Below are 144179 nucleotides of genomic sequence, written 5' to 3'. Positions count from 1 at the left end.
ATATATATATATATATATTTAACGGAGGACACAGAAGAGCTCACGAAGCACGGTGATATGAAATGACACAAATGAGACTGCTGAAAAAGGAATTATTGAATAAAGTTGTTATTTTTTCTTCTTCGCTCACAAAAAGTGTTCCCGTCACTTCATATAACCCAGATTGCACGTCTGAGGGTTATATTCAAAGAAGTTTTCTGACGATTACTTTTCATAGCTTTTATGGACCTTGACACTGTTATTTACTTGGCAGTCTGTGGTATAGTCACAAGCCTCCAGGTTTTCATCCAAAATATCTTAAATTGTGTTCTGAAGACGAACTGAGCTTTTACGGGTTTGGAAAAACATGGGTTAAGTGAAAAATGACAACATTTAAATTTTGGGGTGGAGTAACCCTTTAAGTTGCACCGAGTACAGCCGGATAGAGCAAAAACTGTGTCTGTCTTCATTTCAGGCTGCAATACAACAAAATGTGATTATTGTAAAGGTATGTGAATCTTTTCTATACCCACTGTAGATAGTGTGTGGGCACTTCTATAAGGTGCCTGCATAGGTATCAATCACCCCAACAACCAAACGTACAACACTAAGCACTAAAACCACAGGGTAAGTCAGTTCAATTATCTGCTTGTTTAAAAATTGACACAAAATGATGATTGCTCAAGACTAACACCCACCTTCCTCAACAGGAAATGTGTAGGTATGAGGGGTACGTGGGATAATGGGGCAGCCCGCCAGCGCAGCAAACAGGACAGGAACTGAAAATAAATAATGTGGCCCACATGTGAGAGTGTATGTGGTTGAGACCTTTAAACCATAAACTGATACTATCTGAGCCCCAATCAGCTGCAAACTCGGTGCATGATCTGTTGCAAAGAATAATAATAAAAAAAAAGTTTCTCACAATTAAATTCTCACAATTTACTCACCCACATATCATTCTAAATCCATCTGCTGATATTTCTCTGTGGAGAACACATGAAAGAATTTAACAAAAAGAACACAGATCTTCTGTCCGCCCATGGTGATCATGTATGTAAAGCTCAAAGCTTTATAAAAATATTAATAATAAATCAATTAATATAAATAATTAATATATTTGTGCATCATGAATTAAAAAAGACTGGGCTCACACTCACAAATTTCCTTTATCTGTGTCCATCTTGTCATTCAGTAACAAAATAAATTTCCAGGGGCCCGTTTCAATAAGGAGGTTCAACCAACTCTGAGTTTAAAGGTCCCCTTCTTCGTGATTCCATGTTTTAAACTTTAGTTAGTGTGTAATGTTGTTTTTAGAGTATAAATAAAATCTGTAAAATTCTAAAGCTCAAAGTTCAATGCCAAGCGAGATATTTGATTTAACAGAATTCGCCTACAAAAAATGAGCCGTTTGGACTACATCCCTCTAGTTCCTGCGTTACTGACGTCCCTAAAACAGTTTTTTGACTAACCTCCGCCCACATGAATTCACAAACGGGGCGTGGTCTTGTTGCACTCCGACCGAGAAGAAGGAAGAGCTGCGTTTGTGTTCGCCATGTCGTTGAAAAGATTATTCTTGAAAGATGGAGCAGTTCCCTCTTTGTCTGGAGAAGGTGTTGTTTATGGACCACAACCGGTAAGTGTATTTTATTATTTAAGTTGGTGCGTTTAACAGTTTCTGTAACTTATTACACAAAGGGCAACGCTGTTTAGCTTTGTTAACAAAATGTTAGGGCTGTGCAAAAAAACAAATGCGATTTTCATGCGCATCTCGTCAGTAAAAACGCTCCTGTGACAATAAATATATCTCCTGCACATGCACCTGCCCACTTGCTTCTCAAAACTACTCCAAAACTAGTCCAATCACGTTTGCAGGCGGGCAGCGTGCTGTAAGCTGCTGTCGAATCACAACACAGGAACCGCTGGCCCAATCAGAACTCGTTACGTATTTCTGAAGGAGGGACTTTATAGAACAAGGAAGTCATCAGCCCGTTTTTATGACAGTGAAAACAGCGGCATACAGATAGGTGAATTGTGTGAAAAATGAATTGTGCGAAACATGAACATGTTATACTGCACACTGTAAACACAATCAAAGCTTCCAAAAAGCACGTAAAACGGGACCTTTAAAGATGAACTCTGAGTTGACTTACCCTGAGATGGGAAACTGAGTTTTCGGTTACAGAACAGCTGAAATGAGTTGGTTTAATCAACTCTAAATTGATTGACTCTGAGTTAAGCGCACGTACCACAACTATAAAAAGCAATTATCAATGTAAGGCTGAAATTACGATTCACCATGGCAACAGCTCCCGCCAAAAAGCCGTCTGCATACTTCAGACTCAATACAAATGTAATTATTATCAGTGTTATAATATCACTGGTGAAAATTGGCAGAACGTTAGATTAATTAACTAATAGCTAATCATTTTATGGTTTCTCATGGGCAAAAATTATATATAAAAATAATAATATTAACAATAATATATTAAGTGCATTTTTCTTATTTTACAAATGATCTGCCAATAGAGTAAGAAAAATACACTAAGTGGAATTAACATACTTTCTTAGCGATAGATCCTATTTACAGTAGGCTAAGTGCATGTAGCTCTAGATGCTATTTACAGAAAAAAAATATACAGTGAAAATCGTGATATATTCTATTTACCAAGAAAAAGTAGCAGTTCTTTGCAACAGGCTAAGTGTAAATAATAATTAGATGCTTGTTATACTTTATACTGGCAGATACATTTGCACCTCAGTATTGTTACATTAACAGGATGCAATAATAACAGATTGTAAATGATTACATTTATTACAATTATAAATATTTGTATCATTATTAAACACTCGTTAGGCCCTTTACTTCCACTTTTAGAACATTGTGTTCATTTTTATTAAAAATAAATTCTAATGTGACACGTGATGGGAAAAGTGAGAAGAAAAAGGTTGGCAAAAGCCAGACTCAAACCCAATCAATCGTGTTACAAGCTAGTTTTCCGTGCCCAAAACATTACTGCCTATATCATTGAAGCCATCATTTACATGTGTCTACAATAGATTTGCACTTAGTAATGGACACTCAGAATAATCTATCGATTTGCATTGTTTTTATTACCACACTGGCGTATAATTTTACTTAAGTAAAATACACTTAATTTAGATCCTCCCCAGGAAACAAGATTAAGTATCTTATATAATTTTCTTATATAGAAACTCATCTAAGAAGTGTTTAAAAAGGGGGAGGAGACTGAAAGAAACTCTGGGTTTATCGAAGAAAACCTGCTCCTGACCAGGTTAGGTTCATAAAGTAAGTTGCCATGGTAACTGACTCAGAGTATAAGTTAGCTCTCTTTCAGAAACAGGCTCGACTTACCCTGCTTTCTCGGGTTTGACAAACCTTCCTTTCTGAAACAGAAAACTTAGAGTTTCCCTCATTTGGGGGTTAAAATACTCAGAGTTTTCACATAACCTTTCTGAAACGGGCCCTTGATCTGTTTTTCATTAGCTACTTTTACATGCAACCACTGATCTATAATAGAGAATTATATAAATCATATTATATATATAATTATATAATATTATATGTATTGACATTATGTGAATGCAAACAAATAATCTATTAGTAATCAGACTTATAGCGCAATCCGATTGAAAAGCCTTCATGTAAACACCTCAATCGATCCAAAATAAAAATAAAAACACTTGACTCGTGGCATTTTCCTTATCAGATTCATCTATACTTTGCTCACATGCACAGTGGCGTGATAAGTCTGTTGTCATACGGTTCATTTTGAACGTATATTTACATCTAACAAACTGGTCACTGGAAAAGATTTTATATTTACAACTCAAAAAGCTCTTGTGTCATATATGTCCTTTTTTCAGATATGTCATCATGGGGGAAAAATAATTCTAATTATGAGACCCAAGCCACTAGGCTGGGGTCTATATAACAAGAACTTCTAAACTTAGAGAGGAAGCTGTGGCCTAATGGTTAGAGAGCATGACCATTTGAAAAAGAACAATAATTACCTTCTCAGTAGCTCCAGTGAGAAAGTTTTGTTTCAAATTTTTGTTTAGTTGTCATCTAAACAACTTTCAAAATCTAAATTCGGGTGGGATTAGTTGAGACTGACGAACACTAGTGGATTTAACCATGTGAAGAGTGAAATTTGAGGAAGAAATCGAATAGTCTGCAGTCGTTTAACATTTCTAACATTAAAATGTATATCAAATCAACAATAAAATCTGTTCAAACTGGGATCACACATTTCTGCAGCTTTACTAACATAAAAATAAGGTAAAAAAAAATCCATAAATGTATTCAATATATAGTTATTTGTGTACTTGCAGTCATCAGCCAACCGCACTTCATTTACCCATGACATAGTCACATATCATACAAAGCAGAGGTGATGATAAGATAAGATAATGTTTTTGAGTGCACCTTAGCACAGATAAAGGCTTTCTGCCAGCCATGCAACTGAGATGAATGGGAATGATAACAAGGCTCTCTGCAAGTATTTGACTTCCCTGGCCTCCTCCTTAAATTGTCTCTGAACCCCCATTTCAGGCGCATTTTATGCTTGACCTTTGACCCCAGATCCCAAAACTGGAACTATTTTACAGTCAGTTTTACTAAGGTTAAATTATGTACTGTGTATAACTAAATGAACATATGACTGTGCTGCACACCTGAATGCATTGCTATGAAAATAAACAACACATAACATAAATGACAATCCAAGTTCGAGCACTGACATCCTGCATGTAAACAGAACAACTGCCATGCTTTTTTAGCAGTCTCTGCAGCATGACATAAATCCATGCATAAACATGCATGTTGTATCTGTGCATTTCTTTCAAAAGACAGACACTACCTTCTTTATAACTCCATATACAAAGAGCATTAATCCAAAACAAGCCAAATACAGAAACGCTTCCACAGGACATTATGAGATCTACAAACCTTCTCCACTGCAAAATGCGGTCTTCTCATTAGGATGCACAATATATCCCAATTCACAGAATAGATGGTCCTCGCATGAGCACCAGTAACATAAGCACGTATTAAAAGCGATTGGATGCAGTTACACCTTTGACAGGAAGCCCCTGAGGTTTCCTGTCTTTTAGTGTGAACAGGGCACTTGAATATCTGATGTTTACCTCCAAACGCCCAGCAACATACACACACCGTGCAGGGGCCTGTTTCTCACTAGGGTTTCATAAAGTGACCAATAAAGCACTGACAAGCAGCACACTGCTGACATAAATTAACCTTTGATAATTCAGTGTAAACATGGATTCCTCAGAAGGATCTGGAGTTACTTATATCATTTATATATAGGTTATTATATAATTAATTAATTATAATGCTGGAGTATTTTTTTATTATTATTTATTTTTTTCAGTATTTGACTTAAATGAAAAATAAGTAATGCTGCCATGGGAACTATCTAAAATGTTTTTTTTTTTTTATTTCAGTTAATGTTTCTTTTATTTAAGTGGTGCCTACAAAGACTGAAACAGAACTTTGTCTGATTTAAGTTTTACAAGTTCTACTGCTGTTAAGAATAACAGTATTTCATCCTGTTTCTTTCTTATGTCATTATTATTAAAGGACGGGCCAGGATTCATAACTGCAAACAGGTGTGTATGTGTCAGAGTTACTGACGACAGAAAACCTGGTTTCATTTTGATCCGATGATGTAATTCTGAACACTGAAAGATAAGAATACAATGAAATCTTGTATCAATCAAGAAAAAAAAAAAAAAAAAACACGGAAAAGTTAATTCCTTCATAATATGACTCCTTTAAATATGGCATTTCAGAGAGTTCAGACAGTAAAGCAAATGAACGACTAAAGAAACTTTTATTTTCATTTGCCTTGTAAACTAAACAGAACGCCCCCTTTCGTTATTATTTTACACTATGATCTGTCTTGAACTGGTTTGATGTATTTTATATCTTTACACTTGGGTAAAGAAACTTCAAATCCAGTAGGTTTTCCCAATCCATAAACATATGTGCATCCTTTGTCTGTAAGTGCGTCACTTTTTTGCCATCGAAAAACAACACAACTGAACAAAGCAAACATGCAAACCAGACAGTAATTTAGCATGTAATTTAAACATATAAAAAACTAATCATGCCATTGCATCAAACCAACATGGCATCTGTAAATTGGTTCTCACAGCTCCCGGTAAGAATTCCTCAACCGTATGATGTCCCTTAACATATGCCATCTCCCAGTCCAGTAGCATGAGACTCAGTCCAGCTACTTGTGCACCATCATTGGTTCTCTTTTAGTAGTTCAGTCAATGTACTCTTAGGAGTAACTGAATAACTTGGGATATTGGTTTATTGGAGGGAGTGTAAGGCACGTTTATAAACCAAATAACTTAAGTAATTTGTATGCACTGGAGACGCGAACTTTTTCGAACGTTTCAGTTCGATTTGGTGAACTGGTATGACTGGTTCACTGAGAAGATCCAGTTAAATAGATTCAGTTAGATAGATTCATTCAGCTCCGCCCACAAGTGCGAATGAAATATTGAAGCCATAAACCGAAATGATCAAAACATACACGGACCAACTGTCTTGTCCATCTTGTCTCACTTGAATCCGCTCCTTGAGATTTGAGTCTCTGACCTTCTGTAAGCCCCGCCTTGTTCACACAATGATTGACGTGGCGCGAGGGCGGGGACACGTGATCGGCTCGGAATGCATTTTCAATGTGCACATTGAATTTTGCTACATTTATTGCGGGACACCGAATGAAAATGCAATCGTAAGTGTCTTGACTGTGAGTGTTAATGCAATTAAGAAAAATAGCATTTAAATGATCATTTTGCCACAGTTTTTGCTTTAACGTTAGACATATCTAATCATTTCTGTAATACATTTTCATTTTAATTTTGCAACTTATAAAGCGTTAAAATTAATATTCATTTTACATATTAAAACTGGTGTAGTAAATGGCAAATGAAAATTATGTAATTTAATTTTCATTTTCATTTTGCACCAAACCTTGCACAAATGTATTGGAAAATGTAAGTGTAAATACAGAAATGCATTGCCATTTTACATATTGCATTGTCATTTTGCATATTACATCCCAAATTGAATAATGCTACCCATATGCTTCCATAGTAAAAGAGTAATATTGTGAAATATTACAAATTTAAAATACCCATTTTCTATTCCTGTGATGGCAAAGCTGAATTCAGAATAAAGTACTGAAGGTGTTTTTTGTTGTTGTTGTTGTTGTTGTTGTTGTTGTTGTTTTCTTCAAAAGAACCCACTTTAAAACTGAAAAATGCTGGGAAATATTTTGCTAAGGCTTAACGTTTTCTTCATCCAACCACTCTGAAACAAACCCCTTTAATAAACACATGCAATACAGGAATGTCTACCGGTTCCCTGCCTTTTACTGCCTTTAACAGTGTTTACTGTTTACTGTTTTCAAAAATAAGTTCTTTCATCTAAGCTAAGACCTCTCATTACCTTTCTTCGCCATTTAGCCATTTATCATCCTGTGGATGTTACCTAAATCACTAAGAATACTCCAACTTCCAACATTTCCTGTGTTTTAGTTTATCTGGTTCAGTTTCATAATTACACCAAGCTAAAGAAAAACAATCCAATCATATAGTGATGATAACGACTTCCTATTCCTGCATATTTATATATTTTGTGTGCCATTGTAATTTAAACACTTACTGGACACTAAGAGTTTCACTGTGGAAATTCCAACCTATAAAAATGAACAATAAAATAGTTGATTTCATAATTATAATAAAAGTCAACAGTTCACCTAATGCTCTGCAGGAAATTTGATTTCCCGAAATGTCCCGTCTTTGAATGTGAACAAGACAAGATCCTTTTTCACACACATTTGCTCATTTCTGTTCCAATGACCTCATGCCTGGAATGTTTGTGTGTGTGTGTGTGTGTGTGTGTGTGTGTGTGTGTGTGTTCTTTACACATTCTGTCATGCAGGATTCCCACACCTTTTAAACACATCACTGTGATAATGAATGATTTACATTATGATAAACATCCTGCTGCAACAGTGATAAAGTAGCCCAATTTCACGGGAAAACCGCAGACTTGGCCACACTGTGACATATAGTAACGTCTACAATGGACACAGAATTACAAACAAATGTAAATTCAGAACGGCAATGATGTCATGAAAATGCAAATTAGCATGTGACGTCATCTAACGGAATTGAGCGACTTTTCAAACTTGCTTGCTTTACCCAAATTTTAGACTAAATTTACCCCCATGCATGTACCAATAACCGGAATGAATTGAATTTAACAATTATACGTATTCAGTTTTATGAAGGTAAATTAAGATTTTACATTTTTTTATGTAATGTTTTAATGTTTTCTTAATGAGGTTGTATTTGCAATCAACCAATTTCTATGACTTTAGTTTTACGTATGTAAAATATACTGCTCCCAAACATTAGAAAAATAAAATACATTTCGCTGTACCTTCTGATCACACTGCACATCATATTATTCCTATGTATTTTTGTCTTTCTTCAGTTCAAATGTCAAAATATTAAAAATCAAGATACATTTACTTAAGTAACAAAATAGCAGAAGATAAGTAGTCTTGTTTTATGAGAAACCAATATAATTATATATATATGTATATGTATGTATATGTAAAATTCTAAAAGAAAAACAGGTTTTCATTCCCCAATTAAAGATATTTGTTCTTGTTTTAAGCAGTAGCTCACTTAATTAAAGATTTTCAGGAAACAAAACTTAATATCTTCATTTAACATCTGAAGTAAATGTATGTTGATTTAAGGATGTTTAGATATTTGTACAAGATGAAAATAGTGATACCGAACAGTTGATGGGCACCACTGACTGACTTTGATAGGGTGCCCATCAACTGTTCGGACACCAACATTTTTCAAAGTACATTCTTCTGTGTTCAACAAAAGAAAGAAACACATACAGGTGGGAAACAGCGTTAACACTTTACAATAACAGTACATGAATCATCATGTACTAATACCTGAATTAATAATAACTTGACTATGAACTAATGATGGGTTAAGATATGTATTAATCAAGAGCTAATGAAGAACTAACTTAACTTTGACATGAGTCATATGAAATACTGCATGAATAACACTAACTTAATTACATGTTAGTTCCTGCATGATAGTTAATGTATTAATTAACACTCTGAGATAAACTAAACCACATATGTTCTAGAAGCAAGTATGAAAATTGCACAATTTATAAATTTGCCATCAGCTCTGTCACAAACATCAGTGAAAGACTTAGTGGATTTATTGCAATATTTACCTTTAACCTAACTCATCCAACGCACAATGATGCATTCATAATTAAAAACAATTTTATCATTCGGTTTTGAAATTCCACTGCTGCTGTCCTACAATAACATTAAGCATACGCAATTTTCCTAATTAAAATCAGTTAGCATAGAGATGCTGATTATCACATTTGTCATTTGTCTGGCTCTTCTTTTGGGCCACTATCGCCACATCAAATGATCAACTTTCCGCCTACCGTTCAGTTCCTTCTCCATCCAAATGCAGCCACAGGACCTCTGCTCTTCAACTTATTTACAAACCACCGAAAAGGACCAAATACTTGACTTAGATGAGTTGAATATGTATAGAAAATGTGGAATTGATAACTTTTTAAAGATGTGCCCCACCAAGACAAGTCATGACATAATGATACATCAACAAGTCATGAATTCATGTTAGTCTATGAGCTGTTAATGATTTAGTAATGTGTAGTAATGTGAAGTCATTATCTAAATAATCTCAATTAACATCTACCAAGGTGATTCTTATTTTGCAACAGTATATCCAAGATGATTTCTTCAAGATACACATTACCCATCACTTAAAGCACAGAAATTAAAAAGGTAAAATACACTTTTTTTTTTAACAAAGCTTTTAAATATCAGTGCACCTTAAATCCCTTGATAACTTGTATTGTACTTAAATATTACATAAAACACAATCAAATATGCAGTGTGTTTTCATCGAAACAGGAAATTGATGGTAAATATCTTGTTGTATTAGGCGCCCAGGTGACCTCCATTTATTTTTTTCACCAAGCCAATGAGTCCACTCTATGAGAGAGAGGTGTTCTTTTAGCATGTTCTCTGTCCTATTCCCTCTTAGCCTCCATACACTTGTTTTGTATGTCAACCAAGCTCTTTCAATGTGTTGTGAGTGAGCTCCACTGTGTTGGTCTACAAACCACTGGGAATGGTTCACTGTAAAATGTTTAAAGCCCCCCGGTAGGCTCTCCACTCATCTGAAATAATGGTAGTGCCTAGACGCACATGTTTAACAACTATGGGGATGAGGTGAGGTCTTGATCTTCTTTTCACCAGCCGCAAGATTGGGTGTCTGTATTTATCCATCACACCTAGCATGCCAAAAACCCATTTTTCGCCACCATGTTGTTGATGCTCTCCCTCGTCCATACTGTAAAAAGTTACATATTTAATTAAAAAGAGAAATACTACAATATTATTTAATTATATTCATTTAACATGTTTACACATACAAAAGGGTGACAAATTAAAGGAAGATCTGCAGGAGCTTTATAAATAACAGACCAAGAAGTATGAAGATGAAGAAAGTACCTCTATCCACATCCATCCATCATGAACATTGCAGGCTTTTCATTTGAACGATCCTTTACATTGTGAGTAAATCACTCGCTAATCTTCACTCTGGGCGACTAAATGATATATAATATTAGCCAATGGGCTAATAAACTCTCAGATTTTACTCGCCAGTGTGTAAGTTGAAGGCCAAGTATAGGTTTATCACGGATATATTTTCACTTGCTGAACACTCAGACTGAACGCTTCAGAGTTTCAGGATCAGTTCATCTCAATGGATGCACAGCGCACCTGCATTTGATGTACCGTAAACTTTAGTGTAAAGACTCATCACTTTGGTGAAAGCAGAGAGCACGAAAGTCATATGTACACATGCAGAATTGACACATTACATGTAAATGATATTTTTTGTTTATTTTTCTGTTAAAATAACAGAGTTCCTTTGGATTTTTCCTTCTTTTGAGAACTGCCAGGTTTTCCATTATTGAGCGGAACTAAATGTGCAAACGACAATCTCATTGGCTGGCGCTCACCTCTTATCATCACATATTTGATTTCAGCCTATCAATTTGAACGAATGCACACAATTAATATTCATGAATCCAGCAGCTCATTAATCCTCAGTGTGTTTTACACTGTTCTTATTAGCAGAATTCGTATTATATAGAAGCGTTCAAACGACAACAGTGGTCGGCAACTGCAGTGTGAATTTGCCTAACAGGTTCTAAATTTACCTTTTTTTTTATGACGGAAGTTACTTTCATCAAGAACATCAAATTCTCGAGCACTTCCAATCATTTGTCTATGTCTTCGTCTGAATTGTTTTATGGCACAGTTGCAAACTTTCCTCATGATACGAGCCATCTTAGACAGCTTTCTGGAACTTTTTGCAATGCCATCTTGCATCGTATCAATTTGTCTTATCCGCAATCCCTGAGCGATCCTCTGAAGTACACAATGCTGACTCAGAATGGCAAAAGCAGAGTTGTTAAAATTAAAACAATCAAACTTTGAAAATACATTGTAACATTTTACTATTCCTTCTCTGCTGTCCGACAACAGACTCACCTGTAAATGAATATTAGCCAAGATGACAAGCCAAATTGATTGGTTACAGTAAATCGTTGAATGGTTGATTCAAATTGTATTGCAATAAGAGGTCATTTGCTAATTTAGCAGACATTACAAACAATGTCAGTGACAGATATTTATGGAATATACATGTGTATACCGTTTTCATAATTGAATGGATCTTTTATATGTGATGGCTTTCACTTTCGTCAATGAAAATTATGACTAAATATCGTCGTCAAGAAACCTTTATCACGTGGCGAAAACAAGACGAGACGCAACGTAAATGCTGGTCATGTGACGATGACTATAATTAAATGTACAATGCAATATTGTTGACGAATAAAAACGACACTAAATGTGGTTTATAAAATAAAAACTATGCTAAAATGTCTCTTCATTTTCGTTGACCAAAATGAGACGAAACTGAATGTTATGTTATGTTATTATAACGTTATTTCATCTAATTTAGTAGCATTATTATTATTATTTTGCAGTATTTCGGTTTCCTGTTTCAATTATTTCAGGTCGCACTGCACAGACGCAGGCGAAGTTACTTCCTCGAGCCTCACTCGCAGCATTATATCGAAGAAAGTTTAGTCTGACACAGAGAAAGGGACCGATGTGTGTACTTCTAAAATGTTTGGTTGGTAAAATTAATGTTGCTCATTCAAATCACAGCATCTTCTGTGTCTGGAATGGATGTATCCTTGAGTCTATAAGGTTACAATAATATAATAAGATAACCTTGTTTAAAATGAGTTTGGCTAAAATAGATTTTTGTTTTTGTCTATACTACTAGGTACTTATACTAAATTGACTGGGTTAAATAGAATTGCATTACTAAAAAGAGACTAAAATATAATTTTAATTTACTAAAACTAGACTAAATGTCATCAGTTTTCATCGACTAAAACTAGGTGACAATAGTCATGGAAAATTCTGACTAAACTGAGACTATAAATGATCAGACTTTTAGTTAAATGAAACTTGACTAGACTAAAATGTGACTAAAACTAATAAAAACAAAAATGACAGCTTCACAAAAAGACTAGACAAAAACTCAAATTAAAACATGCCACCAAAAACAACACTACTAACACAATGACAAATGATTGAGAAGCTTTGAACAGTTTAAGTGAAAATCGACTCATCAGTTTTAATCAACAAGCCATATGCAATTAGTAGTTGTGTAAACTGCAGATTACTGTTTGCACACATGTGCCAAAGAATTAGCAATTTGTTCAGATCATTAAGAAATTCAAATCTGAGAAAATAAAACATTCGAGAATTGAGCCAAAGCAATTGAGAAAAAAACGTAGAAGCCTTTACATAAGCATAATTATGTATGCTTTGTTTATGATTTCTCAAAGATTTCTCAAAGATGATTCTTATGACTATATTTTTAATAGCTAAAAAATGAATTTAAATCAGCATAAATTAAAGGTAGAGCAACAAATAATCCTACCATGTTTAAAAAATACTCTACCGTTTAAATGATATACTTTCTTGCATTATAGTAATGAGCACTTCTAAGTAGTCATTTAAAAAATGCAGAAAGTAAAATAGGCTAAGCAAAAATCTTTCGATTTTGGAGTAAATGTGATGTTAAATAAGTTGTTGACCAATTTTCTTTCTGAGGTTCACCCAAAGCTCTGGCAATGCAGATTCTGTGCAGGGTAGATTATTAGGTGCCAAAGAACACCTTAAATGTCACATGACTTTTGAATACTAATACCACAGTGAAAAACTGTGGTCTGACATCCTGTAAGTCTGATTTACGAGATATCATGACAAATTTTCCCACTGTTCTGCCACAGCCAGAGAATTCTGGGTAACTATCCATTAGCTTGGTAAACCCACGTTGGGTAAATGATCCTTAATGGGATTCTTCCTTTCGTCATTAAACCAACCAGAATGAAATTGTTAGTCACATAACTCACGTTTGCAAATATTTCCAAATCCGATATTATTAGTTGCTCTGACGTCAGAGGTTATTATGGCTAAACCATTTGAGCTTTGATTATAGCTGCATGTTCTTAACTGGGCTATGAAATATGTCTAAATTTTAAAAGTTACTTTATCAATTACAGCTATTCCAGAATAGATTTATGGGGTTGTTGAGTCCTTCTCTCTCACTGGCAGAGGAGGAGGACTTGCTGAAAAAAATAAATGCACACACTAAAGTAAAGTAAATGTGAGCAAGACTTGCAGCTTTGCGGTCGCGAGCAATGCATGCTTAGATATTTGATATTTGAAACATTTTTACTGCATTAAAATGCCGTTTACAGGATGACTTTTATAGGTGGTTCCTTACTGGCACAAGTCCAATTAAGATTGAATGGTGCAGGATTAATGCACTCAAATGTTCTGCACTCTCAAAAGTTTCTCACATGTTTAATTATTAGGTTTAGGGTTTGTTCAAATCCACAATCCTAAGTATGAAGTAAAATATAAAATAGAAGCGATAAAATTACTGCTGGCTTTATGCAACTGCAATAGAAAAAACTGAAAAGAGACAATAAATAACATCTCAGCACCACCCCAAAGTGTGAATGTGAATTTATTTTTATTTTTATTTTTTTGCATTAATAAACAAATGCTGCACCCCCACCTCAAACAGGAAAGAGCTTCACCACGGTTTCACTGAGTGACTATAGGTCTGTTTCGATGGGAAAGAGCAGAGTGAGGATGTTCTCTTTCATCTGGGGAAACTTTCATATTCAATTTCGAAGTCTGCGTATTAATTTTAAAAATGGAAGGAATGACTAACTGTTTGCATTGAATCTATGGAAAGTTTCAAACATAAAGTCACAGAATATCTGCCTATTTTTTTTAGCAAATAAGGTTTACAAAAGAGTGCTTTATAAATGCTCAACAATTCTGCATTGCTTTGATCAAAAATAAAATAAAACAGTAATATTGTGAAATATTTAATTCGTTTTGATTCGAACGGTTTTCCACTTAACCACAGTCCATTTTAAATGAGCCTTGGCCCAAATAACACGCCTGCGCTTCTGGATCATGTTTAGATATGGCTTCTTTTTGTACCTATAGAGTTTTAGCCTGCAACTGCGAACGTCACGGTTGATTGTGTTCACCAAAAATGTTTTCTGGAAGTATTCCTGAACCCATGTTGTGATTTCCATTACAGTAGCATTCCTTTATGTGATGTAGTGCTGTTTAAGGGCCCAAAGATCACATGCATACAGTATGGTTTTCCAGTTGACCCTTATGACAGAGATTGTTGCAGATTCTCCAGATCTTTAGATTATATTATGCACTGTAGATGATGACAACTTCAAACTCTTTCCGATTTTTCTCTGAGAATCTCCTTTCTGATATTGCTCCCCTATTCGCCGCAGCAATAGGGGAATTGGTGATCCTCTGCCCATCTTGACTTCTGAGAGACACTGCCACTCTGAAAGGCTCTTTATATACCCAATCATGTTGCCAATTGACCTAATAAGTTGCAAATTGGTCCTCCAGCTGTTCCTTATATGTACATTTAACCTTTTCAGCCTGTCCCAACTTTTCTGGAATGCGTAGCTCTCAAGAAATCCAAAATGAGCCAATATTTGGTATGACATTTCAAAATGTCTCACTTTCAACATTTGATATGTTATCTATATTCTATTGTGAATGAGATGTGTAAATTATTCCATGCCTTTTTTATCACAATTTGTACAGTGTCCTAACTTTTTTGGAATTGGGTTTGTATATATATATATATATATATATATATATATATATATATATATATATATATAATGACGTCTTTCAATCTGTCAAGATTCTTAAAGGGGTCATGACATGGGTTTTTTTTTATTTTATTATTATGGTCCCCTAGGTGCAATTATAGTATTACTATAGTTAAAAAAAAAAAACTTTTAAAATGTAGTGAATTATGACATTTTCCCACCCTGTTTCTCATCCTTTGATTCAAACAGTCTGTTTTGGGTTGTTTCCCCTTTAAGAGTTCAGTGTTAACGCTCACTGTTATGATTGGCTTACGACATTTGACGGAACATTTGCGGATTGAGCGTAACTGTTTAGTAGCGAGTGATGCATTCGAAGCGATGGCTCTTGCAATGATAAAACTGTGAGATTCTGCTCGTACACGTGGACACATCTTGTGATAAAGGACATTGTGGTGTGATAACAGTATGATGTATTCCTTTGAACCTTACTCTATATTCATGATGTTGCTCAATGCAGTGTGTTATGCTTGATCATCTAAATATCTGCCAGACATTATGTTGTTTCATTTCCCTATAAAAGTAACACCCCCTGTACAATAAAGTTGAGCTTAGAATGAACTACACCACTTGTGTGACTCATTCTTGGTTCCCGGGTACCTGCTCTTCTCTGCTCAGATAACCCAACCTGAACCAAAATAATATTTACGATCTCGAAGGCAAGAATATACAATTTATTCTTACAGCTGGGGGCTCGTCCGGGATAGGGGGGAATCTCCTAAGAACCAGGGAGTGAAACATCCCGAGATCAGGAGATCAAGAGAAAAAGACGCACCGGTGAATCAGGCGGACCTACATAAAAAAGGGGGTAAGTGTTTTCGTATATTTCTTGAAAGAAATATAGCGCTTACCCTCTGTAGGATCCTAGTAGGGGACAAAGAGACAAAGGAAACTCCCAAAACTCAGAGTGCAATGGTGTGGATGAGATCGGGAAATGCGATAGGGGTGAAACCAGTAAAAATGACATATATGGAAGCAATCTGTAAAAGTTTGCCTTCTCCACAGAATCCTAGTAAATTTGTAACTATTCTGCAATCACACACAAAGTATGCTCATTTTACAGGTGCAGATTACAGAGCAGTTCTGGCAAGGACACTGGAAGGAGATGTCACTGAGGAAATGCTGATTAGTGAATGCAAAACACTGGCGTATGAAAATGATCATATATCGGGCTCAGCTACGGCAGCATTGCCACATGTATTTTTCTGGGAAAAACAGGAAAATCATATTTCTTTCTTTAAGGAGTTGAGAGCATTCCTAGAGAAGCGTCTAGGCAATAAACAAGATTTATCATTTGCTGCAAACACAAAGCAGAAGTCTAAAGAAACTGCTTCAGATTTCTTCAGATTTCATGGGTGGAGGAATCTAAACTCCCACTTGATGATAACTTAAAGCCGTTATTCATCAACACATTTCTGAATAATATGCATGGAAAACAAGCACAACTGATTAGAATCACAACAACTAACTTGTTAGAAATGACCATAGAAGCATTAGGGAAGCGAGTTAGGGAACTAGATATTTCTGGAGGGTTTGTGGTCAAAACTGAAACTCCCAATCAACAATCAACTCCCCTTATCCTACTTCTTGGCACAAACCTCAAGGACCACAATAGGGATGCCTACAGAGTGAAGTCAGTTCCAATGTATCTATGACGACCCTCACATTTACTAATAACAATAAAGATTTGCCATATGTTACATTGTTAGTGCACGGTCAACCACAGACGTTCCTCCTAGATTCTGGAGCTGATGCAACTTCAATGACTGCTGCACATTATGAGGGTCCTCTTTCTAGTCAAATAGTAAACTCAGTAGGAATTTCAGGAACTGACATTCAATGTCCTGTAACGCCTCCTCTAGAGGTAAGGGCTCCTGGATTAATTCCATTCTTTCACAAATGCACAATCATTCCAGGAGCTCCATTAAATTTGTTAGGACGAGATTTGATGCACAAATTAAATATGGACATTAAACTCACTGATGATTTGGTCACGTTCTCTTTCCTGTCTAGCTTACAGGTCTCTGTGAACCCATTGCCGGATTGGGAAGACAGCAAAGCAGAACCAGCCACATGTAAGCCCAGGTCTGACATACCACCAGCGGTTGAAACTCTGGTAGACCCTGCATTATGGTCACAGTATAAAGATGACACAGGATTTATAGACATGGAACCATATAAAGCAAAATTGAAAACTAATAAACCTGTCTATATTAAGCAATATCCTTTGTCTAAAGATAAGGAACTGGGCATAAAGCCATTGATTGAGAATTTTGTCCAGCAAGGTGTCCTCGTACCGATACACTCACCTTACAACACGCCAATTAACCCCATAGTTAAAGCAGATGGTAAAACATGGCGTTTAACTCAAGATTTAGGAGCTATAAATCAATTGATAACACCATTAGCTCCAATTGCAAATCCTAACATAGAAAACCTAATCTTGCAGAGGTTGTTTCCAAATAGAACCACATTTTGGTTGTTTACTCGAAAATACGGAACCTTTGAAGCCTACAGAAGTGAAATGTGTTGGGACCCTGAGAATGAAATGTTTATCTTTGAGTTTTTAAGAGAGTGGACATTAGTGCAGGGAGAAACGTGGTATGAAATAGCATTCAAAGCATTTGAGAATTTTGATTTACCTGTCAGAGACATAATTCGTGGTACAGTTGCTAAAATATATGCACACCCACCAGAAAATGCAGTAGATGCATAGGAGCTGTTACAGACTGGAATAGCCAGAAGACCTCCTAACACTGCTTTAGTAGCCATATTTCGTCCAAGACAGGCACACCAGGACGGAGGATTAGTCATCTATAAAATAGATAACTCCACGAAATTGCTAGTTGAGGCTCATTACAAATTCTTATGCAAAGAAGAATAGAAAAGAGACCTAAACCGTGGCACCCATTCCGATTACCAGGAATGTGTGGACTAAGAGGAACCACGTGTGTCTTAATTACAATAGCTATAATAGTTGTGTCACTTATTTTCTTAAAGGAAGTGGAGAAAGTGAGACAGAACGACACAGGGCCACAGAAAAGGGAACTGGCTGAGGCCAGGGTAAGTCCCCCTCATACTAATCCACTTAGAATCACTCTAAGACAGGGAAAAGATGAAAGCTTTCTGTGCGATCCTATATCTGCAAGTATAGGATTATTGAAGAATCTGAAATCCACCAGAAGTTTATATGGCACTGAATTCTATTTTTGTTCAGAGTTGTGCAGTTGGTCTGATGTCAAAGCTTACTATGGATCAGGAGCGTGGGGAATTGATGAACGATTTAAGATAGAAATAGTGGAAAAGGAACAGACAGGAATGATATGGAGAGATGGGAGCAAGGGCTATGCATGGCTGTTAAAGATCACAATATCCAAAGTTCAGTATTCTGATGCTGGAAGATATTATTGTGCATGGTCTAAAACAGGAACAGATGCTTATCAGGAAGTTCAGATTAATGTTGTAATGCCTGAACATGAACAAGACAGAGATGTTGAAAGAGTAATTTCTGAGCTGCCTCCAAATCTGGAAGACCTTCCACAGGAGACGTCCACTGAAGACATAGAATTCATTATGAGTGCTGATTTAAGCAATAATGTTAAGGAGGTGAGGACAGCTAAGGCTAGATGTGAAGGAAAGTATGCATGTGCATTGGCTTTGTTACAAAGAGGAGTTTTGAAGGAAGAGATAGATGGAGAATGTTGGATTTGTATGCAACTCCACTCAGCGTGGAAAACACACCCTGTAACATCAGATTTGGTATGTCTTGAAAGAAACAGATGTGATGTACCGCGCCAGATGTCTATAATTCTACAAATGACAAATAATCTAAGAACAAACAGAGCATTGTTGTTTTCGCTACGAGAGTATAATTGTTCCTATAAAGGACTACCTTTTAAAGGACAAGCCTTTCATGTACAAGCACATCTCGCAGATTTTTTTTTGTTCAAACAAAGGAAAACATTATGTAGGAATGTCAGATTGTAAGAATGCAATAACTCTGATTCAAAATGCTGGAACTCAGCCTAATTGTACTATTAAGTATGATAACCAGACTGTTGAGAATTTTCACTGTCCGTTTTCTTATCTTGATAGCTCCCCAGGTATGATTTGGACCTGTGGGGGAATGGCTTATTACCATTTGGATGAAGGAGAATGGCGTGGATGTTGCTATCCAGCTATACTCTCCACAGGAACTACAGTGTTGACATGTAAAGATCTTGATACCTGTGAAAGTCAGGCAACATCAAACAGACAGAAAAGAGAGGTACACAGTATGCCTGATCGATACAATGGTTACAAAACAGCTACGCCCTGGACAACCCCATGGGAGAATGTGGGATGGTCCATAGCTAGTTTCTTTCCAGGAGTAGGAACCTCCATTGCTTTAAACAAAATTAATGGTTTAGCTTGGCAAGTCTTGTCATTGGAAAATGATACTACTCATGCATTAAATTTGATAACAGAGGAATTGAAAAAGATGAGAGAAGCAGTAGTTCAAAACAGACTTGTTCTCGACCTTTTAACATCCCGGCAGGGAGGCGTTTGTAAAATGTTGGGAGTATCTTGCTGTTTTTACATTCCAGATAATTCTGACAACATCTCCAATATTGTGGACCAGATGAGAGAATCCATTCCAGAGCCAAAGAAAGATGATTCTTGGCTGAACTGGCTCAGCGGCCTTTGGGGAGGATGGGGAACTTGGATTCTACACACTGTTGTGCCTATTGTTATATTCATAGTTATTCTTCTGCTAATAGCACCCTGTATTATGCAATGTATTAGTACTTCTATAATGCGTTCTGTTACAGCGCTCACTACAGGAAATACCTACCAAGCAATGCTACATGTATCCAATCCAGTATCAACCTTTGTTAGGGTTCCAGAGCAGTTGGAGATGAATGTGATTGAAGCTGAGGATTTTCCAACAGATGCTGATAGCTCTACTGGAGATGATTATGTGCACACTTATGAGTTAGAGCCTGAAGACTGATTCTGATATACATGTGTAATCCTGATTAAGAGTTATACTAACCATTTTTTATTCCTATTCTGAAAACTGTATAACAGAAATGAATACTAACTGAAGATATATATCACATTTGATTACTGTGTATGCAAGTATATTCAAGAAACATAAGATATGCCCAAGATTGTTCACGGTTGTGTAAGACATGTCTTCAACTGTCTTAAAGTGGCCATTGTGAGATTCTGCTCGTACACGTGAACACATCTTGTGATATAGGACATTGTGGTGTGATAACAGTATTATGTATTCCTTTGAACCTTACTCTATATTCATGATGTTGCTCAATGCAGTGTGTTATGCTTGATCATCTAAATATCTGCCAGACATTACGTTGTTTCATTTCCCTATAAAAGTAACACCCCCTGTACAATAAAGTTGAGCTTAGAATGAACTACACCACTTGTGTGACTCATTCTTGGCTCCCGGGTACCTGCTCTTCTCTGCTCAGATAACCCAACCTGAACCAAAATAATATTTACGATCTCGAAGGCAAGAATATACAATTTATTCTTACAAAAACCTTATATGTTTGAGCCAGAATCAGATGAGGAATCAAAGGAAAATGAACCATCACCACAACAACGAAGACTGGATCAGCCCGTGTCCACATGGAAAGTGAAGCTATTTTGAATTAATACAAAAATTGTAACCCGAGACACTTGGAAACGATTATTGTTGCATAATTATTCTATAGTTTAATATGCTAACAGTTCAACATTATTTACTTAATTTCAATGAAATGATAGGGTGTACCGCGGAAAAAAATGCATGCACAGGCCATATTTGAAGATGCAGCATTGATAAGGCAACATTTTTAATCTTCTATTACATGTAGGCCTACTAGAAAGGCGACATATTTTCAAGATTCTCTTATACAAATAAACTGCATCCATTTTTCCCTGACGTCAGGATCTTTCGGCAGCGTATTCAAAGATGTTGTTTGTCCACAGCCAGGAACAGCACCTCTGCGTGGCATTGTAATTTTCCTGTACACAGACCCACTCGCTGTCCGTCGACTGAACACTTGTGAGGCGCGCGGCGCGACAACGATCCGAAATGAGCGTAGTTGTCTTGTGCTGGAGGCGGTCATATGCAAATGGTTGGAACGTCACTTCGCACCGTGACGTCACTTCTTACCATGGATCCAGAACGAGCTGTATTTAGAGCTTGATTAAATAAATGGCTCGTTTATAATTGGGAGGACGTCTTAAGCTATGGTTTCTCATTTCATGACCCCTTTAATGAATAACATACTGTACATTGATTAATTTGGCAGATGCTTTTATCTGACTTACACTGTGATCCAATTTAATCAGTTCATCAGAATAATATTAAATTCTGTTTTCTGGTAGTAAGAGGCCTAAAATCATGATTAGATTATTAACAGAAACATTTGAAGGAATCCCATCATTCTCAAGACTTGCAATGAACTCTTTAGGGCCAGTTCAGCTGCTTTTGCCTTTCTTTCTATGTGATGCCCATTCCAGTTTTATACTGGACTCCATAAATCACAGCACAGAACGCTACTCGGACACAAAGAAAACAAATGTTGAATACATGAATGAGCTGGACAATGCATTACATGAAATCAGGAGGGATACAGGGAAACGTTCCAATTAGAGGTGGTAACCATCTCTTTCATATCGAGCTGAAACTGCAGAACTTAAGAGAGCTAGTACAATGCAGACACTGGATGTGTATCTCCTGGCTTATACCTATCAATCAGTTCACAAGGAAAACTTTTCGACTTGGAATCTGCAAAGGAGACAAAAGTGGTAGTGGACAATATTGATCTACCATGATGTAATCCAAGAGTTACTGTAAATACATTGCTAAGCTGATAACACTGTCACTAAGTCTAAACAACAAATTCACGTTGATGCAACAAACGCATCTTAATACATGTTCCTGGTGTAATTTTTTAAAATGGGATGTAAATGCCATTTCAAGTTGACATTAAAACACAAAAAAAGTCATTTATCAACAGCAACTAATTTTTAACACTTTTAAGTCAAGTCAAGTCTGCTTTATTGTCATTTCTTCCACATGTACAGCACATACATACAGAGAATTGAATTGAATTGAAGCCTCCCCTGTCGTCCACAGTTTCTGGTTCACTTTCAACTGGGAAACACTCTTGCGTTCCTCCCCCCAATCCACAGACACCCACTGATTGTTGACTCTGTCTGGGACCTGATCAAGGCTCTCTCCATGGCAACTTGCTGTGTCGCTATGACAATCCACTGTACTGCATTTTGTTGCCTTGTACCCACATGTGCAGAGACAATAAAGTTGAATCTAATCTAATATACAGGCAGTGTTTACAGAAAAATCTACTCGGTTACCTGAGATACGGGATTGAGTATGAGTCTTGCTAGATGCATATGGGAAAAAAGGCTCTTTTCTCCTTTTTTCATTCACGGAGTGAAACTCCATGGCCAGTGGTTTGTGCAGTGTATTATACAATACACCAATGGCTAGGCAGCAGAGCTGCATGAGTCTATGACGATGAAGCCCGCCAAGCCTGCCATAGCTTGCCAGAATGGGCAGGGAGCTCTGGCTATATAAGCAGGCGTTCACAACAAGATTCTCAGCTTACTTCGACTGAAGTTAAGACTGAGTCATGCAGCTAAATAGCACGGCTTAGCTCAGGGAACCGAGGTTACGTAAAGTAACCAAGTACGTAACCTTTCGATACTGCACTCGTACCGTGTCTTGCCCACACCCACGGGCCGAAAGGTGACAGGTGAACCGATGCCAAACAGCTTGAAAATAATAGTTCCAGGGACTTCCAGGTTATAAAACTTTCCAAATGTGGATGGCAAGGCACAGCCAGCCGCCTCACAAATATTCACAATGAACACCCCATTTGACCATGCCTAAGACGAGGTGATGTCCCTAGTCAAGTGGGCCTGTACTTCAATAGGGCATTGAAGGCCCAAGGAAGAGTATGCTACCAAGATACTCTACTATCCATCTACAGAGTCTTTGCTTCATGTTCGGGAGCCCTTTGGTGTGGTTACTGAAGCAGACAAGAGTTGTTCCAACAGCCTATAGGGGGTGGAACGCTCAATATAGATTCCCGGAGCTCTGAATGGGCAGAGCATAGATAGCTCATTTACCCTCTTTAGAGGGAGGAAGCAGGGATAGTGTAATGACCTGTGCTCAGGATGACTTACTGTCGATGGCCAGAATTCCATTCAGGTAAGGGTAATAGAGAATGCCTGCAGGTCCCCTATTCACTTTACTGATGCTAGTGCTAGATGCAGGGCAGTCTTCTTCAGTGATATCAACTGAATGCTGGCAGACTGTAGTGGATCAAGGGTGTGGCCCTGCAGGGCCCTCAGCACTGTGGGCAAATCCCATGAAGGGATTCGGCCTCCTGGAACCCCTTCAAAAGCGGATGAGTGCTGTCTGCCCACAGATTGGCCCTTGATAGGGACACGAGAAGGGGCTTTGGCCACCACATAGACTTTGACCATGTATGGGGAGCATAACTTATCCCTTAGCAGCTCTTGCAAAAATGACAACACCTCTGTCAAATTGGTAGTCTGAGGGACTTTGCCATGGTTTAGACACCAAGCTAAGAAAATAGACCACTTAAAGGCTAGAAGGCTCCCGTCCAGCGGCCAGAGGTGCAAGGCCCATAGGTCGGGCAGAGGGTACCATATTGTCCCACCTGCTTGAGAAAGGAGATTCCGTCTCAGCGGAACAGTATAAAAAGTGGACTCAAAAAAAAAAAAAATGTTGTAATCGTTGCTGTTAATGATAATTTAATTTATAATACTCTCATTTACATTTTACAATACATGAATCAGTACATAGCCATATGTGGTCCATCCATATGGCTATATAATATAAAATATAACGAATGAATTTGATTTGGACTATTGTTAATCAACCTCTCACCTATCCATGAGCTTGCTTAAAACTCATTAAAAAAAATGGTTTCAATAAACATACATGCAATAATGTAATACAGTTTTGTTTGTATATCAATGTATTTTAATATATGAATCAATATATAGCAAAAGGTTGTCCGTCCATATACTGCTATATATTTTCAAATATATGAGGAAGTTTCTGATACACTGAAATATATTTTCTAATGTATCGCACTATAAATTCTAGTATATTGCAATATATTTTTGTTTTCCCAGGCACTCCAGCTGGCTAAGGAGGAGGGTCCTGTGTGATATTAATCCTGCTCCAGAAGTATGCATCCAGCTCAAATTTCAAGATGCTTACTTCCCAGGCTTTGCCGTTTCTCTCTCCAAGGCTTGCTGAGAGAGGAGAAACACGACAGCAGGGCTGTTAAGTGAAAGGCAGACCGAGAGTGGAGAAGAGCAAGACTAGTGTTCTAGTGAACATTCTGTCTCAGTAAGCACATAGCTCACTCGAGTGCAATGGAGAGAGAGAAAGCAGGCACAATGCCAGCATAAGATCAGTCAGACTCATTGCTTATTCCTTGACTCTGCTGTTTCTCTTTGCGAGGCTCACAGAGATAGTAGAAACAGGAGGGGCTGCGTATGCGGATCACCATAGAGACATAGTCGTCACTGAAAATGAAGAAATCTGACAATCCTGTGACGAATGTCCATTTATATAGCCAGAGTGCCCAGCCGATTATAGCGAGCTTTGGCAGGCTCTACCGCCCCGCCAGGGCTTCATCACTGCTGCGTAGCCAATTATTCATTTTTTTATAGAAAGTGACATCACTAACTTTGATCTATTACAAGTTTAAGCACTCTCAAAAAAACTATCGTTGTAGTCACTTAAGCTGTATACACTGTGATATTAATATCTTACTTAGGCCTATGTACATTGTAAGTGCGTCTGCACTTAGTCGTTTATGACGAGAGAATTCACAGAATTCAGTCAGAGAACGCACGCGCACTTAAAACTGATGAGTTTCAGCGATGACTCATCTGAACGCATCTGCAAATGCATATGGAAACAGTAACACATGATCGGTCAATGCATTCCTAAGATCAACAGAAGTGTGTGTGACTTGTTAAAACACTGTAAAACTGCCTAAAATGAAATGCGGTGCAACATGAGCAGATCTTAATTTGATGCCACAATCGACAATGTCTGTTCATTTTCACTTTGTTAGCAACACAGGTAATAGATTTTAAATTGTTTGTGCAGGAGCATTTTTGTCCAATTTAGTGGCATTTTTGCCCCAAGTCTCTATGGCCAAGGTTAAGCCTTCCCCAACCACACACACTCCGCCTATGCCTGTATTATTTAATTTTTATCAACTTAGTGGAAACATCTGTGGTGTTTTTGACGGTAGAGTCCTACAGTAAGCAAAAGAGCAAGACATCCTACCTCAAAGCCCACACACTAATATTGATACCTGGAAATACCTCTATAAGAACATGACATCACTGATATCATTCCCCTAACCTCTGTTTCCATGGAGACAAAATCCTGAATCTGGTCTAAGTGTTTTTAGTTTTTTTTTTTAATCCTTAATAATTTAGCTGATTTGCACATGCATTAATGGCCAAAGGGTGTTTTGCAAGACCAGGCGGAGTCAAGATGCTCAGGGATTGGTGTGAAATGACACATGCAAAGTGCAGTGTAGGTGCAATTCTGTTAGCTGTCATGCAGATATTATCTATATTCTAAATTTATATACATTATGTAGGTGTACTTATTCCACTTAGTCAGCAGTCATCAACGACCTATATGAGGAGATGTGTCAGACATTTCTGCTTTAGTGGCCAACAGCACAACTGGTGGAAGTCAAACCAACAAGCTGCCGTCTTGAAATCTAAACCAGTTATGATGAACAGCTTTATGCTTTGAAGTTGACGTTTTTGAAAATGTCGACTAATTCTGGAAAACAGGAAAACATGTCATAAGAATTAGTCAAGATGTTGGAAAAGGGCCCAGACTGATGATTAACTCTTTTGATTTATCACTGATACTGTATATCTGAACATCTGCTCTAATACCAATACAGTATGAATAATCAGAATAACCAGCAATGAAATACTGAAAGCTAACCTTTGATATATTTCATGATAATCTGTTCTTGACCTAGATTTGGTTATGGGTATGAGTGAGCACCCTCATTGTCCAAATCACTTCCAGTAGAGGAAATATTGTCCCTTTTATAGAAAAGTCTTCACTTCACAAATTTGCAATGCCTTTGGCAGTTTCGAGAATCAACCAAGATCAAGACCAGTCTACTTGAATCAGGTAATCTTAAAAACTGCTTGGCATTCTCATATTTAAATATCATATTTCAAATTTGCAACCTAATCTGACATTAACTGATCCATAGATGTTGTTCCTTGTGCTCAAAAATCCTTAAAAAGCTTATGTATTAAGGCTGGACCAGCCAAATGCACATTCCTAAGTGCACATTTTCAGACGCTGTTTCTGTGACATCCGGAGCTTCTAACAACTGCTGCAGTGATGCAATGTCTTTACCAAATTGCGACTGGCTGTTTAATTTAGAAGTCATGACTTATTCCTCCATATTGCTTGTCACTTTCTCCCGTTTTAGTAATATGAATGCAGTGTCTTTCTTTATCTAAAGTCTTTGATTAAGTCAGTTTGGTTCTTATGACAGACAGCCAAGTCAATGTGTGAACTTCTTTGTGCTCTCTTGTGGTGCAAACGAAACGGGTAAAACAGAAGGTGCACCAACAATTCCAATATATGAGCATTTTAGGGAGAGCTGTTCAAATAGAAATAATGGACTTTAAAATAAATAAAACAAAATAATGGATGTTATGCAGTGAACACAATAAATAAGGCATGCAGTTCAAGGAACAGCAAAAAAAGTATCAGTAATTATTGTAAAAAAAAAATAAAAAAAATAAAAAACAATTGACAACACATTAAGGACTGGAGTGTCAGATGCCAAATGATGGGTTTCTAGAAAAGGCACAATGGAAAGCCAATGCAGAGCTGCAGAAATGTAGAATGAACTGATATCTGTTAGCAAAGATCTGAAATATTTGATGATCAGATGATGACCTACATAACCTGACCACAAAAAACACAGCATTAGATTCTGACGAGTCGGTTATTCAGTTCAGGTTGCTGATCTTTTGCAGATATGATAAAAGAACACCAGAAATATTTCTCAGTTTTAACCACAATCTTATGGTTTTCTGCTGTCACATTCAGTGGGGAATCTTTCGACTGCAGGTGGAATTTACATGCATTCAGAATGTTTTTTAATAGGTTGAAGGTAAACGAATTGAAACAGTTTAATATATTTATTGAATTTTTTAAATTCAAGGTAAAAAGGTTTGCTATTATATTTAATCAGTTTTATATTTTTTGTCTGGAGAAAGGTTTCAGTTTCATTTTGACATCCTCTCAGTGAAATGTCCTTGGCTTGGGCCCCAAATTACTCATCATACTCCTCTGCTTTATTAAAAATGTATTTCTTCCTGGACCAGCATTAGATCCTTCCTAACAATATGAGGATGCTATGATTCACGTCCCATGATGAATTTTAAATGCATCCCCCCTGTGGTCAATTTGTACTGCATCGATCAAGACTTTATTTATACCCAAAACATATTGAAAAAGTATTTTTTTAAACCTCAGACAGGGCTCCGTTCACAGAGACGAGAAGAGAAGTTGTTTATGATTATGTCTTTTTCTGTGTTTATCAGGACGCATGCAAAAAACAAACACTCATCAGGTAGAAAAGGGTCAATGAGATGTTTTGAAGCATTGAAAAGAATACTGCTCCTAAGTTTAGTTTAAAGACTGTAGTTTTGATATTTGGTGACTTGACTTTGAAATATTATACAGAGCAACTGTAAGTTATTAATATGCAAGAATAGTATTCATCAGAGTTAGAGAGTGCGTTTTGACCTTTACTTTGAAATAGTGATTCATAGATGAAATCATGAAAAATCTGTACTGTATTGTATCTGTACTGTTTTCAATTCTAAAATAATCTGCCAAGTATTTGATTTAAAATGAGACCAACCTTAGGACTGTGAACCTAATCATTCAAATTGTATAACAGTTTAAATTGGAAATGTCATTTTCACGCATATGCTCAAAAAGTGGAAGCAACAGTTAACAGGTTAAATTAAAATTTAAAAACAGGTTAAATCATTCAACTTTACTGAAATTCTGCATAAAAATATCGTCAGAAATGTATCGCCTAGGCGATACATTTCTGACGATATTTTTATGCAGGATTTCAGTAAAGTGGAAATTAGTATCATCATTTTTGGTAAATAAAAATATACAAGGATAATGATGTGGGCAAAAGCTAAATCTAAAAAAAAAAAAAAAAAAAAAGATCAATTTTTACGAAATACTGTGAAAGTTTAATGTTTTATTGGACATTTCTATCAAATTGAGTGTTGCATGTTGACGGTTTAGATCGCCGACTTTCATTGTGTCTTTGTGGTTGCTGTGGGACTTTTATTTTGCCCCGCTCGCTGCTTCCGCTCATATGGCTGAAGATGGCGAGCGGATCGGGGCCCGTCTCTGCTCTCTGGACCGAAGTCAACCGCTGCGGACAGAACGGCGACTTTACTAGAGCCCTAAAAGCGGTCAACAAAAGTAAAATAAAAAGATATTACTCATATCTTTGTCCAGATTTTTCTGACTGTAGATAAACACTGTTAATCTCCATGTATCCCGCAGCATGTGTCTAACCTGCAGTGCAGTAGATTCGCTAATGTCTGCTTTCTACACAAATTTCCGATTTTATTACAGCAATTGGGATCTACTTTAATAATACAACCCACGAGAAGCTCTTATAGAGTAGTCTTCGAGACTTTCTGGAAGTTTGAGTGGTCTTTGTTCAGTGATTACGTGTCATAAGGAGCTGGGTTAAATGTAAACACGATTTCAAATGCCTTAATTTTATACTTAACTTTAAAGATATATAATGACTCGTTTATTTAAGCTTCCCTAATAATATTATCGTATTCTGTATGCATCTTTTTTGCAATAAGAATTATGGTACCAGTTTAAAAATAATTATTTGAGATTTCAGAATGATATATCTCGTTGATTTTATATTTACTAATTATTTTTCTTTATCTCTGATTGCAGTTCTCCATGAGAATAAGGATGACGTGACAGCACTGTGTTGTAAAATCGTCTGTCTGATCCAGAATGGAGGTTTTAAAGAAGCCCTGAATGTCATAAACACTCACTCTAAATCCCTGACCAGGTAAGAGAGTCACACAGGCTGCAGATCTATTCATATACCAGTGTTTTAAACCAAATGTATGTAATATGTATGTATGTAATATACATTTTAAACGAAATGTATGCTTTAAATTCATTGCATTAAAATGCATTGCTACCTTTTGTGCCTGTGGATGTCAGAATCACAATGCAAATCAGTTTTATAGAATACTATCTTCAAAGACGGCATTCGAAGCTAAACACTGACATTTAAATGTACAGACTATGGAAAAAACCTGCTATGATTAACCTATTTTGAAAGCATAAATTTGATTTAAACAATCAGTATTCTCATATTCTCATATACAGTTCATAGGGGACATATTGTATTAGCCCAACAGCATAAAATAACCAACTATTTAAACTTTTTTTATTTCTCTCACAATTCAGACTTTTTTCTCACAAATGCAAGTTTAGATCTCCTACTTCTGACTTTATAACTACATTTAACTCAATAACTGAAATTTCATAAATTCTGAGGGGAGAAAAGCCAGAATTGTGGGATATCAACTCATGATTCTGAGCCGAGGGGAAGAGAGAATGGCGAGTTGATTTTTCTTATCAGAATTTTGAAATGCTAACTTATTCCATGGCTGCCATTAGGGCTGTAGCTATCGAATATTTTAGTAATCGAATATTCTACAAGAATTCCATTGATTAATCGAGTAATCAGATAAAATGTGTTTTTGATCAATTAAAGTGCAATATTAATTATGCATGAGAAAATAAGATAAAGATAAGAAATTAAATTTATTAAACATTTTTATTTTTTAAATGCATAGAATGCAATGCATACATCAAAAATAAACATTTAATTACTGGTATTACCCATTGTTTCTCTGTCTGTACTTGTACTGTGAACAGTGACAATAAAGTTGACAGATGGATTGAAGTGCATTTAAGTGCCATTCAGTTGGGGTTTTTAAATAAAGCATTTTCTGAGAAGAATATTAAACACATAAAACATTAATTTATCTTTTAATTATTGAAAATCAACTTAAAACTTTAAACAAAGGGGATTTACAATTAAAAATAAAACATGGAAGAAATGTTGTGTGATTTAACATTTAGATTAAACATTTTAGTAGTAGGCTATGTACATTCTGCTGAACAATAGTATTCAACCAGACTTTTATTTTGACGAGTTGAAGTACCTTTACAGTTCTGTGTATGTGATGTGACGCTGGTTTTACTCAAATCAAACGGTCAAATGCTCATGAAGTGACTCTCAGTGCAGTTCTGGAGATGTTGTTCATGTGTTCATGTCCTTATTTATTGAGACAGCAGACGATAAAATCACGCGAGCGTCACGCGCGCTTCAGTGTGTTTAATGAATGAAGAAGCACTTCTGCGCCATTCATTAACAGAGACACGCAGAACATGCATGATTCATATTTAGATAGACTGTTCCGGCTTAATATTTACAGATATTAGTCCATGTCATGATTTCATCAATCAAGTCAAAATCAAAACACTGCTGACTCCTTGCAGTATGTGATTTCAGCCGCAGCGCCTGTGTCTCCTTCCGCTTTGTGGGTGACATAAACACGTTGTGTCATATTAAAAAAAAAAATTGCGAAAGAACCTGATGTGAGATTTAAAATAAATGAAAAGCTGCTTCGAGGCAGAGGGTAATTTGCCTCTATAATTTTTTGTCATCGATTTACGTGAGGAATCGTTTCATCCCTAGCTGCCATACTCTGCATGCCTTGCCTACTCTCTAATAGATAGTGTTTTTTGTTTGTTTGTTTGTTTGTTTTTTAAGCAAATAAGAGGCTTTTTTTGTGTGAAACCTTTTTTTTTTAGTAAACTTAAGAATATCTTTCACACTTTTAGTAATATTTCAAGATGAATAATTATTGGACTGAAGCAACTTGGGTTGACTTTATCCGTTTTATCCATTTATAAGGATTTTTCTGAATTATTTTGTGTAATAATCCTGTTAAAATAAACATGAGTATCAAATTTGACTATCAGGCTTTTGAGGAACATTTGTTTGTTTTGATCATCAAACTTAGCATTTAAATAAACTCTTACTAAGACTTTTTATTGGAGTTTCTGATAACTGATATTTGTCATTTTATGTAAGTATTTGCTGTACTGTTATAAAAATCTCATTGACTTGAAAGCATCAGTATTTCATCTCACGTTTTGCCCAGATTAATACCAGCATCTGTACCGAACTTCATATTTTTGCGCTGTTTGGGCCTCTGAATAAAATCCTTGAGTATGAACTAGGCTACATATTCTCAATATGTCATACTACATGAGCCATATATGATACATGGCAAAGATTGAATAGCAGTTTTTTCTGCATCTGTTCTCAGTGTTATCAAAGCTTGTGTGATGTATTTTGTGTGCCTGTAGTGACATGATCGGGTTCGAGAAGGCCTACTGTGAATACCGTCTGAACAGATTGGAGCACGCTTTGAAAACTCTCCAGGGAATCCCAGAGCAAACAGACAAACTCAAGGAGCTCTACGGCCAAGTGGTGAGAACCTAGGGCTTTGTGTCAGCGTTTGCTGGAGTCATGAGTTCACTGTTTGAGTCCGAACGCAGGAGCTGATGCAGTTGTGTGTGTAGTTGTACAGACTGGAGCGGTATGACGAGTGTCTGGCTGTCTATAAAGACCTGATCAGAAACTCTCAGGATGATTATGAAGAGGAGAGGAAGACGAATCTGTCAGCTGTACTAGCGGCGCAGAGCGCTTGGGAGAACACATCACCGGTGAGAAACAGACACACTCATCTGTAGAAATGTGTTGATTTGAAGTGGTAGCATCTTATAACTTTTCCATGTTTTGCTGCTATTCAGGAGGATCTGGGTTTACCGGAGAGCTCATATGAGCTGTGCTACAATGCTGCCTGCTGCCTGATTGGTCAAGGGCAGCTCAGCCACGCCATGCAGAAACTGCAGAAGGCTGAAGGTCAGAGGTCATGCCTTTATGATTTGATTTGCCGTGATTGCAAACTATGGGTTTGTATCATTGGAGAAAACTAATCTGTGCATCTGTAAACGTAAAAAGACTTGATATGCAAACACTAAGTACCGTATTTTTCGGACTATAAGTCGCACCTGAGTATAAGTCGCATCAGTCCAAAAATACGTCATGATGAGGAAAAAAACATATATAAATCGCACTGGACTATAAGGCGCATTTATTTAGAACCAAGAGAAAACATTACCGTCTCCAGCCGCGAGAGGGCGCTATATGTGTTCAGTGTAGACCACAGAAGCACTGAGCAGCATAGAGCGCCCTCTCGTGGCTGGAGACGGTAATGTTTTATCTTAGTTCATTTCTATTGGTTCATTTCTCTTGGTTCATGTCAAATTAATTTTGATAAATAAGTCGCACCTGACTATAAGTCGCAGGACCAGCCAAACTATAAAAAACGTATAGTCCGGAAAATTTGGTAGGTGTTAAAATTTGTCCCAAATTGGCTTTCTCAAGAAATGTTTCCAGAGCAGGGTTTATTAAACCTGCACCAATAGTACTCAACAAAACACCCAACCCTAATTGAGCAGCACTAATTGAGTTCTGTACCCTACCCAACCCGTCTTACATAAAGACTGTGAGACAAACCGCACCAGCATTAAAAACATCAGGTAGACTTAACTCCTGTGCATCGTTGCTGTTATCTAACACAGTGCTGCGAATGAAATCTTTTTTAACAGTCTTCAGTCTCCATATCTCTACAGCATCTGGAGGTGTTAATATGGAGCTGAACTGCTGGGAAATTATCTTGTGCAATCCAAACCAGGCAGATAAGCTTCAGGAAGTGCATTACATCATTTGGTTTGGCTCATAATATTTGTTGGCAGTAAAATGCTCCCTTTCTTGTTTCTGTCTACAAGTTATCCAGCTAGCATCTGGAGTCCCATGCAAGTGAATGAAATGCTGTGGGTCTGTCCCACTAGTCATAAGTCACTGATGCTGGGCCAGCCTAGACAAAATTAGCTCCATCAGCCTCCCACACAGTTTCACTTTGAGTCTCTGCAGGTTTTAAGAATAACACGAGGTCGCTGAGAACGACATGAATGAGTCAATCCGGTTTTGTTTCATCCATTTTTTCTTTTTGTTTTCCCAGAGTTGTGCAGGAAGTCTTTGGCAGAGGACTCTGTGAGTAATGCATCCATATTTGTGATCTGATGTGCTTGCAACACTTATGTGCTTGCATCATTGCTTGCTTACTCTTAATGGGGATTTCAACAAAGACCTCAAATTGTGTGCTAATTTTTGTCTAATTTGTTGCAATTTAATTGTGAATTATTTAGGATGTGACGGAGGAGGACATTGAAGCTGAACTGGCCATCATTCACTCTCAGATGGCTTATGTGATGCAGTTACAGGGCAGAACGGAAGACGCCCTTCAACTCTACAATCAAGTCATTAAACTCAAGTGCGTGTTACAGACTGTACATTTAAAATGAAATAAAACTCAACAGGTGTCCTAATGAAAATTTACTTAACCTCAGGCCAGATTTGGAGAAATGTAGCATTACATCACTTGCTCACCCATGGATCCTCTGCAGTGAATGGGTGCCGTCAGAATGAGAGTCTCAATCAGAAACAGGAGTGAAATATGCACAGATTAAGCAATGTTTGCAACTGTTCTAAACACAAGTGTGTTGATTTTGATGTGAGGACGACAGGGGTATGGACCTTTTCCACGAGTAAGCTTTTTGTATAGCCGTTGTTTTGACTTTTAGACTGAAATAATGGTTTGAAGTTAACTGCTTCTTTATGATAGATTTGTAATCAAGCAGCTTTTCACTTCATAAGACATTAATTGATGGACTGGAGTGGTGTGGATTATTTCTGCGTTGTTTTTATCAGCTGTTTGGACTCTCATTCTGACGGCACCCATTCACTGCAGAGGATCCATTGGTGAGCAAGTGATGCAATGCTACATTTCTCAAAATCTGTTCCCATGAAGAAACAAACTCATCTGCATCTTGGATGTCCTGAGGGCGAGTTAAATTTCAGCAAAATTAAATTTTTTGAGTGAACTGTTCTTATAATAATATAGCAAATACATGCATGCTCAGGTGATAAGATGGAAACAAATTATTAGGGGAATTAAAAGGTTGCAGAAAATATTGGTATTTAAAAAAAATCTATTTAGTCTGGCTTCTATGTAGTATCTTTTCATTTAATTCATTATATTGCTAAGATTTGCATTGGATTTGTTGGAAGATTTCTATAGAAATAAAATTGATTGTCAGGTACGTTAAGGTTGCCACATTAGACTTTTGTGTTGGTCTTTGCATTCAGGCCGTCTGATGTGGGTCTGCTGGCTGTGACTGCCAACAACATCATCACCATTAACAAGGTAAATTATAGAAAATAATAGGATCTCACTCATATTCTGCTTTCACATGACTGAAGAGCCAATAATGTCAGCTGAATGATGAATTTGACCTTTAACTTGTTTGTAACTGACGTTTGTATCCATGCTCTTTGATCTTCCAGGACCAAAACGTGTTTGACTCCAAGAAGAAGGTGAAACTGACCAGCGCTGAAGGGGTTGAGCACAAACTGGCCAAAAAACAGTTGCAGGCTATTGAGATCAACAAAGCCCTGTTGGCTATGTACACTAACCAGGTTATCACCCAGTTTGTATTGTATGATGTTGTCGAGTGACCTGTTCTGACCTCTCGTTGTCGTCCCACAGGCCGATCAGTGTAAAAAGCTGTTGGCAAGCCTGCAGGCCCAGAGTCCAGGTCACCCCAGACCGGTTCTGATCCAGGTGGCTCAGCTGTGCCGAGAAAAACAGCACAGCAAAGCCATAGAGCTCTTGCAGGTACTTTCCCCACCTGACTCTTTCAGTTTCTGCTAATCTGTGGTGTTTTTTAATGGTTTCCGTCTCTGCTGCAGCGCTTTTCAGATCAGCACCCCGAAAGTGCTTCTGGAATCAAACTCACCATGGCACAACTCTACCTGACGCAAGGTACGAATACAACCCAAACAGATGCTCTTACACAGAGCAGATTGAGCTTCCAAGGGTATTTGAAGTGCAGTGTATGTGTGCATCTCCAACAGGTCACGTAACCAAAGCCTGTGACATCCTGAAGTCAATAGAAGAGTTTCAAAATAAACCAGGAATGGTGAGATTTCATTTGCCTTTGATTATTTTTGAAGGAATTACGCAGGGCTGTTAGTGGGTAAAGTTAATTGTGATTAACCTAAATCCATTTGTATTTAAAGGAATAGTTCACCCAAAATGAAAATGCTGTAATCATTAATTCACCCTCATGTTGGGCTGAAACGATTCCTCGAGTAACTTGATTACAAAAAATGATCGAGGCAAATTCCTCTGCCTTGAAGCCTCTTTTAATTTATTTGAAATCTCACGTCAATGATTCTTTTAATGTGACACAACGCGTTAACGTCACCCACAAAGCGGAAGGAGACACAATCGCTGCGCCCGAAATCGTATACTGCAAGGAGTCAGCAGTGTTTTGATTTGAGGGTGCAGGCAAACGTAAAGAGGACGTCGTGGCGTGTGTCCATTGCAAGATAGAGCTGGCATACCACAACTAGGGCCCTATGATTTCCGCGATGCAGAAAACGCAGAGGGAATGGCGGAATACAGTCATAAAAACAGAATTTACAGTTTAACGCAGAATGCCACGGAATTTGCCAAATTTTGCATGAAATAATCAAAAATAGGTCATTGCACTTACATCAAATACGATATGGACTAATATCTGTAAATATTACGCCGGAACAGTCTATTTAAATATGTCTATTTAAACATCCCTAACAAACCCAACATCTGTGTTGAAGCACATCAATAAAACTTATTTTTGTTTCTTAATTAATAGGAACCTTATTTAAATGTTAACCTGTTTTTTGTTTTTTTATTATTATTATAGGTTTCTGCTCTGGTCACGATGTACACAAATGAAGAGGACATTGACAGCGCGATTGACGTCTTCACACAAGCGATCCAGTATTACCAGTCAGAGCAGGTAAAGGAGAGGGATGGCGGTTCGGCGACACTTTATTAGCTCAGAAATGCATCATTGTTTTTTAACCTCTACCTGCCCTCAGCCTGGGTCTGCGATCCACCTCTCTCTGGTGCGCGAAGCTGCCAACTACAAGCTGAAACACGGCCGGAAGAAAGAGGCCACTAGTGATCTGGAGCAGCTGTGGAAACGAAACACGAATGACGTCCACACGCTGGCCCAGCTCATCTCTGCATACTCGCTCGTGGATCAAGACAAGGCCAAAGCGTATCCTCAAACATGGCGGTTTTGTACTGTGATGTCACTGAAAAGTCAGCAGGAAGGTCACGCTACTTGACTCCAGGTTGCTGACTGGACTGTTAATGTATTTACTTTGGAAAACGATTCAAATGCTGTGTGTTTTCCTGAGCGCTCGGTTTTATTCAGTCTGAGTAAGCATCTGCCTTCCCCGGACACCATGTCCTTCAATGTGGACGTTGATGAACTGGAGAACTCGCACGGAGCCACGTATATCAGGAAGAAAGCTGCCAAAGTCGTGGGCGAAAGCCAGCCTAAAGAACAGGGGTAACTAATTTACATCTCAGAGCGAATCCAGTCCATCAGAACTAGGGCTGCACGATGTGTCGTCTAATCATCGATATCGCGATGTACGAATCCACGAAAGTCACATCGCAGGATGTGCGATGTAGGCTGCCATAGTTGATCCGTTATTCATTAACTGCTCCCCAGCCCTTGACGAATGTGATTCGCGGAGAGGGCGAGAGAGAGAGAGAGAGAGAGAGAGAGAGCGCGAGCACGCGAGCACGCGCGAGAGAGAAAGCGAATTGTTAATTTATACTTGTATTGAAAACTATCAAACACTAAATTATTTAAATGAATTAATGAACATCAGAAAACCTGATGAAAACACTTGTAACAGTTTTTTTTTAACCGTTTGTTCAGTTAACGTTGTTCTTTTTATTTCAGTCCACAAGATGTTAAAAAGAAGAAGAAAAAGAAGAAAGGTATGTGTGCTATTGATCTCCTAGGATTTTATCAGCAATAACAGGAATATTAATATTCATATTTTTGTGCTCAGGTAAACTGCCCAAGAACTACGACCCCAAATCGACCCCTGACCCGGAGCGCTGGCTGCCGATGCGAGAGCGCTCGTACTACCGCGGCAAGAAGAAGGGCAAGAAGAAGGAGCAGGTCGGCCGCGGCACACAGGGAGCAACATCTGGAGGGTCTGCCGAACTGTACGTTATACTCTCATACTACTTTTTCTGCAGCAGATACTAGAAACATGCCAGTGTTGTTTTAGTATCGAGTTTTGTTTTTATTGATGTTTTAAATCAGTTTTTAGTTTGACATCTTGACCCTGCCTCATGCATACAGCACCAATGCAAAACACTTCCTTTGTTATTATTACTTTTTTAGATGTATTTCTTTTGAATGAACCAGACGCAACATCAGAAATACTTTTGGTGTTTGTTTTTCAGAGACGCCAGTAAAAGCGCCAGCAGTCCGCCCACCTCCCCTCAACCTGGCGCAGGAACAGGCACGAGCAGCGCGGTTCCCCCGCGGCAACAGAAACCTGCAGCGGCCGGAGCCGCTCGCAAGAAGGCACCGCAGAAGAAGAAGAAAGGAGGAAAGGGAGGATGGTAGATAGCGAGAGATTTCATCACAACCTTAGTTTGCTCATTTTTGAAACACTGAGAAACAGTTGTAATAGTGAAGAGACACCTGCTCCAGTGGCCTGGAGGACGAACTGCAAAAGTTTCAATCATTAAATTCTGAAGGATGAGGAAAAAGAATGTGATTTTTGAACATCAGAGGTTGAGCAACGCTGTCTTATGGAGTCTATTGTCAATGCATTTTTTTATCATCCAATCCACTCTGTACATGCATCACTATCAATGTTAAAGAGTCTGGGGCATTTCTACTTCGCTTTCTTTTCCACTCATCATATGTTCTGGACTTGTATGAATGCTCTGTTTATTTTCGTGTCTGCTGCTTGGTACACGAATGCTCACAATAGATGCTGTTCATGCAAAGCTGAGATATTTATTTTTTAAATCCAGTGCTCAACCCTGATTCTAATTTTAAACAAACTCTCCTCAGAAACCAGTGTTATGTCTTAAATAAAGAGATCCCTGGAAAAGCAATCAACTCTTCACTGTCTCGCTCCTTCATATGGAAACCTCTAAAGATCTGTTGCCATAATTGTGCAGCATGTAGAACTGTTTATAACATGTTATATGTTTATAACATATAACATTTGCTTTAATACCATTAAAGCAAAACCTTTATTTTGTTTTTTATGCTCTGGTCAGCTTTGGGATTGTGAATTATTTTGCTTTCACAACATGTCTTCTTTCAGACTAGTGAAAAGAAAACATCCAAAATACACATTTAAGTGTTTATATTATTTTTTCTCTGCTGATTTAAATTAATATCTTCAAGAGCTTTTTTTTTTTTTTTTTCCATTCACTGAGCCACAAATCTTTACTTTAGTAGCATTTACATAAACCAAACTTTACAGGTTTATTTTTATCTATATTCTGAAGGTTTTTAAAGAGGGGTTTGTTCATATATCATTTGCTGGATTTATATAAGATTGTATTCCCTTCTCTCAGATTTGAAATGATGAAAAGAGAAATTCAAAATTCCCTCCATTAAAATCTTTAAAATGAGAATTTTGAGCCTGGTATTATCCAATGTTCAGATGTCCGTTCTGATTTCTGAAAATGTGTGCATATTTTATTAGATAAAGCCCAATTTGCATTTTTAAACAATATTTGAGAAAACTACTGCTAAAACAGATGTATTACTTGGAGAATCCACAGTCAGTTCAACTTGCTTTATGTCTTTGTATTTTTAAGTCCTGGTGGATAAAATAAAGAAAAGTTGGACATTTCAATATATGTATATGTGTGTGTGTCAGTATTATCGCCATTGTAGCCTGTTTTTCCCATACAGTAATACTTCAAATGTAGGTATTATTTTAGTAGGTTTACATTATATCTATGCAAAAATCATACATGAACTTGAACAGTTTCCACATTGTTGTCTGTGTAGAACAGCTGATTGTGTTTGCAAGTAATCTACTCCTCCAGCAGGTGGCGCTGCCGCTGCGCGTTCATTGACTCACCGTGTGTTCGAGCGCCCTCTGCTGGACATGTGATGTTGTGCATTACTTGAATCAAACATGTTCACTGCCGAGTGACTCTCAACGGTAGGCTAGTAGTAGGTTAGTAGATGATTAGAGCTTCGACCCCTTTCGGGAGTGATTATTACTAAAGACCAGAATATCCCGCGGTCTGCTGTGATTATTCCCATCTCACGAGACCGCCGCTTTTGTTGTTGATCTCCAGAAAACTAAAAAGCTCGGGTTACACCTCCGTTTTCGTGGGGAAGACGAAAAACTTAATTAAGTGCTTTTAGAATTCTGCAGAAATAATTATATTTTCCACTCACCGGAAATATCGACCTCTGGAGATTCTAATCCACTTGGTGATCCGCGCCGAGGCCCGTATGCGGCGCATCACGTCCGGGTGCATGTGAAAAAAAAGTGTCGCATTTGTTTACACTTTAACCTGATTTGATTTGGAGGCAGGAATTTAGCGTAAACATGCCCGGTGCGCGCGAGATCGGGCTGGTGGGCGCCGCGCTCGCGCTCACGGGAGGCGTCGCGTGCGCTGTGTGTTACCTGAGGAGGAAAACACTTGAACCTGAGAAAACAGAGAAAGAAGGTCTGAACGGGGACGGGAGCAGAGGAGAGCACGTGCATAAAGTAACCAAGACCGACACTGCACTAAAAAAGCCAGTAATATCAGAGGTTTGTAGGTTTTATCCGGCTTTATCATCTCAGTGTTTTGGTTGCACGCGAGGCCTCAAAGCAGAACGTTCTGCAGAAGTGAGAAGAAAAAAAAAAACAGTCCAGTGAAAACAGATGATTTCACCTGTCATCAATAAATATTATTATAATATTTAATGCTAAACAGGTTCTTAATAAATCGTGCAGTCTGTAGCGTATCCTCATAGCAATTCGTCTAATATAATGCTAATGCTTAAACCTGATGTAAATAATAAAAAATGTCATGCAACTTTAATATTTCCCTAAATTGTAATCATTGATAAACATGATCAGAATATGAAATGCTTAAAAAGATACTTTAAGTACATGGAAATAACATTATAATTTAGAATGCTAGATGCAAAATAGGTAAAATATCATGCAACATGAATTCTTATTAAAAAAGGAATAATTCACATAATGCTTGAATAGGATCTAATGCAAATGGCCACATATAATATTATTATATTAAATTTGATTAATATCGTTTTTAAATGTTAATATTTATTAACAGTATAATTTATCTTGCTTAACAAAAGCTTAAAGTAAATACAGTATAAATATAAATACACTACATATCTTTCAAGCTATAAATAATGCAACTTGAAAGTTAATATTACGAAATTAAAATTTTGAAAAGTAATTTTACGAAAGTAATTTTAAAATGTTACATGGGAGTTATTTAAAAAATTCAATCAAAATAAATTTTCATTTGCATTTATGAACACGGTGCATTGATCAAATGAACTGCTTTTGGTTTATTGTATGGACCTCCTGTAGTAAAATCTGTCTCTTCCTGTGTGTCAGTGTGAGATATGAAGCAGCTGTACTCTCTGGTCATGCTCTGATTTCAGTAAAGTAATGTCATGTTTGTTCTCTGTGTTCTCAGCCCAGGACAGCAGGTACTCAGGTGCTGGTACTGGGTCTGGACGGGGCAGGAAAGACTAGTTTACTGCACTGTTTTGCCACTGGCAGCTTGGAACAAGACGTGTGTCCCACTCAGGGCTTCAACGCCATCTCCATCAACAAGGAAGAGCTTCAGATCGAGTTCTTAGAGAGTAAATACAGCTCCTTTACACACACATTGTGATTACTGTAAATAAAAAAGCAGCATGCTGCTTGCTACACCAAACTCATGCAGTAGGTCTGAATCCAAAGGGAATGCATGCATTCATTAAATAAATGCATGCAAGTCGCCTTGGAAAATATGTTAGTAACATCAAAAAAATATTCATTTAATAATTTAAAAATATTTAAAATTAGGTTTTATTTTTGCATCTTGTATATTTAAAAGTATTTGTAAAAATCTGTCATGCAGTTGGAGGTACGGAGAAGCTGCGTGATTACTGGCGGATGTATTTGTGTAAAGCGCGTGTGTTGGTGTTCGTGGTGGACTCGTCTGACCCCGAGCGATTCCCTCTGGCTAAACGTCTCCTGGACCAGCTCCTGTCGGCCGACTCCTGCCTGCCTCTAGTGCTGCTCGCCAACAAGCAGGTGAGAGCGTCTGCTGCATGCGCTCTGTAATCCTCTCTCAGCACGAGCCGTCTGATGGAGTGTGTGTCAGGACCATCTGGACGCTCAGACTTGAGGTTAAGGTGCTGACGCACCGGATGTTCTCGCAAACACATCTGGTGTGACAGACGGGCCTTAGAGTCATTGTGAAAATCAAAATGGCCCATGAATACAAGTTCCTGCTTAGGGGTGTGTAATATTGACAAAAAAATATATATTTTCTGGCGTTTTGTCCATAATTATAGTTCGACCTTTTGCTGAGTGTGTTTTTGTGATCTGATTTTGGCCTGTAGTTGACATTCTGTGCAGTGATGAGTTCACAGCAATTACAGAAATCAACCGGAGATATTTTAATACTTAAATGAATAGGTTACCCAAAAATGAACATTTGCTGAAAGTTTATTCACCTTCATGCCATCCGAGATGCAGATCAGTTTGTTTCTTCATCAGAACAGATTTGGAGAAATGTAGCATTACATCACATCACTCATCAATGGATGCTCTGCAGTGAATGGGTGCCATCAGAATGAGTCCAAACAGCTGATGAAAACATCACAATTCCAGTTAATAAATTAATGTTTTGTGAAGTAAAAATTAAGTTTGTAAAAAAAAAAATCCATCAAAACCTTTTTAACTTGAAAACATGGCTTCTGGCTAGGAGTCCTTTATTCCTAATAATGCTTCCTCCAAAGTTAAATATGGGATCTAGAAGAAAGCTTATAAATTGGCCTTTTCACCCCCATATATTGAATTTTGGGGTCACTTTAATAGGCTACATGATGCAAAAATGTGAGTATCAAGGCCTGTGCATCAATACATGTGGCACACCCCTATTCCTGTTCTTTTTGGACTAATTAATTAGTGCATGTTTTTCTGTTATTAGAAACACGGTCCTGTGTCAGGATCTTACACATGCTTCGCTCTCTCTCACGCAGGATGTCCCCGGGGCCCGCGGGATCACTGAGCTTTACGAGGCACTGGATTTGGGTAATGTTGGCGACGGGCACCGGCTCAGTGTGATCGGTACTCAGATGAAGAAGGGAAAGTCTGGGGCCAGCGCCGGTGTGCAAGATGCCCGTGACCTCATCATAGAGATGATGTCAGATGATTGAACACCGACTACATTTCTTAAAATAGTTTCCTTTGGTCCCAGTTGTGTATGGCTTTACAGTCACCAAAGAGTCTTCAAACCAAATGACAACAAATCAGCCTGTTCTTGTAGTAGAAGAGAGACTAGCTGAAATAGTCTTAATGATACTGAAACATTATGATTGCTATAACTGAGAAAGAAAACCGAGCATTTTGAAAAAGATGCCAGATATGTTTTTCAGTGTATTGCTGCTGCTGTTGTAATTGTGGATTATGGGATGTTTGTTTATGAGTTAACTGATACAGACTTTATGATTGGTTTATGATGTAACTTGCTGACTTGTCAGTAAGAATAGTCTGTAATCCAGATGACTGTTATTTTTATAACTTTTGATCTTTCTGTCTTTAAATGGCTTTTTGTTGCCAGAAATCGAGTGAAGATTTGAGCAAATTGGTAGTTGTCTTTTGATAACCATTAAATATGAATTGAAATGATGAATTGCGTTTGTCATTTTTGTAACAAAAACCCCCTGATGTTATTTTTTAGCATCAGTGACATCATGTTTAGAATTGCTGGAATCCTATTTTCAGTTGTGTTTATGATGTCATGGTATTTCAGACTAATTTCAGCTCTTCTTAGAAGACAGAGCAGGACCATGTGACTTTGATTGCCACAGTAATAGCTTCCTTAGCAACAGGCGGTCTCTGTTGTGACATTTAGTTTCCCAGGATTCCTTTGGGAATGGACTCGGGAAAAGTCTGCTTTTAGAACAAAGCCTAGATGGTCTCGTTATTTTTATTGAATAATATGATTTTTTATTTATTTATTTTTCTATTCCTGAAAGAGCTTGAATTATTTACTTATCCTAACTCCAACTCTAATCCTAAACCCTCCCCTAATACTAACCCCTCCCCATACCTTCTGCTAATCTGGCAGGGGTGCAGAATTCGGAACAACACATTAATGGACATTATTGGGCAATGGTCAAAGTTATACGAAAATAATCTTTTCTCTTTTTATCACCACAAGACGAACAATGTTAAATAATTGATTTTCAAACCTATATTATATGACATTATATAGCATGAGTTTGCAGGAGTTTTAAAACTCCAAAGCAGCTTCTCACCAATTGCAAATTACAAGAGGACTATGCTTCTGTTGTTATCTTCTGCGATGCAGTCTCATGTATGCTGTTAAATAGAGCTCTATGTTCACTGCACTTGAGTACAGCCTTATTGACTCCTCCCCCGATTAAGTTTAATTGTTTATACATTTAGACATTAAAATATACACACGTAAACCTTATTAATATTTTTTTAGGTTTAAAGTTCTTTTCTTTTCTTTTTTTTTTTGTTTCCTTTTCAAAAGTGACACAGAGCTCACTTAAAAAAAAAAAAAAAAAACAGAAATCCTTGAAGGGGCAGGGCATGTTGATGCTATGCAAATTAGCCCTGGTAAGCCCCGCCTTAATGCGGCACCTGATTAAAACAGAAACTTTTCTTTTAAATTGTAATAAGATTTCTCATTACATTTTTTTTTTTTTTACAAAAAAATGTTGATCAAATAAATGCAACTTTGGTAAACATAAGGACCTTATTTAAAAAAAAAATACATAAAACATTTTACCAACCCCACATTTTTTAATGGTACTGTATATGAGGCTCAGGTTTAGCTGTTTCAACTTATATGGATGGAACGTTTAGGTTAATAATGAATGAGCTGTGGTCAGCATTCAGAATTAAGCATGTGACGACTCCTAGTTTGCCTCACACCTTTTAATGGAAATGAGAAAGCAATCCATGATTCTTGCTGTTCATTTCCGGATGCTTTGGGAAATGCAAGTACACGTGTCATATGCCTGAGTCCTTTGAATTAGCAGCTTAACCCCTTAAGTGTCACCCCCCCTTTTTGGGGGTAGAGCTGAAAAGGGCATGTCCAGATTCAAATTAATGTAATTCTGGAACGGTTTGGAATATGAACCTAATTTTGGGCTCGTTTTTAAAAACACACTTGGAAGTTTCTTGTACATGTGGTTGAATAAAGTTGAATAAAATGTAAAATAAAAAAGTTATAGGTGTTTAAGTTTGTTGTAATAAAAAAATAATAATTTAATATTTATTTATATTTTATAAAAAATAAAAAAAAGTATGTGTTGAATTTAATTTCATGTCAAATGAAAAGCCTGAAATCTAAAGAAGTTGTGTTCCAAATTTGACATTGATATCACAAAAAAATGAGGTTTCTGTGTTATTTTTAGTTGCTATACCAACAATGTCCACTAGGTACTAGTCATGCTCCTTGTATGAATTGTAATGGACGACTGATTTGATTTTTTTTTATTCAAACAGCAATAAAACATTCTAGATAGGTTGTAAATGATTTTTTAATCAAACATAGCTACTAGAGTGTTGTTACAGAAACTTCACAAAAAAGTTTATTTCATGTATGATCATACATGAAATTGACATTCATTAAATTTTTTACTGAATACTTGCAACATCAATCATAGATATACAAATATACATATTCAATTCATTCTCAATTTTTTTTATAAAAACTAGAAAAGATGTTTTGTCTGAATTATTGGCAGCCAAAAAAATATAAGAAATATATACTTTCGTGATTGTATATGTATGTATCAGCTTTTTGTAACAAAAGGCAACTACTTTTTTTTTTTTGCTAAATTTTCTTGTCACAAATTAATGAATTACTGTCACTACATAATTTTAAATATAAAACAGTGGTCAAATATAAAAAATACAACCTCTAAGGTCTCCAATGATATATAGTTTGTCAAGATTAGTTTAGGTTTAGTATAGAATATTACGGTTTTAAATATGCAATGGCTTTGGGCCCACCGGTGGGCCAGTGACACTTAAGGAGTTTTAAGTCTGATGCCAAGGAGATTTTATGAGATAGTGGATAAAATGAATTTGGATCTCTGAGTCCAGCTGGCAAGAGTGTTTCCAGCCCTGCTCTTCACCAGAGAGCATTAAAATCACTCTTATAAAAGTCCATGCTGAGAAATATGGATGTGATTATCATATACACACTCCAAATCCTAGTTTCACTTGTTCCTAACGAGCACCCTGTAACACTCGTCCTATTGTCTTATTTGAAAAGGCGGATTTTCTCTGCAATGTCAAACGTTCCCTCTGCAATCTTCCTGCAGGAAAGAGGAAGAGGAGGAGAGGAGAACGATGAAGATCTCCCACCCTTCCTCTCGTGCAGTGCTGTATGAGAACTTTGTCTGTCTAGCGACTTCCAAAACCCGAGGAAGAAGTGCCCAGGAAGTGAAGGAAGAGGTCAAATGAGTACCTGGAAGGAAGATTCATGAGATCTTTCCAGAACTAAAATGAGCTCCTGCTGAGGGGGAAGCCAAAATTCAACATCTGTTTTTGCAGTAGCACTGTGTACTCTTGATTCTTCTGAAATCTTTCTAATATGCTGATTTGCTGCTCAAGAAACATTTTATTTTTTATTATTATAAATGTTTGAAAACAATTGTGCCTCTTCATAATTTCTGTGGAAATTGTCATTTCAAAAGAATTTTTGATGAATAGAAAGTTGAAAAGTACAGCATTTATTTGGTAAACAATTGATGCATTCCCTGTCCCTTTTGATCAATTTGAATGCATCCTTGCTGAATAAAAGTATTAATGTTTTTCTGTAGTTACCCACACTCATTTTTGTGTGAGCTTGACCAGCACGTGATTCCCAGTGTAAGAACGTGGTCGTCTCACCTCGAATCCTTCAGCTGCATCGCCAACCCCAAAACCAAACATCAACTTCACCAGCAAACACACAGGTCCGAACGTACAGGAGCAACATTGCTTTTAAACCTCTAGGCCCGAAAGGTTATTGACTTCGGTCTGTCCTTCTGCTCAGAGTTGAGGTATCCTTGGCCAAGTGTGCTCCTAATATGTCCAGAACTTCTTGGCCATACTCCATTTTATATAGCGTATATTTCTTGGCTTGGGTACCACACATATGTAATCTATATCTCAATGGATAAACTAAAACACCACGCCTTGCAATGCAACTATATAATGTGTGAATCTAATAATAAACTTTGAAGAAGTTTGTGAGCAGACTAAATGCCTTGGACTGAGAATGCTAAAGTTCTGTTGCTTAATTCATGGTGACGATGAGTTTTACATATCCAAGCACCATTCACATTGGCTTTGTGTGTTTGTGACATTCATCTCATATCCAGCTCAAACAGCAAAGATGACACCCAGACTCAAGCTGCTCTCACTGCCCAAACTGATGAAGAACAGACACTTCTAAAACCATTGATGACCAGAGAGTCCAATCTAAACTGTAAGAGACAGATGGGCTTTTCACACTGAGTTTACATATTCCAATCCCCACTTTTAAAGCTGCGGTAGGGAACTTTTGACGCTCTAGCGGTTAATAAACAGAAATGCTTGCGTTTTGCAGAAGAACATCATAGCCGGAGCTACTTCTCTCTGTTTATGTCTATGAAGAATCTCAAAGGTACTGGGTTACTCCGCCGCGGTACCCCCGAAGCAATCTAAAAAATTCAGAATATAAACACGTATTATAGGTGCACCCTAGTGATTCAGGACAAGCCAAAAACACGGTTTGGAAAATGGATTCATGGTGTACTCGCTTATTATAATATACATTTTTCTATATTTTTAACACAAACAAAGTTACGGACCGCAGCTCTGATTGGTTGATTTCTTATCGGGAGCGATGTATTTCTGCAAATGGCAATAGGACCACTGGGAGGAGCCAGAGGAGCTTGATTTTTTTCACAGATTATCTGTCTCATATTCTACTGTCAGGACATAATGACAGGTTTAACAAATATGTAAAAAATATATATTTACAAAAGTTACCTACTGCAGCTTTAACTCAGGGTAAAGGATCATTTCACATTTACAGTATAATTTAGTGGCTGATTTAGCAATGTTTTTTAAGAAAGCAGGATTAGTGCCACATTTCCTGTGTTAACCCTTAACTGAAGTGCCAAACTACAGCATGAAATGACATGGTGTTAGAATGTTACTGCTAGATGCTTAGCAACCGACAAGTGCTTCTTATTAATGTGCTTTGGCACATCAGGGAAAGACGCGTGTTGTATAAACTGTATCGTTTCTGCTTTTGAGGGGAAAAATGTCCAATGGTGATGGAATATGCATCATATGGAGTAAAGAAGAGATGGTTTTATTCGTACCTTTATAGTCCAAAAAGAGAAAAACTTAATAGGAGTCTGCAGTTTATAATATGAGAATGAGCAATAGGCTACACACTCTGCTGAAAAAAACAGCATATGCTGGTTAGGTATGTTTTGATGCTGGGATGCTGGTTTATGCTGATCTGTGCTGGTCCTTTGCTGGTTTATGCTTGTCATGTGTTCGCAAAGGAGCAGCAAATGACCAGCAAAAACCAGCAAATGACCAGCAAAAACCAGCAAAGGACCAGCTAAAACCAGCAAAGGACCAGCTCAAACCAGTAAAGGACCAGCTCAAACCAACAAAGGACCAGCTCAAACCAACAAAGGACCAGCTCAAACCAACAAAGGACCAGCTCAAATCAGCAAAGGACTAGCTCAAACCAACAAAGGACCAGCTCAAACCAGCAAAGGACCAGCTCAAACCAGTAAAGGACCAGCAAAAACCAGCAAAGGACCAACATAAACCAGCAAAGGACCAGCTCAAACCAACAAAGGACCAGCTCAAACCAACAAAGGACCAGCTCAAACCAACAAAGGACCAGCTCAAATCAGCAAAGGACTAGCTCAAACAAGCAAAGGACCAGCAAAGGACCAACATAAACCAAAGGACCAGCTCAAACCAGCAAAGGACCAGCAAAAACCAGCAAAGGACCAACATAAACCAACAAAGGACCAGCAAAAACCAGCAGAGCACCAGCTCAAACCAGCAAAGGACCAGCAAAAACCAGCAAAGGACCAGCTCAAACCAGCATACCAGTGTCAAAACATACCTAACCAGCATATGCTGTTTTTTTTCAGCAGGTCACATGCTGTGTTCGTCCAATCAATAACACTGACACCATAAATATGCAGATAAGAATGTTAACCCCAAGATTACTTTTTTTAAACAGGTTTTAGAATGACCCAGGGTCAACTAGTTCAGCTGAGTGTGATAAGCCCTAGTGTATTAAACATTAAAATGACATATTGTTCACAAGAATTACAGTAAACTATGCAGATAGACCAACCAGAATCAAGTATTTCAAGCCCTGTTTACACCTGGTATTAAGAAGCGTTTATGATGTTGATCTGATCACAAGTGGTCAGTGCAGAGTACAGGTGTAAACGGAGTCTGAAACGATTTGAGCTAGTCCACTTTTTGACCAGTTTTAGAGGTTGTCGAAAATACCTCCAGCCGGATGGTTTACGTAGTGTAGATGCTCATGTGGTCAAATGCGTTTAAATATAGCCTTCTCTATGCCTACTGTCATAATTGTTAAACATTAAATTTTACAGTAAACAGTACATTTACTTTGGGGAAAAAGTAAACAGCACAATGTTCTCCTACCATTCCAGATTCTAACACAAACCCACAGTGTTCGGCATAGTTTTGCAGGTATTGGAGTAGAAACGAGAGCTGCTGTTTTCTGTCGTCTCTTTTTGCGTTCATAAGTATAGTGTGCAAACCCATTTCACAATATTAGATCGAAAAATCAGAAAAGGCCCATATATATACACCCACACATAGCTGTCGGTCACCCTTTCAGTTGTTTTAGTTGGTAGGCCTACAGACATGAAATCTGTTTGGACTCCCAAGTGTGGATTGATTCAGCCGTCTTTGGCTTCTCTTGAGCAAGAAATGCCACGGCGAGTGCTTGGATCTAAGATTTATCCACTCCTAAAGCCCTCTCTAAAGATTACATCCCAAAAAGAGAACCAACATGGCAGGCCCGAGAAAACAAGCCAGACCACAAAGCAGTCACAGTGTGCAGTTATTGTATTTTGGCACTTTCTCACCACCTTCCTTTTCCTCTTAGGAGCTTGTTGTTGCTCGGTTGAACTCTCATTGCTTTCGCTCTGGTTTTCTAAACACGGTCTCAGATTTTGACTGGGGACTACTTTTGAATGAAATTTAAGGACCACATTATTCTTAGCCTGCTGCCAAACCTGCCTGGCTCCTCAAACAGGACTCAAACAGTGTTTTACGCCTATAGTGTTTCCAGATTCTCTTGGTCTAGACGCTGCCTTTACTGAGAAAACGCTGCAAGGGAATCTGTGGTTATCAGCATCTGTATGAACATCTGTGCAAGTTCTCTTGCCTGTACTTTCATTCTACACATTCAATTAGATTTCACTTAAGGTATTTCAGTAGTTCAATTGCATATTGTATTTCCAGTAACAAAAAAAAAAAACAATAAACAACCAATTTTAAAAAAGTAACCAGGGATGCTTTGATTCTTTAATTGCAAATGAGTTGTCAGTAACTCAAAAACTGTCACATTTTCGCATGTGTTCGGACCCTGTCCACTTGCTCATGTCACAACAGAAGCCAGTTTGACCTCAGATCAGATCATCTTTTTCCTGCTGTGCTCTCAGAGTCTTTCCTGTTCCCATGATCCTCCTCTAACTCTCTCTCTCTCTGACCCATGGGTGACAGATTCTACTTGTGTCTGTCGAGTTGTTGTGGTAACACACAAAGCCATTCAGATTCAGTAAACAGATCTAGTTCCTCTCACTGTATAAACTCAAACTCTGAGTCAGAACCACGTCAGACGGATTTAGATGTGAAAGATTCATGTGTAAATGACATCAGACATCAAACGGCGGAGCTATTCCAACTTACAGTCAAGCTTAAATTGTGGTTCTGCTGCGTTGATTCGAACCTATTTTGCAATCCAAGTTTTTATTATTATTATTTTTCTGGTTGCACTTTATTTTACAGTATGTGTACTTACATGTACTTATAGTGTACTTACAGTGTATTTATCTAAGAAAGTTCTGGTAACACAAGGTAACTACATGGGGTAGGGTTAGGTTTAGGGGTAGGTTCAGGGTTAGTACCTAGTTATTACATAGTTATTGTAATTACTATAATAAGTACATAGTATGTAAATGGGGAACAGGACTGTAAAATAAAGTGCTACCATTTTTCTTTTTAATGTGCTGCAGAGATTAATTACAACAAGGTAGCCCAAATAGATCCTCAAACCAAGACCAAAAACAACAAGACTTTGGATTATTGTGATGTTTTTATCAGCTGTTTGGACTCATTCTGATGGCACCCATTCACTGCAGAGGATCCACAAGTGATGCAATGCAAAATGTCTTCAAATCTGTTCCTATTGACAAACAAACTCATCTACTGTTCATCCTGGATGGCCTGAGGGAGGATGTGGATGGAAAACTATGTATTACAATGAAATGAAAATATATAACGTAGATGAAGAGAACCCCAATAGTTAATCAGTCACTGCTGTGATTTTGAGACACACTAATATACCTCTTTCTCTCTCTCTCTCTCCCTGTCTTCAGATATATATATTTTAATATCTTCCGGGATATGCCAGGAAGTTTGCTGTAGTGTGTTTGTGTTCAGCTCAGCATCTGCGCTGCAGTCAAATGAATGTTTGTTTTTCCATTGAGGGTGTGGGATGTTTTTTCAAGCCCCATTGCTCAAACACACACACACACACACACACACACACACACACTCGTTTACCACTGCAGTCAGCTGTGCTCTGCCAACCATTTAAAAGTTTTCTCATCTGTCCATCCTGGATTTGTTTAAAGATTTAAATATTTGATCAAATACTGCCATCAGCGTTTGAGTCCGTCTGATGCTTCTCACTCCTTTCACGTGGACTCTATTGTTTAGTCGATTCTTTCACCATCCTTGTCATCAGGATTTCATTTTAAAACCTTTTTGTTTTTTTCTTTTCTCCTTGATCTGTTTTAGTTTGTGTCCAGGTTTTCAGATGCGTTCAGAACCAGCTGTTTTTCTCAGAAGTTGCCCTTTCATAGATTACTAACTTAAGTTAACTTTGGCATGGTTCTCCAATAATTTTGATGAAGAAATAAATATAGAAACAATCCGTCAAACAGTAATATTAAATAAAATAAATGTAACATATACATACTGAGATCTTTGACTTTTTTGATAATTGTAATATTGATTATGCGAGCAGAAACATTACTGAGATACTTCTAATAGAGACAACTGTGAGATTGCTGTGGTCTATTTCTGTAGGAGAAAAACCGAGAAGCAGAGGACATCTCAATTTGTTCTCAATTTAATCTCAGTGTCTAGCACAAACAATCGAGATGATAAAGATTTATAGTTCAAGGTTTATAAATAAAGATATAGATCAGGTGTAACTCTGATGTTTCTCAGCTCTATGATGATCCTCCTAATGATATAGCTCTATACTGATCATTAAACACATGTAATCAAACCCTGACATACAGATGTAATTCTTTATATACAGATGCTTACATTTAGTTTCTTTACGAACATTATACAGTTATGGCAATAAAATATATGACATACATACACTGCGCTTTGAGCAAAAGTTTGACTCATATCGGTCTTCAAACTTCAGAAAGCATCCTCAAATAAGAAAAGAGAGAGCGAGATAGTCTACAGAACAAACACGGGAGCAGAGAGAGAAGAAGAACATCTTCCGTCAGTCCTTCACTGATCCCAGTTCAGCAGGGAGACCTTCTGCTTTCCTCCACTGAGCATTTCGCATCCTGAACCATTTCTACAGGAAAGAGAGAGAGAGACAGAGAGAGAGACAGAGACAGACAGACAGAGAAAGAGAGACAGAGAGAGAGAGAGAGAGATATTAGACTGACTGTTAATCAGGAGATATCACATAATTGCAGAGATTTTATTACTTCTGAAGAAAATTGTACTGTTGCTTGCAATAAGTTTTCGATTTGTGTGTTTACATGTACCATTTTTTGTCAATTGTCAATTGATTCAAGTGTTTCCATGCTTATTGTTTTCCTGTTGATCTGATTGTTTCTGGTCCTCAGGTCTAAATTGAGCTCAGATCAAGCTCAGTCAGATCAAGTGAAGTGTTAACATGAAGCCTTTTCAATCTTATTAAGCCATCAATCTATAAATGGAGTATTTGAATGCGTTATCCAAATCTTTTTCAACACAGGTGAAGAACTGACTAAATATTTCACTTCTACACACTAATCTTAAACTATCCCAGAGAAACAGACAGTTGCATAACAGCTCTGAGGTACAATGATCTTTAACACTCGCATTGCAACACACTTGCAAAACTGTCAGTGTTTTACATAACTAACTACGAGAGTATAAATAGCTCTGTATAAAATCTCTTTATTTGGTAGGGTGATTATACATCCACTTTTTCCCTATTTTTAAACTCCATAAAATGTCTTGGTTTTGGCTTTGTTGTCCTTATTTTTTAATACCTGTTAAAGGTAACGACTGAAAAGCAGTTTGACCAATTGCATGCAGGCATTGTACATAATTGACCAATCATGGCATAATGTATGAGGTAGAGAAACCATCAATAGGAAAACAAAGCCAAAACACAGACATTTTAGGCAATTTAGAGGCATCGTCACTCTACTTTTGATAGTATTTTGTTTGTTCACCTGAAAAATACGCCACTATGTCAAGAACAGCAAACACTGTGTCAACTGTATTTCTGTGTTTGTGCTCACAGCAGCGCCGCTCATCTTCAGCTCACAGGTTTTAGTGCAGCATGGGTAGTGTTTGGCTCAGAGTCAAATTCTACACATGCTTCACTAAAACCAGTGCGGTTGTAGTCCACTCATCACTAACCCACAGTACACACAGAGTCTGTTTACTACAACACAGCAAGCAGGCATGACCGGTTTACAGAGATAGAGAGAGAGAGAGAGTTGTACACCTGTTCCTCATACCGCACCCTCTGTGTTCAAGTTTTCTTAGCATTAAAATAATGCAAAGTGGTGATTCATTTTTTCCCTGGGTCATATTTGCCTATAAAGCCATATGAGGCACTGCGCTTAGCTTTCAAAGTGAGATTTTCATGACAATTTTGCACATTTCTCACAAAGGATCTTATATTAGGGTTATTGTTGGTCTTAAAAATAATTAATTCGCCCTTCCACAAACCGGCAGACCTTGTAAATGTCTTACGTCGGAGCAGAAATCAGAATCCTGTTATCTTCCTCTGTATTTTTGTCTGGTTTTCCAAATCGTACATCAACATTAACTCCTTAAATCAAGATGCATTTAATTAAGATGCAAAATGAAAATAAGAAGTCTAAGAAAGTGTTTTCTCAAACAATTAGTAAAATAAAGTTAAGTTAAGATCAAAACAAGAACCAATCTTTACTGTCACTTTCATTTAATTTAATGCATCCGTTTGACTAAAATAATTACTTTCTTTCCAAAACCCCCCACTTCTGTAATATTGTATATTAACTATGACTTGGGGAGGAGTGAATACACTTAAGTACACTATTCACACACCCCGAAAAGGGTGAATTGCTAAGCCTGTTCTATTGTGCAGGGTGGTTCATCACAAAGGCGTTCACATTTTGTATAAATGCACTTGGTTTTTCACAATCATAGTGACAGAAACAGACCAGCCTCAAGATGGAATGTGTTTCCAGTAACATTCTTCTAAACTTAACACTGTCATCATTAGAAGTGTTCCTCGTATCTATTAGAGACGCATTACAGCATTACTAATCTGAGGCAGAAGTATAAATCTGCCTTAACTTCTCCATTACATCATGACTCCTATGTGGGCTTTTCCTTTGAAAGAGTGTGTTTAGAAATCAGACACAATGCGTTTGAACACGTCGACCGTATATCCGTAAGAGGGAAGGCACGTCCGGAGGTGCTCCGGGTCGGCTATTGTGCTAAACACTTTGTTTATGGTCAGTGTCAGCTCTCCGTTCACATGCCTTTGGCTTTTAATGCTGTCAGTGTGTTATTTTGAGCTGGTGACAGCAAAACAGGAATGAAGACAATGCAAGAGAGGAGCTTGCATCAAGGGTAACGTGGCTTGGTTAAAGATCTCATTCATGTGTTCACTGAGAAGTTGCATGTTCCCATCCTGGAAGGGTTGATCTATGAACTATCATCGTGCAATTAAGAGTTTTAACCTCCAGAGCGACTCAGTTTAAGTAAAGTCATTTTGAGCAATGAAAAACACCTCTTTAACATTTATTGTCGTCATTAACTTTCCCTGATCAAATAAAGCCAGGCAGGCTGTTATGCAATAAAAGCTCAAGAACCATGTCGACTGAAATAAAATGCACCCTGGACACACATCATGACAAGTTTTTAACTTTTGTAATTACACTGAGATGTGAATGCCATGGTAAAGTAGTATATATAAATATAAAGCATCCCAGCTAACAAGAATACGTACGCTAATGTTCACATTAATCATTTCTCAATGGTCTCAGAAAATTAAATGTTGTTAATAAACTGATTGTTTTCTCGGTTATTATGTCAAAGTTAGAGAAAACATTAAGGGAAGGTTCAATTTGATGGTCCTTTTTGAAAGGTGCATATTACATTATTTCATTACATTTCCAATAAATTTACATTATTCTTCTTATTGAAAAATATTTTTATTTTATTTATAAGCAGCCTATATTATTGTATATTATGTATCAAAACTGTTTATATATATATATATATATATATATATATATATATATATATATATATATATATATATATATAGATAGATAGATAGATAGATAGATAGATAGATAGATAGATATAGATATATAGATATATAGATATATATATTAACTATAATATCACAGTCAGGTTTTGACATTAAAAATAGTAATGCGCTTGCGATTCCAACACTAATCGTATTTGCTTGTTTGTATAGATAGATAGATAGATAGATAGATAGATAGATAGATAGATAGATAGATAGATAGATAGATAGATAGATAGATAGATGGAGCTCACCGCTGTATCCTCTTCGCTCAGCCCACACTCCGCAGCGATCAGCATCAGTGTGGTGAAGTCGGGATGTTTGCTGACCTTCGTGAAGTTCTCCTCCAGAACTCTAATCTGATCCTCCGCTAAACACATCCCGAACATCGCCACCTCGTTTCCGCTCGCGCTCATGTTTCAGCTCCAGACAGACAAACGGGAAACTAATATCACAGCTCGACTAATGTCAGTCTCGGGGAGTCATGCAAATAAAGTCCAAAGTCTGCAAAAGAAGCGTCAGCCTTCACGAGGAAATGCTTTGGAAAAGAGAAAACACACAGTCAGTGTGAGATGCGCAGAGTGGAGTCCGCTGACGCGTGTGCACGCCTCTCTTCAGGGGCAGCTCGAGCGTGTACTGTACCTGACGATGGCCAAACTCCATCTGCTCTGCCTCTGATCATTCACAGCATTACGTAATACGCTCCGGGTGACGTCACAGCGGGGCTGAAGCCCGACAGAGCTCTTTAAAGTACCTCAGACAATGAAATCATACAGTGTTTAACTCATAAAGCTGTCAAGAACATGTCCTGGCCATTTCACCTCAACATAAATAAATAAATGAAATAATAAATAAATGTTGTATTTATTAGGAATATTAATAAATAACGATAAAAGCACCTGTATTATTATTGTAATTATAATTATTATTATATTTAATGTATTTAACATATTTATATAATGTATTAAAATATTTAAAGTAGAATAGTATAGTAGTGTACTTTGAAGTATACGTAATTTTTTAATACAATCAGATTTACAAACATTTAGTATTACAGATTTAATGTAGGCTATTTAATATATTTATATTGATTAAATGTATGAATAAATTCAATATAGTAGTATAGTAGCTTGCTCATGTGTTATGTGAAACTCGTGCGGGCTGTGCAGCAGTAATTTCAGCAATTTGATTATATCTATTCTGTACAAAAACATTCTGTGACATGGTACTTTGATTGATTATCTTCCTGTCTCTCAAACATCTCAGGTACTAAATTCAACCCCCTGGGTGTTTTGGCAGATGTGTTGGGTATTTCTCCATCAATGATGGGAATGCAGTAGTTTACAGTACTTGTGTTGTGCTTGTGAAAGCCATGACCGTGAAGAATGCTGAGCGGTGAGTTCTGTTAAAACAGAAACACCAGTCTGTCATTTACCAAAAACACATTTCAGCTGTAGAGGATCCTGCGGGCGTTTGTCAGAGAACTCAATGGAAGGGAGGTTTCTGTGGAGGAGGAGAGGAAACGGGGAACACAGATATCCAGACTCCCACAAACAGACCACTGGACCCTCTGGACTGATTATATATCACTGTATACATGCTACACAGCCCCTATAGAGTAAACACACACACACACACACATCCTCACTCTGTAGAGCTGCATTATCTCAGCAGTCGTAACTTATGTAAAATGTTGGAGATGTTTAAAAGAAAGAATTTTCACACAATATGCTTTTCAGTGCTGCTTTCATGATGATATATCTAACATCTATGATGTGATTTGATATTCTCCTGTCAGAGTCACCTGCTCAGGTGAAAGAAACACAGTTGATAGTGTAACACAAGACTCTTGACACTTCCAGGGAACTACAATAACCTTTTTTATTTTTTTAACCTGTAGTGTTATTTAAGCATTATTATTAAGATTTAATAATTTTAGTACTTCACCTTATTTAGTTAAGTTAGTTTCAGTGTTATTTTAATATGATTGAGATACTATGATGGTATTTATGATATTTTTTAATTAGCTTTTATTTAGACATTTTAATTTTAGTTAAAGTTTTAGTATGTGTTTTTGTCATTTGTATGTTTGTTTGTTTTCTTTTATGTCCATACTGTTTTCATTCAATTTAGTTTTTATTTGAGTCATTAAATGTTGCCTCGCTTTTAGTTTTAGTTCAGTTTGTTTTAATTCAAGTAACAACAATCTTTGATCGTTTCAGGTTTAACAATAATAACCCTGGCAACATTTCACATTTTGAAGTTCTTTAAGGTTTATGTAAATAAATAATATGTATATATTTGCATATGTTTTAATAGTTTGCATTTCAGTTCTAATAATTCTAGTTAAGAATCTAATTCTCTTTAGGATTAAATTGTGTTTGCACAGAAGCAAGTCACGTAAAAATCCATCACTGTTTAGCATTTTCATGACATTTTAATGTTACTTATTCATAATCTGAAAAGACACATAGGAAGTTCACAATGGTGAATTGTTATGTAATTGAAAGCTCTCATTTCTGGTTGCTAGGGTGTCCAGGATTGTTGTTAGGTGATCTGTATGATGTTTTAGATCTTGCTTAGTATTTGTTTACTCACTCAACTCCAAAAAGCCCAGGTGTGTGAAATATCAATAGCCATGCTTGCCCCCAGTGATCAGCTGCATTCATACTTACACTGTTAAATGCAAATGCAAAGCTTCGAGAAACTGGGTCATGAAACAGAAGCTCGTCCTTCACTTTTGTGCCGAAACAAAACAGAATCAATGCAGGTGACTCAAAATACTGTCTTTTATTTCTATGGCATTGAGTTTTGTATTGATTCCTGCCCTTTTAGCATCATTTCTCCACCTCCTTTAACCCTAAGTGTTTTTCTGTTGCCCGAGGAGAGGGTGTTGGGTTTGAATGACTCACAGTTTTGTTTTCTGGAGCTCTTTGAGAAGGTTTGGGTAACAGTGTCCATACCTGCTCCTGTGAACACAGGCACTCAGTCGCTCACCTGGAGGGCTGTTTTCTGCTCACGCTCTGAAAAGCCCTGTATTTAATGAGAGATTTTCATAAGTCAGAATGCTGTTGAACTCGTGATACTGTGTTATTAGGTATTATTGTATTTACTGTATAAGGGTGGAGAGGTGACATGTTTGGATAGGGAGGAGATCAGGTGTGGACGTCCAGGATGAATCTTTAGCAATGTTAGTTAGAGAGAAGATGACTTTAATCCGCTGTGTTTAGTCAGCAGGGTGGAGAACAAGAGCACATATACAGCACATGGTTTCATACCTGATTATATAAACAACAAACATTCAGACACAATATAGTGAATATAAAGGTGTTTGAACTTTGAACTGAATCTAATGCCTTGAGGATAACATGTGCCTCAGATAGATCAGTTGAATTGTCTGGTTGATTTATCTGCCAATATGTGGCCAATTTTAATATTTGTATGGATTTTGAGTAAATAAAGCGTACAATTAGCTTTCATTTAATTTCAGGATTTTTATGTATCATGTATAATGCATGTATAATGTAGAAATATCTATAAATAAAATATAATTAATAAACAGACGTATATTAAATATCTATAAATACAATAAATATATGATTCAGCCAATATTTTTTAAATTTTACTGTTTGCATCAGCCAATAATAATGCACACATTTGACTTTTAAGTAAAGAATATGATTTCTAAATATGTATAAATTATAATTAAAATAAAAAATATTATCATTTAATTTATGAATATCTACAAATAAAATGCATACTAAATAAATATGATCTTCTGTCTAATATAAATGACAATATTTATCAGTGTTAATTAATAATCAAATTTAATAATAATTTAATTTCTAACTGATTATTAACACAGAATTGAAACCACACAGACTTTACATTTTTAAGTTCTTTTTCATATTAGCATTTTTACCAAACACTGAGAAGACGAGAAGGAATGAGCTTTTGTTGCTTTACCCCTGACTTCATTTTTCTTTCTTAATGGACAGACAGGATTCCTGCTTGCTGTGCCTTTTTAACTTTAGTTCCAGTTTTAAGAAATGTGCCAGAGATAGATGGATTTAATTGATACAGTGTGTGTGTGTGTGTTTGTGTGTGTGTTATTGTGCATGCTGGCTGAAGGCATCAGGATATCATATCAATAATAACATCTGAACAGAGACTGACATTACAGCTCCTGTTAATGTGAGTGTGTATTACATGGAGAAAAGACCTATATGTGTCTAGATTCGAGTTCTGGTTAATTTTGTAAGATCTTGAGTGAAAACAGATCCAGTATCAGCAGACCTCCATCCAAAGCTCGGCACATTTCAACACCATTGCAATAGCTTTCACAACACCGAACGCATGCCTGCCCTTCACTTACATATTTTGATTAGCTTGATTTCCACCAAGACTGCTTTTCAGTTTAGTTTAACGTGTTACTATTGTTTAAATCCATTCTGCAAAACCATTTCTCCCAAAACCAACACAGAAAATACATGCATAAGCCCAAGTAATAATATTATAATCAATACTATAATCAATATAATATCATTATTCAACAAAATAATAATAATAATAATAATAATAATAATAATAATAATAATAATAATATGAAACCTTGATTGTACAAAAAAAGTAAATTTCTTAAAAAGTAAATGGTATTTAGGATGGGACTCAGAAACTGAACACACGTCTGACCCTTCACTTATGAAACATTTCAGCAATTTTGCTCTGAATAAGACACTTGTACTTTGTTTAATTTAAAACATTTTACCTTGTTTAAATCTGTTCCACAGATTTCCCCCAAGACCAACACAGAAAATGCATGTCTAAATAAAAACAAAAAAATTAAAGAATTATTATAATTAATATAATGATATCAAATAAAAAGAAGTGTTTCAAAACCTTGAGAGTCCACAAAATTAAGTGGTTTATGTGTGAACAAATATATATATATCACTTTATATCTTTTCTATTCTATTCAGGTCTTTTGTCCTGATGATTGACATGTAATGCGTAAACAAACATGCGTGTGTACGCGTGTGTACACACAGGTGTGTGAATGCATGAAATGTTTCTGAAAAACACTGATCAGGAAGAGTCAGTCAGTATGCGGATAAAGATCGATAAACAACACTGAGCTGAATAACACACATTTATTTAGTAAATACTGTGGAATTGTATAACAATTTAAAACAACTGCGTTTTATTTGAATATATTTTAAAAGGTAAAAGCTGATTTTTCAGCATGATCCTTCAGAAATCATTCTAATATGATTTGCTGCTCAAGAAACATTTCTTACTATTAGGCTATCGGTTGAAAACAGTTGTGCTGCTTCATATTTTTGTGGAACCGGTTACATTTTTTAAATGTCTTTACTATCATACTCTTAATAAAAGTAGTAATTCATCTCTTACATAATAGAAAAGATCAAAAATATACTGTAAACAGATTCCACTGTGGATCTGAAGATGATTATAAATGAAACCACTGACATATGTGTTTTTATATTTTTAAAGAGACAGCAACATGTTTACTGAACCCAGATCGGCCTATTGTGAGGAGTACCGCAGTCTCCCCCGTTTCCTGTCAAACAATGCATATTGTGCTCAGACAGGAAATGCCTCCATGATCTTCTGTGGCCTGCGTACATTTAATGCATAAAAATAAGCATCTATGTGTGCGTGTGTGTACATACAACAGAACAAAATATGATGCAAAATGTTCCAAAGAATAATTACAGCGATCTTGGTGCAAGTCACGCTGTAACCAAAGCACAAGACGAGAGCCATGGAGACGAGAAACATGCTTGGATCACGTAAAGGGAAAATGTGGTCATTTATCTGGGCAGGAGGAAGCTTGTGACATCATTCTCACAAAATATCATTTCAAGAATTCTGTAGTGGAAAAGAGACACTGTGTGTGTGTGTGTGTGTGTGTTCAATCTCTGCAGGAGAGGACACGTGTTCCCATCTACACCGGCCAGGAGTGAACCTCGTATTGTGCGTTCACGAACAATTCACAATTCATCAATCCTTTACTTTTACTATTTAAATCCAAAAGTATCCTAAAGGTCAGTTTAAGCCCAAAGTGTACTTCAGTTTCGACACAAACGCTAAGCATATGTAGGCTAACAATGAACTTATTTTATAGGCTACGCATGAATTACAAATTGGGAAACTCTATTAAATTTACAGGACCTTCATAAAATTGAATAAAACACACCTGGTGCAGAATCATATCTGAATTGTCGTGTGCGCAACACTGGACAAGGATGAAACTTTCATGTGCGCAACATGCTTTGTACACACTTTGAAACAACAAACCTGGATAGTCCACTTTGAGGACAAACTAAGTGCAAAAATAAAATATATCAAGGGGCATGTGCGAGCTGCATGAGCCCGTGGGGTTAAAATGTGGCCGAGTTCAAAAACTTACCAGAAAACCAAAACCAAACACTATAGAATACAAAAGACATGTACGTATAGTTTTGAAAGGGTCAGATTTCTTTGGTTATTTCAAATATGAAATTCACTCCTAAGCTTAGTGAACCGTTTTGGAGAATTTGATGTTTCCCCATTCAGAGAGATAGGAGCTGCAGTTGGATGCCCAAGAGCCGTTTCAAAGATGGCCGCAGAGTGACATGACTTGTCTTCAAGAGACTTTGGCTTTACGTAAGACCTTAACATTTTCATCCCACATTCCCACCATCTGCAGGAGAGCAATAATCATTTTCGGACATGGTTACTGTGAAATCCACAGACTGTGGTAAAGCTTGAGGGTCATTTGGATCTCAATGACGCGCAGCACGAGAAAGCCCTCGTGTTTATCCCGCATCCTGCATGACTGCACCAGTCGACCCCAATCTCACTCTCAACACAAACTCTCTTGATGACACTGCTTTACATGGGAAATATAAAGCTAGATTCACTTTCGTCCTCATTAAGACTAAACGAAAGCATTTTGTTTTCATCTCTGCATTGTTGCTCTATTATTAGACGCTTTTAAGAACAAGAAACAAGAAGTGTGTTGCTTGCACTCCCCTTTGATTATTATCATTAAGAATAAGAGTCATTCACACACCCACACAGGAAAATCCCTGTTAATGGTCTCATTTTAGATATTTAAGATATTTAAAAAATGTTAACAGTTTTGACCCCAGACCACAAAACCAATTGAGCTTTACAGAGAGCCTCTAATACCACAACCAAGTCCCAGGGGGGAACACGGGACCGTACTGGAGGACTCAGCCTCAGCACACACAGCGGAGGAAACATGTCACTAGGGGGTGTCTGCTCACTGACTGGCCAACCGAGGGGGACATGGTAGGCCGCAATGGTGGAGTGGGTCAACCCTGCAGAGATCCTGGCTTGTACAACCTCCAGAACTGTACCAACTGGGCAGTTAGCTGGGTCAAGCTGGCAGTCTCTGCACCATGAGGTGAAGAGTTTCCACCTCGGGGCGTACAGTTTCCTCACAGAGGGAGCTCTGGATTGGAGGATGGTCTCAACCTCGGTTGAGAGACCGGATGCTATGAGCTGTGAATGGCAGAGAGGCAGAGAATGCCTCGGCCAAGTCTGTCCCATAGCATCCAGTCCCAGGGGAGAACCAGAGGGGACACTGCGATGTCTCTTGAGTCACAAAGAGGTCTACCTGAACCTGAGCTTGGCCACCGCGCAAGTAACAACCTCCAAAAGCTCCTCATACCAGGGTGAGTGGGATGGCGATTCCCCTTCCCCATCTCCCCGGGGGGAAGAAACCACGGAGCATGCTTCCGATCCCAGGGATTGGGCACCGGATCTGGCAGATGAGGAAGGAGATAGGGACTTGCCCATCTCCATTCCCTCCATCAGATCCTCGGCAGAAGCGGGGCCAGACCCGATCTGGAATCGCCCTTCAAATGCTTTGTCTTCACCTTGCTCTTAAGACATATTTTGGAGCTTATAGGAACAAACTACACCAAACGGGACTCACAAGACAGACTGATAACATGCACACACAGAGCGCTTGCTGAAAGACGAGAAGCTGATGCCAGCTGCACAGCTAGAGCTTTTACAGATTCCTGGTCCCTTACGTCACCCCACCCGTGATGTCACACCCTTCCATTGGACATACTGCACACGATATTTAGAGTCGCTCATGCTAAAGGTGTTCCCCATAGGAACTGATGGTTCTGATGGGTTATTTTCAATTCTTTTTTTTTTTTTCTTTTTTTTTATTATTTAAAAAGTTTCAAACCTCATTTTGATTTTTGCAAAACACGAAAATAAAATAAGACTACAAAAAATAAAAAATAAAAAAAATATTCTTAATTGACCTGTCTGATTAAATAAATATAAATAAAATAATAAAACAAATAAAAAAAATACCACTTATCCAAAGCAACTCACCGTACAAATGAAATCTGCAGCAGACAATGAACAAAACACCCAAAACTAGAATTGCCATTTCATTTTATTCAATAAACTTGTCATAAATTATAGCACATTAAAATATTTTTTTGTGTTGAGTTACAAAGTGGATAGCAACATTTGTTAGTGGCCTGATCGGTTTTCTCAAAGAAAACAATGCATTGTTACCCAGGGACGTCGTAGCTCCATTAAACGGTTTCAAGCAGCTGATGTTGAGGAGACGAGAGGAGAGTTCGAGCAGCCACTGTCGAGTCGATGCTGGATGAAGACAGATGAATTATTACACTATCATGATGGACACGGCTTCACAAGTCACATTACATAAGGAGAGCAGGCATTGGGAGAAGGGAAGAGACAGGAGGGGAACAAAAGAAGAAACTAAAGAAAACATATAACAGTACAAAGTGTGTATGAATGGTTTTGCAGTGATTAATTATACTCAACAAAGAGCTCTGAGTTTAGCTTGTATTAAAAAACCCAAATACATGCTTACAATGATTCTGACAATGGAAACGAACACAATAATTCAGTGTGAAAATAAACACAGAAAATGTTTTTCGCTGCGTCTTGGCTACTCATGATGATGGCTAAATATGAAAGGGGAGTAAGCAGATGAGAATGATTGACAACAGCTTGTTCAGTGTCTCTATGTGCAAGTCCAGTCCACAATATTTCAGCTTTGTCCTCTGCGCTCTATTTTTCCCCATAATAGTCCATTAATCACTGACTTTTTAACTTCTTTTATACTTAATTGTCTTTAAACAACCCCCCCCCTTCCCTCCCCCAGATGGGACACAGGCTGTGATTGGCCAGTGGGGTCAGGGGGCATGACTCTGCCTCTCTGCGGTCCAATCAAAGAGCTCCCTTGCTAAAGTTGAGCCGCGGAACAGAAGCTAGCCTTAAACTTTTGGGCCGGTTCTGTGGGGTTCCTCCATTCTACTTCGACATCTGCTGCTGAATGTGAAGCAAGAACTCATAATAAGAGAAGGCAGATTCAGTGCGGTCCTCCACGAGGTGCTGGAAAAAACTGGTCTTGGTCGAGCCATCGTCCCTGGAAAAAGACAATATTGCAAGAGGCTTAAAGTCATGCATAATCATCATTATTGGCTCTATTTTATTGTAAATGATTTATCTATGCATGTTCCTTCCAACTCATCATCAGAACGTTTTTATTTCTGGTCTTTAAAAGTACAAAGGAACTTTCAAAGGAATGCAACTCCCACAGTGAGAGGAGGCAGTCTGTGATAGCATAAAAACACACCATCCTCCCTCAGGAACAATATACTGCCCTGTGACTATGAATAAGAGGGGCGGAAAGGGAACGATACAGGGATTGAGAAAGATGGAGAGGAAGAACGCTGTATTGATTCAGGAGAAAAAGAGAAAGCAGTCTTACTTGACCACATGAAAAGCAGGAGGGAAGGTTCTAGACTCCAGTAGCCAAGAAATGAACGCTCGGGTTCGCTCTGAATAAATCGTCTGCAGCTCAGGGATCTCAGTCTGGAAAATGACAACAACAACAATAAACGTGTTTTCAATTCATTCCAAAATTGCTTCTGTTTCTGTCAGTAAGATGAAAGGTAAAACGCTGTTCTGCGGTCAAAAAATATTCTAAATTAAATTAGTTCACAGATTAATTAATTATATATGTTTATTGACTCTGTTTGATCGTCACTGCCCTTGGTAATATGTATGTGCTAAATCTTAAATCCAAAATACACAGAAACAGAATTTCTGAAATAAATCATATTTATTGTGAAGCTGGTTATTGTTAAACTAAAAAGTTTAATAGATTATTAAGTTAAGTTTAATTAATTTAATAGATTTTTTTAATAATGAAAATCTAATTAAACAATTTAAAAAAATATCTATAAAAATTAAAACTGAGAAAACAGAATTATTTAAAAAAAATAATATAGAATTTGGGGAAATTTCAAGGACCCCAAAAAAGTTAACACTTGATAAATTTTTTATACATATTTAAATAAGTTAAACAATTGAAATTAATTAGACATTTTGATCACTAACATTTAATCTAAAATTAATACAAAATGAAGAAAAGGTTAAAACATTAAAAACTGGAATGTAAAAAAAAAAAAAAAATACAACTGATTTCATTTAAGGACAAATGTTCCTAAAATGCGTTGTTGTTGTTTTTTTTTGTTTTTTTTACTCTATAAGTTGCATGATTTCAATTAATTAGTTATGCTTTCTGATTACAAACATACAATTTAAACTTTAAAGCAATTAAACATTTAACAGCAAAAATAAAAATTTGGGAAAAAATTTCACTGTTTTCAGTCCTGTTTTCAATTTATTTTGTTCCGTCTTCGTCATTTTTCATTTCATTTCAGTCAATTATAATTTGATTTCAAGTAATGAAATTTTTTATGGCTTTAGTTTTAGTTAAGACGCCTATACATAAATAACCATAAAAGAATAATATGAATATTAATAAGGTGTGGACAGCTGGTAACTTTATCTGATTGCACAAGACTTTATGTCACTATGCTTTGTATTTGTGACATCAATGCAATGTGATTTCTGAAAATGATATTTTTTGTAGCTTAGTGTCAAGTACATTGTGAGCTTTATGTGTCTTTTTTTTTTAAAAGAGCAAGAAAGATCCTGTTGTCCTTAGGATAAATATGATATGTCACCTTTAACACAACAAGGTGAAAGAAAATACTTGTGAGAAATGGAAAACAGATCACAACGTACACACACTCACCATGTTGGAGGGTAAGGATGAATAATTGGGGTAGCCCAACACGTCCCGTATGAATGTCTCGTCACAGCACTTCCCCACCCACAAATACATCACCTACAGAGCAAAGGGCAGAAATCAGGGAGTAGAATAAATGAGAAGAGCTGGGATCTTGATAAATTCATGTGTTTTCACGCAGTGATGCTTACGCTGCCACAGTCCATGAGGAAGGCTCCCTCTCTAGTGAGTTTCTCTGCAGTGAGCTGCAGTAAGGGAGGCTGAGGAATCACAGAGTCATTCAGGTGCAGCGCCGCCTACAGGACAGATAACACACTCTAGTCTTTCTATCCCACACTTCAAAAAAATGAAAAAAATGGCTGTTGAAATTTGACTTGCTGTTGTTTGTTGATTTGCCTGATTTGTGCAGGATGATTTAGAAAAAGCATTTCAACTTCAACTGCCTTGAATAGTTACATTTTTGTTTGTCTGTTGCAGTGCCACAATACCACTGTATAACTTATGAAAGTCTGCTAATGATGTATAACCAAATGTGAGTAGATATCAACACTGATAAACATATTAAATAAAACATTTAATCCATATTAGCATATATATACAATAGGTTTGAAGTAGGGCTGCACAATTAATTGAAATAAAACCAAAAGTCATGGTTTAGGTTGCTTAGAACTTGCCAGACATCTTCCCAAACTGTAACGAAAAGCACACATACACTGACTGTTGACATCAAAAGAAACACTTCAAAGGCTTCATGGAGTTATCAAAACAAAAATTAATTAAAGACTGATGGTTTGATGTTTGAAAATTAACAATTTCAGACAGCCATAAATATTAGTTCTATAATTTATTTGAAAATAATAGTTATAATAATAAATAAACTAAAGTTTTTTATATTATCTACTAATAAATAATAGCAATATTAATAAACAATAAGAGCTGTTATTAAAAAAAATATTAATATTATTGTCATATTGATATGTAAATCGCAACATTTTAAATCTATTTTAAAGCAATTTACAATAAGGTAACATTAATGCATTAATGTAAATTAACTAACAATGATCAATTCACTTGTTATTAGTATTTATTAATCTTTGTTAATGTTAGTTAATAAAAATACAGCCGTTCATTTTAAGCTTGTTATCTCATGTCCATTAACTACTGTTAACAGATACTTTTGATTAGTTAATGTTAAATTACTCTACCCCTTTATGTTCAATAGTATTGTAATAGTTCGCTAGTGCATTTCTTTATTTTCCCACTAGGGGTCAGTATCTCCTTTAGTGTTTTTGAGGGGTTCTTCTTTGATTATATTTTGCATGCACTATGACTGCGCTCTGTTGTGATAGAAATACAAAACTTGTGCTTGTGCGAACTATCCATATAAGAACTAGGAGCCTCCCGTCTTTTGCTTTTACTAAAATAATAATAATAATGATAAAATAAAAAAATTAAACAAAATAGTTTTCTGCAAATTCTTGTTCTACATCTTTTCAAGTACCACGGTGGTAATTTTTATGTTGCTTTGTTGTTTCATTTTTTAATAATTCATGAGTAGACTAATCCTATTTACCTTGCCATACAGACATATGTAAAAAATTAATAAAAAGTTCAAATCAAATTGTTTTATGCAAACCACCAGATTCATGTTCAACATCTCCCCACACTGTCAGAAATAGGGGTACAGTAGGAGTCCATTTCTGTCCCCCAAGGTACAATCTACACTAATGTACCCCATAAGGCTTATTATTGGACCTCAAGGTATATGTATGTACCTTTTTGAGGGTCAAAAAGTTAGATTTTCTACTAAATCTAACTAAAGAGGAAAGACCTATTATATTTTTACAGAATAGTGAAAAAAAGAAACAAATGTATAACTTTCTTCTACAGTAGCTGTAAATAAATGTTAGGATTATAGATGTTGAACAGTATTTTGAACTGCCTGTTAATCTGAGTACTGAAACTGCAATTAATTGCAGTATATTCTGCAACCACATGGTGGCAAAAATGTCACAAACGGACTTATTTAAAAATGTAATCTTGTGATTCTTAGAGCTTGAATTCTGATCACGTCCAGCATTTAAATCCACAGCAATGTGTCTTGGTTTGTTAAATCATTTATTTTTAATAAAATGTGCTTGTATGTTTACAGTTTCACAATCAGAAAAGTGTGTCCTGTCATTCCTGTAGCCACACTCTCTCTCACTGCATGTTTAGCTCGCTGCATAGGCTGAGTAGCCACACACTCAACCGGGGGCAGAAGATAAATATTTACCAATAGACTTAAAGATGAATAAATGCTTTAGAATGGTATTCATTGTTAGTTCTCTGTTAATGAATGTAAGTTCAGTAATGTTAAAGCTGCAGTAGGGAACTTTTGATGCTCTAGCGGTTAATAAACAGAACTGCTTGCGTCTTGCGGAAGAACATTGTAGCCGGAACTACTTCTCTCTGTTTATGTCTATGAAGAATCACAAAGGTACTGGGTTACTCCGCCGCGGTACCCCCGAAGCAATCTAAAATAGTCCGAATATAAACACTTATTATAGGTGCACCCTAGTGATTCAGGACAAGCCAAAAACATGGTTTGGAAAATAGATTCATGGTGTACTCGCTTATCATGTTCATTTTTCTACATTTTGAACACAAACAAAGTTACGGACCGCAGCTCTGATTGGTTGTTTTTTGCCGGGAGCGCATGACTTTCTGCAAATGGCAATAGGACCACTGGGAGGAGCCAGAGGAGCTTGATTTTTTCACAGATTATCTGTCTCATATTCTACTGTCAGGACATAATGACAGGTTTAACAAATATGTAAAAAATATTTTTTTTTTACAAAAGTTCCCTACAGCACTTTTAACAAATAAAACCTTATTAAAAGGGGTTACTCATCAATGTGTTTGTATTACTGTAGTATGACTATGTTATGTCTTTGCACGATGTCATTTAGGGAGGCTTTTTATCATAAAGCAGTATGTAGAAAACTAATAATACAGTCACTAATTAAAGGGCCAGCGCTCCCTGGCCCATCCTGGGATTAAACCTGCTGCTCAAAGGCTCAATGGTAACAGATGCTGATAAGGAGTATTAATCAGTATGGAGGGACTCTACAATCCTGCACTATTATATTCCACACCTATATGAATGTGCGTTACCTGTTCGGTCATGTTGTCGATGCGGTACAGGTCTGGATGAACCATGCTCATGATCTGCTGCAGCGGCTGACTCTTCAACTCGCACATGGAAAACACTCGCTCATCCAGACGGGTGCTGGTGCCGGTCCGCAGAGCCTTCTGAAGGACCAAGCACACAACTTATGTTAACAGATGACAGATTACTGCATTCTAAAGATCTGGGGTCTTCTGTCTTGCATGCTCCCCCCATTAAAAGAGATTTGATCCTTTAAATGGCTTTTCAATGCCATGTGGTTATAAGGTGAACCTCTGGTGGCGTATGAGCAAACAGCGCCCCCACCTGTTTGAGCAGAGCGAGTACATATAGAGGGAAGAGACGCAGGGCGGCAGGGGCGATCAGGCCGGAGGGCTGGATGTTTGAGCCGTTAGCACGATACGACGTTAAACAATCCACCACAGCATTAACTAATGCATCTCTGGCGTCAGACAGACTGGAGGAGATGGAGCGATCGATAGCTGTGAACAGATACAAAGACAGAGATGATGATTCTAGCAAAGCAAAACCAAAGAGAAATCAAACTCCTACAGAGATAAGCTCCAACCACCTGAATCTAATCAAGCTCACACTAGCTCTGCTAATCAAGGTCTTACTAGGCAAACTAGAAACGATGTGAATAAAAGTACAACAAATCTTGAGTATCGATTTACTTCTAAAGCAGCTTACTCGTCATTCTGTGTTTGAGAGGAGTTGTTCTTAACATACAACATATTTCCATTTTGTAGCTCACTTTAACATAGGAGTAACTTTTTGACTAAAATATAACTTTTCTTTGGTCATTTTTTTTTCTTTAACATTTCTTACTTTTAAAATAAGTACAATATTCAATGTTACACAGGTCACTGTAAGTTTGTATGAGAGCAGTCCATGTTTTCACTATTTAAGTAAATTAATGACAAAAGTCTTTTGAAACAGAAATGTTTATTGAATTACAGTAACTAAAAAAATGCATTGCATTAACAGTGCTTGCATCTTAATGCATTGTATTTTCAGGGCTTGCATTTTTCGTGTTTGAAATTCAACTACGGTATATATTTAAGCTGAAAAAATATTTCAACAACAAAAAAACAAAAAACTAAAAAAAAATTCAATAATCACCTTTCAGATTTCATTTCCAAAGTCAGTATGTTTAAAAATATGACTCTGATGGAGATTATGCATCATTACTCTTCAGGTCCAATGCTGAATATTCTTCTGCGTTTGAATCACTGAATTTATAGGAGCGATTTTGTAAAGCAAAATAAGTTAATGCAAAGCATTTTTTTTCAATTATTGCATTTAAACACACTTTTTTGTCTAGAGCTTTGTTATTAATTTACTTCCATATTACACAGAGTTTAAATGTAATATGTTTTTAGTACTGTCAAACGATTAATCGCAATCAATTGCATCCAAAATAAAAGTGTATATTGTGTATATTTATTATGTATATATATAAATACACACATACAGCATATATTTTGAAAATATTTACTGTATGTACATGTATATATTTATATTCATATAATATGTATCATATATAAAAAATATTTTGTATATAAATGTAACATATTTTTGTTAAATATACACATTAGTGTTGCACGGTGCACCGATACTTCAAAAGTATCACGATTTTTGGAAATTAAAAACGTCACGATTCCTAAATGTATTAGTATCGATACTTCAAAGAATGACTGCGTTCCAGATTTGTAAGAGACGTATTTCATGTCGGTGTGTGCAACGCATGCCTCCAGTGCCTCCCCATGGACGTCTCTGTGTTTTCTCCTCACGCAAGCAGCAAAAAAGCACTACAGTCAGATGGCTGCATAAGTGGCTTAACTAAACTGATTTGGCTTTACTAAAATGTGTGCATAATCACATTAAATAGTTTAAATAAGTTGTTCAGTTGATTGCTGATCGAGATTTACATGCCTGGCTCACTGACCCAATATACTCATTCATTTCGTTCATAAACGAGATGTATCAGTTCATTCAACTCGTTCACGAATGAGAAGATCTCTCGATCAGGTTCAGTGAAGAGTGGATTAGTTCACTACATTCAACAAATCACGTTCCGTCACATCTTGAGTAACTCTTTGACAGGATGAAACAGTTCACAGAGCTGTTCACAGAGCTGTTCACAAGCTGCGCATGCGCTGCTTATAGCGCCGAGCTCGCGCGCTGCTGTGCAGGGAGGAACCATAGGGAGGAACTTCAGTGAACCAGAAATATGAGTCTAGTAGCAACGTTTCTTCCATGATGTCCCCGATGCGCGGGGCGGATAAAGTAATTTAACTTTATTTGAGGGCTGGGGCGGGACAAATTATTTCGTAAAAGCGGGACCCGTGGGTTAGAAAAAACCCTGACCCGCGCACCACTAGGCTGCATGTGTGAGCACGAGTGATACTCTGGTCCACGACTGGTAGAAAAAGATCATGCTAAATAAAGCTCACTGGCGGAGTTTTCTCCTCTGAAAGAAAAGGTTGCACAACTGACAGAATAAGTTACAACATCTAAGATATTGCTGCTAAATTTTAATTTAATATATATATTTTTTTTTTTTACTTGAATGCCATTGCTTAAATTGATATTATTTATCTTTTGACATTTAATCTTCTGATTTCAGAAACATTGTTTAATATATCTGCTGTTCATATGTTCATTTATTAGTGTGTTATATGATTATAATGTTGTCCCGGTTTTAAAATAAAGCACATCAATGATATTTGAGAGTGTATTTTCCCTTTTCAGGAAAAGTATTGAAATCGCAATTCTTGACTAGGTATCGGTATCGAAACAATTTTGGTATTGTGACAACACTAAAACACATGCATGTGTATATATTTATATATGCAAAATAAATATACACAGTACACACACACATATATTATGTAAACAAAACCTTTGATTTTGGATACGATTAATTGTTTGACAGCACTAGTTTAAATACGTGAATGTATGTTCCTCAAACCCTGCACAAGTAAATATTGAGTCTGTAATTCTGTTTCTTTATTAGTTTCACAACCGTTATTATCAATTTTTACTTTCAAAAAGTATGTACTTTTAAATGCTATTTATATATAATATATATATATAATAAATTTTTATTTGCACACAGCCTACATAAGATTCATTCACTGTAAATAATGGATTAAAAAGTATTTTTTAACTCAAATGACTGTTTATTATATAATCATATTAAATTTATTGATTGGGGGGGAATAATCTAAATAATCTTTAGGTTGCAGCCCTACTATAAATACATACAATACATATAAATATATACAACACATACATACTATAAACACAATATACACATACTAGCAAGAGGTCACTGTGCACAAAGTATTGACATAATATACTGCCATTAAAACGTCAATGTGTTTGTTCTACTCACCCATGTTTGCCAGCAGGCATGTGATGGCCTGGATATCAGCTCCAGCAAACACTTCACTCAACTGACTGACCACCGGCAGACACAGAGTGTGCACTCGGATTCGACGTTTACCTGTCAATCAAAAACGCACACCAATCAAAGGGAAATCCTGCTCAGTTTGTGGGAGTGGTCTGATGTTCTAAACCTTTGTTACCTTTGCTTGACGTGTAAAGAAGAGCCGCCTGAAAACAAGCAAGTGACGTATCAGCTAAACTCTCCTCGATGGACATCTGCACAGCGAAACCAGAGTCCGGGTTCACGTTGGCCAAAGAGAGCAGATCAGTAGAGCGCACAAAGAAGTTGCCATGGAAAGTGTGGATGGACAAGCCTATTGACCAATCAGAGACAGTGTCAATAAAAAAAAAGACCTTACAGATACTGGTTAATGGAAGTGTCAATCAAAGCAACTGTGGCACAGGATTAGCTCGTGTATCTCCACCCCCTTACCTTTGGTGCATCTGATCCTCATGACGGCTTCAAATCCGATCTTTCTGGTGAGGTATCGCTGCAGATCTTTCTGGAATTTCTGGCTCAGCGCGGGATTGTGAACATGATGGAAGGACGGGTAGTAAAAGACACTGCCGGCTGAGTATTTGGACACACATGCTGCACAAGAAGAAGAAAAAAAAAGTTATTGTTTCACATATAACTAAGAGCTGAGAAAGAACATTAAGTGTGTTCTTGAGCACCTAAAGAAGCCAGGTCTGAGTACTGGGAGCTCAGTAAGAACAGATCCACTCCGATCTGCTGTCCTGAACAGTCCAGAGCCAGTTTCTTGTAGAAGTCTGTAGCAGGACCCAAGTGCTGGACATTCTGAACACAAACAAGCCAACAAAAACACTCAGACTGCAGAAACATTCACTGAAACATAAGTAGCTCTCATTGTTTTTTTTAAATCACAATAAAATATGCATCTAAGATACTTTTAGTTAATTAAACAGGAACACATTTAACTGCCATACAAGGTAAATAGCAAATTTAAAACACTTGAGACGTGTTTTATTGAATATATACATGTGTATTGAAACTGCCTTATGTCTTAGTAAAATATCAATACATATGAATTGGAGGTTGATATTGGATTTTGCTGATATAATAAAAATATATTGTGCTGATACTAGTTAAATTGAGTTAATGTTTGTGCTTGAAAGAAGCCGGAAAAGATTACGTTGAATTAAATTCCAGATACAGTTTTACTGAGCAATGAAAACACCAATAATGTGTGTGTGTGTGTGTGCGCGTGCGTGCGTGCGTGTATATATATATATTATATATATTAATTATAAACAAGCCTGAAATACACATACTTCCAGCTGCTCATTTAAAAAGATAAGCAAGATAAAAGATCTACTCTTAAAACAATCTACAACATAATACAATATTAACACCATAAAGTCATAATTCATCAAAGGCAGATCATAAAGAATCGCTTGGCATAAATTTGTGTTATTAACTGTTTGTGAACTGTGCAACAGCGGCACATTTTGACTTTCAGCATGCAGTGCTCACATTTATTTGATGGAAGCATAAAATTTAAATTGTAATAGTTTAATAATCACGTAAAGCAATTCTTTTTTTTGGTCCCAAAAAATGTTGCAAAAAAAGGTTTTTTTGGTCCCATGAATGTTTGCATTCATGCACGATCAGTGTCTATTTAAGTTGAATGATGACTCAGGAGTGGTACCTTGGTGCTGGATCGGAGGTTGGGGTCTTCCCGTGACTGAAGGAGTCCAGCGCCGAGGGTGGGCAGCTGGGTCTGAAACACGGACACCCGGCCTCCCGTCGGGCACATGAGTTTATACGCAGCCTGCAGAGCCGGACCCAGAGCGCTCTGAGTCTCACGAGTGTGCATGAACATCCCCGGCAGAGCATTCAGCAGGTCCTTCACCAGCTGCGAGTACATGCACAAACACACTCTGTCAGATAATGCAGCTGCAAAAATGGTGTCACATACCAAAGCTTGTGTGATACAGAGACAAAAGACGAAGCTAGGACATGGGAACACAAAAACAGCTGACCTCACACAAGCAGAGATATAAGGTCTTAAAATACAGAACGATAAGATTCAAACCTCTTTACTCTCTTTGAGATTCACCAGCAGATTGTCATGTGTTGGGATGAAGACATCTAAGAGAAATTAAAAACAAACATCTCTCAATCATTCAGATGCAATGCAATGTTCTGTAGGCTTGTTATGAATAAACAATAATAATAATACTAAAAAAGACAATATAGTCTTGTGTGATTAATAAACCACAAAACTGCAATGCAATGGAACGAAATAATATTTGTATGTCGCTTGCTCTGTGGTAATCTCTGCGGTCACTCGTGGTTACGAGTCATCCAAAAATATGTTTAATTATATTCAGGTCGCGGTCGGTCGGGTCTTTTAAAAATAAAGATTAAACCTTTGTAATTTATATAGTACTAGACAATTTTGAAATACATTGGCCTACACTTTATTGGCTGAATAACTGCCATGATTATAAAGTGGCCAGCGGTCCCGCTTTACATTGTACAGTACAGCAATTTTACCCTTTGTCCCGCCTCACACAAATTGAGCATCTGTCATGCTTTTTCATACTCTTGGTTAAGACCTGTAGATGCCGAAGCAGAGAGAGCTTTTTTGCAAATCAGTGCAATCGTTTTCAATAAACCAAATGACCCACTGCCTGACAAAGTTTGGGCAGCAGAAGTGACGAGCATTATCATGCCGTACATGACTGCAGTAACACGTTAGCCCCAGTCATTCTTCCAGATTCTGAAATAGCTAAGGTAAAAGCTGTAGAAACTTTGGGTGATATTTTGGGTCAGGTAGTGTCTTAATCTTTTAGTCGGTGGATTTAAAAAGAAATATAGGCAATATATTACAGAAAGCTTGAAATGTCTACTTTTTAACGAAAATATTCAAACCAAAATAAATACTCTCTGATTATGTAATCCATATGAAATGTGCATTTCTCTCTGGCGTTCATGGTGAGTCCGCATCGTCAACTTCATCTTAGCAGCGACACAGAAAACTTGCTAATTTAGACACATTCATAATCATTACTTTAACAATTTCTTTGTGGCAAGCCTTATGTGTGCGGTCATAACGCTTGTTATCCTTTATGCTATAGCCTATTTGTAATTAAATTAGCCTAATATAAAGGGGCGACGCATTTACTACTTTAAAAAAAAAAAAGGGGGTCAGGAAGCGGGTCGAATACAATATGTTTTTTTTTTGTTTTTTTTGCAGTGCGAGTAGCGGGCGGGTTAGTTAAAAACATCGGTCGGGTGAGGGTTGTTTATACATTGACCCGCACATCACTGATATATTCGTATATTATACATATACATTAAAAGTGGTTAGTCGAGTAAAGAGAAGATATGTCAATTTTAGTATAATATAATGTGTGTGAAAGTGGCTATTCTCATTCAAAACGGGACAATTTGCAGCACACAAAACATTGCAGATTAATAAAGATTAATGTGCAATGCCAAAACCAGCTAACAGATAAAGAAAAGTAAGAGAATCAGACAGAATTACCATCGATATCAGACACCACCAGCATCTGAGGCTGAGAAAGACCCTCCTGCAGGTTATAGAAGTGGACGGTGCTGTCAAACGTCACAAACCCGATACGTGTACGAGTATCTCCGGGCAACCTGAGAGAGCAACATGCATGCGTGGTCACATCTTGAGGTGTGTGACACTCAAAAACATATCATCAGCTGTAATATCTCACTTTTCTAGGTTGTCCAGAAATGACTGGCAAAACACATTCAAGTAGCCCGACTCCACAGCATTGTGGGACACATCCAACACGAACAGGTACACAGCAGGCTGAGGAGGCCGAAGCTAAAGACAGAAAGCAAATGTCAAATAAAAAGCAACCGTAGCATTAAAGTTCTTTGAAGACGGGGGAAACGCTCACCATGTAATCAGAGGAGGCGATGAACTCCACAGTTGAATTCTGGACCTCCGGTCTCTTGTGAGGCTCACCGTATGAACGAGTTACAGGATTATACATGAACTCATCAGGGACTGATTGAACAGAAGACAATTTATCAGAATATAAACACGTTGATGTGAGAAGACATTTAATTTAATATTAACTTATGGTACAGCACCATCATTATTCACAGTTTTGCATAATGTCAGTTAACGGTCATATAAGTAAACATTTAGTCTTTTTTATTTTGATGGCTTTTATTTTTAAATGATTTGACGTTTTTATGATTCCATTAATTTCCTTTATTAACCCCAGCTCCGCGGAATCCTAAACCAGACTAACCAAACACAATTGTAAGACTCTTACCATCATTGACTCGGTAACACAGATTACACTTCCACCTGCGCTGATCCAGAAACGAAACAAAAGGGTTTATATACGTCCGACATGATCGACAACGAACTATAGTGTTCGAGGTGATGACTGGTAACTGCTGCAGAGACAAAGAGAGAGCAAGAGAGAGTTAATAATCATGTTCTAATGGCATGTCAGTAAAGCTCTAGATAAGACAACATGACACCAGTTATCTGTCATTCAGACGGTTTCATATCAAAACCTGATAAAAACGGTTTACCTCATGTGGGAACTCAGACTGAAGTTTACAAAAACATATTAAATGGGATAAAGTGTTCATGATGCTACTTTCACAACAATTTTACCAAACCTAACACTAACCACAAGAAAAAAAAAATATTCAACTGGTTATCATAAAATGGCCAAAAAGCATTCAGTCAATAGCTTTGTCCAACATACTTAACATTTCATGCCTCTTATGCTTGTTTATTTGATCGGAAACACAGCAAAAACTGTAATATTGTGAAATATTTATTTATAATACTGTTTTTCATTTAAATATATTGTAAAATGCAATTTACTCCTGTGATAGCAAAGCTGTATTTTCAACATCATTACTCCAGTCTTCAGTGTCACATGATCCGTCAGAAAGCTTTCGAATATTCTGATTTGCTGCCCAAGAAACATTTCAGATTATTATTATTCTGTGGAAAGACTGATAATTATTTTCCAGGACTCTTTCATGAATTGAAAGTTCAAATGAACATGTTTGCAACATTATAAATGCATTTAATGCCACTTTTTATCAATTGAATGCATCCTTAGTGAATCGTTAATTAAAAAATATAGTTTTGAATGTTGGTGTACATCTATAACTACTACACAGTGCATCAACTGGACCATGATTTGAGTTTGATTTGTGCTTTCTGCTCCTACCGTTAAATCTCTGAAAGGATGCAGCAGTAATCCAAGAGGCAGACGAGCTTTATTCAACAGCGCTTGAGTCTGGGGAATGTTAGTGAGTGTACAGCGAAAAGTGCTGGAAGAGAAAGCCAAAAAAAGAAAGAGAAACTGTTGAAACAACAACCTCCTACAAACACAAACACGTGTCATCTCTCTGCTCTTACTCGGGGCTGCAGTTGACCTTGCGCAGGTCATTACTCAGGTTGGGCTCAGGTGGAGGTGCACGTTTGGGAGGAAGGATGTTTCTCTCCTGGAGTAGATTCACGGGTCTCAAGGTTTCAACCTCCAGTTCAGGAACGCCGCTCAGGCCTCCTAACGCTGAGGATAGCTCAGACAGAGATGGGAAAGGCTACAAAAACACAAACACAGCCATTTTATAAACCTCTGCCTAAATGACACAGACTTTCTGAATCACAAACTAGTGTCAATACCTGCGAGTACGGCTGGTATCCTGGTGGGTTGTATCCTCCTTGAGAGAGGGAGGAGTCTGGCCTGGGGGCGGGGTTTTGTTGGTAAGCAGGATGCATGGTTGGATAATTGTATCCGAAGGGTGGAGCTTGTTTGGAAGGAACACTAGTTGGAGGAGCTGCAAGATCTGATTGAAGAACGAGAGAAAGCCCAGATGAACGTGTGTTAGCAAATCATTCTAGAGTAGTCATTCAATGCATGGAGATGTCTTAGTGAGCATTGTAAGGAGCATTGTACCCGAATAACCACCGCCCTCTAGAGACTCATAACTGTTGGGAACCGGAGAGGCGCTGCCTGTTGTTGTAGACGAGCTGTCTCCACCTGTGAGAGTTTACAGACAAGCAAGCAAGAGGCATGTGTGGTTTAGGACTGTTCTCATTTTCATGAAACACGCACACAAGTAAATGACTCAAAAACTCAGGAATGCATATTGTTGAACTATTTCACTAAATTGTTCGAAACGCTGATTCAGCAGCTTCTCTAGGTTTATGTGTGGCATATTATGTCCAGAAATAATATGCTTATTACATTTTTATTTATTTGAATAAATATGCTAAGAAACTAAAACCGCCAGAAGGTGGCATTAAATGTCTTTATGAGTCATTCATTCATTCGATTTGTTCAAATGGCTGAATCATTCAGGAATAACCATATTTTTTCGGACTATAAGTCGCACCAGAGTATAAGTCCCATCAGTCCAAAAATACGTCATGAGGAGGGGAAAAAAAACATATATTAGTCGCACTGGACTATAAGTCGCATTTATTTAGAACCAAGAGAAAACATTACCGTCTCCAGCCGCGAGAGGGCGCTCTATGTTTTCAGTGTAGACTACACGAGCACTGAGCATCATAGAGCGCCCTCTCGTGGCTGGAGATGGTAATGTTTTCTATTGGTTCATTTCTCTCAGTTCATGTCAAATTAATTTTGATAGATAAATCGCACCTGACTATAAGTCGCAGGACCAGCCAAGCTATGAAAAAAAGTGCGACTTATAGTCCGGAAAATACGGTAAGTAAATGGTTCTCTCAATCAATGTGACTTTGAATAATTGGTTCACACAATTCATTCAAAACGAGGATTCATTTAGCAACTAGATTCTGTGTTGCTTCGTTGTTTTGTCCTGCGGTGGCTTTATAGGTAATATTTTCATTCACAAAATTGAGCAAAAACACACAATATTAACTTCTAATATACTGATCTGTTGTACAAAATCACATTTGCACTCTTGCTTTTCAAATATAAAATTGCACTTGTGTTATAATTGCTTATCGTTATTTAAATACAAGACAAAAAACTCATACAGGGGGATTTTTTTACCTCAATATCTTGAATTTTAGGGCATTTATGGAGTTGTTTCCCTGCATCATGTTTGTCAACACTCAGTATTAAAATGTAAGATGGGGGCGAGGTCAGTGCCAGCGTATTATTTTTGTCATAAGTAACTAAGTTAACGTATACATATATTCATATACATACATCAGGGCTCGACATTAATGCTTGTCCTGGACAAGTGGATTTTGTGAAGGGGCAAGTGAAAGAGAAATTTACTTGCCCGACCCGACAAGTAACCTGATGAAAATTTTAATAACAAACAATAAATAGGGCAGCACCAAAACTTTGGCGAGAAATATTCCGATTTTATTACTTTCAGTGTAAATGGTGACTAATAATGTAAAATGTATTGACAGAATCAAGGTTGACTCAGTTGAGGTTCATGCAGTCTGTCTGACTCACGGAGAAATCAACACTATAAGCGCAACAGCATGAACAAACATACTGCGGTAGAAAAAAAAAATATTCTATATAATATATGCAACATCACACGACCAGGAGGGATGTTTTCCCGACTTCCAGATTTAAGCACGTGATATTAATTTTATACAACTTTATTTAAATAAACAAGTAATATTAATTGACTTACATTTTAGACACATTATGGTTGTTTTTTCCACCATTTCGCTAAGAAAAATAGTTCTAAGCAAAGCTACAGCAGATCAGTCGTGCATCTCCGAGCATACAAGTCTTTCGTTACTAAATGATTTGAACGAGTCAATGATTCAGTGAGTCATTTATAAAGATTCACTCATTAAGACTGACTTGCCACCACTACTGGTCGTTTAACTTCATATTTAAAAGTATCATTGCATTTTTCCAACATTTCTGTGCAGTGGACAGATGGAGTTTGTTGATACTGATTTCATTTGAATAGCAACATTCATATAGTGTCTTATTATTCTAACTTAATTTATTGATCAAACGTAAGAATCAACGTAAATGGAAACATGTACATTTAATCAGTTTAGGAAAATATTGTACTTCATAAAGTTAAAAAGTGTAACAGCAATCAATTTAAGGCAAACATAAAAAAAAATATGCTGATTAAAGTAATACCTGATAAAGCACTGATGATATTAATAATAAATTACATTTGTGCCAAAAAAAAAACAAAAAAAAAAAAACAACATTTAACAAGTAACTGTCAAGAACAATAACTTTTTTACTCGGACAAGTGAATGATTGATTTACTCGTCCGAAGTATAAGCTAATGTCAAATCTAATGCCGAGCCCTGATACACACACACACACTAAAATGTTTAACATTAAAATATTATAATATAGCAAATATTCTTCCCTTGTTAGTATTTAAGAAAACACATTCATATTTATTATATATATATATATATATATATATATATATATATATATATATATATATATATATATATATATATATATATATATATATATATATATATATATAAACTCAATATTCTCTGGAATATAGTGATATTACAAAGAGAGAGAGCGAGAGAGTGAGAGAGAGAAAAAGGGGCTGTGATTGACTAAGCAATTGTTATCCTGCGGTCAATCTACTACCTCACTGGATCAGCAGCCTGAATTTAAGAACAGATTGAGAATGAAACATCCACACAGAACATAAGTGGACACATGACATTTTAGTTTGGGTACCTGAAAAAAAAAAAAAAAAAAACAGAGACAAGTGCAAGAAGTCCAAGAAAGGGGTGGTTTCACTGAGAATGATGAAATCTCTGGAGTGAGTAATGAATTGGTAGCAGCCTTAAACATGACACATCCAAACTCCCCGTGAGAAAACACGGCACACCAACACACACTTCATAATGAAGAGCTAAAAATACAATCTGCCCACGAGACTCTCACACACTTCTGTATGGAGCAGGAGCACACAGGGTTACTAAGATTACCAGTCCATTAACTGGAGACTGAAAAAGTGCCAGAGCGTAAACAGCCATTCCGGAAAACTCTTAGATCCTGCACTGACTTCACAGCTGAATGATATTATGACCGTGTTGTTAGAAAACCCAACCAATGTAAACTGAAATCAGCATCATTAGGGGTCATTTAAAAATACTCACAACAGTCAAAAGTTTAGATTTAAATGTTTTATATTTCTGAAAAAATTCTCCAAGTTATCAAACTTTATGCTCTTGTAAAGCGATGTGTTCCATTTCAACTGGCTGACCTTTTTTTTTCGTTGAAAAATGAAACTAGATTATCTCACCACTCTGTACGTTCAACTCTATCCCCATATATACAAAATGTAGGGATACATACTAAATAGCAAATATCAACTGTTAGATTGCTTGTATCATCACAAAATTTAACTAGATCACTGTTCAGCTCTAATCTGCTAAGTGTGACTGTAAGCCATCAGGATGTTAAGATAATAAAAACATTGACATTAAGATTTTCTGTAAAGCTGCACTGAAATGTATATATTCCAATAAGAACCATACAAATAAACTTGACTGAATAGCCAATGAAATTTGACAATGTACAATACAAAAGTGTGTGCAATTTTATGAATAAACTAAAAATGATAGCAACAATGACTTTTAACATCTCTCTTTATGACTTATTATCTATTCAGAATACAGGAAAAAGTGCATATTAACCATATTTATTTCCACAACAATAACTGGACACCATATATTGAATTTCCTTCCTTAATTCATGTATTGTAGAAATGGCAATGTGATAAATCAGAGCTATTCATCTTTTTAGACTCCATGACAAAAAGATCCATTAATATTAAAATATTATATCGATATTTTATCAAATTAACTCACCACTAAAATCACTCAAATAAATCCAAACACTACACACATATATACACATATACTGTATATATATGATATTACTAAATACTTTCATTCATTTTCATTAGCCAAAAACTATGCAGTACGGTAGTTAATCATTTCAAACGTGTACACTTGAAGAAGCTCAGTGGAGGTCATCAGAAAAGCAAGATGAACACACACAACAAGAACACAGAGTGTATGAATGTGTGTGTTTATGGGAATCTGTAGACTTCAAGTGAATAAATAACTGGTAAGAATGAGACATGAAACTTGAGGAGCGGTTAAAGACAGCAGAACGTGTGTATATTCATGTTGTTAAACATTTTAAACGGGGGGTCTAGGGATGGAACAAATCAGAAATCTGGGACAGAGTGATGAAGGAACGTCAAAGTGAGGAAGTGAGGTGAGTGGAAGAATGAAAAGCGAAAGCAGACCTGCTTCCTCATCCTCCTCATCCTCTTCCTCATGGTCAGAACTGGATGAGGAGTGGTCGCCCGCGGCCGAGCTAACAGCGTTATTCACCCCACGGTCACCGTACAGCAGCCCTGAAATACAGCAACCATCAGAGACAACAGACGGGGTGAGTACAGAAGAGAGAGAGGACAAGAACTCAGCTGGAGTTTGTGCTTCTCCTTCCCAAACCACACAAGGACACTTGTATGACCCGAAAACTAACGACACATGGTGTGGGAACAGAAAAAAGTAAAAAAGAGAGAGATGAACGAGTGAGTAAAGCAAGCAGAATGATAAGATAGACTCTCTCTGTTGACACGTAAGAAACAAAGCACATGTTTCGCCGAAGAATCATCAGAAGAGACCAGACCTGTCAGGAATGACACACCAACAATCATAATGATGACTGCAACATCGGGTCCATGAAAACACACAATGAAAAGAGCTGACAAGACACTTAAAAACACCAATGCAGTTTCTGGCAAAATTGGAAGAAAAAAAAAATGCATACTGTCCACCCCAATCTTCATCATCATTTATACTCATATTTAATCATAAAGGTTTTGGCCAAATTGTGCAGCCGAGCAAACCTTTTTTTATGCCTTTTAAAATAGCAAGTTTTATCATAAAAATTACAAACATTTTTGCTTTTACAATTTATGTATGTGTGTATATATATATATATATATATATATATATATATATATATATATATATATATATATATATATATATATATTAGGGCTGGGATAAACGATTATTTTTTAAACGATTAATCTAGCGATTATTTTTTTCGATGCATCGATTGATCTAACGATTAATTTTTCCAGACCGTTTCGATTTCGATTATCTCCCCATTAATTGACTACTAACAATTAATACATGTTGATTTACATATCTGAATGAAAAAAACATGAATTCCTTAACATTGCAATATATGTTTATTGCTCTTAAAATTACAAAATAAAAGACTGAGTAAGAATGTATTACTTTGCACTTGTAAAGAGATAGCATTCAATAAAACCTTGAAGCCTTGAAAACACATAGCTTACTGAAACGAGCTTACTGAACACATAGGGCCCAGCTTACTGAAAAAAAGTTCTTCTTTCGGATGAAAATAACAACAACTTGATGTCTAGCATTCAATAAAAAAGGTCACCAAAATACTTGTTTAGAGCAATTGAAAGAATACGGTAACCAATGTAAATTTGAGGGCTATAAGCTAATACAGAGAGTGCTTTTCCAAAAAAAAAAAAAATTAACAGTGGGCGCCAGCAGCCTGTCATGGAGAAAAAAAATCTCTGAATGCTCTATGTGAAACTTTGGCGTTCCACCCTTTTTCTATCGTGTCTAATGATTTTGGTTAATATGCAGGAGGGAGAGAGAGAGAGAGAGACAGAGAGCACAAGACAGCGCTTGTGTAGTTTGAAGACTGTGAGAGCGCAAGCGCACGTGAAACTTTGGTGTTTCGAACTTTTTCTATCATGTTTAATGATTTTGATTAATATGCACAAGGGAGAGAGAGAGCAAGAATCGAGAAATAAAAACAGGTCTACGAATCGATGCGCATATTTTGCGTCAACGTTTTTTTTTTGCGTCGACGTCATCGATGACCTCGACGCGTTGTCCCAGCCCTAATATATATGTGTGTGTATAAAGAAAATTAAAGCAATGGACAGGTGATTTACTCAAAATTTTGAATACTAATCAGCAAAACTATAATAACAAATAAAAAAAACAAGTATTTTTCAAAATAGTCTACTTAAAGAAATTAAGTGGGTGACTGTCAATTCAGGTGTGAGAGTGAATGGTTTGTACCTGGATGGTGTCGTGGTGAGGAATGCACAGAGGTGCCTGGTGTTCCTGAGGGTGGTCTCTCTTTATCAGGGCCCTGCGAGTGTGGAGGGGCTGCAGCGTAATGATGGCTCATGGGGTTGTGGAGGTTTTGATCATGGTGTTGTTGAACTAGAGACACATGGGATAATACACGATCGATAAAACTGATCCAAGCATGATACGCGTGTTTGATTCCATTCTGTTGCATGGACATACATCATGAATTCAAACCGACCTGCATTTGATTGGCCGTTGACAGTGGCTGTTTGACTGAGAGGCGGGGCTCCGTAGCCCAGGTGAGCTGGTGTGGGCGTGGTCCCGATCCCCTGAGAATACTGTTGCAAAGAACTCTGGGTCGGTGGTGGTGGCATTACTGTAGAAACAGGCAGCTGCTCAGCGGCGGTTTGGGAGGATCTCAGTGTGCCGTACTGGCCGCTCCCAGGGGCTGATGGGTAAGAAACGATGGGGTACAGAGGGGCACAGAGGTTGTTGCCACTGGATGCTGGCACTAAGCCTGGCTGCAGCTGCTGAGCTTGGGGCTGAGTTTGCCCCTGTGAGGGGCGACTACATGTCTGTCTGTAATATCCGGCTGGCATAGCGTACGGTGCAGTCTGCTGGAATGACTGTCCCGGGGCGTCTGAGGTGGAGTACTGATGCGTTCTTGGTGGTGCTGGACATGGTGACGGCCCTGAGCTGTTCTGGTAGTAGTTCCCACTATACCCTGTGCTTGAAACTGGGGTTTTGCCAGCAGGAGAAGCACTGTGTCCCGTCACGGTGGGGTAAGCTGCGGGCAGAGCAGAACTATAGTAGCTGGGAGCTGGATACATGGCAGGGTACGTCTGTCCTGGACCTGGCAAAAACAACAACATGAATTTTATTTTTGCTTTCAAACATGCAAATATGGAAATGTGACACGTTCATGTGACAAATTCTGTGTTTTATACAAACTGACCTGTGAAAAACAACAGCAGCTCAAACTTGCATCAATTTATATCTCTCATACAAATAAGAAGTGTGATGGTAATAACACGATACTGAATACTAAATATTCATATACCATTACTAAAAAAAATAAAATAAAATAAATGGTAACTGAAACACACACACACACACACACATATATACACATACATACATTTTATTTACTTATAATTTATATATTTCACATAAATTAGGGAAAAAAAATTCAAGGCAACATTTCTCAATTTCATTTGGTTTACACTGGTGTACTAAAATAGCTAAAACTGAAAACCTAGATATTAAAAAAAATAAAATAAACATGTACATTTACATTTATGTAAAATGTTCAAAATATTAATGAAAACTATAATATAATATAATAAACACTGCATGAAAATCCATGGTACTTCAAAGAGTACGATTTTCTTAACCTGTCCAAAATACATATATATATATATATATATATATATATATATATATATATATATATATATATATATATTTTTTTTTTTTTTTACAGGGATTTTCCCGTCTTTAATATTAGATGGCAATTATACAACATGCACCTATCACTCCATATTACACATTATATACTCCATATTATTTCGGTTATACGGATTAACAGTAACATATTGTCAAATTCTATTAACATATTTTAAAGTACAGCTCACATTCAGAGAACCTAAAAAAGACAGTGAACTGCATTAAAGTCATGTTTTAAGAAATTAAACAACAACCGTTGGATATTTAAGAATATCTGTAGTAAATATGTGTGACATTCTGCGTTGATCTGCGCCAGATATGCGCAATTACGCGAATTCAATTTACAACTAATAAAATCGGACACACGATCGAGACAGAGACATATTTAAGCTCCCAATTAATATAATCTAAATGACAAAAATCGTAACAGATTAAAAACCTGGACCTTGAAGCATTTAAAACGAGAAAAATAACACCAAAGCTACCTTAACTAAACTAGCCGCTAACGGGCTAATGACAGGACGGACACACACTAACTGTAATCTTCATTAAAACACACCGAGAGCTGCTCTATGATGTTAATGACATGTACAGAGCACTGTTCCTGTGATATGTGATCTGTTTCGGTCGAAGTCTCCACCCAGAGACGCCGATGACAGGTGCTTTAGCTCGGCCTCTGTCACGGGCCTTTAACGTTAAATTAGTTAGCAGACCTCTCCGAGCTTTAGCAAGTATATTTGAAAAGGGTTTTAGCATTTGGCGAGTTCGGTTAGCAGTTAGCATTTAATCTTAACACGTACCCAGTGATCTTAGCATTTGAATTTGATATTCGCCTTAACTTTAGCATGTTAGCTCAGGTGGTTTCGCTTTAATCCCGTGAATTACCGTTCTGACAGGACGCCGCTGACGCCGCCGCTCCGCCTCCGTTTTGAGTTGATTTCATGCTGTAATTATTCACGGACGAGCTCGGATTGGCGTAACCCTGTGTGGACATCTCTATCCGAGTGTTTGAAGAGTATAAAATACACGACGCTGTCACCAGTTGTGGGTCTCCATCGACCTGCCCACAAGCTGAGCGGAGGGTATGTCCGAGTAACGGTGCCTCTGAATCTGATCACGGGCCGCTGAATCCAGAGATCAACAGCAACGTCACTCAGAGCTCTTCAAAATAAAAGCGTTGAATTTTTTATTTTTTATTAAATTAAATACAATAAAACAATAAAAAGTATATACAGTGATATAAATGAAATTAAATAAAACACGCGAAAAAATGGCTTCTTGTCCAAATTCAGAGATTAATTTTATAGTTAGTAATTACAGGTTTACAACACACATACGTTGCTCATCTTGAGAGAACTGATCCATCGTTACTCCCTGGAAAGATGTAAGACACTGTTTTTAAAAGGATATATTTGTGTTTTATTGTTACATCTGTGTACCTTTCGTTAGATGATGAAAAATAGAAATATTAACAGCCAATTTAATAGTAATTATTGATCCTTAAGTAGGACTCTTCAATGACTTGGAGAAATATACATTTATTTATATATAATTATAAAGTTCATAAATTATGAAATGGTTTTAAAAAAAATCTACAACAGAAAATAGTGCCATTAAATTAGGTTTCTGAACACACGTTTTTGTATTTTCATCCGATAGTGTCAGTGCACAAAAACTGACAATGTTATTGAATATCAGCCGTCTTTCAAGAACCATCTGAGCGAGTCAAAGGTCACAGTGGTAATAAACATTGTAAAACAATCCCTCCTGCTCCCATGGTGTGTAAGGAATGTTATGGAAATGAATGCTGTTTTTGACCTGTGATCCATTTAAACTCAAATCTGTGTACTTTGTTTCTGTGTGTAGATGGAAAGAATGTCTCCTGAAATTATTACAGTTTAATTTATTTAACCAAAGGATAAGATGTAGGCTACATTCAGATGACAGAAAGATGAATTTACTTAACACAACGGAGGAATTTAATTAATGTTTGTGACAAAACATAAATAAATGCACCATACAGACCGACTAATTATACCAGCCTGTTTCCTTAAATGTCCTATTCAAGTCAAGTTAGTAATGGCCCGGACATCCAGACCAGTGCAACCAGGATTTGGAATGAAATTATTAAACTATTGACTATTGACAAAAGCATCATTGACCACACTGTATATGAATGAATCCTGATAGAATTCATGGTGAAAAGCTTATATTTCACTTTCATCAATTTGCTTATTTGGGGTTATAGTTATTTTCCGGTGTCTAATTTATCATATTTATGCTACGACTTCTGTGTAATAAATACCACTCTCATTTGCCAAGAAAACAACACTCTGCGTCTGTGCTGGAGGCAAATATCTCTCATATAACAGCAATAAACTGAGATTAGTAAGTAGCAACAGGACCGTGTGATTGACAAGGCTGGATGGAAAATAACTGGTTTTGGAATCTGTTACGAGAGCTTGATTCATCATTGCCCAATGCTCCCACTGCATCAGATTAGGCGTAGTTCCTTCCATGTCACGAGAGAGTCACTTTACTCATATCATTGGGTGGCATACGTAACAACCACACTGCAAGAGCAACCACTTCTTCAATCTGGGTAACAGTCAGTTTTACAAACAAGCATGCATTCATGCATAAATGTATAAAAAATAAACTCAGTCAAGTAAATGCATCTTTATTGTTAAGACATTATCAATCATTTTTAAAATAATAGTTACACATACTCTAAGTAGCTGTACAACAGACACCTCGTAAAACCCTGTCTAGCTTAATGAAGCTCCAGGCTTCCTAGAGCCGTTAGTAGTGCTAAAGTCAGCATAAAATTACCAAAAACACATGCTGCTTTAATAATTTAATGTGCAAATAATTAAATGAACCACAGGAATGATTTTGTCCATCAGGGACTGATGAGATGAGAGATTTGCAGATGCAAATATTATTTTTGTTGGACTAATTTGCACTAATTAATCGTTCACATTAAGAGCACTAATATGAATTATGGAAGTAAACAAATCTGATTCCATGCTGACTTTAAACATTCAAACCACTCACAATCTCATGATAAAAATCATTCAGAACCAAACACAGCAGTTTAGTAGTGAACCTAAAACAGAGGGCATTATTTTCAGTCAGGTGCACAATAACACTATATACACTGCACGCAGGTCAAAAGTTTGGAATAATTTAGATTTTCTATTCTATATATATATATATATATATATATATATATATATATATATATATATATATATATATATATATATATATATGAAATCTAATGTATCATGGTTTCCACATAAATATGAAGCAGCACAACTGGTTTCAACATTGATGATAATCAGAAATGTTTCTTGAGCAGCAAATCAGCATATTATAATGATTTCTGAAGAATCATGTGACACTGGAGACTGAAGTAATGATGCTGAAAATGTGGCTTTACATCAAAGGAATAAATGACATTTTACAATATATTTAAATAGAAAATTATTTAAAATTGTAATATTTTTTTTAAATATTTTTTTTTGCTGCATTTTAGATCAAACAAATGCAGCCTTGGTGAGCAGAAGATATTTTTTTTCCAAAACATAAAAAAATCTGTATTATTTCAGTCTTTTGACCAATAGCGCACTTGTTCAAAACTCAGTCTCTTTGCAGCTTGTTTCATTCTTCATGCATTTGTTTTTACCATCAAAGCGGTCCATCATTGGTGTATGAAGGATTTCCAAGGCCCTCGGCGTCTCCCATCCTGCCTTTTCGACACGTCCTTCGTCTCCACAGTATAACGACGAGCGCTGAAAGCAGCAGCAGGAAGCCGACGCTCCCTGCGATGATCCCTGCGCTCAGAGCCACCTGGTCAGGTTGCGGTGGCTCATACCGTGCACACGACGTCTCGCTGAGTCCCACTGCATTCCCAGCCGCCACACACACCGTCTCCCCGACTTTCAGCCCGGGTACGGCACCATTTCTTAAATATTCACCAAAAACCAGCTGCTTGTTTGCATCTTTCAGTGTGACTTCATAATAGGTGACGGTGGAGCGAGGAGCACACCAATGCACAAACACTTCGCCGGATCCGTCCAGCTTCACCTCCTGGAGCTTAGGAGCCTCGGGTCTCTTCTCCGGCCCCGTCAACCCAGGACAGAGGCAGCCAATCTGGGCTGAAACCTTTTCACAAGGGGTGAGCTGGACTGCACAGGGGTCGTAATCACAAGGTCGACGGATCACACGAGAGGTCGTGACCCCTGGCGACTGGGGCGACAGCGTCGTCTTTGAACTTTCTTCATCATAGTCATCCTCGACTTCGATAATGCGAACACGTGTGAGAGGAGGCTGATGCAGTGACGGACTGACAGATGTGGTGTAGACGGACTCCATCACACAGAGGAGGAGGAAAAACATGACGGGTGACACCAGCAACATCTTGAGCCTGAAACAAACAAAGTTACAGGTAAAGTTCATTTTAGCAGATCCACTCATTCATGACAAAATTAAACAAGACATAAGAACTAAATATAAAAACTGACCCTGTCAAGTGCCTAATACAAGCTCCTTCTCTTTTGAATGACTCATTGTATGTTATTGCAATAAAAAAAAAAAAAAAAAAAAAAATATATATATATATATATATATATATATATATATATATATATATATATATATATATATATATATGTATGTATTTTCAGCTCCCTAACAAATGTCATATTCTTCTTTTTTTTTACAATAGAATATTAAATTGAACTTGAATAAAGTGTATTTTTCTTGATTTTCCTAAACACAATTTTTTTTTCTTGTTTTAAACATAAAAAGAGAACTAATCTCATTATCATTATACATTATTATTTTATTATTTTAAGTTTATGTTTTTAATTTTTTTTAAGAAATACACAAAAATACAGAAATAAAATGTTATTTTATCAGTGGTATTTTATTTTCATCAAGATATTATTACAGTTTTTTAACACATTTTATTTTATCTTAGTTAAAGCTTCAGTAATTTATTGTTTTTCTCCCCCATTTTTTATTAGTTTTATTAGTAATATGTCTATTGGGTATTCATTAATTTTAAATATGTGTATATATGTATATATATGTATATATATATATGTTATAGATATTTTTTTATAGATATTTTAGTCAACCAAGTGAAAGCACATGAAAAATTAGAAATGTTTATTTGGCAAGTAACTGAAATAATAATAATAATTTTTAGTTAACCATAACAACCCTGTGAGGAACATAATTTCATGTTCACCTTAAACTGTTTCTCTTTGTGCATGAACAAACAAACAGCCTGAATGTTCCTTCTGGAGAGAATGAAAGACAAACATGAGGATGTATTTTTACCGTGGGACACACACTGGGCTCTGCTCACACACATCGCAGTGGAATGAACTTGAACAGTTACTGTGGGAACCTGACTAAGCCATAAAGGGAATGAGAAGTACTCGGTCCCGACTGATGCCAGCTTGCTGAAAATTCACATCGAATAATGATACTCTACATACTTGGATAAGCAACAAAAAAAAAGTTACTGGTGATATTAAGTGATAAGACTACCAATTTTTACCAGGTGTGACAAAATAGGTGAAATACACCCACAGACTGATGCTGAAGAAGAGACCCAGACCATGTGTGTGAGCCAGGACTGAGACATTGACTCTTTTGACTTAGCAACAGCATAACAACACGCTAAAAACAGCCCTAACATATTAACAACGGCCTGACAATCACCCAGTTATGCAATGTGCAAAACCAATGAATCTAGATATTGTTACAGTTTTTGCCAGGGTTATTATAGCTAAAACCATTACAAATAAATTGATACTTGCAATAAATAAATAAAAATAAAAAATATATTAAAAATATTTAAATATAAATAATGTAAATTGAATTGAATTTGCAATATTTACTTTATTTCATCTACATTTTTCATATATTTATTTAGAATCATAAATTATTCAGAGATTTATTAAAGTTTTACAGTAGTTTTTGGGAGGTTCCCATCATTTAATAACACATTATTAGTCCACTATTACAGTTACCTGTAGCCTCAGCCTCGGTAAAACTGTAGTAAAACTGATCAGCATACCTGTTTGAAAGCAGTCTGAATGGTTTCTGCTCAAGTCTTGAATGAGATCTTCTCTCCAGCAGGCTTCTGGTTTATTTCCTCTCAGTCTAATGCATTCTTCACTGTCGCCTTCCCTTTTTTCTTGCCACTGAAGTCCCTCCCTCTGTACACCCCCTCACCCGTCTGCCGGCCTCCCAACCTTCTGTTTCACTCTTTTTGGCTTGCAACATCTCCGTCTTGCTGCATTGATTTTCACTCCAGGATTCCCCCCACGTCTCTCTTTCAGCTCCTTTCAAGTTTGTTTGTGAGTCCCGGTGAGTTCTGTGCTCTGCATGTTAATCTCAGCAGGAGCACCAGGAGACATGCTGGAACTCATCTGGGTGTCCCGTCCTGTACGTGCACGCATGGCAGGGTTATAGTTGACTAAAACTAAGACAATAATAAAAAAGAAAAACAGCCTGAACTTAAGGGTAAAATAAGAAATAAGATGAAATAAGATGTAGTATATTTAAAAATGTAAAAAAAAATTAAAAACATAATTTTATCTCTGAATTCTTCTAAATTACTAACAGTATCTAAATATCAATGCAGCTATTATTTCAGTACTATTTAGATACCATTACAGTATTTTATTAATATTTGAACATGCTTTTATTTTTATATTTTCAGATTCCATTACAATTTTTGTGTTTTAAAAGTTAATTCTATGACATTTTCACAGTTTTTCTGTGTTCAAATATACAGAATAGAGAATGAGATTTGCAATAGAGGAAAAGATTTTACAGTGAATAATGACTATTTGGTATTCATTTTAATGGACATGGTCATTGTGATCCGTCGTGAAAAGAGCTGCACAAAGATTCAATAATACTCATTTCATGTTTCATGCGGGAAAAATAACATAATATGGGATTGGAAAGACATGAGAGTAAATACTAACTGAAAGAATGTTATTTTTGGGTCGAACTATGCCTTTAAAAATTATCTTTAAAAGCTGCTGTATACAAAGTCTCAGCTCATTAATTGCTTCACTTCACATTCATCTCTTCTATAATTGTCCAGCAGAGCTTGATCCATGACAGAGATAGAGAGAGAGAGAGAGAGAGAGAGAGAGAGAGAGAGAGAGCGATCAAGACAGCTGGTATTCATTTCTACTGACCTCTATTGTTGTGTTTTCCAGAGGAAGAGGAAACCCGTCCTTATATGGTCATGTTGATGGTGAGGGGTTTCATTAACATTTAAGAGCCACAAGACTCGCACACTGTTCGTTCCCTCGGCAAGTATTTTTACTGAGAGCCAAATATATGCACATATACACTCAGATGAACCTCATGACATATGGAAATATTTCAAGTCACATATCAAAGTCATTATATTTGCCTATTGAAGAGCAATTATTGTTTTTCATGCCATTTAAGCATTAAATCCCAAATTGTCCTTATCATAATGGTAAAAAAAAAACGCTCATTCTTATTACTTTAACGTGAAATAAATAATGATATATATATATATATATATATATATATACACACACACACACACACACAGACACATTTGGTAATAATATATATACCATATATAAAATATAAAAATGTATATTTATTTTATTTCAGATAGCAACGATAACATTACGATAACGATAACAAAAGATAGCATTTCTTATATTCTAGTTTAAATGAAGTAATAAAACAACTAAAAGTAAATAATCTAAAACTACTATACATATATTAAAAAAATTCTTATATGGTAAGAAACTACTGTACTGAATGATTGTAATGAACCTAGTATGATATATTATAAAATAAACATATTATTATAAGTTATACTATTTATTTGTTTTATTATTGGTATTATTATTATTGTACATGAATACAAAATTCAAAAGTTAAATATACATACATATAATGTATTGAATGCCGTCATGCTGGACATGAGAATGAGATTGACGGTTCTCCTGACTCACAAACATCTCACAGACAGCGACGTGAGTCATAATATCATGGCTACAAAATCTGTGTCAGGCATGTACGGTCATGTCAGGTGAACACTGTGTGTCTGTGTGCATGATCAGGAAGACGAAACATACATACTCACTGTCTGAACATCGACAATCCTGTTTTTGCTCACTATATAGGGGAGGCTGGGGCTAATTGTCTCTGTTAACACTACGGGTGTTTTTTAAAAAAAAAAGTCAAATTCTGCACAAAGCTTTATTTTCACCATATTGCTCAGGGAAATAAAACCTCATTGAACACACAATGACCTTTTGTAAAATGTCCAGTCCAATGGGAAACACCACTGAACAGCCTTGTATTAAAATATGCAAGCAATAAAATAATCGTAAAGCACAAAACAATTCATGAAACAGCAGAAAATATTTTTTTTTTAAAATTGGAATCAACCAATCAGGTCCAAACAGACTGACTCCTATGGAAAACATTACTGGTTTCTATGATAAAGTTGTAGGAAGGGCCATGAACATGTTCTCAGATGGACAGAAAGATTTTTGATTGCCCTGAATTCACTCGCTTATGTGAGCACTGACAGCCAGACTTGGCTTTGGCAGTGGAGCTAATGTCTCATTCCCCCACCCACTGCTTCCTGAAGACCCCAGGCTTTCAGACTTCCACTCTCTCTCCACTACATACTATTAAAAGAATCTGAATCCATAGGGAATAAGCAGGCCTCCTGACCTCTGCTCCAGTCTCACACTCCATTCAGATTTTCACCATATTGCTCAGGAAAAAAAAAAAGAAGTTGATTCCACTGAGATGCAGACGTCACAGGAAAAGAAAACATGTCTTAAATTTCAGAAAGTAGTCTGAAACCATATTTTATTAATAGTTTCTGTGAGACAGAAGACATAAAACTTAACTTTGCTTTGCAAAACTCACTGGTTGACTGGGAGTTGCTATGAATACTAGATTGTTTCTGGACTGTTTTGGGAGGGTGCTATTTATTACTGGACCAAATCAAAAGATTTCCTACACGTTCCTATAAATACAATACAATTTTTTTAATAACATACAAAATACATACTAATTATTTTTAGCTCTACATATGAAGGTATAAGTGTATACTGTATAAGTGTAGACAGACAGACAAACAGAAAGATAGACAGCTAGACCGTCTCTCCTTAAGTGACAGATCAGGGTTAACAGAAATGAAACCAAAAAAAAAAAATGTGTCATCATTTACTCACACTCATGCATTTCTTTCTTCTGTGAAACACAAAAGAAGATGTGTTGAGATATGATTGGGTGAGCTATAGATCTTTATGTAACGGGAGAGTTTGACAATGATATTGTTCCCCGTAAAGCAATGCTGTTCTCAGAGCTTCCCTCATGAATTACTAACACATCCTCCCACAGCTCTATGAATAAATAATCCAGCACAAGCGCCAACTCATGGCTCTGTGTATCAATAATCCCATGATGATGAGCAGTCACTCATGTCAAATGTTAGATTTGTTTTTTTACATCATCTGGGCTAAAAATCCAATGAATAAGCGCAAATTCTTTTTTGAGAGTTATCATGTAGTTCTATGTTGATTTATGTTGTATTTGGTTTGAAACTCCATGAATATGACTACCTGACCCAGCTAGATTTCTAAAAACTCAGTGTTTTTTTTTTCTTTCTTTTTTTTTCTGTTATCACATATTCTTGGATGACATCCCTCGTTGAAAGTCCTTACAGTGTTTCTGACCTCAGAGCCAGAGATAGTAGATCATTAGCACTCACAGAGAAGACGAGTCAGTTTTCTGTGGAAATTATTAGTCTGGCACTGGTTGCAAATCTTTTGCCTTTTCAATTTTTTTTTTTTTTTTTCAGAAAACGTATGGAAACTTCTGGTACTAAAAACAGAAATAAAAAAGGAAGAATGGAAAAAAATGCAATTCTCTTCCCCGTTCTGAGGTTGTTTTATTTAAAATCCTAACACACTTTTACAAAATTTCAGTCAGGGTGTGATAATGTATAATATACAATATCAATCAAAAGTTTGGGATCAGAACGATTTTGACTGTTTTTATTTTTTGTTTTTTACAGGAGTTTCTTATGCTCACTCAAGGCTCCATTTATTTTATCAATAATACAGGGGAAAAAAGTAATATTGTGAAATATTATTATGATGTAAAATATATTTATATTTTTTATTTTAATATACATTAAATCGAATTTATTCCTGTGATGCAAAGCTGAATTTTCTATATCATTACTTCAGTCTTCAGTGTCACATGATCCTTCAGAATATATATATATGGCAGCACAACTGTTGCCAACATTGATCATTCTAATAATAACTTAGAATGATTTCTTAAGCATCATGTGACACTTTACTGGAGTAATGGCTGATATAAATTCAGCTTTGCATCACAGAAACAAATTATATTTTAAAGGATATTAAAATAGAAACCATTAATTTATATTGTAATACAATTTTGCAAAATGTTTTGATCAAATAAATCCACCCTTGATGAGAATAACAGACTTCTTTAGAAAAACATTACGAATCTTACTAATTAATCCCAAACGTCTGATTGACAATGTGTGTGTGTGTGTGTGTGTATGTATATATATATATATATATATATATATATATATATATATATATATATATATATATATATATATATATATATATATAGATCAGCCTATGACAGAAAAAATTAATTGATATTAAAATAAATTGAATTAACTGCTTTCGTTCCTCAGTTGTAACTCAGTTTTGGATAAAGGTCTGCTGAATGCCTGAATGGAAATGTAAAGTCCTTATATCAAAATCATAATGTTATTATTTATGATAAAGAACATTTATAATATTCAATATCACATTCCTAATGAAAATATTTACCATACACATACATAATAAAGAAAATATATTTATATGTATAACCTTTTAATTTCCAAAATATATTTAAAACGTTTATTTAAAAAATTTTTTACTAGCAGACATATTAAAATAATATCCGCTAATAAAAGAATTACAGTTTGGATTAAACTTAATCGCGGTTTCTTTGCTGATCGCGCCTCCTACGGGTCAAATGATTTAATGACAGCCATGATGTTATCTTGCAAGTCAGGAAAAGAGCTATCAAATCATCTCTTCCGCCAGCATTATTCATTCAGACGATATTTTGAAGGGTCGGGGCCCTTTCACGCGTCCCACCAGGGCTCACACCCTGATCTGTGCTGCACTCTAGTGGTCACTGCGAGCAGAACTGACACATACACCTGTGATTTCAACAAATCCTTCAAGCATAATTCATGTAAAACAGCTGGATGGAGCGTCAGTATGTAAACAAACAAGCTTAGTAATTGCGCGAAGTGCACTTCTACAGCTTTAGTGTTGCATTTAAACACGTTTTATATAGTGCAATCGAAATATATTTGCACTTGCAATGCAAAACTAGTGAACTATGAAAAAGCAGTTTTATATAAATATAGTTCAAACACATTTCGAAGTTGTTTTGGGTAAAAAAAAATAAAAAATAAAATAAAAAAGAATCTACCTAAAAGCGTGACACTGTCCTGCAAAAGGGCAGCACACATGAGGCCTATGTATTGAAGTATGTGTGGATGTGTCCAGGTCACATTAGAAGCATTACTGTACAGTACAGGGAAGCGCGTCACGGATCCTCCCCCTCCATACCATAATAACCCGTCATGGCTTCCCAAACACGCTTCTATATGCACCGCTTCCACACCCGCCGTCTACACCTGGCCAGCTCTCATCCGCGGTCCGAAGCCTTCAAAACGATGCCCTTGACCCATTTCCAATCTGGAACTGTCTGATTTATGACGGACTGTGCACTCGGTCGGGTCGGGAAATCAAATGCATTGCTCACCGGATGCTCTCGGGTTTCATCTCTTCCACTGGTTGTAAATGTGTCAGGACTCGGCACCTAGAACACTGTAAAGCTGCTCTCCTCGCGTCATCCATACAGCTCGTCGCGCGCTTCCTTGTTTCGGGCCAATTGCGGGACGGGCTGAAGCCACAGAGGAGGGGGTGGTCTCCGGACGCTATCCGGTTCTTTCCGTAATCCTGCGCCGGTGGAATTTTAAATCCGTTCCTCCAGCGGGATCTGCTCGGTGGAGACCGTTTACGGGGACTGCTGCATTGCATTCATATTTAGAACGCTTAAATGTTGCTTCGTTACGTTAATAGAATGCTTGTTGTTGTTTTTAGAACGTTTAATTGACACATTGTCACGCTCGCGTTGTTTAGAACGTTGTTATTTCATATTTGCGGAATGACGATATTGTTTAAAAGGTGAAATGGTTACATTCTAGCTCTCGCAGAATGAGCGTCTCGGGACGTTTATAACTTTTCTCTGGTACACATTGCAAAAGTGAGCAGAGCAGCCCAGCAGGATCCGGTGTAAATATTCAACAAATGATAGAGGAGGAGTCGGTGCACGATAAAAGGGATGTGAACCGAGACCCCGAGAGCAAAGAGCTTCGGACTCGGTTTAAAGCGCGCGTTCACGGTGTCCTCTTCAGTTTGCGTGAACTCCTGCTGCTTTATTATGACGAGTGATCTCTCATAACAGGATTTGGGCATTATCGATCGGATTATGAGTGATGATCCATGCGAAGTGACACGAGATTGACTTCGTTTCAGATCGCGAGGGGATTTTCTCCCCCCTGCTCTTCTTTTCCACCCGTTCGGAAGCATATGATAAAAGAGTTATTCTGGAAACGTATTTGCATCCGTTCTTTAAAGGATGCACACAGAAAGCAATGAAAACGCTGCAGGAGCAGCCAGTTTGGAGGAATCGACCACTGAACCGCAGGCTGGACACACTGAACACCCTGCAATGGAGCACAGAGACCCGCAGGAGTACGAGGAACCGGGGTGTAAACTGGCCCCGGAGGACAGCACGGTGCAGCTGATACAAACCGGCTGCTCCGACAAGCGTCCGGGGACGCCGCCCGGCGCACACCCGGGACCGGGCTTCGTTCCCCCAGAGGGAGGTTTCGGCTGGGTCGTGGTGTTCGCTGCAACGTGGTGCAACGGCTCGATTTTCGGCATCCAGAACTCATTCGGGATTCTGCACATGATGCTTGTGAAAGACCATCAGGAACTGACGGACCAGGCGTCTCAGTTTAAAGTGGGTGAGTGGGTTTCAGTGTTTCACTGAGTGTTGTAAGTTTGAGCTGAAAGGAGTGTCCAGACACACTTGATCCTGAGAGGCTTAAGGGATCATACCTGATCTTCTTTAGAGTCTGGTGGCCCCAGGCTCCTCTCTGGACCCTCCACAGACAGAGGGAGAGAGACGCCCTCTCACATCACACACTGACACCTGCTTCCATAGCAGAAGCATTTTATTTAGTTAGTTATTTATTTATTAGATTTTGTTTTTAAGGCAAATTGCGTTATTTATTTACTTATTTCATCAAAAAACTGTATTAATATTTTTTTTTTTTATTGGAACAAAAGAGTAGTTCTGAAGACAAGGACAGTTTATAATGAGTGACAGTCTACTGTCATAGCTGTCAAGACCTTAAGAAGTGAGATTATTACAAACAGTAACATTTAGAAATATTATTACAATTTGAAAGAACTGTTTTATGTGTGAATATATTTAAAAATGTAATTTATTACTGTAATGGAAAGCTTAATTTTCTGCATCATTACTTCATCAGAAATTGTTCTAATATACTGGTTTTACAGCTCAAGAAACATTATATTATTATCAATTTCTTATTATATATCATTTCCAAACTTATGACCACAAGTGTATATACTGATTTCATTGTTATATAATGATTTGGTGCACAGTTATTTTGAATTATTATTGATGCTAAATTTTTAATGGTTCTTATTATTATCAATGTTAAAAACAATTTCTGTTGTTTAATATTTTTTTTGGAATCCATGATAGATTAGTTTTTTATGATTCTTTGATGAATAGAAAGTTCAAAAGAACAGCATTTTATAATATTATAAATGTCTTTACTGTCACTTTTTATTGCATACTTGCTGCATACTTGCTGAATTTTATTTATTCCTTAAAAAAAGAAATATATATTGTTAATTACATTTTAAATTATATTGTAATTTAAAAAAGTTATTTTAAATTGTAATAATATTTTAGTTTAACTGTTTCAACTGTATTTTTATCAAATAAATGCAGCCTTGGTGAGCATAAAAATGTCTTCCAAAAACATAAGTCAACAAATTATTTGAAACTTTTGACCTGTAGTGTATATATCAAATATATTAAACCAGAATATTACAGATTATATCTGATACCATCACTTCACCATGTTACATCCAAAATACTATAAATATAAGTCATGGGACAGCTGTTTCTTAAAGGAGTTTCTAAAAACAAAATGTCATGCATTTTTGAACAGAAAGTCCAACTTATTGATTCACCTGGAAATAACTGTTGTTGTTCATTTGATTAAAAACATTAACAATTTCAGAGAAATCATCAGTGTAGCTGCATGTTTCTCACAGACCAGTGAGTGAAGTGAAGCAAACAGTGAAAAGTCCTAGTGCTGAATCTGCTGATGTTTAATAATTTACATTTTCCCAGTTATTTATAATATATTGTCTTTATGCTGTGGATCAGTATGATGAAACAGCATGTTAGCAGCCTTCACACTGTGCAAATCAGATCAAGAGATCAATTTAATTCTCAATGAAGTTGAAAGCAGTATCTGTCACGAACCCTCCTGAACCTGTGAATGTACCCAGCAACCCCTGAGCTCACTTCTGATCCCCTGGCCAAGCCGACGTGAGAGAAAACAAGACAGAGTCCATATGCTAATAATCTTGTAAATGTCTTGCAGGCCTCTGGCTGTTGTTCAGGAAATCGCCTTCTGTCTTCCATGCTGAGCTCGATTTTTACAGCCAAAGTGCAGTAAAATCTCAGTTTGTTTTAATGTTCAGACTCCCATTTTGCTGTACAACATCACTATTTGAAAAGAAAAATGCTAAAAAAATGTGAATATTCCATTTTGAGCTTGATTAGTTTGATTAATTTTGAGTATAAATATAGGTACCTCTTGGGGTAGTTTAGAACATGCAACCACAATTACTGGAAAGACTACTGACTTGACAGTTTTCCACAAGACGATCATCAACACCCTCCACAAGGAGGGTAAGCCACAGAAGGTCCTTGCTGAAAGGGCTGGCTGTTCACAGAGTGCTGTATCAAAATATATTCATAGAAAGTTGACTGGAAGGCAAAAGTGTAGTAGGAAAAGGTGCACAAGCAATAGGGATGACAAGAGCCTTGGGAAGATTGTCAGGGAAGGCGATTCAAGAACTTGGGAGAGCTTCACAAGGAGTGGACTGAAGCCGGAGTCAGCGCATCAAAAGTCACCACTCTCAAATGTCTTCGGGAAAGGGCTACAGATGTCACATTCCTATAACCAAGCCACTCCTGAATAATAATTAAAAAAAAAACATCAGAAGCATTTCACCTGGGGTAAGGAGAAAAATAACTGGACTGTTGCTCAGTGGTCCAAAGTCCTCTTTTCAGATGAAAGTAAATGTAGCATTACATTTGGAAATCAATGTCTGGAGTCTGGAGGAAGACTGTAGAGGCACAGAATCCAAGCTGTCTGAAGTCCAGTGTGAAGTTTCTGAAGTCAGAGATGATTTGGGTGCTATGTTGTCTGCTGGTGTTGCTCCATTGTGTTTTATCAAGTCCAAAGTAAATGCAGCTATCTACCAGGAGATTTTGGAGCACTTTATGCTTCCATCTTCTGACAATCTATGAAGATGCTGATTTCCTTTTCCAGCAGGACTTTAGCACCTGCCCACAGTGACAAAACCACTTCCAAGTGGTTTGATGACCATGATATTACTGTGCTTGATTGGCCAGCCAACTCACCTGACCTGAACCTCACAGAGAATCTATGGGCTATTGTGAAGAGGAAGACAAACATCTGACAAACAATACAGAGGAGCTGAAGGTCGTTATCAAAGCAACCTGGACTTCAACAACGCCTCAGCAGTGCCACAGGCTGATCTCCTCCATGTCACGCTGCATTGAAGCATTAATTCATGCAAAAGAAGCCCCAGCCAAGTATTGAGTGCATTATTAAACCTACTTTGGAGATCTTGAACATTTCCATTTTGCAAATCTTTTTTGGATTGATCTTTGAGAAAATATTCTATTTTCTTGAGATACTGAACTTTTAATTTTCCTAAGCTGTAAACATAACCATCAGGAAAAAAAAAAAAAAAAACTTAGTAATAAAAATTATTGAAATATTTCAGTTTGTGGGCAATGAATCTAGAATATAAGAAAGTTTGCTTTAGTTTGATTTTGAATTTGAATTAAATAACAAAAAATAAGTATAAAAAATGTATAATTTCCATGATATTCAATTTTTTTTGCCACACACACACACACACACATAAATATAAATAAACATATATATATATATATATATATATATATATATATATATATATATATATATATATATATATATATAATTATTATTTAATAATGTACTGCAGTATATGCTTATGCTAATAAATCATCTTTAGTTTACTATACAAAGTCACGATATGTATATTTTCAAAGATACAAGCCAAATAAGCACACTCATGGTTAGATAATTATAAAAAAATTCTGGATTCTGGATGTATTTAGAAAAACTGGTTTCAGATATCTATTTTTTTTATTAAGTTTTTACACCTATGAATTTCATAGATGGCACTTGTTTTCTAAAATGATCTTTCTGATTATAACTGAAAATCTTTGTTTTCCCTTTATATCAGAGCAAATGTTAAAATCATTCGTTCATCAACAAGACTAGCACGTAACGTTCTGCCCTTGCTTCACAACACTGAGGATTTCTAATAAAATTCTCCTACTCTGTTGCTCTCATTCTGTCTCTCTGCGTGATGGCCCTTTGTTTAATCTGCTGCGATGGCTGTGATGTGGGTGTGTAATAGGGATTTGATTGGTCCGTGAGGGGCTCAGGGGAAGTGTGGGAACACACAGAGCTGAAGGATGGGCGTGTTCTGCGTCCCCCTGCCTCACTCACATGGTTTGGCCTGTCCCAACACACACAACACTACAGTAATGTTTAATCGCAATAGGGGATTACAACAGACACTCCCACACAACTTTACATGCAGGTTGACACAAAAAGCAGCTCTGTTTCAACATGGAACAAAATACACTTTGAAACAATTCAGGTCATTTTCCCATTGATTGCTTGATTTTTGTATTCTTTTTAAAGTTAATGAATACAATCTATGTATGGCATTATTTTTAACAGCATCCTCACTTTTCAGCATTTTTACACAAGTGCCTAAAACTTTGCACTAGTGCCTAATTTATACAAGTGCCTAAAACTTTGCAACATGACTAATACTGTAGCTTTACAGGTTTCTTAAAGTGTCTTGGAGAAATCGCCACAGTTCTTCTGAATTGATTCTGTCTCAGTTTGTTCTGTTTCTTCATGTTATTCCAGACAGACTGATAATCAGATCTCTGTGTGGAGCACTGGCTGTTGTCGGACTCTTTGTGCAAACAAAAGTTACATTTAATGGCAAACATAATGTTTGGAAATGTAAACTGATGTTTAGTACTGACATACATTAAAAGTTAGAAATAACTGACTTAAGACCATTTTTTGTTGGTGAAAATACGAGTGGCCTAAGACTTTTGCACAGTACTGTGTGTGTATGTGTGTATATATATATATATATATAAAACAAAACAAAGCAAAGCAAACAGTTCTCATAATCTCAACACTCTCATAATACAAACTTTAACACTCAACTCTGCAGTAGACATACAAACTGCTCAGATCACAAAGTGGCAAAGACTGGAACTGAGGAACTGATGTTGTGAGTTTTAAAGCACTGTAGACCAATCAGGAGACAGCAACAATCAGCCTGCAAGAGCCAATCAGATTACTTTTCTGAGGCAGATCAGAGACACAGAAAGCCCCAACACAACTGAGAAAGCACAACATCCATAGGGTTGTAACAATATTTTATTTATATTAATAATTATGTTGGTATGTGTTTTAAATTAATACAGTAGATCAAATTTAAACCAACAATTATGATCTATTATTTATCGTTATACACACCTGCAGTTTCCCAAACGTCACTCTTTTACATTTTCCCTTTCTTTCTTTTTGTTTCCCTGGCTATCTCTCCCTATGAGTCCACACACACACACACACACACACACACACAGAAGGACTGCTGGTAATGCATAGACACAGTTCATATTACCTACAGTAGATGTATGCTCTCAGCTCTGTTTCCGCTTTTTTTGCTTTGCTTTTTTTCTGAACACTGGTTTCTTTACACAGCTTAGGTCTTGTTAAAGTAAAACGTGAGTCTCAAAAGCATGGTTTAAAGTACAGCGTTAAATACTTTTCTGCTATCCCAATTTGTTTTATAGAGTCAAGAATTACACCTTGTGTTAGTCTGAGAATCTTTTGGTGTGGAAAATGGCAGGTATTTGAAGGTTTTGAGCAGCGTTGGGGAAAGAAACTGTAAAGTAATGCATTACAATATTGCGTTATTCCCTAAAAAAGTAACTAATTCCGTTACTCAGTTACTTTTTATGGAAAATAATGCGTTAAGTTACTGTTGCATTGCTTTTTCAATCTGGCAGGGCTTGCTTGTTTGTTTTTAATATAAAAAGTTATATTTTTTGGTAAATGTAAAAGCCCTTTAACATGTGATGGAATGTTTTTGAACACTCAAACTCAGTAAAAACTCGCAGCACAGGTGAAATGAGTTGAAGGACAGAGAACAGTAGACAAGTGTTGGTGAAAGGTGAAAGCGTTCGTTGGCCGTCTGGCATGAAACTGATAGTTTTCAAGCGCTGGCCAACACTAGTGTATCCAGGACACACTCAGAGACAGAAAGTCTGTAAATATGTTTGACTGGTCAATCAAAAGTAGAGCATACTCACCTGTTGTTTCTGTTCATTTGCTTATTTGTTAAGCAGTTTGAAGCATGTTGTGGGCTGACTCTTTCAAACTGCACTGGTTTAGGTTCAGAACATTTCAGTTTTATAACTTACTGTATAAACCAAATATGACCCTTCTCTGATTAATACTGTTTCTTTTAACCCTATTTGATTTTCCACCATTTTAAATGAGTGTCAGATCGTATTCAGATAATGCTGGTCAGAAGTTATTCAAATCTTTTTGATACATCAAACCATTTGTAATACAACAGCAATACATTTTAAAGCAAGGATGCAGCGTTTTGACACATTGACATAAAGCTTGAGTCATTGCCACAGGTTTGTTTTAATGCGTAATTATAGCTGTATATTTCATTACTTTTGTACATTGAGTGATATGCAAATCAAAACACACAGGCAAATATTTTAAATGAAAATATGTCTGAAGAATTTTTATTATACTATCTTATAAAAATCAGCTTTTATTTTTTAATTTTCTGTTTTAATTTACATTTTAGTTAACATTATAGTAATTTTTTTTTTTTGTATGTCTGTATAGTTTTTATAATTTTCTTTATCACAGTTTTAGATATTTTAGCACACCAGGTTTAAACTAAATTACAAGAAATGTTACCTTGGCAACCTTAAAATGGTTTAAGTGTTTTTATGTTTCATTCATATAATTTAATGTAATGATTTTTTTTTTAAATCAGTCGTTTTTACTTTTTTACAATGTCAAGTTAAACTAAATTATAATTAGAAATGTCACCTTTTTTCCATTTCCATTTCCATTTAGTGATTTTAGAAGACTCTTTTACGCAAAAGACTTAAAAACAATTAATATTTTATTTCAAGTAATGAATATATTTTTCATTTTAGTGTTATTTAGCTATAATAACCCTGGTCTGATGAAATATTTGTGTGTAAATAACATATATATATATATATATATATATATATATATATATATATATATATATATATATATATATATATATATATATTTTTTTATTATTATTATTATTATTATTTACATTTATATTTTTAAATAATTTTTAAACATTAAATTATTATTTTTTTTTTGCTAGAAAATCCCTATATAGAATACATCAAATGTGAAATATTTCCCCGTGAGAACCTTTATTAATATGAAACAGAATAAGCAAATAAAACTAGATTAGCAATCTGACCCTTTTTAGAAATGGTCACGGTGCAGATGAACTCAATACAGCAGTGTGACCGTGCACATGAAGAGTGCCAGCGTTACAGATTTGTAATGCTGCCAAATGAGTTTGTCTGAATCGGTCATTTGATGATTAAAGTATCTTACCCTCAATATGTGCAGCTGGAGAGTGTGTGTGCGAGCTGAATGAGCTGAAGGCACAAAATCATTTTTTTTTTTTTGGTGCTGGATTTAAGGAACGCTCTGTTTCAGCTGCTGATATTAGCTTTGCTGTTGAATAGAAAACCCGTAGGCAAAAGATGAGAAATGTTTCCCTTCCTGCTTTTGCTCATTTAACATGATTATCAATGTCATACTGTATTCAGACATAGATGTTTAAGTCAATCTTTTCACTGTGCAGGATAGAAGTGATGGATCAGAGCCTGATTTCTCAGTTGCTATCATGTTCTTGACAGGTTTCCTGAGATTCGCTCTGACAGATGAGACATGAGGGGTCTTGTAAGGACAGACAGATATGAAGAGAGAGAGAAAATCAAGGGAAAAACACATGTAGGAGCAAGAGAGGGACATAAAGAGAGCGTGATCCGTGCTTCCCTGCGGCTGAGTGTCTTTATCCACAATCTGTCAAAGAGCATCTGTCAGTGTTAGTGGGTCACTCGGTTCCTTGTTTTCCCTCTTCTCTTCCCTCTCTTATTTCTGTTCTAGATGGAAACCACTTTCGTGCTGTCCTTTGTGTCTTTCTCTACCTCATTGAACAAAGGATCCAATAATAAAGCATGTGGAGCAAACTCATTAGTGAGAATCAGGACTAGGTGATGTGGAGAGAGAGAGAGAGAGAGAGAGAGAGAGAGAGAGAGAGAGAGATAATAAAAAGCAGAGGAGAGTGCTATAAATGAAATAGAGTAACAGAGAGGCGTGAGTGAAAAGAGGAGGAATAGTGGGCAAGAGTTGGCTTCCTGAAGTCAAAACTTTTACAGTGAACATAGGATCTCATAATTTTATTCAAAAACTTCAATAAAATTGTCTTTTCAACCACAGTGCAACTGAATGGTGATTCTAGGCAGTGGGAGTGACAGGGGAAGTTTTGACCTTTGACATTTGAAAAATTATGTTTTTTTTATTGCATATTTATCCACTGTTAGACATCGTCAGCAGGCAAATGCTGATATGTGCTTTTTGCAAAAGACAAATCAGTGCGATTTCATCATTTTAATGGAGAATTTAACGAGGAGGTGAAAGGATGTTGAAAGAAAGGCTGAAAAGTTCATGGACCGCAGCTGTGGACTCAAAATGTTTCTCGTTCATTTCTTTTTGGCCGATTTTGGGTTCCTGTGTTTGTTTTTTCAAGAATTTCTCATCCCGAAAGATGTAAACAAACAGAACTCTTTGCTTACAAAAGCCGTCAGAGGGTGACAGCAGAGAACCATTTGTCTGTTCTTGTTTTCCAGTACTCTGTTTCAGCTGTCAGCCGTATGTGGCTCAGATGGTAGAACATCGCTCAGAACATACTCTACTTTTGATAAAATCACTCTTTAGCATCCGCGTAGCAATGCTCGTCTGCATCTTACAGTAATATCATGGTGATGTGTTTTGCACTAGGAAGCACTTTTTTCACAAAAAGTAAAACATCTACTCTGGCGACAAAGAAGTGTTCTTTACTGTATTGAATGTGCACTTGTACTGTACTACAAATCATCAGCTGTGCTTACTGATAATGTAATATTAATGAAATAAAAGTGGGTTAAAACTAAAAACCTCTGACATTTTCTTTTTTCTGTGTGTGTTTTTTTCTTCTTCTTCTTGGAGAAGTAAGGTAATCCATTCCTAATAGTCCCTGGAATGTTTAATCCTTCCAACATGGCCTCAGACTCACACACACACACACACACACACACACACAGACTTTATCCACCTCATGTTGTCTGCATGATCTTTTATCCGAGCTGTTAGAACCTGGGCTTCCAGAACACTCTATTCCTAAACAGAGACTCTCTGCATTGTTCTAATGTTCCCAAACTCGTAGTTCCAACTGAGCATCACAGAAACATCGGTCATTTACAAAGCTTGCAAAACAACAAACAAGACCCTGACTGTGAAACCTGTGGAAAACATACGTCTCGTTTGACTCCACAAGACCAGCGGGAGACGGAGGGGCATTATGTAAAACCCTGACCTTGTGTTCTTCTACAAAATATGGATAAACACTCATTTGCTTGGTTTGTTAATGTACCGCTTCCTCTCTGGAATCGTGGGGCCACAATTCCACTGAACCTCAGCCAATAATGACTAGAAGAGGGCTCACACACACACACACAGACACACACACACACATACAGAGAGAGAGAGAGAGACAAGAGAGAGATCAGCGTCAAATATTGACCCAGCGTCCTTAGAATCCAGACATACTGTGCAGACATTAAACTACCTTTGAACCATGATAAACATGAAGTGTGTTTGTTTGTCTGAGCTTGACATCTATTGTAACTGGCCAGGGCTCTGTATAAAGAGATGATGGACTTTCATCTGTGTCTCTTTGCGGAATTATCTGGGTGCACAAAGAATGTCTGTTTGGGTGCGTGCATGTGTAAAATATATGTTCGGGGTGGGCGATATGGCAATAATATATTGCAGTTTCTTCAAGAAGAATCACAATCTTATCAAAACGTTGGTTTTTAAGTATATTTTGCAAGTTACAGAGCAGTAAAACGTCTCGGTTACGTACGTAACCCTCGTTCCCTGATGGAGGGAACGGAGACGTTATGTCGACCGACAAATGGGGTCTCACTTGGGAGGCCAATCATCTCTGATTTTAAGAGAAAACGCCAATGAAATTGGCAAGTGGATTAACACACCTGAGCCACTCCCCGTGCCAGCGGGTATAAATAGGGCGACAGGTGCATCCACTCATTAGGTTTTACGCTGAGGAGCCGAGAACGTGTCCCGGCAACAGCGAATGGTTCAAGGTTGTGGCATGGGGACATAACGTCTCCGTTCCCTCCATCAGGGAACGAGGGTTACGTACGTAACCGAGACGTTCCCTATCTGTCGGTCACTACGAGTTATGTCGACCGACAAATGGGGTCCTATGGAAAACGCCATAACCTGAACCTCGTCACAACCCTGAGGCGCTGCAATTGTTGACAAGCCTTGGCGTGCCACAAAAGCTACGCTTAAGGTCGTAACCTTCCCAAAGCCCCAGCGCAAATTCACTGACCTTGGTACCGAAGGGGCCAAAGGGTGAGTACATCGCTGCTGGAGAAGGCCATGCTGCTGTTCCGCCCACATAAAGTAAATGGAAGGGATTTCAACCTTCAGTGAAAGATTGCTTCAAATCTTCCCTATTTGTTCTTTCAGCTGGCAAGACAATGGGGAAGCGAGCCTTTAGGAAAGGTCGCTACGGAGACCACATCCTACCCGTAGGGAGGTGACATGTGGATATACCGATATGGACTGACCCAGGGGGCAGTACTACATATGGAAAGGGTCTCTGAGGCAGGTCCTACCTTGGAGTAGGGATGGAACAGCTGCCAGAAGAGACTGACAGAGCGATCTGTCAAGGGAAGACACGGGTTTGCCAAGAGGGAAACCTTACCGTGGAAGAATACACATATGGGATTACCCGTAGGGAACCCAGTCATATGGACACCTAGCCCAGTACAGGGGCTGACCGGCTCCGGGCATGCTAACGCCAGTACTGGGCCTGGCGACAGACTGCTCCGCCAAGTCTGACGCCGAGGGTGCTGGAGGATGCTCGACCAGGGTACGCCAACCGGGGAACTCTACTGGGAGAAGAAGGCGCTCACATCCCCGTGTTAGGGGGAATGGCGCAGCAAGCGAGACACCCAGCCAGCCCTTCCCGCCAATTACCTGTTACCCAACACACGGGAGGAAACTGGCTCTACACGGAGGTTGTAAAACCTCGCAAAGGTGTTAGGTGTCGCCCAGCCCGCAGCTCGACAAATGTCTGCCAGAGAGGCGCCGTGCGCCAACGCATAGGAGGAGGCCACACTCCTTGTGGAGTGGGCCCTCACCCCCAGGGGGCACGGCTCGCCTTGGGAATGGTAAGCCAAGGCGATGGCGTCCACTATCCAGTGGGCCAACCTCTGCTTAGAGACAGCCTTCCCCTTCTGCTGACCTCCAAAGCAGACCAGGAGCTGCTCAGAGCTTCTGAAGCTCTGGGTGCGGTCCACGTATATGCGAAGCGCTCTTACGGGACACAGCAACGACAAGGCTGGATCTGCCTCCTCCAGGGGCAGCGCTTGCAGGTTCACCACCTGGTCTCGGAAGGGAGTGGTGGGAACCTTGGGCACGTATCCAGGCCGGGGTCTCAGGACAACGTGAGAGTAGGCCGGCCCGAACACAAGGCACTCTTCACTTACCGAAAATGCTTGGAGGTCCCCGACCCTCTTGATGGAAGTGAGCGCGATCAGGAGCGCTGTCTTGAGAGACAGGAACTTCAGCTCAACCGAATCCAGCGGCTCAAAGGGACCCCTCTGAAGTCCCGCCAGGGCAATAGAGAGGTCCCAGGAGGGAATCAGGGGTGTCCTAGGAGGACGTAACCTTCTGGCACCCCTCAGGAACCTAACGATCAGGTCATGCCTCCCCAGGGACCGGCCGTCCACTGCATCGTGATGTGCTGCAATGGCAGCCACATACACCTTCAGGGTGGAGGGTGACAGCCCACGCTCCAGCCTACCTTGCAGGAAAGAAAGCACGACTCTGACCGGGCATCTCCGGGGGTCTTCCCGGTGAGAAGAACCCCAATTCGTGAACAGACTCCACTTCAGAGCATAGGCCTGCCTCATAGAAGGGGCTCTAGCCTGAGTGATAGTGTCTACCACCGCTGGGGGCAGATCACTTAGGTCTGCCGCGTCCCGTCTAGAAGCCACACATGGAGGTTCCAGAGATCTGGGCGCGGGTGCCAAATGGTGCCAGGCCCCTGAGAGAGAAGGTCTCTCCTCAGGGGGATGCGCCAGGGAGGGGCTGTCACGAGGAGCATGAGTTCCGAAAACCAGGTCCGGGTGGGCCAGTAAGGCGCAACCAACAGGACCTGTTCCTCGTCCTCCCTGACCTTGCACAGTGTCTGTGCGAGCAGGCTCACTGGGGGAACGCATACTTGCGTAAAGCCAGAGGCCAGCTGTGTGCCAGTGCATCTGTGCCCAGGGGAGCCTGGGACAGGGAATAGTACAGCTGGCAGTGGGAGGACTCGTGGGAAGCAAACAGGTCTACCTGGGCTTCCCCGAATCGACTCCAGATCAGCTGGACCGTCTGGGGATGGAGTCGCCATTCCCCGGGGAAAGTGAGCTGTCGTGAGAGCACGCTGGCTGCACGATTGAGCTCCCCCGGGATGTGGACAGCACGCAGCGACTTGAGCCACGTCTGACTCCAGAGGAGGAGATGACGGGCGAGTTGAGACATGCGACGTGATCGTAAACCGCCCTGTCGGTTGATGTACGAAACAGCCGCAGTGTTGTCCGTGCGGACCAACACGTGCTTGTCCAGCACTAGCGGACGAAACCGTCGCAAAGCTAGATGCACTGCCAGCAACTCCAGGCAGTTGATGTGCCACAGCAGTCGAGGTCCTGTCCAGGACCCTGAAGCTGCCTGCCCGTTGCATGTCGCGCCCCAGCCCGAGTTGGAGGCATCTGTTGTGACAACAACGTGCCGGGACACTTGTTCTAAGGGCACGCCGGCCCGTAGAAAAGCAAGGTCCGACCAAGGACTGAATAGGCGGCGACACATCAGTGTGATGGTGACACAATGTGTACCGCGGCGCCATGCCCATCTCGGGACTCGGGAGTGTAACTAGTGCTGAAGTGGTCTCATATGAAGCAACCCGAGCGGCGTGACTGCGGCTGCGGATGCCATATGCCCCAGGAGCCTCTGAAAGTGTTTCAGCGGTACCACTGTCCTGCCTCTGAAGGAACTCAGGCAGTTCAGCACTGAGTGGGCACGCTCGCTGGTGAGACGTGCCATCATACTCACCGAGTCTAACTCCATACCGAGATAAGAGATTCTCTGCACAGGGGAGAGCTTGCTCTTCTCCCGGTTGACCTGAAGCCCCAACTGACTGAGGTGCCGAAGCACGAAGTCCCTGTGATCGCACAGCTCTTCTCGGGACCGGGCCATAATGAGCCAGTCGTCGAGATAGTTGAGGATCCTGATGCCCACTTCCCAAAGTGGGGCAAGGGCGCCCTCCGCGACCTTCATGAAGACACGGGGGGACAGGGAGAGCCCGAAGGGGAGGACCTTGTACTGCCATGCCTGACCCTCGGAAGCAAAGCGCAGGAACGGTCTGTGACGAGGGAGGATAGAGACATGAAAGTACGCGTCTTTCAGGTCGATCGCTGCAAACCAGTCCTGGGGCTGGACGCATTTGATAACGCGTTTCTGCGTCAACATCCTGAACGGGAGCTTGTGTAGGGCCCGATTCAAGACTCGCAGAACCAGGATAGGTCGAAGGCCACCGCTTTTCTTGGGCACGATGAAGTAAGGGCAGTAAAGCCCCGTCCTCATCTCGGCTGGAGGGACCGGCTCGATTGCATCCCTCGCCAGGAGGACAGCAATCTCCTCGCGCAAGACAGGGGCGTCCTGGACTGCCACCGAAGTCTCGAGCATGCCATTGAACTTGGGGGGGGTCGCCGGGCGAACTGAATCGCATAGCCGAGTCGAACCGTCCGGATGAGCCAGCGTGACGGGTTGGGCAGCGCAAGCCACGCTCCCAGATACCGTACAAGTGGCACCAAAGGGACAGTCGACATACCCGCAGTGGTGCAGCGATGGGGAGTCGTGCCGGAAGGCCCAGAAGGCACTGCGTCCTGGGTCATCGCAACCACACTCCCCGTGTTCCCGGAGGAACTGGCCAGAGACGCGTGGAGAGGCGTTGCGTCTCCGAACCGCGACCTCTTGGCCGCTGGCGAAAGGGGGCGTCGTGGGTGAGAATGAGGAAGCTGTGCGTCGCTCATTGTCAGCCCACAAGCCTTGCAACTCGGAGGAAGGAGAAATTGCTCTTCCAATGAAAATGTGGGTGCCACTGGCCGTTCGACCAGCGGCGGAACAGAACCAGAAGATTCTCCACCCGGCCCTCCTCCGGGGGAGGGAGTGGCGCTCTCTCCGCCATCTCCTGAAGAGCAGTTCTCCGCATCTCCGAGTTGCCCGTGTCAGGGCCGCTTAGTCGACTTCCTCGAGGACTTTGCAGCCGGGAGTGACACGGGGGGCGCCGCTCTCCTGCGCGGGGCTCGACGCGCCGGCCTCGAAGAACTCTCAGCACGGGGCGGAGCTGGTGTGGAGGACGCAGGGGGGCGCCCTCGGCGACGAGCAGGCTGAGGCACTGCCTGCGACGGAATGGTGGCAACCAGAGGATCACGTCGTGGCAAGATGTGCTGTATGGCCTCAGTCTGCTGTTGTTCTGTCAGGAACTACTGGGCACAGCCCCTGACAGCGTCGCCACACAGGACAGCCTGGGACATGGGAGCATCGAGAAAATGCACTTTGTCAATGTCTCTCATACAGACCAGGCTGAACCTGAAACGGCACTACTGGACCACCAGAGTGGACATCGCTTACCCGAGGGACTGCGTTGTGACTTCCGTCACCCAGAAGGGGGAGGTCAGTCGCCATGCGCAGCTCCTGCATCAACCTCGGGTTGGACCTACCCTCGTGCATTTGTTAAAGCCTTGGCTTGTTGGGTTTGCAGGATAGCCATGGCATGCAAAGCAGAGACAGCTTGGCCCGCAGCACTGTAAGCCTTGGTAGCGAGCGCGGCCGACAGCTTACAGGCCTTGGGTGAGGGGCGCGGACTATCCCTCCCAGTGGCGGCGTTTTGCGGACACAAGTGCACCGCAATCGCACTCTCCTGCTGGGGAATGTCAACACACCCCTAGCTGCCTCGCCATCGAGGGTAGTGAGGACGGAGGAACGAAATGAGCTGCTTCCGGCCGTAAAAGGGGCCATCCACGACTACATCACTTCCCCATGCACATCCGGGAAGAAAGGAACCAGAGTAAAACGCGGTTGTGAGTCGCGCTCCACACCGAGAACCAATCAAACAGCCATGAGCACTCAGGGCTGGCGGTGCATTCACCTCCATCCTGATGCTCACAGCTGCCCGGGCAAGCACGGCTGTCGACTCTGGGTCCAATTCGGCAGTGGCGACAACACCCGAGGGGGGCAGCCCCGCCGAATCTTCATCCACAGAGGTCGATAACCCATCCCCTGATGCTGCAATCGACATCTGATCTCCGGCGGCAAACTGAATGACCCGCTGGGACTGCCATAAGACAGCCCAGCAAAATCACCCAGCAGCTGCACAGGACAAACACTGCGGAAGGGGTAAGAGGTCCGTGGGGCGTGGCCCGGCGGAGAAGCTCTCACGGTCACCTTCAAATCTCCCAGAGCACTAGCCGGCGGTCCTCTGCTCGAGACAGAGAAACCAGAACGGGTAGTGACAGAGGGGTCTGCTCCCTTCCCTTTAAGAAAGGGGAGACGCGATCACAGCGTTGCCATGGTCACACACGCAGTGCGTGCATGAACCATCCACGAACGCGCCTTCAGCGTGCTGAATGCCCAGACACGGAAGAGAGCGAACGTGGCCGTTGTCAGAGAACAGGAAACGACCGCATCCAGAAGGACGCGGACGAAACGGCGTCTTGAAAAAGACGCGAATCGTCCGCGATTTGCTCTTTTAGGAAATCTGCTCTCTTAGTTGAAGCGCCCAGGGGAATCGCTGAAAGGGACACCGCTGTTTGCGCCGTACCGCCAACCAGAACAGCTTCCCGACACAGCAGATGAATGGCTTTGTGGAGTATAACGGCTTTCATACAACCACTCGGCTCCGAAGCAAAAATCTAATGAGTGGATGCACCTGTCGCCCTATTTATACCCGCTGGCACGGGGAGTGGCTCAGGTGTGTTAATCCACTTGCCAATTTCATTGGCGTTTTCTCTTAAAATCAGAGATGATTGGCCTCCCAAGTGAGACCCCATTTGTCGGTCGACATAACTCGTAGTGACCGACAGATAGGGAACTAAAGTTCTCAAGTAAACAATACAAAAACTAATGACAAGCAAAAAAAAAACAAATACAGAAAATAGATAAAAATGAAGTAAACAGTGCTTTGTACGATTTACTTCATTTACAGCTACTGTATGAATTAAATATAAAGATATATAATAAATAAATAATAGATATATAAAGATTCAGTCAAAATAAAGCTGAGTTTCTCTTTGTCTTTTATTGTTTTGGTTAACATTAATGACGGGTATTATTAGGTTGCTGTCGCTTTAAGATTGAACTAATATAACTGTTTACATTCACCTAAGACATAAGCGAATGCATTTACAGGAAAACTTGCCAAGGAGGGCACACTCAGGGCACAATCTCAACATTACGATCGTGGACGTCTTCAAGATCGATACAAAATTGTTGGATGAAGTTGTTGGTCTTTCCACATTCACACACACAAATGAATCTTAAAACTGGTTATTTTGTCAATGATTTTATTAGTGGTGCTGACTTAGGTTTCTGTTGTCGTGCTTATGGTTAGGGATTTGCATAGTTTGGGTGACTTGTTGAAAAAAGGTGTGTTGTTGCTTGTCTAACGGATTAAACAGCTGTTGAGACTTGTTGATGCCAGTAAAAAAACACCTAGCAATAGGCAAAAGCAATTCCAGAATGATCTACAGTAGAATAGCCACCATAGATACAGTATATATATATATATATATATATATATATATATATATATATATATATATATATATATATATATATATATATATATATATATATATATACTTATCCATGATAGCAATGTTCCAACCTTCCAGAACACCACATAATCAGGGCAGTGAGTTTGGCAAATGGAAAATCAAGTTCATGTATTTCATCATTTATTGATCATATCTTTTTCTCTTCCTCTGTCCAGCATGGGTTGGTGCTATGGCGATGGGGATGATATTTTTCTGCTCTCCGGTGGTCAGTATGTTCACTGATCACTTCGGATGCCGGAAGACAGCCATCTGCGGAGCATTTGTGGCCTTCCTCGGTCTTCTCACCAGTTCCTTCGCAACGTAAATGCCTTCTTTTTTTCTTAGTTTTTCTCTTGTAACCATTTGTACATAGTTTTGTGTGTGTGTGTGTGTGTGTGTGTGTGTGTGTGTTACTTTAGCATTTTCACATTCATTCAGAAATTATAAGCAAAATGTATATATATTTATGTGTATGTGTAAGTAGTATATATATATATATATTCCCGAAACATTTTTCTATAAAATATTTATTATTATTATATGATTTTTTTCTATACATTTTTGTATGTATTTTTGTCATGCACATTTTTGATAAACAATGATTTAATGTAAAATATGGATTATTTTGATTCATTCCATACATTTGAATGAATTGAACAAAATGAAATCAGTCAAATAATTTGAATGACACACAATGACATCATTTCCTGAATATGACCCATGCATTGGCATTTTTTGTTTACTTGATTTCTTTCAGCCGTACTAAAACACATTTATTTTATCCAGAATGTTCATCCAGCGCTGTCACTGTTTAGGTTCACTTAGACATAACAGACTGTTTTGGAGGATACTTGCCAGACGGATATTTTGACATACTTTTGTATGTATTTGTTTGTTCAAGCACAAGATGCAGAAAGAAAAACTGGGGCTCACACGACGCCTGAGACACAGCTCTGTGTGCGTCTCTCACAGAACACAATGAATCAGTTGTTATTTGCATCTGCTTGAGCTTGAATGCTTTTAAATTGGCCAGGTGTATTTGTCTGTTAAAGCACAAGTTATTCTGTTCTGACCAATTGCGTTGCTTGGGCAAAGGCTTAACAGATAGCGTACAATTTCAGAAAAGAACTCCAGAAAGCAGTCTTCGTAACTTTAGTGACTTTACTGGTGATTGTTCTTCTCACTTCTTTTATGTAAAACTACAAACAAGAATAAATATGTATGAACATTATGTACACCTTTACATACACATCCAGTTAACAATACAGTTCGGTTTTGTACATGCCAAGAAATTATAATCAAATGAGATTCTATACAAACAGAAGAGAAATTAGCAGTATGCTAAAACAAAGTATCGAACCAATGATGCAAATCATATCTGTATATAACAAATACAACAATAATACTGATCTACACTTTACTTTAATCTACACAACACTTAAAGCACTATTTAGTATAAAACTTAGCACTTACAGACATATATTTCCAAGGTTTTAACGATGGAATCAATAGCCCATAGGAACTGTATGAACGTTCTTCCCGACTGCATTCACTGAGAGAAACCGAAAGTAAACGGCAAACAAAGTGCAGTACCTTAAATGTCCAGTAGGAGGCGGAAAAGAAACACTTCTAGACATAAGTAACAGCACACTCCCCGCCTGGTATAATAAATTATTATACCATTATGGATCCTTCTGTGACGTCCCAGGCAGGAGTAGTACTACTTCAGAGACAGGCCTTAGGTATACCTTAGCAGATCCTTCTCTAACTATCTTTACCTCCACCTTCCTCACATTATCATCACTGCTGGGTATGGTTTTCACAATGAGTCCAATTGGCCACTCACTACGTTTCACTTTGGAATCTTTAAGCAAGACAACATCACCTTCCTCGAGGTTCCGTCTTTTCTCAGTCCATTTCCTCCGTACTTGCAATGTTGCAAGATAGTCTCTCCTCCAAGCTTTCCAAAAAGCATCTGCCAGACACTGAACTTGTCGCCATTCTTTCTTGTAGAGGTCCTTAATGTCAAAGTCCCCAAGAGGTGCTGGTACAGTGCTAGCCTTTTGATTGAGGAGCATGGCAGGGGACAGAACTTCCAATGTGTCTGGATCAGAAGAAATAGGAAGTAAAGGTCTAGCATTCATTATTGCCATGACTTCGGACATGAGAGTAGTCAAAACCTCATGGGTAAGACGGGAAAGGCCGGTTTTTAGCAGCAATGCATCCAGAATATTCCGTGCTATGTGGATCATTCTTTCCCAAGCTCCCCCCATATGGGAAGAGTGGGGAGCATTAAATGTCCATACGCAACCTTGCTCCTGCAAGTAACCTTTTAGTTCTGGATCATCTGCATTGATTTTCAGTTCTCGACAGGCTCCGATGAAATTTGTTCCTCTGTCGGATCTGAAGTGTTTGACTGGTCCGCGAACTGCCAAAAACCGTCTGAGGGCATTAATGAAGCTTGAGGTTGACATGGACTCAATGACTTCCAAATGAACAGCCCTTGTACTTAAGCAAGAGAAAATGACAACCCATCTTTTACTTTCAGCACTGCCACCCCTAGTGCGGCGTGATATTATGTTCCATGGCCCAAAAACATCCAGACCCACATGAGTGAATGGAGGATCCACTTTCACTCTGTCCATAGGTAAATCTGACATTCTCTGTTCTTCGAGTCTACCTCTTAACTTCCTACAGAGAACGCATTGATGAATCACACGGTTGATTAGTTTAGTTCCTTTTACAATCCAGAGACCTGCTGAACGTACTGCACCGGCAGTTAGATGTCGTCCTTGATGTGCCACTCGATCATGGTAGTATCTGACCAACAACGTGGCTACGTGTTGACTTGCTGGAATTATTAGTGGGTGTTTTTCCTGTTCAGACAGTTCTGCTGATTGTAAGCGACCTCCCACTCGAATAAGTCCTTCAGTGTCTACAAAGGGAGATAGTCTCTTCAGAGCACTTTGCTGTGAGATTTCTTCACCTTTCTCCAAACTCTTGAATTCATCTTTATAGTGCTCTTGCTGCACACATTTAATAATAGAAGTCTTTGCTTGTGTGCGCTCAGACTGGAGACATTTATTGCACCAATGCCATCCTTCGCAATCCCCGGTATTTCTGTCTTGAGAAAATGATTTTGCAACATGGCCCAGCATGGCTATACTTCTTACAAGAGATCTCCACTCAGAGAAGCGTTCGAATCTGTGTGATCCCAGAGACTGTTCTGTTGTCTGCGTGGCAAAGGTTACTACATGTGGGCGAATGTCCTGATCCTTCTCTGGCTCTACAAGCTCAAATGATTCATTTTCAGGAGTTTCCCTGAGAATAGGGTGATGGAGGAATCCTGGACCATAGAACCAATTAGTTTGAGGTAGGATAGCTGCTGGAATGAATCTGGTGCCGAGATCTGCCGGATTGAGGTCTGAATCAATGTGATGCCACTGTTCTGGCTTTGTGGAATGTCTAATTTGGGCCACTCGATTAGCAACATACACATAGAATCGCCGGGAAGTATTGTAGATGTATCCTAAAACGATTCTACTGTCTGTGTAGAACTTTACTGCAGTTAGATCCACATCCAGCTCTTCTTTAATCAATCCTGCCAGCTCGACAGCAAGAACTGCCGCACACAACTCTAGACGTGGCACTGTGTGAGCAGGGTATGGTGCCAACTTTGATTTGGCCATAACAAACCCAATGTGACACTGACCGTCTGTAGTTACAACCCTCAGGTAGGCAACCGCTGCTATGGCTAATGTAGAGGCATCAGCAAAAATGATTATCTCTCTCTTGGAAGTGTTGGAAATCGAGACTGGAACATAGGGTCTGTGAATCTGGACTTCCTTGAGATCTGCTAATGAATCTGTCCATGCTTTCCACTGGGCTTCTTTATCAGATGGGAGTGGCGTGTCCCAGTCAAACTGCTCTGATGACAGCTCTCTTACTAAGGCCTTACCCTGCATGGTGACAGGTGCAACAAATCCCAAAGGATCATAGAGACTGTTAACTGTTGAAAGTATGCCCCGTCGTGTGAATGGTTTAACTACTGTAGACACCTGAAAAGTGAAACAGTCAGTCTCTAAGTTCCAGCTCAACCCTAAACTTCTTTGGAGAGGAAGAGGATCGACACTCAAATCCAGATCCTTCAGGTCATTTGCTCTTTCAGATGGAGGGAATGCTTCCATTACTTGATGGCTGTTTGATGAAATCTTGTGAAGCTTGATGTTTGACTCAGCTAACATGTTTTTGGTGTTTTTCAGTAGACTGATGGCTTCAGCGGCACTGGATACAGAGATCAGGCCGTCGTCCACATAAAAATTTTTATGGACAAAGTGCTTGGCTTCTCTTCCATGCTCGTCTTCTCCAAACTCAGCTGCTCGTCTCATCCCAAAGATTGCCACAGCTGGCGACGGGCTGTTACCGAAAACATGAACTGTCATTCGGTACTCTGTGATTTCTTTGGATAGGTCATTATCCTTGAACCACAGAAACCTCAGAAAGTTTTGGTGATCTTCCCTGACCTTGAAGCAGTAAAACATCTGTTCTACATCAGCTGTAACTGCAATCTGCTCCCTACGAAATCGCATCAAGACCCCCAGGAGCTTGTTGTTTAGATCTGGTCCACGAAGAAGAATGCTATTCAACGAGACGCCTTCATACTGTGCACTAGAATCAAAGACGACCCTAATCTTCCCAGGTTTCAGAGGGTGGTACACACCAAATATTGGTAAATACCAGCATTCTTCATCAGGCTGCAGCGGGGGAGCTATTTCTGCATGTTGGTTGATGAACAAGTTTCGCATAAACTCCACAAAGTGTTTGGCCATCTCGGGTTTCCTTTGTAAGGTGCGCTGGAGGACATTAAGACGTTTCATTGCCTGGTCTCGGTTGTTCGGCAGTGGGCTGCGAGGTAAACGGAATGGTAAGGGAGCTACCCAGTGGTTTGACTCATCCATGTACATTTCTCTGTTCATAACCTCAAGGAAGATGTTATCCTCAACAGACAGTGAAAGCTTATCATCCTCAGGAGTCCTCTGAAAGACGTTATCACCCAGGTGATCCGTGAAACAGCTTGAGACAGGACAGCAAAATTGGTATTGATCATTTGGAGTACCAAACTGTTCTTTGATCTGAATTCCTTTTGAGCAGGGTGTGAAAAAAGATGTCCGTCCATTTTGCCATATGTTTGTTCTGAAAACATTTGCAGTCTCGGATTTGTGTACTCCTCCCATACAAACCTCTCCCACAATGACCCAGCCTAAGTCAAGACGCTGAGCATATGGCAGGTTACCAGGTCCATTACACTGTTCTCGAACCTTATGCACACTTAGAATGTCCCTTCCAAAAAGAAGAAGAATGGGAGCGTTTGCATCATAAGGTGGTATTTTGTCAGCCATTGGCTTGAGATGAGAGAAGTATTGTGCAACTGCAGGAGTAGGAATTTCGTCGCGATCTTCCGGCAACATGTTGCATTCTAAGAGTGTGGGAAGTGACACTTGAGTTTTCCCATCCAGTGAACTAACAATGAAATTATCTGCTCTTCTTCCCATTGTCTTTGTTGTGCCTGCACATGTACGAAGAGTATAGGGAAAAGAATCTCCATTGATCCCAAACAGCTCGAAAAAGTCAGACTTTGCTAGAGACCGGTTACTCTGGTCATCCAGAACAACATACATCCTCTTAGCCTTTCCAGGGGAGTTAGATGGGTAAACATCCACCAAACAGATTTTTGAGCATGATCTAGGTCTAAGAGCTTTGCCACAGATTTCTGTGCACTTAGAAGTAACCTCAGATAATATATCACCTTCAGGCTCCCCGCCCTGCTCTTGCTGTGTTACTGGAGATTCCACTGCCCATGGAGCTGATCCTGGGTGCATTGCAGAGACATGGCGATCACTGTTACACTCTCTACATTTAACAGCTGCTGCACATTCCTTTGCTATGTGTTTAGTGGAATTGCAACACCTGAAGCAGATAGACTGCTCTTTGAGGTACATTTTTCTTTCATCCAGGGGTTTTCCTCTAAAACCACGGCACTTTGACAACGGATGTGGCTTATTGTGAATTGGACATTGCTTACCAGGATCTGGAGGTTGGTTGGCTTTAGAATTAGGAACTGTGGTTAGCACTTCAGTTTTCCTCACTGACACAGGTATTTTGTTGCTTACCCGTGGAAATTTCTCCTGTTTGAGATAGCACTGCATAGATAGCAAAAAACTGGGATCATTTCTTATTCTTGCTTGGTCGCAAATGAATTTGACAAAGAAGCCAAATGGGGGAAATGCGACACGATAATCCTCTTTATATTTAGCACCATGAGTGATCCATCTTTCCTGTAGATTAAAGGGAAGTTTCTCAATGATGGGATTTACTCCCCTAGCAGTGTCAAGAATTGCTAATCCAGGTAAATGTCCGCCTGACTTTGCAGATTCCAGTTCCATAAGCATGTCTCCTAACTCTCTGAGTCTTTGTCCATCCCTGTTAGAAATCTTTGGAAACTCTTCCAGTTTTCTCAACAGCGCATTCTCAATTACTTCTGGGCAACCATAACACTCTTCCAATCGCTGCCAAAGCATACGGACACCTGCTATAGGAAAATGTGCATGAACCGATCTGATCCGTTTGGCTTGCATTGATGACTCTGGGCCGAGCCATTTTGTAAGAAGGTCGAGCTCTTCTCTGGCTGTTAGTCCAAGGTCTTTTGTGACATCTTGGAAAGATGATTTCCAAGCCCAGTAGTTCTCAGGATGATCATCGAACTTCACAAGACCAGAACTCACCATCTCTTTTCTTACCATGTAGTTTGCTAAATCAGATGTATATGGTAGGCTAAACATGGGAGCTTTAATGCTGGGAGCTGGAGATGTTTGAAAAGCAGAGAGATGTCCATGATCTCTCTGGTTATCCATTGTCTCCTGTTTTATTTTTAATCCCTCCATTCCATAAGATTGATATACATGTGGAGATGTTACTGTTGCTTCACACAGAAGAGGTTCAGCATTCTTTAAGGATGACTGTAGAATCGGAGTACCAGAATACTGCTGCTGATTTTGTTCCACTGCATGCTTCTGAACATACTCCTTAGTACGCTGAGTACGAACTGAGTGTGTCTCATGGTCCAATTCCGCTATATTTCCTTCCTCAATGTCAGCTGCTGCTTCATAAATTGCCGCTTCAGCGGATGCTGCAGTCGCTTCTTTATGAGATTGTAGCAAGTATAGATCTGCTTCTACTTCTGCTTTTTTCCTCATCATAGCTGCTTCTCTTTCTGCATACGAAGCTTTAGCTCGAGCTGCTTCTGCTTTAGCTCTCGCCCGAGTCGCTGCCGCACTGGCTGATGACCGACTTGATCTTTGTGATGATTTCCAGCTAGAAGCTTGTGATCTAATCTCAAAGGCCTGAGAGGTTTCTTTCTCATCACAGTGTGACTCCATACTTGCTGCTGAAGAGATGTGCAATGCAATGTAACAATGGTCGTGTAATTCCGCTGTTTTAACCCGCTGTGTCAATGTCTTTTTACTATTCTGTTCTGACCAATTGCGTTGCTTGGGCAAAGGCTTAACAGATAGCGTACAATTTCAGAAAAGAACTCCAGAAAGCAGTCTTCGTAACTTTAGTGACTTTACTGGTGATTGTTCTTCTCACTTCTTTTATGTAAAACTACAAACAAGAATAAATATGTATGAACATTATGTACACCTTTACATACACATCCAGTTAACAATACAGTTCGGTTTTGTACATGCCAAGAAATTATAATCAAATGAGATTCTATACAAACAGAAGAGAAATTAGCAGTATGCTAAAACAAAGTATCGAACCAATGATGCAAATCATATCTGTATATAACAAATACAACAATAATACTGATCTACACTTTACTTTAATCTACACAACACTTAAAGCACTATTTAGTATAAAACTTAGCACTTACAGACATATATTTCCAAGGTTTTAACGATGGAATCAATAGCCCATAGGAACTGTATGAACGTTCTTCCCGACTGCATTCACTGAGAGAAACCGAAAGTAAACGGCAAACAAAGTGCAGTACCTTAAATGTCCAGTAGGAGGCGGAAAAGAAACACTTCTAGACATAAGTAACAGCACACAAGTAGTCACAAAAGAGAACTCAATTCGGTGTTGTCTGTGACCCTGTGTGTGAGTTGTACACAGAACATCACCGAGTTATGAAAGTTGTCTTTCGCATCTTCAAAGCTTTAAAATCACTTACATTTTTACATTTTCAAGGCTTAAAAACACATGCAAATGATCAACTTTCGCGAAGACGCAGCAGTGGACTGATCAGACCATTGACAAATCCATCGGTTGTCCCGAAAATGTTTGTTTTGACATTTTTTCTGTCCTTGAACTTCTCAATAATGCAGCTGTTTCTAAACTTAATTCGAGATAACTTGTATATGACATACACAGCTGCATCACATATAGTTCAGTCTTAGTCTATAAATTTGTGGCAATCATTTCCCCTTTACTTTGAAGTGTCTCTGTTATCTTCTGGCATGCATAAACCCATGTTAGAGATGTGTAAACATTCGCTCGCCCATAATGTGCAGCCATAATGTGTGCACATTTGCTTAGTCTTAGAAAGTAAAAAAAATGTAAATTAAGATACATACATTTTTTTTAAAAAGTAAGTTCCTTACTGTTGAATATACCGAATATATTATAAATATATCATAAATATATATACACAGAGCTACGTTTTTCCCAAAACAGTATTTTTTTTCTATAAAACAAGTATTATGATTTGTGCGTTCACTGAAAAACTAAATGTTTGTTAAATATTATCTTTTTTTTTTTTTTGCGCCTTTTTCCAAGAACGAAAATTTTCTGCAAACCAATTCTCTTTTACATGTGTAAGATGTGAGTCAGTAATATCTCCTGTCACTCATTTTGTGCATTCTTGTCTTAAAAGGCTTGGTTGTGCAGAGATTGGTTGTGGTTGAAGTGATGGAGGTGGACAAATCACTCAGCCTCCTTAAGTGTGCTTATATAAAGGTTACTGAATCACGCTGACAGTCTTTTTAAGCAAAAGGAAAAAACATAAACACACGCTGGAGAGCAGGACCTGTACGACAGAACATTTATGTAATCCTTGCTTTCTTTCTCTTCCCTCTTTTCTTCATTCTTTTCCTTCTCATTGTTTTCTCACAGTGCCTTCTCTCTGAGATCCTTGTGCAGTTGGACAGAGAGCTGGTTTTATTCCAAGCTAAAAAAAAAAAAAAAGCTCTTTGTGTTGTTAGAAAAGGTTGGAAAAAATCAGGGGTGCAGGAGACATTTCAAGGTAGGGACAACAAAATCCAAACTGTAAGCAAAAGATAGTAAGATCAGATCAGATTTACAGATATAGATCTCCTGCAGGGTCGAGCTTCTCTATTCCATCTCACTAACGTCTGTTTGGTCATTAAGCAAATAATGTCCTGCTGGCCGTGTGTTGAGCATTCTCTGGCTTCAGGTATCACAGGTCATTTGGAAGTGAAATGCTTTGGTTTAATAAGGAGAGAAAAACATGAAAGCAACAGTTCTACTGTAAAAATGCACCCTGTATGACTTTATATTTCTTGCGCAACCATCTTGCAGAAGTTACTTACAGACACTAGAGAAAACGTACTTTTAAAAAGAGTGCTTTTAAATATATAATGACATATTTTTTTTAATTACAGACTAATAGAAACGACAAAACAATATTACAAGATTTATAAGAGACAGATCCAGGTTTATGCTTCTCACTGCATCTCACTGTCTTTGGCACAGAAATCCATCCAACTCTTTTTTTGAGACTTTGGTCATGTTTAGCATGAGAATCAAATTCTTTAGCAGTGTAAATAAGTCAGAATGCATGAAATAGAATTAGACCCCCCCCCCTTTAATAAAAACTATATACTTATATCTCCTAGCCCCACAAAACTAATACAAATGTTGAAAATGCTTAACAAAATTAACAAACTTTAACTAAGATTAGAAGGAAAACTAAAGATATAAATATAAAATGAATTTAAAATATTAACAAAAGTTATAATAGAACTATAATCGTAATATAATAACAATATAACTACAATAGGAATTACTAAAATTGCACCCTTCATCAACCTTTCATCAGCATTTTCCTTTTATCACATTCTCATCCTGTCTTCTCTCCTCAGCACGCTGGGACTTCGATACTTCACATACGGGATACTGTTCGGCTGCGGATCCTCATTCGCGTTCCAGCCGTCTCTGGTGATCCTGGGGCATTATTTTCGACAGAGACTGGGTTTGGCCAATGGCGTGGTGACGGCAGGCAGCAGCCTCTTTTCTATGGGGCTCCCTGTGCTGCTCAAGAAAGTGGTGGGACCGCTGGGCCTTCCCAGAACCTTCCAGATACTCAGTATCTTCATGTTGGTCCAGTCGCTGCTGGCCCTCACCTTCAAACCGCTCATGCCCAGTGGGATGTGCCCGATGCCAGGCATGGGAATGGATGGAGGGCCCCCGTCCGACCTGGAGTCAGCGAGCAGGTGGCAGAAGGGCCTGGCCAAAATCAGGAAGTACTTTAATATACGAGTGTTTGGTGTGCTGACCTATCGGGTTTGGGCGTTCGGCGTCGCCACGGCGGTTCTGGGATACTTCGTTCCATACGTGCACCTGGTGAGTCGTGGTTTGACACCATGTAGTGTCATTTTCAATGTATATGTTGTTATAGTATTTAATAGTATTCTGAATTAGCGTTTATTTGAATATTTTAATTTCATTTTTCAAGTTTTGAACAGCTTGTGTTTTTCTGTAATATTTTTATTTCGCTTTTTATTTATTAAGAAAAATAATTTTTAAAATGTATGGAAAAAAAACAACATCTAAAATTAAGTGAATCTGCACATAAATCAAGAGGGGAAAAAAACTTCAAAGGGAATTGTTGTTTTATGGGTGGTCCGGGATCAAGGGGTCAAACCCCTCAGTGTAAAAGGTCAAAGGTCATCATCAATCAAAAAAGTTGACAGGTGGTAAAGCACCTGGTGTTTATTAACCAATAGTGAAAATGTTAGATTTTTGGCCATTTCCCTTGAGCCAGTTGTGATTGGGGGAGTGGACACATTGGTACAGTACCTATCTCTCCTCTTCTCGTCCGTATCCGGTTTACAGATACTTGGTAATATTTCCATGCAAATTACATTTTGTGAAACGATTACATTGCATTCCTGTGAGCATAGAAACAGCCCACGAGTACTGAATTTAGTTCTTTTGCTTCATGTTGCACTTGAATGGTTTAAACTTCCCAAGATATCTTGTATTTTGGAACAATTTTTTTATGTATTTGACCCTTCGAGCATGAGAAAAGAGGTGCAAGAGAACTCTTGGTTTGGCCTTGTGTGCTCCAACACATGTAATATTTTCAAAAACATATGCAAGACTCAATTCCTCTCCCAGTACCGTAAATAACTGTACTGTGTGTGAACGTAACTGTAATAAGGGCTCAAATACAGGGCTGACAACCGTATTCTGCTGCTGTGACAAATTGACTTTTTCTAGCTCCACTCAGTTTATCTTGTACAAATCAGCATCTTATGGACATAGACGTGCTAGTTAAGTGTGATTTCTGTGGCTAAATGCATCAGTGCACTGAACAGTTGTTTGCTTTGTACAGCCATAGTAAGCTTTTGGACTTCATCAGAGCCCTTTTCTTCAACCTTATCAATGGTTTCATTAATGCTTCTTTGTGGTGGGAACAGAGGAAAAGCAGCTATAAGTTGAATATTTCCTCTCATAGACGCCCTTGTTTCTAAGAAGGGAAGAGGGGGAGGACATGGGGTTAAAAATAAAAAAATCCTTTAGAAGAATTTCCTGTCCCTAGAGATCACCGGTCTGTGGATTGGATATCTTTTGAAAACCGCTTGAATGAGAAAACCTTAGGGGCACATCAAAAGCCCCGAGATTACACATTTAGGTTTAATGCGAAGGAAGGACTTTCCTATTTCACCACGAGAAGCGAGAACCAAATGCACACACACACACACACACACATACACATATACGCAAAACAAAAGCCGGGACTGAGTGTTTACTTCTGGTGCGAAGCCTGAAAAAACAGGACTGTAGGTGGAAGAGAGAGACTGAGGCGAGGGGGGAAAGGTCTCTCTCGTCAACTTTATACCACCACCCACAAAAAACACACACACACACACACATCCCAAACACACAAAAGTTGGCTAACTCACAACTAACCAAATAAGCACTTGCTTCAAACACTTACCAATGATTTGACATATATCAACAGAACACAAATGCAACAAATGCGTGCACACACACACACACACACCCAAACACACAAACACACAGACACACACTCACACACTAAATGTATAATGAAAAAAAATATATTGATGCAGTATTTACTTTGAAACAATCTGCACTCTGAAATAGCTGGTACAATATATTTTTTTTTCTCTTGATTAGAAATGACATCAAAAACATTTATATTGTTAAAAAGGAAATGGTGTGTTTTTAAGTCTCTTATGCTTACTAAGAATGCATTTATTTGATCAAAATACAAATAAAACAGTAATGTTGGGAAGTATTATTGCAATATAAAATTACTTAATTATTAGAATATATTGTAGAATGTAATTTATCCCTGTGATGCAAAGCTGAATTTTCAGCATCATTTCACCAGTCTTCAGTGTCACACGATCCTTCAGAAATCATTAATATGCTGATTTGCTGCTCAAAAAACATTTCTAATTAATATCAATGGTAAAAACAGTTTAGCTGCTTCATATTTTTGTGAAAACCATGACAAATTTCCTTAGGATTATTTGATGACTAGAAGGGTTCAAAAGAACATCGTTTATTTGAAAAATACATCTTTTGTAATATTATAAAAGTCTGTTTTGATCAAGTTAATGCATCCTTGCTGAATAAAAGTAATATATTCTAATTTGAGAACCATTGTCTCCATTAAGCACACTGAAAAACTCCCACGCATGCTGAACAATTAAAGGTTTTCAATTCCCACGCTGTACAGGGAAAGAAAAGCACACATGATGGAACCATCTGCGTCAAGCTTTTCTTTCCGTAAACAGTGCATTCTCTTATATCATCACATTTTATGGCCTGTTTATCAGCGTGACCCAAACTCCATTTGTGCACTTGGTTCAGCGGCTGGAAACGAATTCTCAGCTGAAAACAAGAGAGAAGCACCATTACGGCTGAGTAATTCAGGTGTCCAAGTAAAAGTATGTCCATCCCTATGACAACAGAGAATGTGAGGGAAAGGAAAGGTGAAACAAGGACAGAAATCCCCAGAGTCTGACCTGAGATGACACACACCGAGTTAATAATTCATCAACAACATGTGTGGACTCATCACATAAGCTTTCTGTCATAGTGCAGTAAATATTTCAGTTCACGGCACCCTAAAACATTATTTATGCACAGGACGGATGCTTAGCTCCTATAGCTTCCTCTGTTTTCTTAATGTTAAATGCACACCGGCTTGACTGTAAATCAGAGGCGTTTTGTGCACTTAGTAAACAACAGCCTCCACGAAACCTTGTTTAACATTCAGTTCAGAAATTCGAATGGATTTTTTGCATTACTGAACTTCATTAGCGTGCCAAAAAACACTACATTTTATGATTTATTGACTGCACCAATAAGGATTTGGTATTTAAAAAATGTTAACTAGAAAAGAAAATCGCTTCCAAGAAGCAGAGCTATACTGCAAAGTTTCTCGAGAAGGTCTTCTTAATTGGATTGTCGTTCATTACTTCAGTCAACTGCACTTGTATTATTCTGAAATTTCTACATGTAAATCTGTGAAATCTATAGGCCATAGGTAATTATTATTTAATGGTGGAACTGGCTTACAGCACGCCAGGGCTTTGTGCCAAATGTCTGGAAAGTGAGATATTAATTATGCTCAGAATCTGGCACAAAAAAATCAAACTCCCTGGTGAGAGTGAGAACTGCTCTTCCACCTGCCGGGCCATGTTTCTGAGGCTGAATATTCATCATTTTTTGCTACTAAATCACTGAGGTATTTTTATTTCAGTTTTTGACACAGTGAATGTTGGATTTTAGGGTAATTGACTAATTAAAATCAGCTTGAGTAGCATGCAATAAATTTCAATTAGCATTCAAAAATGATAAATATGCCTCCACATTTTTTCCCATGTTGATTTTAGTCCCCACCTCTTAAGAACAGTATGCATATTAATACAAAAAAATCATTAAAATATCGAAACATTCTTAAATCAAGCTACTTTTAACTGAGAAGCAAAATTACTAAAATTATTAACATTAGATGACTTTATGCCTAAATAATCTCTGGGTGTCAGTATGCCATACGGTTTTAGCATATTTGTTGTATATAGATACACATTTAGTATAGTTTTAGCGAAATGAATAAATATAAATCATCTTACATTTTTCAGAGAGCTTTGAAATACAAGTTCAAATCTGAAAGCAGTGTGAGTGCTCTTCACACAGAATGAGTGTGTCCTTCGACATGACGGCTGCTTAGAAGCGTCAGATGTGGGTGATATGGAAGAAACCCCTAATGTTATGCTCGGTTTAAAATGCACAATAGGTTATTCTGTGTGCGTCCCCATCCAGGATGCCTTCGGGGTGTGCATGCTGTGACGCTTCCTCGTAGAAGATGGCTGGCAAAGAGGCCATTGTTCAAAATATACTGCTTCGTCAATGAATCTCTCGTAAGAATAGAAATATAAAATCTCAAAGTGTTTGTCATGTAAGAAAAAGTTATCGGTCGATTGGCAAAATAAGTAAAGGTGTAAGCATTTTTATTTTGAAAAACCATAAGGGATATTGTGGACCAAGACATGCCCAGATACTTTTTCTCATTTTTAGACAATGATTTTTATACTCTATATTCTATCCCCTTTCCTCTTCTTAAACTTTCGTCATTTTTGTATTTTCAAAAACATGACTAATATAATGTTTTCATTTAAAACAGCTGTTTTGCTCATGGAAAACAATTATGCTCAGGTCAAACATTTGAAGTATTAGCACACAACAAGGAGGTACATGAAACACACACACACACACACACACACACACACAAGCACGTCAAAGTGTCATATTTTATGGGAAGCTTTCCATAGACATGATTTTTTGATGACTGTATGTATACCTACCAATGACACAAAACTTCCTGCATATTTACATTTTTTTTTTATAAAAAATTGTTTAGTATATTTTAATTATGATGACTCAAGAAATATCCTCATGAACCACATTTAAGGAGGTATATCACAGTGTAATCTTTTAAACAAAAAAAAAAAAAAACATTTTCCCAGTGTCCCGCAGTAAAAAATATTTAATGTAGAAAATATAGAAAATATTTCATGTCTATTAAAACTGCAGAATTTACTAATTGTTTTAATACTTTTGTTAAATTTTAAGGGTTCACATGTCATGATTTATATGATTTTAGTTTTCCAGCTTTTTTCCAAAAATCTTTGCATAACACTTTCTTTTTTTCAAATCATAATCTTGGTTTAATGTTTGAATATACAACTCAAACCTGGTCTAAAGTCTGGAGCAATGTTTTTTCTTTGTTATTTAAAGAGTGTACACGCTGCTTATTTAACACAGGGACGTTTTTTTTTTTTTTGTAGGCTAAATATATATATATATATATATATATATAAATGCCTACATGTCATAATGGATAGTCATCGCATGTATCAGATTTAGGCAATCTATTTGCTCACACACAAGTAGCTCCGTTTCATCTCGGAGACGCGTTCTGTCTTTGTTCTTGCCAAATTCCGCTGTATAAATTGCAAATCCGTCATGGCACGAGCGCAACTGGCTCTTAAAGTGAATGGAAGATGAGACTCTGATTGGTTTATTGCACGTTACGCCCAAAAAACACCCATTACTCATTAACAGAATAGGGACAACCCGTTTAGACCATGCGCTGGGGCACACCAACCGTTTTTCCATTGTTAAAAATAGCTAAAGTGGATTTGGACACGCACTGAGTGCACCTGCACCGTGCGCTTTGCACTTTGCATTTAGATTGTCAAAATATGGCCCAAGGTTATCAAATGTAGCTTCATACCCATTATGTTCTAAGAACTTCATTAAAAAAAAAAGAAGAAGAAAAAAAAGACAAGATATGTATTTTAGGGTTGATAAGATTTTTTGTGTTTTTGAAAGAAGTCTTTTTTGCTCGCTAAGGCTGCAATTATTTGATCAAAAATACACTAAAAACAGTAATATTGTGAAAATTTCAATTGAATCTATTTTAGTATATTTTTAAATATAGTTTATCCCTGTGATAGTAAAGGTAATTTACTAATTAAAGTGATTAGGCTTCATTGTCAAATCATCATGTTTTATAGAGTTTCTTTTTCTAGCCATATCTACCCCATATCATCCATTTTTATGTAAAATACATGAATATAAGCCAATCATTTACAGCCAATCATTTTCTGTGGCAGATGAACTTTGTGAAGGAGGAGTTTAAAGACACTCAAAGGGAATGGGTGCTGCTCGTGTGTATCGGAGCGTCGTCTGGAGTCGGTCGACTGCTTTTTGGGAAGATCGGAGACATCATACCTGGAGTAAAGAAAATATACATGCAGGTATGGAAACCCAACAGGAACTGCTTACTGCATGTCAGAGAATCATAATTTCATAGTTGGAGAAGTCTGTTTCTAGGGCTGCAACAAACGGTAATGTTGATAATCGATTATTACAACGATTATTACAACGATTAATCGATTAATCGTCAACTATTTCACTGATTAATCACTAGTTTCTGCAACTTTCATGCTATGTCACTATAAACTGGCATGAAACGATGACAGGAAGTGTCTCGCTTTAGGTCACAATGGTGTTACATCACAGCAGCCCAATCAATCGCTTCAGTGTTTCTGAACTTCTTCATGTTCTCAAAGTGGAACCAAATTTGAATTAGTTTTTCTTTTTAGTTCTAGATTGACGTAATTTATTCGCATCTTTCTTTTATATGATGTTGTTATAGAATTCTTTCCTGAAAGACAGTGTGCTGTTTCATTTGTTGCAAAGCTGTTTCATTAACTCTTGAACTTTGGTTGCCAGGAAACTTCAGTTGAACATCTGCACAAGTACCTTTTCCATTAAAGGAAATATTTGCTTCTAGGAATTGATTTTAAATGTAATTTTAATGTTTTATGAGGGTGTTTTATTCAATATATATATATATATTAGTAATTTTCTATGGAATTTGTCTTTAGTACCCCCTTAAATTCTGATCCTGTTACCAGTACTATTAAATTTTTTTGTAAGTAATTTTCCGAGCATCAGGATTTGGAATGCCTTTGTTGCTGTAAGTCTAAGATGTCAAACTTTGGATGGAGCATTAGTCCACATGCGTAGACAATCTCTGTGTGTCTGAATATGTAGGTGGCCTCGTTCATATTACTGGGTCTGATGTCCATGATGATACCTCAGTGCACCGTGTTCGAGGGTCTGGTGGTGGTTTTCATACTGATGGGTCTTTGTGACGGCTGTTTCATCACTATCATGGCCCCCATCGCCTTCGAGTTGGTAGGACCCATGCAGGCATCTCAAGCCATCGGCTACCTCCTCGGCCTCATGGCCATACCAATGACAGCGGGACCACCGATCGCAGGTGAGGAGCTTAAAAAAAGAACTCCATCCATTAGAGTAAATACTTTGCATTAAAACATTTGCATTTGCTAGCTCATTGACTCAAATGAATCATTTATATATATATATATATATATCTTATGTTATGCTGATCTAAGCTTATGCATGTAAGCTATATTATATTTAACTTAAAGTGAATCTTTACATTTTCACACAAAAATGCACACACACACATAGAATTTCAACTTGTGAAGCCATATTTTTACAAAAAAAAAAAAAAAAAATACAAAATGTGCAAACACACACACATTTGTACTTGTAGATAAATATTTTGAAAACATGATTTAATCAGCCAGCATGCTGATCTTGGCCACGTTCCCCAGATAAGACTCGCACACATACAACAGACTAAGTGTTTTTCCAGTTTCCGGGCCCAGTGGACAGGAATGAGACTTATATCGCAGGGTAAATTCCAAGGTCTCCCAGTGAGCACATTTAGTTTGGCCCGATGCCTTCAAGCCTCTGTTCAGCGACAGTCTCCATATGTTTCCAGTTCCGCAGCCTCATTGTGAAGAATTAGACCCACCAGAAGATCTGCTCCATCTGTACCAAAAAATAAATGGACCTTATACTTTCAGGCCTCAAGGTTCATTTACAGAATACTGATGTTACCTGTCGGGACTCGGTCGGTTTCAGGAACGCCGAGTGCTCATTGAAGAACCTGATGCATCATTTCATAGGATCTGTTTTCAAAGCGTTGCCTTCACAGCAGGGGCATTACAATAGGTTTGGACTGGCTGTCACATACTGTTATTTCACATACTTGGAACCACAATCTGGCTCATAAAGGTTTAGGTTTCAAGTGATCTCATATCTTCTGTATAGGAGGCTGCGGGAGCATCTTACCACATTCTTCAAAGTCTGAATAGCTCATATTTGTTTTGCTTCAAATGGATTCCAGACTGCAAGCCTCATTGAGATTCCTTGAAATCGAGAGCGTTTGAAGATGAATGCGGCCGTCATAGCGGGGAGTCTCGATCGAATTGGATTAGTTCCATTCTTCAGCCTTTTTATTTAAAGTCAACATCAAATCTAAACTGTCTCCATTTACTTACTTTCATCCAAGTCTTGTTATGAACAGTCACTTTGTTATTCAATAGTAAACCATAAGTGGGTTTTTTTTCTTCTTTTTTTTCATTTACACACATGCGTGCACACACACAGAAACAGTTGACTGTCTGACACTGATGTGCTGCAAATGAATTAAATCATGTAACTCATAAAATTAAGAAATCAAAACACAACTGATGCAAAAAAAATAAAAACTCTTTAGGCTGAACTTCAGTGCCTGCACTTTTCCTTGGAAATGCATCACGTATGTTATTTTTCTATGTCTACTTCAGGACTTCTTCATGACTACTTTGGAAACTACCATGTGGCGTTTTATCTGGCTGGTGTTCCTCCAATAGTAGGGGGTATCGTGATGTTTTTTGTGCCTCTGGTGCACCAGCGCATGCAAAGACGGCAAAAAGAGGCCAGCGACCCCAGCATGGACAAGATGTTGAGCTGCTCTAACGGAGACAGGCTGCCCGGATACACAGACATGGAGACACACATCTGAAGCCCACAGCCACACAAAGGTAGTTTGTGATGCCTAATTCTAGAATTTTTGGTTTGTTATAAACTTGGTGAAAACATTAAAACTTATTTCTAGGGTTAGAAACCCAGATTTTCAATGCAGTCTCAAGTTTCATGCATGCTTACCATTTTTTATGGCTTGTGATTTTCTCTTTTCTCTCGCAAAAACAAATACATTTTGGACCCTGGCTGCAGACATCTAATATAACATTTCTGGCAAACCAGCTGATTGTGTGGTCTGTTGTTCCTATCTTTCTGCAGGGATTCATCTCACCAGCACTGCTTGTGGCGTGTGCACGTGAGTGTGTGTTAAATACGGTGTGTGATGTATTTCCTCTTTGCTTGGCTCTAATCAGAGTCGAGGTCTCAAGGCTTTCCCCTCTGCTTGTTTGCTGTTCTGGAGAGGGACGTGATCATCCATCAAGAGCCCAAACCCTCCTCCAGTGGCCCGCGCTGCCGTTTCCACCGGCTCCTGAGTGATTGAACGACTTCCGCATGCAGATCTGGGCTGAAATCACCTCCTGCTTGCGTTTCTGGAGAGCTCAGGTAGTGCGGGAGACAACAGTTAAATAAGGACAGCAAATGCTTCAGCACCTTTATAAAGGAAACATTATGTGATGTGAGAGAGCACTGAGAAAAGTGCTGTTTTCATTGAGCTTCATAGTTTATTGTCTAGATTATGCAAATCAGATTTGTAAGATTTAGATGTTTTCATAATACGATTTTTAAAAAATCCTCCATAGACTTTTCTGAGACAAATCCGTCCTTCTTAGTGTGCTTTCTGCTGCCGACTTCGATAACCTCAGCCGTGTTTTTCTTACCGTAACGTACCGCCGCTGTGTATCGCAGTGAATTATGTAGTCAATAATGAAAACTAAACGAGGAATCATTTTTAAGGATTTTTTTTAAAGCTAATCATCTGTCCTTAATGATATCTGCTGAATTTAGTTCAGAAATGAGCTATGCAGTAAGAAGTTCACTAACAGTGCCATGACCATTGAGCCAGATGAAAAATAAAGGATCGATATTCATATTGGGGGTGAATCTCATGAAAAATAATGCCAGAGGAAAATAAACAGAAGTTATATTTTGCATGAAGATTTTGTTTGAACAATTAAGCTCATTTCCACCAAATGTATATACAGTAATGCGAAAACAATCATCAAAATACATTAATGAAATCAAATCTAAATGCATAGTTCTGTATAAAATACCCCAATGTATAAAACAGATTTTCTCAAAGTTGTAATTAAAATGCTATTGACTGAAAATATTATTTCAGTCACATTTAATTTATTGTGTTACTTGTTGCAATTATTTGTGAAATTTACCAGTAATTTCTAAGTGAAATTGTTTTAAAGTAAATCCTACACTAATTTATTTCAATCCACCGTTTATGCAAAACATAATTTCTTATTTTTGGGGTAAAATATGACCCAGATATTTCTTGACAATTTTCCTGAGATCCACTCAAGGGCAACATCACTACATTTTCTATTTTTAAAAATCAGTTTGTGTCTCTTTTCCACATTTGACTCCCATTTATTGTATTTTTTTTTTTAAGAAATTATATTTTGCTTATATGTGTTGTCTTATTTGTTATACTGAAAAAAAATCTGGCATTTGGATTCAAGTTGAATGGACTTCAATCAAATCAATGTGCGATTGTCCACCATGAAAATGTCACGTGTGTAATTCTGTGTATGAATGGAGAGAACTGATTGCTGTAAGCAAAACAACATCTTAGTGTTACACAAAGTGGGCCATGTGTATGATTATTAATCAAGTACTATGTGTGACATTTAAAGCTGCGTTTATTCTTTTTGATCATTTGTTTCTGTATCAGTCGATTACATTAGCATGTCTCGTGTGTTCAGTGAGAGCAGCTTTTCCTCCGTCTCTTCCAAACACTATCGAGCTGAAACAATTCAGCCAAGAGAAATATTGATTATACGTTACAAACAGACAATTTTAGTCTACATTTGTGTGTGCATGCTTATTAGAGTCTCACGCTGCTGGCTTAGCAACATGCTGACATCTAACTATTGAAATCAGCCGCTATTATATGTAAAGCGTTTGTGAGGTTTGGATGCTGATTTAGATCATAGGCATCGAAGCGGCTCAGTAGTATTTGGAACAGGGCTGTGGTTTCTCTCTGCACTTTCATCCGTCTGTTTGTCAACTATTTCCCAGAAGCCCTTTAACCACCCGTTTCCGTCCGTGTTGTCATGGAGAACTGTCCGTATGAGCTAATTAACGTCGTTTCGGGTACATTTTCCTCAGAACTCATTAGACCCTGTTAAAAAAACAAAACAACAGAAGATGGTCACGATCTTAACCAAACTGCCTCAACCGACCCCGTCCTGCAGGTTTAACCAGGAGCCGGTGCTTTTACACTAAAGCAACTGGACCACGAGACACCTCTTCAGGTTCTAGTACTGTGTGATGATGTTATGTGGTGACTAAAGATGCTTGATTAAGATGAATCGATGTCTTTATCAGAGATAGAAGGAATCCTGTGCATACCTCAGTCGTCTGTTTTATGGTGTGATAAGTGTTAGACACAGGTGCACTTGCCTTCTACAGTTGTTTGGGCAGATTCGATGTCCGCCGTGCGAATCTTTGAGCCTCAAAGCCATGATTCCTGTCGTTTATGTCTCTCTAACTGATCAGCATGTGACTCAGTCATAAAAAGCAGGCCCTGCAAATGAATCCTCATCTGATTGACCGTCCTTCCTTAGAGTTTTGGTTGTGCCATTTTTGACTGATAGCTGTGTTTTTGTATGTGTGAGGGATAAAGAATGAGAGAGACAGACACATTCAGACATTAAGAAACTCAGGGAGTGCAGATGTGTTTCATTTTTCATCACCTGAATGTGTATTGTTGCATGCTGCATTCATGAATCTGCTATGTCATTCATATTTTATGAATAAAGGCATTTGTGTCCCTGGACCACATTCTTAAGTCGCTGGGGTTTATTTGTAGCAATAGCCAAAAAAAAAAAAAAATTACAAAAATAAATAAACATTGTATGGGTCAAAATTATCCATTTTATGCCAAAAATCATTAGGATATTGAGTAACGGTCATGTTCCATGAAGATACTTTGTAAATTTCCTACCGTAAATATATCAAAACTAAATTTGTGATTAGTTATATGGAATGCTAAGGACTTCATTTGGACAACTTCAAAGGCGATTTTCTCAGTATTTGGATTTTTTTCACACCCTCAGATTTCAGATTTTCAAATATATGTACCTCGGCCAAATATTGTCTGATCCTAATAAAGCATCACCACCTCATCAATGGAAAGCTTATTTATTCAGCTTTCATATGATGTATAAAACTCAATTTCTACTGGTTTTGTGGTCCAGGGTCACATTTGAAATCTGAAGGGGTGAATTTGGTAAATCTCTAGAAAAAAATATTATGTATATATATGTATATATGCATTTTGATATAGTCAAGAACATTAATATCAACTAAAATCTGCATAAAGGCTGTATAACGACTATCATGTCTTTCACATCACATTTATGAACTATTATTATTACTGTAATGCACAAAAACTCGTTTTTTTTTTTTTTTGCATTACAGTAAAATGAATAGTACAGGAAAATCCTTAATTTATGAAAATGTCATAATGCAACATTCCTGCTATTTCAGAAGTTCTTGTTTTCACAGATACGGACTCCTATCATGCTTTAACTCACGCCGATTATGTCTTCCATTAATCATTTTGCCCAGTTTCAGCCAAACTTGTATGTAGGGACTGTGGCGTGTGGTCTCTCTCGTCTTTTATTCTGCTTTAATTTTTAATGATTAAACGTCAGTGCAAAAGTCCCCCTATTTAGACTCTGAATATGTAACTTGACTTTGCACGTTACTCTTTTGGCTTTAGCGAGAACTCACTTTTATTTTTTTTTACCTCGCTCAACAACTCGGCTGCTTTCTGATGTGTTTCAATGACTAACCTCACTTCATAAGTAAGAAATTATTTCACAATGGCCATTTTCCTTTGTCTGACGTCACTTTAAAAGCCAGATAATATTTTTTTTATATATCGGTTTGTGTTCCTGCATATTGCCGAATGAATTTAATCTAGGGGACGCAATAAACTTTGTTTTGCTGTGAATGTTGAACTGGTGCGTAAACACAGTAAAGGTCTCTTTAGCTTTCGGATCAATACTTTAGACCGCTCTCTGCCCTTTCTGATGTACCTTGTGCCTGCACATAAAACACTCTAAACTACATCTCCACCAGGCTTCTCAATTATATAGTTTACAGTTGTCAACACAACAAAAACTGTACTTATGTTTAAGTACATTTTTCATATATATGCATAGACACAGAGTTGACCTCTAGGGGTCAGACGGTGGAAGGGTCAAACGCTATGACCTCTTGTGTCTGGAGATTGTCCGTCCCTTCTGGTGCTTACGTGTACTATAGCAACACATGCTGTAAAGCCTGATACAGGCGATAGGGCTTCAATTAACATCATATCTCATTCTAAACTACCATAACAGGTCAGGAAAACAAGTCATGAAAGCATCTCTCTTTCTGTTTCTCTCTATTTTTCCTCACTGTTCTCACTTTACACAAATGTAGCGCTTGTTTTCTGAACCTCAATCTTCATCATCCTCATCATCATGACAGATTAGCGATTTAAAAGGATTATTGAAGGTGAGCTGCTAGAAAATGTATAAATCTTTGTGATTGTGAAAAGTATTTTTTGATCCTGTAATGTATTTTTTTTTCTATTCAACCAACAATAAACATATTACACACCCACGTTGTTCCAAATGGTCTTTTTGTCAATATCTGCTCTCAGTTTGACGAGGAGTGATGATTGTTAATATGCTAAATTGAATTTGGTTAGAAACCAAGCCCCTCAGAGCAAACACAATGTATGAGAAAGTCCACTGTTTATGTCCTAAATGTCAAGAGAACTGAATTATGATCCTTCATTATGCATCTGTTTATTCTGTCTTTTCTGCTCTGAGAGCTGGTGAGTAAAATAACTTGTGCAACATAAGTGTTTAAAGTGTGTTGAAGGGCATGCATTTGTTCTTACAGCAACAGCTTCAGCTAAACTTAGTGAAAAGAAATGGAAATTTTCCATTTACTTACAGTACTTTTGAAAAGACTTTTGTATTATTCATCTAGTTGTATTCTTGAACAGCTTTTCCCCCTTTTTTTCCCTATAATTTAATTAATAGGTGTTATGTCAGACTGGCTGAATGAACATGCAAATTGCTCAGGGATGGACATTCAGAAATATAGCAGTGACTGGTCAGATTGTGACAGCCTGGCTCCCATTTGACCTGTTTCTGCAAAACATGGAGCAAAATGACCTAGAAACAGAGGTGCTTATTGACATAACTGACAAAGACATGCAGGCATAACCGACAGGAATATCTTGAAAAAACAAAACAAATAAGCTTAAAGTGACTTTCGCTAAGATTAAAATGAAATCAGCTTAAATGAAGTTACTCAGTGACAGCAGTATTGACAGTAGTGTAATGACACCGCTGAACCTCCAGAGGGAGCTCACAGACCGTCAAACTCGAAATCACTCTCCAGTGACTTCTTTTTGGTAAGGAATTTACACGACGAATTTTATTCATTTTTTTAATAATAAAAGTTTTACCATATAGACTATTTAATAACAAAGCCGTATACTAATAATAGTTAAATTTAAATTCGATTGTATTGTAGTTGTTATATATTCCATGAAGACTAAACCCATCCAGTAGCCACGCACATGCAATGGAAACTCCCCCTGCTTGGATTTCGCTGTTTATGTGTTGTCTGTTAAAATGAAGTAATGAATTCATTCCAAACACATTAAGTCAGTTTTATGATGCATATATGCCACCGAGTGGATTTCCACTTAAAGAGCAAACCGCATCTGAATGATGTTTACTATTACAGCCCTCTGTGTCATTCTCTTTTTCTCAGTTATTTTCTTTCTTCTTTTTATTGTGATATTTTCATATATTTTTAAGTAAGAAAACGGGACTCTGTCAAGTTAATGTACTATTTCAAAATACATTTCCATGTATATCTCACCATGGAAAGACTGATTCCGAAATATAATGTTACAATAATGACTATAAAGACAAACATGCATAGTGTAGCCTAAATTCATTACGAAGAATAAGAGATCAGTTTGCATGCCAGTATGGTTAGCCACAGGAAACCTTAAACTATTATTCCCAGAGCTTCTTTTTTGAGGCTCGTAAATTCTTTGTAAATATGAAGCAACCTGATCATGTGGGCACCGCAATGTGGCCTGCATTTACCTTATTTATTTATTTTTTTTTTTTTTTAAAGGATTAGTTTACTTCCAGAATAAAAATCCCACATGACATCCAAGACGTTTGTGTCTTTCTGTATTCAGTCGTAAAGAAATTAAAGGGGTCATATGATGCTGCTAAAAAGAGCATTGTTTGGTGTAATGAAATGTGTTTAAGGTTAAAAAAAAAAAAAACATTATTTTCCACATAATGTACATTATTGTTTTTCCCCTATGCCCCATCTTCTGAAACGTGTTGATTTGTTACAAAGCTCATCAGTCTGTAAAACGAGGTGTGCTGTGATTGGCCAGCTATCCAGGGCGTTGTGATTAGGCCGAATACCTTGTGTGATGGAAATGTTATGCCCCTTAACATATTGTGATGAACATAAAACCCAACATAAACATGATTTCTAGTCGTATCCTCTTTTGGAAGACCAAATAAAGCAGTTTCGCTTTCCAGCACAGGGCCGGGTTTCCCAATAATGATTGATCTTAGTGCTTAAGAGAGTTTTCTACGAGTAATTTTACGTTTGTTCGTTATTGTTTCACGTGCGTTTCCCAACAATGCATGTAAAGCAATCGCATATAGCTTAAGTGCTACTTATGATTATCGCTATCCGTTTTTCAAGTGCTTAAAATGTCACTTTAGAATGGCTCGTAATTGTAGTACACTATCATTTATTGACGTTAACCTAGTGCTGCGTTCCAAACAGAAAACTTGGATATAATAACTATAATACAACACGATATTATATTATATTACAGTGTATAATATTATACTTTACACAATAATATATAATATACTTTATATATTTATATATTATGTTAGGTAGAAAATGTTGCCAGTTGCCTGAATGCACTGTAAGTCACTTTGGATAAAAGTGTCTGCTAAATACATTAATTTATTATTTCCCACTGATTTTAGGAATAAATTATGGGTAGGGTTACGTTTAGGGGCAAGGATTGGGTTAAATCCATATTTTTGGATAATAATGTTGATCCAGGATCATCAAAAAATGTTGATCCAGGAACATATCTTACTTGGCAAAATCATTGAAGTGCATTATTTGGAGAAACATCCTATGCTTTCCTCAAAAACCTTAATTTCTTTGTGACTGCCGAAAGAAACTTATGAACAACTTGTATGACATGGGGTAAGTAAATTATCAGGAGATTTTTCTTTTGGAAGTGAACTAATCCTTTAAATGGAACGTCCCTTAAACCGGAAAAGCCTTCCATAATTTAAAACGCAGTTGGCTCGCTAGGATAAAAGTGGATAGTCTGGAAAACAGGTAGCGGATGACAGGATTGAAACAGGAAAGAGGTGAGGTGTGTGAGACATAAAATCACCGTCTGCATTTTAAATGTGTTACTCAGAGCGACTGTGCTCCTGGATTCAACCGATGTAGTCACTGTTGAAACAGCACCAAATCTCACTTTTCTGTGCCTATGTTGGAGTGGGTCAGAAGGGAAAAGTAGTAAGAGCTGTATTTAATCCATTACTGAGGGCAGTTTTACTCAGTAAAATAATAGTCATGTTTCTTCTGTTCCAGTGATTCTGGTGAGGCATGAAGAAAGACATGCTGAGTCACGCTGTCAGAGTGAGCTCA

General features: G+C 38.0%; 7 protein-coding genes across 11 annotated transcripts; 3 read left to right on the top strand and 4 right to left on the bottom strand.

The window, feature by feature from the left end:
- The first annotated feature begins 28860 nt into the window (after positions 1 to 28860).
- LOC128027720 (signal recognition particle subunit SRP72-like) lies at positions 28861 to 38800 on the top strand. The gene is made up of 18 exons (XM_052615544.1): positions 28861 to 29045; positions 29544 to 29664; positions 32049 to 32172; positions 32265 to 32408; positions 32496 to 32607; positions 33770 to 33801; positions 33957 to 34081; positions 34957 to 35014; positions 35155 to 35286; positions 35357 to 35485; positions 35560 to 35632; positions 35725 to 35789; positions 36561 to 36656; positions 36739 to 36920; positions 37080 to 37217; positions 37620 to 37657; positions 37732 to 37891; positions 38135 to 38800. The coding sequence occupies exons 1-18, from the start codon at positions 28946 to 28948 to the stop codon at positions 38298 to 38300; spliced, it is 1995 nt and encodes a 664-aa protein (XP_052471504.1). The 5' UTR covers positions 28861 to 28945; the 3' UTR covers positions 38301 to 38800.
- Positions 38801 to 39828: 1028 nt separating this feature from the next.
- Positions 39829 to 43587, top strand: LOC128027722 (ADP-ribosylation factor-like protein 9). Its single transcript, XM_052615546.1, has 4 exons — positions 39829 to 40473; positions 41381 to 41549; positions 41810 to 41985; positions 42939 to 43587. The coding sequence occupies exons 1-4, from the start codon at positions 40267 to 40269 to the stop codon at positions 43113 to 43115; spliced, it is 729 nt and encodes a 242-aa protein (XP_052471506.1). The 5' UTR covers positions 39829 to 40266; the 3' UTR covers positions 43116 to 43587.
- An 8745-nt stretch (positions 43588 to 52332) lies between these two features.
- LOC128027717 (homeodomain-only protein) lies at positions 52333 to 56452 on the bottom strand. Its single transcript, XM_052615539.1, has 2 exons — positions 56029 to 56452; positions 52333 to 52819 (listed from the first exon to the last, which is right to left on the bottom strand). Exons 1-2 carry the CDS (start codon positions 56188 to 56190, stop codon positions 52742 to 52744), a joined length of 240 nt encoding a protein of 79 aa, XP_052471499.1. The 5' UTR covers positions 56191 to 56452; the 3' UTR covers positions 52333 to 52741.
- Positions 56453 to 64205: 7753 nt separating this feature from the next.
- On the bottom strand, positions 64206 to 88229 carry LOC128027713 (protein transport protein Sec24B). 2 transcript variants are annotated; one of them, XM_052615533.1, is made up of 24 exons: positions 87975 to 88229; positions 85882 to 86496; positions 85629 to 85775; positions 83792 to 83902; positions 79471 to 79554; positions 79197 to 79360; positions 78930 to 79114; positions 78739 to 78841; positions 77815 to 77941; positions 77431 to 77540; positions 77242 to 77354; positions 77043 to 77161; positions 75585 to 75640; positions 75198 to 75404; positions 74203 to 74326; positions 73961 to 74119; positions 73668 to 73841; positions 73475 to 73585; positions 70381 to 70556; positions 70062 to 70199; positions 67097 to 67201; positions 66912 to 67004; positions 65577 to 65680; positions 64206 to 65231 (listed from the first exon to the last, which is right to left on the bottom strand). In XM_052615533.1, exons 1-24 carry the CDS (start codon positions 88081 to 88083, stop codon positions 65117 to 65119), a joined length of 3549 nt encoding a protein of 1182 aa, XP_052471493.1. In that variant the 5' UTR covers positions 88084 to 88229; the 3' UTR covers positions 64206 to 65116. The 2 variants fall into 2 exon arrangements, with proteins under 2 accessions (XP_052471493.1, XP_052471494.1); XM_052615534.1 differs by lacking the exon at positions 83792 to 83902.
- A 1524-nt stretch (positions 88230 to 89753) lies between these two features.
- On the bottom strand, positions 89754 to 93608 carry LOC128027716 (leucine-rich repeat neuronal protein 4-like). Its single transcript, XM_052615538.1, has 2 exons — positions 93187 to 93608; positions 89754 to 91521 (listed from the first exon to the last, which is right to left on the bottom strand). Exon 2 carries the CDS (start codon positions 91512 to 91514, stop codon positions 90783 to 90785), a length of 732 nt encoding a protein of 243 aa, XP_052471498.1. The 5' UTR covers positions 91515 to 91521; positions 93187 to 93608; the 3' UTR covers positions 89754 to 90782.
- A 5195-nt stretch (positions 93609 to 98803) lies between these two features.
- On the top strand, positions 98804 to 141059 carry LOC128027714 (monocarboxylate transporter 8). 3 transcript variants are annotated; one of them, XM_052615535.1, is made up of 7 exons: positions 98804 to 100281; positions 117188 to 117332; positions 127178 to 127658; positions 133478 to 133621; positions 134424 to 134652; positions 136034 to 136270; positions 136530 to 141059. In XM_052615535.1, exons 1-6 carry the CDS (start codon positions 99891 to 99893, stop codon positions 136249 to 136251), a joined length of 1608 nt encoding a protein of 535 aa, XP_052471495.1. In that variant the 5' UTR covers positions 98804 to 99890; the 3' UTR covers positions 136252 to 136270; positions 136530 to 141059. The 3 variants fall into 3 exon arrangements, with proteins under 3 accessions (XP_052471495.1, XP_052471497.1, XP_052471496.1); XM_052615537.1 differs by having other exon boundaries at positions 98824 to 100281; positions 136625 to 141059; XM_052615536.1 differs by having other exon boundaries at positions 98824 to 100281; positions 136464 to 141059.
- LOC128027711 (uncharacterized) lies at positions 118053 to 125121 on the bottom strand. 2 transcript variants are annotated; one of them, XR_008186789.1, is made up of 3 exons: positions 124948 to 125121; positions 118485 to 124673; positions 118053 to 118210 (listed from the first exon to the last, which is right to left on the bottom strand). XR_008186789.1 is itself a non-coding variant. In XM_052615531.1 (2 exons), the coding sequence occupies exon 2, from the start codon at positions 124445 to 124447 to the stop codon at positions 118694 to 118696; it is 5754 nt and encodes a 1917-aa protein (XP_052471491.1). In that variant the 5' UTR covers positions 124448 to 124673; positions 124948 to 125121; the 3' UTR covers positions 118053 to 118693. The 2 variants fall into 2 exon arrangements, 1 of the variants encoding a protein (XP_052471491.1); XM_052615531.1 differs by having other exon boundaries at positions 118053 to 124673.
- Positions 141060 to 144179: the final 3120 nt, after the last annotated feature.

This window comes from Carassius gibelio, chromosome A14 (genome assembly GCF_023724105.1).
Source record: "Carassius gibelio isolate Cgi1373 ecotype wild population from Czech Republic chromosome A14, carGib1.2-hapl.c, whole genome shotgun sequence".
Taxonomy (NCBI): Eukaryota; Metazoa; Chordata; class Actinopteri; order Cypriniformes; family Cyprinidae; genus Carassius; species Carassius gibelio.
This window is presented reverse-complemented; position numbering and strand designations above follow the sequence as displayed.

Excerpts from the sequence above, each read along its gene's own strand:
- LOC128027720 (XM_052615544.1), top strand. The coding sequence starts at position 28,946 with ATGGCGAGCGGATCGGGGCCCGTCTCTGCTCTCTGGACCGAAGTCAAC. Across the intron at positions 32,608-33,769 it reads GAAACTGCAGAAGGCTGAAG|AGTTGTGCAGGAAGTCTTTG; the intron begins GTCAGAGGTCAT and ends TTGTTTTCCCAG. Across the intron at positions 37,658-37,731 it reads GAAGAAGAAAAAGAAGAAAG|GTAAACTGCCCAAGAACTAC; the intron begins GTATGTGTGCTA and ends TTTTGTGCTCAG.
- LOC128027722 (XM_052615546.1), top strand. The coding sequence starts at position 40,267 with ATGCCCGGTGCGCGCGAGATCGGGCTGGTGGGCGCCGCGCTCGCGCTC. Across the intron at positions 40,474-41,380 it reads AAAAGCCAGTAATATCAGAG|CCCAGGACAGCAGGTACTCA; the intron begins GTTTGTAGGTTT and ends CTGTGTTCTCAG. Across the intron at positions 41,986-42,938 it reads TGCTGCTCGCCAACAAGCAG|GATGTCCCCGGGGCCCGCGG; the intron begins GTGAGAGCGTCT and ends TCTCTCACGCAG.
- LOC128027717 (XM_052615539.1), bottom strand. The coding sequence starts at position 56,190 with ATGAGCGCGAGCGGAAACGAGGTGGCGATGTTCGGGATGTGTTTAGCG. Across the intron at positions 52,820-56,028 it reads TGAGCGAAGAGGATACAGCG|AAATGGTTCAGGATGCGAAA; the intron begins GTGAGCTCCATC and ends TCTTTCCTGTAG.
- LOC128027713 (XM_052615533.1), bottom strand. The coding sequence starts at position 88,083 with ATGTCCACACAGGGTTACGCCAATCCGAGCTCGTCCGTGAATAATTAC. Across the intron at positions 85,776-85,881 it reads CAACGGCCAATCAAATGCAG|TTCAACAACACCATGATCAA; the intron begins GTCGGTTTGAAT and ends ATGTGTCTCTAG. Across the intron at positions 79,555-83,791 it reads TGAGGAGGATGAGGAAGCAG|GTGGAGACAGCTCGTCTACA; the intron begins GTCTGCTTTCGC and ends AAACTCTCACAG.
- LOC128027716 (XM_052615538.1), bottom strand. The coding sequence starts at position 91,514 with ATGTTGCTGGTGTCACCCGTCATGTTTTTCCTCCTCCTCTGTGTGATG.
- LOC128027714 (XM_052615535.1), top strand. The coding sequence starts at position 99,891 with ATGCACACAGAAAGCAATGAAAACGCTGCAGGAGCAGCCAGTTTGGAG. Across the intron at positions 100,282-117,187 it reads GGCGTCTCAGTTTAAAGTGG|CATGGGTTGGTGCTATGGCG; the intron begins GTGAGTGGGTTT and ends TCCTCTGTCCAG. Across the intron at positions 134,653-136,033 it reads AGCGGGACCACCGATCGCAG|GACTTCTTCATGACTACTTT; the intron begins GTGAGGAGCTTA and ends TGTCTACTTCAG.
- LOC128027711 (XM_052615531.1), bottom strand. The coding sequence starts at position 124,447 with ATGGAGTCACACTGTGATGAGAAAGAAACCTCTCAGGCCTTTGAGATT.